We start from the raw sequence: 144,179 nt of genomic DNA on the forward strand, positions 1-144,179 counted from the left end.
TTTCATTCCTAATTCAATCAACACTAATAAATTGACTTTTGTTGACTTTTTAGAGTTTTAATTAAAATCAAAGAGCATTTTTGAGGAAAAATACGATTTTATCCTCCTGTACGACAACTTTTATCTGATTTTAAGAAAACGCGTAAATTTCGAGATCAGCGCCAAACGCCAACTGTAGCGCCTGGCGCTACGCTTGGCGCCTGGCGCCAATAGCCAGCGTTGGCAGCTGGTTCAATTTTTTGTGCGCCAGACTCTGTTTTGATATTTTATCTTTTTGGCTGATTTTCTTTATAAATAACGTATTAAAAACTCCGTTTTCGATAACCAGTTTTCATCAATTCTCATCAATTCTTATTCTTTCCAATTCTCACAAACTCTCATCAAGATTCTCTTGATTACTCTCTCTCTCTCTCTTTTCTAAACTAGCATTTTCTCAAATACAAAATTCCACATTCATTAGATCTAGATACACCTAGCCATATTCGAAGTTGCCTTCGCCCTAGGCGTGAAAGGTTTAATTTCTGAGGGTTTGGTCCCAAATCTGTCTTTCAATTATTTAATTTAATTGTTTTGATTTTATATTTTCCTTGAAGTTACTAATGTGTGTATTTTGTTATTAGAAAGAGATACGAGGCATCAAAGTAAGTATTTTAATGGTTTAATTGATATTATGATATAGAAATCATGCTTAGATTGTTATTTTGATTCCTAGTATCATGTTAGGATGTTTTCCTTAATTTGATGTTTAGGGTGACAACAATAAATTCCTAGTATCATGTCTAGGGTAACTTTAATACCAAGTATGATTAAAAGTATGATGCCTTTTATGTTCTTCCTAATATTTATGATTGTTAGTATCATGTTAGTTTTAAAGCTTTGATTTTTATTGTTTAGTGACATGCTAGGGTTTGTTATTAATCTTGTTAGTATCATGCCTAGGATCTTGCTATTATTATGATTTAATATTATTATAATTATTATTATGATTATTATTATGATCATGATTATTTTGATGATGATTATTATGTTGCTTGATATATATTGTTATTGCTTGATCACACCTTTTATGCATGTTTAAGGGAATTTGTACTTGTAATCACGCTTAATAAGATATTTTATAATCTTTTTTAGGGTTAATTTGATTATAATCCAAGTGATCGCCAATAATAGTTTTGTTTGTGCATTAAATTCAACCAACATAGATTAAACAGGTTTAGGATTAATCCTATTGATTGCATGTTAGTCAGAAAGCGCACATGAATACGATCAGAATAAAGTAGAGGCCTATTATTAGGGCATGTTCAATCTCTTTTAGGTTGGATTTGTACCTTCATCCCCGAACCCTTATTTGGTTCAAGAACTTATTGAGTTGACGATCTCTTGGATCGTTAAGGGGTGTAACCTTCACCCTGTGAACGGTTTACAAGTTCCTAAAACTTGTTGGCAACTCTTTTGTTCTATCTTCTTCCCTTTTGGACGCCACCGTACTTTAGTGTATGATCACAGTGGGGTTCAAGCTAGGGGGTTAACGCTTGAAATATTCCCTACAGTTTTTGGCGACTCCATTGGGGAGGATTTCTATTTTAATTCCTGAATTTGTTTCGGCAATGATTTAGAATGAGTGGATGAGACTCGAAACGTTCTAAGTATTTCATGTGCGTAATTTTGATTAACAATATTGTCATATGCGTAAAAAAGATCTCATTGGAAAGACCATCCGTAATGAGTTAAAACATAGGATTTTACACGTAGGAAATTTGAGAAATATCTTTCACAACTAAGACCGAAATAACATTATCGAGCACAGAAAGCTGTTGAGGCATGTAGGAATTAGCATCAGCAACCAGAGCATTAGCGCCGGAATTTTAACTGTACCGCCAGACGCCAGCTAAAACTTGGCGCCAAGCTCTATTTGCTGGCGCCAAATTCTTCCAATACCGAGCCAGAAATATGCGTTCTAATTTCGACCAGTTTTTCGTATTGTTTGCTGGATCCTACTTCCTAATTGAGTTTTTCTCACTTTTCTGAAACCCATATGTGTTCTACATATGGACATAACCCTCTGGGAATTCATGCTCCATCTACCTGATTGAACGCTCTAAGCAACAAAGGGTACATCCGAGAATGTTGAATTCACCAAACCATGGAAGCGAGTTTTTCTAAAACTCGCGGTGTCCCATCCACTCGAGCCAACCCTTCACGGTTAGGCTTCCGCGCGGTGCATCCGGGCAATTTACCATGGACCCTCTATTGACTAAACCATATCCCGAACTTTAGAGAACTAGAGCCATGGTTAGGTTGCAAACTCATTGCATCATATTGTGCCTACTTGACTAATTGTGCATTATTTGTTGTGCATATACTATGATTTCTTAATCGTTTGTTTAACTTGTGTTGAGATTTAATAAATTAATGACTTAAAGAACTTTGCCTAATTAATTGATTAATTAATTAATTTGAGTAAATAAAGTCTAATATTTTAATCAGAGTTGACCTAGTACGACTTTAGGCATACCCCCGTTGATTAATAACACCGAAAACAGTCTCAGATTGAAGCTCCAGCATTGGCGCCAAAATCTGAGCTGTAGCGCCACTCTGTGGAGTGTGGCGCCTGGCGAGAGCTCTGTCGTCTGGCGCTACACTACACAGTGCGGCGCCAGTCCTGTCGTTTTGGCGACAGTTTGATTTATTGATTGAGTCATCACCTAGTGTCTAATTAACCAGTTTGCTAATTAATTCGGGTAAATTTTGCTGTCAATAACACCTCGTCGAGTCATTTGTTGAGTATAGTCACATAGTCTAGCCACATGGTCATGACACGAGTCTTAACGTACCACCTACACTCACTAGTCTTAGCACACACTTCGAGTATGTATCACCATGACCATGTCTTAGGTTCATGCATGAGTCGATCTTTTCCGTCATTTGAGTTGGGGGTACATTCTATTCCTAATTCTTCATATCCCTCCATCTTAATCTTCTTTCACATTCTATTCTAATATTTCTTCACTTCCTCCATCCATTTCATGTTGAATAAAGTTTGAGTCAAATAATTAACAATAAATATCCCCAATTTCCTTTTCCACAGTACTTGGTCGAGGAGAGAAGGGCGATTAATCAAGGACAACCTCTTTATTCAGGTCTTGCTTTTTGATAAACCGATTCGTCAAAAGAGGAAGGCTAAAAAGATAATGGAAAGTCAAGAAGAGGTCAATGAACTTAAGAATCAATTGAATGACGTGACTGAGGTGTTAAAGGCTTTAATCCTCAAAATTAATGACCCTGTGAAGCAACAACAAATGACCCTCATGCAAGAAAGTTTGAGAAAGCTATCTAGTGACTATAAATTTCAGGGCATGAGTTCACAAGGGGTCTCGCTGGACAAGGAACTTCTTCCGCATAAGTTCAACGCCACTGACATCCCAAAATTCAAGGCAACAGATAACCCTTACTTTCATCTAAGAGCTTTCGAAACCATAATGAATATTAAGGGTATCGATAAGAAGGTTTTCCCCTCTCTGTTCTCTCTATCTCTTGAAACCGTTTGCCAACAATGGTTCTTCTCCCTTGACAAAGAGAAAACCTCTACCTGGGAATCGATAGTAAACTCTTTCATTGATAGATACAAGTGCAATATTCAAGTTGAAACCGACTATAGACAACTTGAGATGCTAAGACAACAAGAGAATGAAGGCTTTACTTCTTTCTTTAATAAATGGAGGGAAACTTCCGCTAAGATGATTGAGGCGCCTACTGAAAAAGAATCTGTGAGGATGTTTATCAAGAATCTCCAAGAGAAGTATTTGAAGCATTTAAAATATCAACATAATCTGAATACTTTCAAGGCCGTTTATTACATCGGAATTGAAATCGAAGATGACCTCGCAAAGCAAAAAGCTACTAACAATAGTAACCACGGTGGCTGGAAAGGAAAGAAGAACGACAATCCTTCTTCTTCCGAAAACGCCCACTCTAGTAACAATGTTAGTACCTTTGATCTCAGTGAAGTTTTAGCCATGGATAACCAAGGATCTAAGAAGCAACTAAGGAAAGACTTCACCCCCATTGGGATGAGCTACAATACTGCGTTCGATCGACTCCATGCCAAAGGACTCATTACTCCCATTGGACCTATTCAAGATCCCGCAACCGAAAAGAGATTGCCTAGTTGGAATACAGACGAACACTGCATGTACCATCAAGGTAGGGGTCATGCTACTGAGAGCTGTTGGAAGCTAAAGGAGGCTATCCAACATTTGATTGATAATAACAAGCTTCCCATGCCTCCAGTTAACAAGAAGAGCGAGTGATGATAAAGGAAACAACACAAGACAAGAGGCGAGCTTCAACGACAAGATTTCGTGACCTCTTTTTTCTATTTCTTTTTAATTTACCCTTTCCCCAATAATTCTAGCATAGGCACCTTTTTATTCTACTTAGATTTATTTTGTAGGATCATTATATATTTTCTTTTAATAAAATGAGCATTTATTTCCTTATATATGATCATTTCATTATATTGCATTAAAATAAAATAAAAAAATAAAAAAAATCATTGTCGAATTAAGCACAAGGTTACCAATTATTTGAGGCACCCCTTGTAGCCACATCATATTGCCTTTCACCTTTCAAATTTACAATCCTTTCTTCATAAACCACTTTGAGTCTCGTCTAACGATAGACCTTTCTTTTTTCAACCTACATCTACCTAACCTTGGGATGGGATGGTGTGTAACTTATGCAATTCTAAAAAAGCTTGAGTGATTTCAAAAGATCAAAATAAAAATAAAAGCAAAAAATAAATAAAAGTGTACAAAAGGGAAAGTGTTCCAATGTCTTTGATATGAAAATATCTTTGATAAGAACACGTCTCAGATTGCGTCTCTTATCGAGTACTCGGTACCGTGCCTGAGAAACATGAATGCCAAGTGAGTGATAGACCGCATGATCGGGATTGCCCACACTTATAAAAATAAAATAAATGCTAAAGCAAAAAAAAAAAGAGCTAAAAAAGAGAAGCAAGCCTCAAGCATAAAAATATAAAGACTCAAAAGCAAGGTTGCACACCTTGGGGGCTTATCTAGGGTTTTGAACCTTTTTTTTTATCCCCTTCTTCTTCAAACCTTTAGCCTAACCACGTTACAACCCTTAAAAAGACCTTTTTTGAGGTATACACATACTTGTGCGAGGTTCGGCTAGAGCTACGTTTGGCCTGATTTCTAACGGATACGTAGGCAACCTCACATCGAGGTGCGGCCGTAATAAAAATGCATTCATATTTACATTCATAATTGATCATATCAAGGGATCTCCTATGTTCATCCCTATTCACTTAGAGCTAGACTTGGGGGCTTGATCCCTATATCATTAGCTTACCTAGCCTAAGAGTCACCACCATTTGACTCTTTTAAAAACAATATTTTCCCACACACTTAGCTCTTGTAGCCTAGCTTTAGAATCACTATCACACACATCACACATACATGACCAAATATACTTCCCTTAGGAACCCTTTGTCATGGAATCTTAACACACCGTTGAAGCATGCCTTGTCATATCAACATCACTCATCAATCATAATTGTCATTGCGTCACGAAGTATGAAGTGCTTAGCCTCCGTGCCGAAGTTACCCAAATACTTTCATCATAGAGTCAACCATTGAGATAGCCTAGGATGGATTAATCCTTGCACCTTGAGAGATAGTATCAAACAACATTTGACTAAGCTCATTCAACATGCATTTGTAAACTTCGATTCTTTTTTTGCGTCTTTCTTTTTCGGGAGAAAGTCGGTACCCTCCACAAAAATGACGGAAAATTTTTTCATTTTTGCATTTTTTGAGTCACATCGAATCAATACAATGCACACACGGGTCATGAGTCACACGTGTCATTTCATTTCGAGTCGAGTCAACCTCGAGTCAGTCGATCACAGCGAGTCAAGTTTATGCCTTGAGTCGTGCCAAGTCAATGAGTCAAGCAACGTTAAACCTTAGGTCAACCCTAAGATAATTAAAGATATTAGCAAAGTTCTATAGTCAAAAATAAATACAGGTGCAGCAGAATAGGAAAGACCCTACCCCAGCGCCAGACGAAAACATCTAGCGTCTGGCAATAGCTTTTAGCGCCTGGCGCTAGATTCCAGTGTCTGGCGACAGAGTCAATTCTTGGCGCCAGAGATATTTCAGCAGCGACAGAGCTCGAAGCCTCTCAAAACAGCAATTTCGGGTTCCTTGGTACGCCAGTTTTCCCCTATAAGCAATTTGACATGATTAAGTAGTCGGTTTGATTACAATCAAAATAAGTGATTGACCTGGTAAAAGATCGTCTCACTTAGCTTAAAGCGCCTAAGAATTGGCTCATCACGGAGACACGGACATACTGGTTTTAGCGGAAGCAAAGTTCAAGCGAGCTTTAGAGATCGACAAGCGTTGGTCTTCAGAAATTTTTCTTCAGAATATTATCGCAACAACTGAGGATGACTTCAAGTAAAGTTATTTTCGACGATATTCACTAAGATTGTGGAAGTTGTCACCAAAGATTTGAGAAGATAGCACGAGATGGGCGGTCTTCGACGGCATTCGCTAAGATTGTGGGGGTTGTCACCCAAGATTTGAGAAGATAGCACGAGATGGGCGGTCTTCGACGGCGTTCGCTAGGATTGTGGAGGTTGTCACTAAGATTTGAGAAAAGATTTAAGAAGATAGCACGAGATGGGCGGTCTTCGACGGCATTCGCTAAGATTGTGGAGGTTGTCACCCAAGATTTCAGAAGATAGCACGAGATGGGCGGTATTCGACGGCGTTCGCTAGGATTGTGGAGGTTGTCACCAAGATATGAGAAGAGCGGTTCATGATGAGGCGGTCTTCGACGACTTTTTCTATGATTGGAAAGGTTGTCACTATGATTCAAGAAAAGGCTCGAGATGTAGAAACATTGATCGACGGCGTTCCCTGGATTGCGGAAGATCGTCGAAACAACCAGCAAGATGGTGTTCCATAGATTGTGGAAAGTTGTCAAAAAGCAACTGAAGGTGATTTCAAGCGAAGTTGTCTTCGATCGTGTTCCCTTAGACGTGGAAGATGGTCATAAAGCAGAAGGGGATGATTTGAAGTGAAGTTATCTTCGATAGTATTCCCTTGGACGTGGAATATTATCAAAGCGGAAGAGGATCATTTCAAGCGAAGCAATCTTCTATGTTGGAAGCAGTTACAAGCGTAGCGGTTTTCAAGCGGGATGGCATCCTCTTGGCAGGAGGTCTACAAAACAACAGTAAAACAGCAGCAATCGGTTACTTTTAGAGACGTGTGCTCGACGGTGCAAGATAAGCGTTTCTTAACTCTTTTATCTGTTTAACTAACGCTATTTTTGCAGGTATCGGCGTTACAAGAGTGATTTAGGATCGCAGAACGTTCGGAATCATTCTCCGTCCCTATCGATACTTTGACTTTTGTTTTCGAAACTTGCGTTTCTCCAAACTCAGTCAAAGTGGGGGCTTCTGTAGACACCCATTTGTGTCTCCCCAAAACCAAACCCAGTGATGAGTACCTTTTGCGTCGAATCATAATCGAATGAAGAGAAAGTGTGGAAAGTTTAGTGTTGCGGATAGTTTTAATTTCTTTTCTCTTCTCTCTGTTTTTGAAAACTTATTTTAAGAAAACAGCCAATCCAGTTTGGTTGGTCCATGATGTGGGTCCAGTAGTAGTGTAGTTGGATGGGGCTTGACAAGAGCTTTCCAACGATATATTATAAGCCCAATTCCGATGAATATTGAGGAAGTTATGGCCAAATTACTGAACTGGGCCCGGTTTGAGCCTCATATGCGGCCCAATGATCTAGTGGAGGGCCTAATATAGATTTATTATTCCTAATGCAATTAGGAATGGAATTAGTCTTCTATATTCTTCTAGAAGGTTCTTTTCATTCCTAATTCAATCAACATTAATAAATTGACTTTTGTTGACTTTTCAGAGTTTTAATTAAAATCAAAGAGCATTTTTGAGGAAAAATACGATTTTATCCTCCTGTACGGAAATTTTTTTTTATGTTAAGAAAACGCATAAATTTCGAGATCAGCGCCAAACGCCAGCTGTAGCGCCTGGCGCTAGCATTGGCGCCTGGCACTAATGTTGGCGCTGGTAGACTCTGTTTTGATATTTTATCTTTTTGGATGATTTTATCTATAAATAACGTATTAAAAACTCCGTATTCGATAACCAGTTTTCATCAATTCTCATCAATTCTTATTCTTTCCAATTCTCACCAACTCTCATCAAGATTCTCTTGATTACTCTCTCTCTCTCTCTCTTTTCTAAACTAGCCTTTTCTCAAATACAAAATTCCGCATTCATTATTAGATCTAGATACACCTAGCCATATTCGAAGTTGCCTTCGCCCTAGACGTGAAAGGTTTAATTTCTGAGGGTTTGGTCCCAAATCTATCTTTCAATTATTTAATTTAATTGTTTTGATTTTATATTTTCCTTGAAGTTACTAATGTGTGTATTTTGTTATTAGAAAGAGATACGAGGCATCAAAGTAAGTACTTTAATGGTTTAATTGATATTATGATATAGAAATCATGCTTGGATTGTTATTTTGATTCCTAGTATCATGTTAGGATGTTTTCCTTAATTTGATGCTTAGGGTGACAACAATAAATTCCTAGTATCATGTCTAGGGTTAAAGCTTTGATTTTTATTGTTTAGTGACATGCTAGGGTTTGTTATTAATCTTGTTAGTATCATGCCTAGGATCTTGCTATTATTATGCTTTAATATTATTATAATTATTATTATGATTATTATTATGATCATGATTATTTTGATGATGATTATTATGTTGCTTGATATACATTGTTATTGCTTGATCACGCCTTTTATGCATGTTTAAAGGGAATTTGTACTTGTAATCACGCTTAATAAGATATTTAATAATCTTGTTTAGGGTTAATTTGATTATAATCCAAGTGATCGCCAATAACAGTTTTGTTTGTGCATTAAATTCAACCAACATAGATTAAACAGGTTTAGGGTTAATCCTATTGATTGCATGTTAGTTAGAAAGCGCACACGAATACGATTAGAATAAAGTAGAGGCCTATTATTAGGGCAGGTTCAATCTCTTTTAGGTTGGATTTGTACCTTCATCCCCGAACCCTTATTTGGTTCAAGACCTTATGGAGTTGACGATCTCTTGGATCGTTAAAGGGTGTAACCTTCACCCTGTGAACGGTTTACAAGTTCCTAAAACTTTTTGTCGACTCTTTTGCTCTATCTTCTTCCCTTTTGGACGCCACCGTACTTTAGTGTATGATCACAGTGGGGTTCAAGGTAGGGGGTTAACGCTTGAAATATTCCCTACAGCGGGTAAAACGGACCATTGAAGAATACACACCAATAGGAATGACTTATAGTGAAGCCTTTGAATGTTTTCACGGTTGGGGTCTCATTCATCCCATTGGTCCAAGCCAACACCCACTGTAACACCCCCGATTTACTAATTAATAATAAACAAGAATTAAAGGAAAATAAACGACCTTTAAATAAAATTGCGGAAGCATACACCTAAATCGGAGGTATTACCGCCACACTCAACAACTTGTCAAGTGTTAAGGCTTACAAAAATCCCAATAATTTCAACCCAATAAATCTAAGTGAGCTATTTGTACAACTTTATAAATTAATTTAAACTTGTTATAACAAACTAATCGAAACACATGAGCTCCTTTAGCTACGATCATCACTGGATCAACCTGTTACAATCTTGAATGCTCACCATTAAGGACAAATTCCAAAATAGATCGTTGCAGGTCCACCATAGGAAAAGTCATGGCCGCAAGCACAAGTAGCACAACAAAATAATACACACACGTCAGCAAAAAGCTGAGTAATCGTCCCATACCAAAATACAGAATATAATATAATAATCAACATTACTAGCTCACTTAAACAATGTAGTTCAAAACTACATTACACATTATACTCTGGAAATAACCTTTGTCAACTCAACCTCAAATAATAATACAATCCTTCACTTAATTATCTCATAACCAATAAGTGTCTCATGCTCTTTGTTATATTACCTAGCCTAGGACATGAGTAATTCGAATAACAAACCAACGAGTATAAAAACTTTAATACTCTCAATAACTAGATTACACCTTGAACCAGACCACATACAGGCCAATTCCCACTATAGGGGACCATTGAAAAATAAATAATAAAGATTGCACCTCATTCTTAACTCATGATTATCATCTCCTTACCAACATGCCAAGGACTAAGGTCTATAACGCCGAGCCTCAAACCAAGAATAAAAATAATAATCCTCAACCTATTGATCTCATACATCGATCAAATAATTATTCATAAACAATCTCAACAATGGCACATGTTCCCAAATAACATGACAATTCAATTCAAAAAATCTCAACTCTTAAGGAAATAATACTAGCACCCAAAAATAGTTAACTCACAACCCAAAAATAATACTCTGCATTAACAACCCTAAAACCTCGATAAAACAATACTCCCTATAACAACGACATTAAAACCCTAGAAATAATTGTACAATCAATATATACAACAAAAATAATATGATATTCAAATCAAATCATACAATATTGGAGTAACAGTAATAAATCATATCACACATAATAATAATACGAAATATAATACAAACATCTCTAAAATTTAGTGTGATTACCGATCTAATAGTGGGGCGCAATACTGCAATTACACATGACATGATTACTCCCAAACCTTCTACTGCTCCATCACCAATTCACCAACGCGTGACTCAAAAATTTTGGAATAAAGGTAATTAGTTTGACCAATTGATGATCATGAATCTTAAGATTAATAGCACATATGGCTGCTACTATAAACCCCGCGAACAGAATGGAGTTAAGAGAAAGCTAGCAATGTTATATCAAAACGGTTGTACAAGTTTATTTATCAAAAACTTGGGCTAAAATAGTTTATATACCCTTAAGAATATAGAGTCCTATTAAAATATGGTTTTAAAACTTTCCGAACCCTAGAATAAAAATATGAGATTAGGAAAGTTATTTCATAAATAAAAATAAGCTATTTTTTTAATAGAATATATTATATAAAATAATAAAGTATTCGTGTATTACAATCTATCCTCCTAAAACAAGTTTCGTCCCCAAAACTTAAAATAGAAAAACTTAGGGTATTACAATCTACCCTCCTTAAAACAAGTTTCGTCCTCGAAACTTAAAGTAGAAAAATAATTTGTAAATTTGAAAGAGAGTAAAATCTAAACCAAACTTTTCTTTGTAAAATATATAGATAGAGTACTAAAATATTAGGGGTATTACACCCACCAATTGGGCCTGTGCAAGATCCTCCTCTTGAAAGCAGAAAACCTGAATGGAAACCAAACTCCTATTGCAAGTACCATTAAAGCAACGGTCATACTACAAATCAATGTTGCAAGTTTCAAAATCTCATTCAAGACCTCATCGATGCAAATAAGCTTCCGTTCCCTTTTGCTGGAAAGAAGACCGAGTGATGATAAGCACAAGACACAAGGTCGGCTTAAGCGATAAGATTTCATGACCTCTTCTTCTTTCTTTTATTCATCCTTTCCCAATAAGTCTAGCATATGCACCTCTTATTTTCCTTAGAATTATTTTGTAGGATTTTAACTTTTTTTTCTTTTAATAAAATGAGCATTTATTTCCTTGCATATGATCATTGCATTGCAAAAAAATAAAAATAAAAATAAAAATAAAAATAAAAAAAAAAACCACGCTAGATTAAGCACAAGATATACTTATGATTTGAGGCACCCCTTGTAGCCATATCATATCACCTTTACCCCTTTCGAATATACAATACTTTCTTGATAAAAATACTTTGAGCCTCGTCTAAAGATAGACCTTTATTTTTTTTTAACCCATATCTACTTTACCTTGGGATGGGATGGTGTGCAATTTATGCAATCTTCCAAATGCAAAAGCTTGAGTGATTTAACAAAAATTTCAAAAGATAAAAATAATCAAAAAATAATAAAATTGTACAAAAGGGCAAGTGTTCCAATGTCATTGATATGAACATGTCTTTGATAAGAACACGTCTCAGATTGCTTCTCTTATCGAGTGCTCGGTACCGTGCCTGAAAAACATGTATGCCAAGTGAGTGATAAATCGCATGATTGAGATTGCCCACGCTTATAAAAAAAGGATTTCAATTTGAAAAAATATGAAAGAAAAAGAAAAAAGAGAGCAAAAAAAATATATAAACAAAAGAGAGTTCAAAAGTGAGAAACCTCAAGCAAAGATTCAAAAGCAAGGTTGCACACCTTGGGGGCTTATCTAGGGTCTTGAGCCTTTATCCCCTTCTTTTTCAACCTTTAGCCTAACCACATGACAACCCTTAAATGACCTCTTTGAGGTATACACACACTTGTGCGAGGTTCGGCCAGAGCTACGTTCGGCTGATTCCTAACGGATACGTAGGCATCCTCACATTGGGGTGCGGCCGTAATATAAATGCATTCATATTCATACATGATCATATCAAGGGATCTTTAATGCTCATCCCTGTCCATTTAGATTTAGACTTGAGGTTTTGATCTCTACATCATTAGCCTACCCACCCTAAGATTCACCATCATTTAACTTTTTTAAAAATACTTTTCCACACACTTAGCCCTTGCATCCTAACTTTAGTGTCACTTTCACACAATGCACACATACATAGATGAATAAACCTTCCCTTAGGAACCCTTTGTCATGAATTCTTAATGCAACATTGAAGCATGCCTTGTTATATCAAATCACTCATTGTCACAATCATCATCGCATTGCAAAGTATGAAATACTTAGCCTCCACGCCTAAGTTACCTAAATACTTTCATCATCGATTCAACAATTGAGATAGCCTAGGATGAACTAATCCTTGCACTGTGAGATACAACGTCGATGCATACATTTGACTAAGCTCATTCAACATGCACCGCAAATTCTCAATCACTCACTCTGATTCTTTGTCGTGTCTTTCTTTTCCGGGAGAAAGTCGGTACCCTCCATAAAAATGACGGAAATTTTTTGCTTTTTTCATTTTTGAGTCGCACAATCACATTACAATGCACACACGAGTCATGTACGCTAAGTCATGTCATGTCACATCACATCAAGTTCAGTTTACACACACGTATCAAAACACATTGAGTCAAACTCAAGTCAGACAAAGCACCTTGAGTCAACCTCAAGTCAGAGCAATTATTTAAGCCTTAGGTCAATCCTAAGTAAAACACCAGCAAAGTCTTTTGGCAATCTTTTGATTTTACAGGATACAACCATTCACCAAAGCTCTTGTTTGCAGCCAACCGAACGATCTCAACAAACATTCAAGCATTCAAAGCTCTTTGTTCAGAGATGCGTGGACATTTCTTCAAAAGCTCTTTGTTCAGAGACGAGTGGACATTTATTTAAAGCTCTTTTGGTCAAAGATGTTTGGAAATTCCATTCAAGCTCCAATGTTCAGAGACGAGTGAACATTCTTCCAAAAAAGCTCCATTGTTTAAAGACGAGTGAACATTCTTCCAAAAAAGCTCTATTGTTCAGAGACAAGTGAGCATTCCTCAAAAAGAAGCTCTTTTGTTCAGAGACGAGTGAACATCAACAACAGCGAGATGGCGTTCCCTAGTTTGTGGAGGTCGTCACAACAAAAATGCAGCAATAAAATCGATTACCCTAGAGACGTGTTCTCGGCGGTGCAAGATACGCGTTTCTTAACTCTTTTATTTGTTTAACTAACGCTAGTTTGCAGGTATCGGCGTTACAAGAATGATTTAGGATCGCAAAACGTTCTTAATCATTCTCCGTCCCTATCGCTACTTTGACTGAGTTTGGAGAAACGTATCTGTAGACACCTAATTGTGTCTCCCCAAAAACCAAACCCAGTGATGAATACCTTTCACGTCATAGATTATCGAATGAAGTGAAAGTGTGAAAATTCTTGTGATGAGGTTGCTTTAATAAAAATAACTTTCTTTCTGTTTTCGAAAATGTACTCTATTTATGAAGATGTCCAATACAATTTTTTTTGGTCCATGATAAGGTTCCAATAATAGTGTAGTTAGATTGGGCTCGAAAAGAACTTTCCAACGATATATTATAAGCCCAATTCCGATGAATAATGAGTAAGTTATGGCCAAAATACTAAATTGGGTCCGAAATAAGTTTTATATACCGCCCAATGATCTAGTGGAGGGCCCATTAACTAATAAATCTAAAGTCATTAGGATTGACTTTAATATCCTAGAATAATCTAGAAGGCTACTTTGAGTTCTAGTGGAATTAGGATTTATAATTTTATCTTTTAGAATATAAAGAATTTTATTTGGATGAATATTAAAATTGATTTTAAAATATAAGTACGGACGTTATGTAATCGATTAGATTAAAATTTTGTACGGATTTTAGAAAACGTGTGAATCATCGCGAAACAACAAAACTAGCGGGCCACAACAAAGTTGTCGCATCGCGACAAGGCTGTCGCGCCGCGTTGGACTCTATCGCGCCGCCACAGAGGTAGTTTTATTCCGGATGGGATTCGGTCTTTTGCTGATCATTTCCGGACTATTTTTCTAGGGTCGTATTTCCCCGTTTTTAATCATCAACAATCATCTAACTCTATTCTCTTCTAACCTAGAAGCTTATTCTTTCTCTCTCTTTCTAAGCCTTCCTTTTTCAAATAAAAATACCACATTCACGAGTTCTAGACACACCTAGCCAAGCTCGAAGTTGCCTTCGCCCTAGATGTGAAAGGTTGATAATTTCTTAGAGTTTGGTCCCAAATCCCTATTTCAATTATTTAAATTAATTTTTTGATTTACTATTTTCCTTGAAGTTATTACTAGCGTGTGTATTTTGTTATTAGAAAGAGAAACGAGGCAACAAAGTAAGTTTTATTATTGCTATATATCTTTAGAAAGCATGTTTATATTATTTTAATTCCTATTATCATGTTAGGATGTTATTTATTGCTTTCTAGTATCATGTTTAGGTTACTTCCTATTTCTTCTATCATGTTAATATCTTGTTATGATTAAAGCTTTGATCTTTAATGTTTAGTGATATGCTATGATTTGCTATTATTCTCGTTAGTATCATGCCTAGGATCCTGCTAATAATATGATTACGCTTTGATGAAAATATTATTATTATCATGATGATGATTATTTTATCAATAATATTATGTTGCTTGATATATTTTGTTATTGCTTGATCACGTCCTCTCTTGCAGGATTAAAGGGAATTTGTACTTGTAATCACGCTTTCTAAAGATATATAAGTTGCATAATTAAACTCGCCCCCTTGAAAAATTAACATCCCTTAGAAAAATAAACACTTATCACTGAATTGACTTCTTAATTATGATCATTGTTCATCGCGTAGGACATTAGATGAGTTTATATAAGATTTAAAAAATACTGGATTTAAATTGGTGATAAAGTTTAATATTAGATATGATAAAATTTGTTAACGTAAAACTTAATATTTTAGACGAAAAAATGATGATTTTTATTTATTTTTTTATTTATTTTTTTTTTTTTTGATAGAGAAAAAGAAAGGATATATATTTTTATTTTCAATGATTTTTTCTTAATTTTGTATCTAATCTAAAACTAGTTTTTGTTTTTAAGAGAAAACTAACATTTTTACATAATATTATGTTTTTTTTAATCTTAGACAATTAAAGTTCACGCATATATAAACACAGTATATTTAGTAAATTGTTTGTTTAAACAACAATACAAACCAATTCTTGAAGAAAAATAAAAAGAAAATAAAATATGTGAAACTATATGTAATTAGTTAACCTTTTTTTTTCAAATTGTGAACGTGGTAAAAATATAATCTTTCAAGCTTCATCATGTTTTGTAATCAATTGTTGATTGTGCTAGTTAATAAGTTGCATAATTAAAATTGTCCCCTTGCAAAATTAACATCCCTTAGAAAAATAAACACTTATGGCTGAACTGACTTCTTAATTATGATCATCGTTCATCGCGTAAAACATTAGATGAGTTTATATAGGCTTTAAAAAATACTGGATTTAAATTGGTAATAAAGTTTAATATTAGATATGATAAAATTTATTAACGTAAAAATTAATATTTTGACGAATAAATGATGAATATTTTTTTTTTGGATAGAGAAAAAGAAAGGATATATTTTTACTTTCAATGATTTATTTCTTATTTTTTGTATCTAATCCAAAACTAGTTTTTTAAAGAGAAAACTAATATTTTTATAATTGATTATTAGTTCTTTTTATAAAATATCTTATCATAATCATATGTCATATTTTCATTATTTTTTTAATCTAATCTAATTTTTTTTTATAATATCAATTGAACGCGAATTTCATTTTTTAAGTTTAAAAGTATTTTTTTAAAGATAAACAAAATAAAATAATTTTTTTCTCTTAGATAAAATTTCCAATTTAAAAAGATAGTATTTTATTTCTATAATAAATTTAAAACTTTTATTTTAATCTTACGTGGCGCTATAAAATAATAATACTACGTAACATAATCCTACACGTAACGCTTTAAATCCCACATGGTGCTCTAATAATTTTTTAAAAATCAAAATCCTACGTGGCTCTTTATAAACTCGGAAAAAAAAACTATTAGTTTAAAAAAAAAATTATATATATATATATATATATATATATATATATATATATATATATATATATATATATATATATATATATATATATATATATATATATACTAATTTTGTGTCCGGGATTGAAGGTTATATACAGTCATATAATCCCTTTTGATAATGCAGGATATTTAAATATAATGAATTAAAATTATATTTTATCAAACTGAAATTATTTTTATTGAACTAAAAGTATTTTTACCAAAACCAAATTATTTTCCTAATTAAAACTTATTTTCAGTTATTCTCTATTATTTTTGTAAATAAATTAAATCTATTCTAATATCTATTAACTTTACTAAAACTGAATATGCTGATGTCATCATTGTCTATGTGTCACTCTCTTAATAAAAAAAATTCCCGCCTAAATGCAATGATGATGTCATTTTTTTTGTAGAGCTATCATATTTAACATTTTTAAAATTTAAATATTAAAAGCTTCTACATCTATTCTACTAACTATTACTAAATAAGAAAATGATGACACCATAACTACCCACGTGTCATTCTCTTAATAAAAATTTTGCCGCCTAAATGCAAAGATGATGTATTTTTTTTTTTTTTTTTTTTGTAGAGTTATCCTATTTAACATTTTTGAATTTTAAATATTAAAAGCTTATATCTTACAGCTAAAACCTATCAATTTATTGTAGGAAATTAAAACAATTTTTAATAACACACTAATAAACGATCTCCTATATTGAACTATGAATTAGACGACGTCGAACAGTATCTATATCATAGTTTTGATGAAAATAAAAGATTTTAAATTACAAAATGTACGTAATTCTTATTTATATTCATGTATAATAGCGATTTATTATTAAAATGTACTCCGTACAAATTAAAAATAGGTTCATATAAACCGTGCATCGCACAGGTTCTAACCTAGTAACTATTACTAAAACAAAACGTGCTGATGTCATCAATTCCTTAAAGTGTCATACGTGTCAAGCTCTCATTAAAAACTTTCCCTCCAAATTTACTTATGATATCATCAATTTATTTATATTTTTATTTTTTTGCCCTTTCCTTTTACTTGCTAGATTTTAGGATTAAGTAGGTTTAAAACTAAAAATACGAAAATTGACTTTGGCATCAATATTGTTGTACACTCATTACTACTTTTGAATCTTTTCAATATACAACAATATTAGATATTGATAGCTAGTACATAATTGAGTTTATGTAACACGTTTTGGTAACACTTTTTAAAATGCAAAATTACTAGATTTATAAGTAACACTTTGGTAACATTTTGTTAGAATGTAACACTTGATGTAACCCTTTTAACTTAAGTAACATTATAAACTTACGAGTAACTTCCTTCTCCCAAAATCAATTAATATACCCTCGTACTTTGAATTCTCCTCCATTGAAGCGACTATCTTATCTTTTTCCTCCATTGAAGCTACCTCCAAGCTTTCTTCTATCCTCCATTAAAGCAATTTCTGAGTTTTCCCCTTTATGAAATCAGAGGTAATGTATTTTATATCATCGAATTTTCATTTCGAAATCTAGGGTTTATTGTTGATTGAGTCTTTATATTCAACTTTATATCTCCTAAATTTGTAACATATAGTACATACTATCATATAAACCCTAAAGTACTCGAAAATTTGGTTGAATTTAATCGAATAGTTCATTGTTTCGTAAGCTTGAAGATTTGTTAGCAAATTGCTGGAGTTCTCGCTCGCTCGGCATTCTGATCTTTTTCCTCCACTGAAGCGACTTTGAGCTTTCTTAGTTTCGATCTCTAACCCCCCATTGAAGCAAATTCTAGGTTAATGTTTATAAATCATCGAATTCACATTTCAAAATATAGGGTTTATCGTTAATTGATTATGTATTTTCAATTTTCTATCTCCTAAATTCGTTATAGATAATCTAATAAACCTTAAATATTTATATAACTAATTAATTTTAGGATTTCAATGTATTCATTTTCTCTCTTTTTCTCCCCAACCTTGTTCAGATTAGTGGTGGGTGGCGGCAGAGGTGGTGGAGGTCTTCAATTGTTTGCTCATTAGGTAAGATCTTATTTTAAAAGTATGTTTTTTTCAATTTTCCCGCATTTTAATTTCTATTTTGTGCTACTCTCTAACACATCTTTCTTTTCATCATTCATCTAATAATTAAACTTTAGAGTTGGCTCACGTTTAATTTGCTTGTTCATTCATTCATCCAGTAATCCATTAATAAATATGCTGATGAATTTGACATTTGTAACTCATTATTTTTATGTATGTTGTATATAATTTTGAACTCTAATTTGGAAATCGTTTAGTTGTCTCCAACATGTTAGGGGAATAATTATATTATCTTGGGCTTTTAAATTACAATTCACTGGCGTCGCCGTAGAATCAAACAGTGATGATGGGTAAGAAGATATCTCACTTTCTATATTTAATATCAATCTAAAGCATCTACTTTCTACCAGAGCTTCTTCTAGTCAAACCGAATGGAGAGATATAGTGGAATCACCAAATCAAGAGAAATAGGACTACAAGATCAAGCATAATGAAATATGAACATTAATAAAATTATTAGAAGGTAATAAATACATGTAGTTGCTTCTTGTTCCTTTTATAAATCATTGGGTTTTGTGTATTTCTTTGGATCTATGTTGAAATTTGTTGAAATTATGACTGGTTTGTAGATGGTGGGCTTTATTGATGATTATGTGACTTGAGGATGTTGTTGTATCTTTTGATTTATTATTTGAAGAAGTAGGCAGTTGTTAGATTTGTTTTTGATGTTGTATAATGGTGGGTCAATCAGATTTTGGCCTGGTAATTGTTTTATGGGTTTTAGTTTAAATGTAAAAATTTTCTTGTTGTTCTTAGTGGATGTTTGAATTTCTAGTTGTTTCATGTTTTTTGATTGAATTTTGTGGAGATTTTGGGTTATATCTTGATGGATTTATGTTTATCATGGTGACTATATAAGTATATATGGTATTATTTGTTGACTGGTATTTGTATTGGTACATGATTTACCTTTACTTATTGATAATTGCTCATGAACCTTCTGATTTAACAACACTTATTTGCATGTACATGCACCTTTTGATTTACTAACACTTATTCGCAAAAGGTACATGCATGTACAAATACATGGAGGATTTACCAAAACTTATTTGCATATACATGTACCTTTAACCAATACTTATTCGCAAAAGGTACATGTACATGATTTACCTTTTAAGATAAGTTACCTAACTGATCATCGTGTACCTAACCAATACTTATTTGCAATATCCTAAAATAAGTCCCTGATGAACTACTATCATTGTAGAGGACTTTGTTGTCAAATATTTCTTTTGCATCCATCCTTAATCTTCTTTGTCGTGTGTTATTTTATTTTCTGAGGTCTGGATTGTAGATGTCCCCATTCATTCTTCTTCCTAGATTGTTTACAGGAAGTTTGCACATATCTATAAGTTTGTCTTTGGTTGTATCTTTCATTTCCCATCACTTCTTGCTGATAAGTTGATTAAATACTCTCTAGAAAGAGAATTATTTAGAAAAAGGTATGTTAAAATAACAAGATTTGTCTCTTATGTTATTTTTCAATATGACGAAGTATGTAAGGTTATATATTACTCTGTACTTTTGCTTATGGATGACATTTGAAACTTTAAGCTTGACAAAACAGTGTAGGATGTAAGGTGTGGATATATAATTCTTTTCTAGATACATAGGATTGCTACATTTCAACACCTTTTAATTACATAATTGAAGCTTTCCTATAATGATTAGTAGTACAAGTTCACAGCCTCGGGTTTACTTAGGATGTATGAAATCTGGTCTTGTAGTCCTTGCTCAAATGTACATTTCATTTACTCTTAGACTATCAGGTTATACTTTTTTTGGTTTCAAAAAAAGAAAAAAAAAAGGTTACACTTTTTTCAATTCTCATTATATTTACTTTTGCTATTCATTTATGAGTAGGGGAGTGATATACCATGAGTTGAGCATTGGAAGTTTGGAGACGATGGAAAGAAGTACTTCTGTCAAGGCCACAAGAAACATGCTTGCATCATGTAGCTGTAGATGTCACTGTTGTTGCTGCTGTTGTTACTGATGTTTGCTGATGCTACTAATGTTTGCTGCTGCTGCTATTTGCTGGCCTGGTAATACATAGTGCTGACTACTGTTACTCCAAGCTGCTGCTATCTGCTGTTACTTCTAGCTGCGTGTTGGCCTGCTGCTATCTGCTGTTACAATTAGGTGATGTCTGGGGCTGATGATTGTTGTTACTACTACCTACTAGCTGCTGCTATTGGCTTTGGACTTTGATGGTCTAATCTAGAGATCGAAGTTGACTTTCTATTTGTTTTGTTTATTAGATTATTTATCCAAGCAAAAAAAAATTAGTATTTATGGAATTTCTTTTTAAGAAACTATGAAATTATATCAACCCTAATTATTGTGTGTCTATGTTAATTTCAAATATATTACTATTATTTTTATATTAAATAAAATTAAAAATTTTGCATACTTTAACTAATAATGATAATCATAAATAATAAAGTGTTAAGTTAGTTTGCTAAATGTGATACCCTAATGTTGAATAAAGGGATACTATATGTCAACAACAGATGATTGAAAAATGTTACTTAAAATTCAACAGGGTGTTACGTTAGTTTTTAAAAGTGATACACTATATCAGATAAAGTGATACTATATAATTAAAAAATGTTACTAAAGATAAGTAAGTGTTACATTAGAAATAAAAGTAACACTTAAATAATGATACTAATACTATAAGATAAGTGTTACATAAGAGGGTTTAGAGTAACACTTTTAAAAGTGCTACTATATGTTACCCAAAGTGTTACATAAGGTCTAAGGTATCATGTGCGGATGTATCACCCACTAAAGTGTTACTGTTACCTATTGTCTATAATAACACTTTTAACACTTTATGTAACAATTTTTAGGTGTTACTTAAGGTTAGTTATGTACTAGTGTATAACAATATACATTTTTTTAAGCTTCCACTATAAACATACAAGCTCAATAGATGATGAAACATTAAATACATTTTGTATAACCATCATTTTAGAAAATTTTATATAATATTGTAGTAAATATTAGAATATAACAATAAATAATAAACATTTAAAAAAAAAAAAAAAAAGACTATGTACATGTTTTTTTAGGGTAATATTATATGTAGCCCTAAGGGTTATATATAAGCATTAAATATACTCTTGAAAATTATATAAAATTAGGAATTCATGACAAAAACACGCGTAAATCAGTGTTATTAGTGTTTATATTTTGATGATATCTTAACTTTTTACGATTTTCAAGTGTAAATTTAATGCTTATATGTAGCCCTAAGGGCTATGTATAACATTTTCCTTTTTTTTAATATTTATATACCAATTGTTTTTAATATTTTTTTAAAAGCAAGCCAAGTTATTTTAAAATGATATCAACAAAAAATATATAAAAGAAATATAGAAACATTACTTATCACCACATTGCAATGCACGGGTACTACACTAGTTATAACTAAAACCTATCAATTTATTGTAGGAAATTGAAACACTTTTAAATAGCACATTATAACTAAAACCTATTAATTTATCGTAGGAAATTGAAACAATTTTAAATAGCACACTAATAAATGACCTCGTATATTGAACTATGAATTAGACGACATTGAATGGATACTATATCATAATTTGATGAAAATAAAAAATTGAAAATTACATAATATACATAATTCTTATTTATATTCATATATAATTGCGATTTATTTTTAAAATGTACAAATTAAAAATGAATTTTATACAAACCGTGTATCGCACGAGTTCTAACCTATCATATAAATAAAGTAGACATTTTAGATTTAAGAATTTTTCCGCATAAATAAATAAAAAAAAAATACTTCGTAGTTAATAGACTTGTTGACTTGAGTCTCTATCATCATCAACCAATTCGAGAGCATCCATGACCAAATCTTGCCACTAAACTAACAATCAAACAAACCACCCCTAAAAATGGCTGCTCTTAATCTCCCTCCAATCACACCATCTGCCACCAAAATTGGCTGGATTGGTATTGGCATTATGGGTTCTGCAATGGCATCTCGCCTACTCTCAACCGGCTATTCTCTAACCATCTACGCTCGCACCCCATCAAAAGCCGACCCACTTCTCGCTCTTGGTGCGCACCTCGCCGCTTCTCCGGCTGACGTTGCCAAATCCTCAGACATCGTCTTTACGATGCTGTGACACCCGCAAGATGTTCGACAAATTGTCTTAACCAAAGAAACCGGGGTTTTATCAGATTTGAGCTCTAATGGTGTTGTGATTGATCATACTAGTAGTCATCCTGAGTTAGCTAAGGAGATAAATGATGCTGCTCGTGAGAAAGATTGTTGGGCAATTGATGCTCCTGTTTCAGGGGGTGATGCTGATCCGTGCCATTTATAGCACCTTTAGGCTATGTTTTCTTTATATTTCTATGCTCGTGTTTAGTCGTTTATGTCGTGTTTTTAGGGAATAATTCTTGATTTGCGTGTTTATGTGTTAGTTTAGAGAAATGCGTGCTTTTAATGGTTTTCTGATTATTTTATTCATTTCTCGGCTATTTCCCTCGCTTCTCCGTTTGTTTGACTTGTTTTGTAGGTGTGTCGAGCTTCTCGGGATTTAATCATCAAGGAGGGAGCTCAAGTGCATTATAGGAATTTAACAGAGCCAAGTTAGGGAAGCCAAGCACGCAAGTCAAGCCAATCCAAGAAACAAAGGAAAATGAAGGCTTACAAAGTATCAAAAAGGACCTTTGTGCATTAATTCGGCCATATCTCAAGTTCTACAGATCGAATTAAGGTGATTCAAGTTGGGTTAGAAACTAGACTTGAAGAGCTTTCCAATGATAGGTTGTGCGTCTTCATACAATTCCTATATCGTGAGTTACAGCCTTCCAAAGTTGGCCCTGCAAATCTGCCGCAACCTATTTCTGCCGATTTTGGGCAGTAACTCTCCGCGGGCGCGGCTTCCGGGGTGTCCGCGAGCGCAGCCGATTTCTCCGAGGGCGCGGGCTTCTGGGTCTTTTACGATTTTAAGCTTCTTTTCTCCTTTTGTTTATAGATTGTTTTTGGGGGTTTTCATTATCATTCATTCATGTAATTCTTAATTTTTAGAATAGTTTCTCTCTTTGGTTGAGAGCTTCTCTCTCTAGATTAGGCTAGATTAGGAGTAGTTTTAGAGAGAGAAAGTGAAGGATTTCAATGGTGATTGAGAGATTGAAGATACAAGGGTGACAGTTGTGTTCAAGATCTTCTCTATTATCAATGAGCATTCTTAACTCTATCTCACCTTATTGCTTTGTTTAATTTCATGTTGTTTTGGTTTAATTTTGATGTTTGATGCTTGATTAGTGTAATTGTTCTTGATATTTTGTTGATTCTTGATTTCCATAGTTGTTAGTTGATAGATGATGATTCTTGGATAGTTGTTTGGCTAGGAATTGGGTGAAACTTGTATGATTGATTAATTGTGATTAATTGTGATTAATGTTGATTGATTGTTGAGATTAAAGTGATTAGTGAAGGTTTGCATGTGTGTAATTCAATTAGGCCTTTAGAATTATGCTAGATTGCATTGTAATTGCTAATGACATGAACAATTGATTTAGGAATTGCAATTATCGATTGGTTTTGATTGTGATTCTCTTTATTTGTTATTCATAGTTAACCCTAGCTTAACAATTAGGAGATATCTATTTGATTCATATTGATTGCTCTTATCATTAGTCCTCACAACCTTTGATTGGCATGCTCTTCCCAAGTTGTTGCAATTGACATGATTACTTGTTGATCCCCGTTCCTAGTGTTTTATTTCCTTGGTTACTTGTTTTGTTAGTTGTTAGTATTCTCTCTTACCTTCGTATTCGACCTAGCTTAGGCGCATAATCTGAACATTACCGTTCCTTTGGGTTCGACCCTTGACTTGCCGAGTGTATTAGGCCTTGTTAAGTGTTTATAAACTTAGTTTGACCGAGGGATGATTAGATAACGACCTAGTTTTCCCCTCGTCAAAATGGCGCCGTTGCCGGGGAACAGTGTCTATGTTTGAGTGTTTTTAATTGCTTGAGTCTAGGTCTTTGTATATATTTTTCTTTTATTTGATTTTTGTTTGTTTTGTATAAAAATGGATATTTCTCATTTCCTCAATTTGACAATGAGCCTTTTTGTGAATATTTCAATAGACTTGAGGGATTTTTAGACTATAATTGTTGTAGTCTTTGGGAGGCTTGTGAGATTTGTTATTTTGGTTTGAATGAGCAAACTAGGGATGAAGTTGAATGCATGCATAATGGTGAATTTAGAGCATTGTCAATTGATGATGCTTGGGATTTTTATATTTGGTTTGCTAGGGATGTTTATAATAGGGGTATTCATGATTCTAATATTGATGTGCAATGTCTTGATTCTTCTAATATTAGCATGAATTCCCAAGATTTGTCACATGAGCCCTTAAGTAAACCTAGAACACGTGATTTCAACTTTATTTCTCCTCTTGTCCATGATGATGATGAAGTGCATGCTCAAGTGGATGCTAATGGCGTGTTTCAATTTTCTTCATTATTTGTCATGTCTTCTTGTGATGTAGTTCATTCCCTTAATAACGAATCTCATATGCTTAATTGTTCCCCCTCTCCCCTATTTAGCGAAAATGCTCATGATTTTAATGTGCATGGTCCTACCCTTGATTGTGACTCTTCTTATACTATTGATCAACCCTCTTTGTCTTTTCATTCTCCAAACTCTTGTGATGAGTCTCTAGTCCCCTATAGCCAAATTGATGAATCTTTGAGGGAGTTAGAGATGAATCCTAATCTTAGGCCTTTAAAGAGACAAATGATGGAAACTTTAAGGAGCCAATTGGAGATGATTAGAGAGGGTGAGGATCTTTTTAATAAAGAATTGAAAAGAAAAGAAGAGTTGGAAAATGAATTGTCATCCTTGATGCTTGTATGTGAAAAATCCCTATATAATGTGTGTGTTGAGGATGATGATGATGATTTTGAAAAACCAAGAGAGGGTGAGGACCCTTTTGGTGAGCATTTTAGTGATGGCGAAGGAGTTGAAAACCAAGAGAGTGTTGAATTTGATTATCCTAACCTTCCTTCCCATCTTGATGAGTCTCTTGTGCATGATTGTGATTCTTCTATCCATGAGTATCTAGACTCGTTTGAGGTTATGTCCAATGCATTCTTTGAGAGGCAAAAGAAAACCCATAGCCTTTTAAATGAGTTCATTGAGGATGCTTCATGGGAGAGAGATGAGTTTGAAATGAATTTGCATCCATTCATGCATGGTTTTGAGACCTTGGGCTTTAAAGTTGTTGAGGGAGTTGTTGTTCATAGTTGTGATGGAGGGGATTATGTTGTTCCTCTTAGAGGTTGCATGTTTGAGGGAGATGGATATCATGAGTGTTCTTCTTTTGAGAACTCTATGATTGATTTCCATGCTCTTATTGGTGATTTGAGGCATGGTGGTGAGAAAAAGTTCATTTGTGAGACCATAACCCCTTTTCTCTTTTCTCATACCCCTTTTTCAAGAAGATTCAACCATATCCCTTACACTCCTATTTCCCTCCCTTATTTTGTCAATGAGCCTATTGGGGACCCTTTTGTCTATGATGATTTGTATGAAGCTCATTTGTCCCCAATTGAGGAAAAGGGTGATGTTGCCACCCAAAAATATTTTGAGGAGAGTTTGCCTTATTTTTCTTCTTGTTCTTCTTTTTCTTTTTCTTCATATTTTGTTGAATTTTCTTTTGATTCTTCCTCTTCCTTTTCTTGGCATCTCTCTCCTCATTTGCGTGCACTATCCTTGTTGCACGTACTTTTCGCGTCATTTTCCTACCTTCTCTCCTATGAAATGTGTAGTAGTGCATTTGACAAGCTCTTGCGTGCGTTGAATTATTATTTTCTAGAGCGGTCAAGCTTGGACCTTAAGCAAGCCTTTCTCGGGAAGTAACCCATGCTTTAGATTAGATTTTCATTTGCTTTTTAGAATAGATTTTCTCTCATGGAAATGTTTGTGTGCCTTTTGCTAGGTACATGACTCAATATACTTTGGTGCTTCGATTTGGATCAAGAATTAAGGAAGTTTGACTCCTATTTTTGCTAGCATATGGAAGGCAAGGTTCAATTCTTGAGGAAATTAGTTTTGAAAGGTTAATTTGGGTCATTTGCGGGTATTTACACCCACCTCAATTCTCCTTGTTTTCCCCTCCCATGGATTATTTGATTTATGTTTGAGTGTAATGTCTCATTCAAGCTTGGGGGAGGGTATTCTATCATGTTTGTTGGGATGTTGATTCAAATATGTTATGCACCTTTGTATATGCTTTTCCATGTTCTTTTATTTTGAAAAACTCCAAAAAGATTTTTGTTTTTATCAAGGCAAATTTTCAATGTGTTTTGTTTTGCTCTTGCTTTGGACATAATAACAATTGGACTTGTATACTTGAATGTTTTTCTTCCTAAATGGTAGTGGTGTGCACGGTTTGAGATTACGTTTGGTTGATTCTAGGATAAAGCATGCTAAGGTAGTTGTCTAGAACTAGGGGGATCATGAAGCCGGATTCTACTTGTTTGTGGCATGATTGGTAGTTGCTCCCTATAGTCGATTTGACACCCATAGTGAGTTTTTGGATACATCCGTGTGAGGTTCATTATTTTTCAAGCCTTCAACATTTACTTGCATGAGCGGCATGGATCCTTGACTATTGCGGACCTAATCTAGAATATTGACTTATGGTTCCCAAGACCGAGACCGAACCACCTAGGGAGGACAAAGGCTTCTTTTCGGGGTGGTAATTTTTCTTTTCTAGGATAGTTTTCATTTTCTTCGGTTTTTGGGTTTACATTTGCCTACTTGCTAACCCTTTAAGCCTTTTTCCCTTCTTTTCAAGCCACATCTCTAGATCTTGAGCCTTTTGTTTCATTTTCGTTTCCATTCTTGGTTTTTGTGAAGCAATTGTTCATTATTGTTGGAGTTTGTGGTGGAGGAGTTTGGATATTTGGTTCTCTTGAAAGCAAGTTTGTGTTGTGTATATTTTGTGAATAATGGCAAGTGAATAAATGAAAAAGCCGTCCAAAGTAAAAAAAAAGGCAAGGACAAAGCAAGTGCAAATTTGAAAAAGCCGTCCAAAGTTAAAAGAGGCGAGGACAAAGCACTAATAAAGAAATATGAAAAAAAAAGTGAAAAATGAAAAAATATTTTTATGTGAGTATTCTTCCTTTTTGAGCATTGAGGACAAAGCTCCATTTAAGCTTGGGGGGAAGCGTTCTCACGCTTTTTGTGTATATGTTTGTGATCTTAGCTTTGAATAAGCTTGGGGGTGTTGGTATTTTTGTTTGGTGATTACTTAGTTATGGTGTAAAGAAATGCGCAATCTTTGCTTCACAATTTAGGTTAACCACCAAATTTTAAATTTAGCCTACCTTAACCCTTTTTGCCTTACGTTACAACCTTTGGGAAGACCTTTTGACCTAGGGGTTGAGTCATTCATCGGTGGAGGGAATCATGGGTTATAGCCTAAGGAAAGGGGATGCGAAGTCAAGATGTCGAGTAAGCAAAAAATTTGATCTTTTTCCGGTTCCTTCGTGGAATCTATGAGACGCTCACTAAGGGAAGATATGAGATTAGTAGGGGGAACGCGGTAAGACCGTTTGGGATGGAAGTGGAGTGTGATAACTAGTTCCTATGCTTAGCATATTTATGTTTCAATCAACCTTAGGTATCTTGGAGCGTGCACTCCCTTACTTATTTAGAAAGATTTGCATTCATTTATGCTTGTACATTTTAAAAAGTCCTTTCATGAACATGTGTTTGCTCTTCTTTTCTTTTGATTTCCTTCTTTATGCTTTGCCTTGTTTGTATTATTATGAGAGTTATGGGTTAATCTCTTAGGAAACCTTTACGAGAGCATCACTCGTCCTCTAGGGTGATCTAGGGGTTTAAATGGCTTGTCTTTAGTTGCTAAAATTGATCGTGATTCCTACGAAAGTGAGTTAGTGTATATTCTCATCCTCTATCTTTCTTGTTTCTTTATTTGCTTGAATAAATTCATCATTTTTCCCTTGGGTTGGATTTTATTTGCTCGTTTTTAGTCGTTTATGTCGTGTTTTTAGGGAATAATGCTTGATTTGCGTGTTTGTGTGTTAGTTTAGAGAAATGCGTGCTTTTAATGGTTTTCTTATTATTTTATTCATTTCTCGACTATTTCCCTCGCTTCTCCGTTTGTTTGACTTGTTTTGTAGGTGTGTCGAGCTTCTCGGGATTTAATCATCGAGGGAGCTCAAGTGCATTAAAGGAATTTAACGGAGCCAAGTTAGGGAAGCCAAGCACGCAAGTCAAGCCAATCCAAGAAATAAAGGAAAATGAAGGCTTACAAAGTATCAAAAAGGACCTTTGTGCATTGTTTCGGCCATATCTCAAGTTCTACAGATTGGATTGAGGTGATTCAAGTTGGGTTGGAAACTAGACTTGAAAAGCTTTCCAATGATAGGTTGCACGTCTTTATAAAATTCCTAGATCGTGAGTTACAGCCTTCCAAAGTTGGCCCTGCAAATCTGCCGCAACCTATTTCTATCGATTTTGGGCAGTAACTCTCCGCGGGCTGGCCGCGGGCTCCTCGCGGACGCGGGCCTTGGCCCCGCGGGCGCGGGCTTTGGCCGCGGGCGCGGCTTCTGGGGTGTCCGCGGGCGCAGCCGATTTCTCCGAGGGCGCGGGCTTCTAGGTCTTTTACAATTTTAAGCTTCTTTTCTCCTTTTGTTTATAGATTGTTTTGGGGGGTTTTCATTATCATTCATTAATGTAATTCTTAGTTTTTAGAATAGTTTCTCTCTTAGTTTGAGAGCTTCTCTCTCTATATTAGGCTAAATTAGGAGTAGTTTTAGAGAGAGAAAGTGAAGGATTTCAATGGTGATTGAGAGATTGAAGATACAAGGGTGACAATTGTGTTCAAGATCTTCTCTATTATCAATGAGCATTCTTAACTCTATCTCACCTTATTGCTTTGTTTAATTTCATGTTTGTTTGGTTTAATTTTGATGTTTGATGCTTGATTAGTGTAATTGTTCTTGATATTTTGTTGATTCTTGATTTCCATAGTTGTTAGTTGATAGATGATGATTCTTGAATAGTTGGTTGGCTAGGAATTGGGTGAAACTTGTATGATTGATTAATTGTGATTAATTTGAGAATTATTTTGATTGATTGTTGAGATTAAAGTGATTAGTGAAGGTTTGCATCTGTGTAATTCAATTAGGCCTTGAGAATTATGCTAGATTGCATTGTAATTGCTAATGACATGAACAATTGATTTAGGAATTGCAATTATCGATTGGTTTTGATTGTGATTCTCTTTATTTGATATTCATAGTGAACCCTAGCTTAATTATTAGGAGATATCTCTTTGATTCCTATTGATTTCTCTTATCATTAGTCCTCACAACCTTTGATTGGCATGCTCTTCCCAAGTTGTTGCAATTGACATGATTACTTGTTGATCCCCGTTCCTAGTGTTTTATTTCCTTGGTTACTTGTTTTGTTAGTTGTTAGTATTCTCTCTTACCTTTGTCTTCGACCTAGCTTAGGCGCATAATCTGAACATTACCATTCCTTTGGGTTCGACCCTTGACTTGCCTCTATACTCGTATTAGGCCTTGTTAAGTGTTTATAAATTTAGTTTGACCGAGGGAAGATTAGATAACGACCTAGTTTTCCCCTCATCAGATGCAGGTGCTAGGAATGGTAATTTGGCTATTTTTGCTTGAGGAGAGAGAAATGTTGTTAGTTGGTTGTCTACATTGTTGGAGATTATGGGTAGTAAAGTGAGTTTTATGGGTGGTCCTGGAAGTGGGCAGAGTTGTAAGATAGCTAATCAGATTATGGTTAGTGCAAATTTGGTGGGGTTGAGTGAAGGGTTAGTTTTTGCAGGGAAAGTAGGGTTGGATAGGAGGGATTGGATGGAAGCGGTACGAGGCGGGGCTGCTGGTTCTATGGTGATGGAGTTATTTGGACAAAGGATGATTGATAGGGATTTTGAGCCTGGTGGGATTACTGAATACATTGTGAAGGATATTGGTAGGGGACTTGATTTCGCCGAGGGGCTGAAGGGGAAGGGTGGTAATAAGGATGAGGTGGTTGTTATACCAGGTGCATCATTGAGTAAGCAACTCTTTGTTGGGATGGTTGCTAATGGTGATGGAAAGGTTGGCATTCAAGGTCTTATTAGTGTTATAGAGAGGATCAATGGCATTTGAGGTAATGCTTTATTCTCTATTTTAGCTTCCTTTTGGGAACTTTCTCTTAAGCTTATAATTTTGGTTTATATTGTAAATGCTATCTTGTGGTTTTGCAAATTGGACATTGTGTACGTTATCTTTTGTATGCTAATTTTTAGTGTTCATTAGAAAAGTGTATTTTGCAAACTCATTACCTACACTTATAATGGTTTGATTTTGTTTGTTAAGGAACCTTTAGATAGTTTGATTTTCCGTCTTTATATGAAATTTGTGTTATATATAGCTCATAATTATCTAGTCCCCCTCTTTTTTCTTGAAACTTTAATTGCTAGCTTGTCAGTTTAGAGTTAACCTTCATTCACTTGGATGACCATCTAATCACACATTAGGCTATAAGTGTAAGTCTGCAAGTGTTTGGGAGATTGATGCATGTTTGTTTTAGTATTTTCTGATCCTTTCTCCGGCTAGTAATTCTTGTCTTGCCAATGGAATCTAACTTTCAAAAGCTATGATAAACATGTACAACTACAATATAGTTAACCATATAACTCTATGGGAGACCTATTATCCCCCAACATTCTCATAAGAGTAGAAGGGGTTTCACACGGACTGCCCAAAGACCCATACAGAAGGATGTCTGCATTAAATTGGATAAAGAAACTGTATAGAATCAAACTTTGATGATGTGTGAAATTTGGACTAGCAAATGATTATAATGATGGTGGAGAACATATGATGATTAAATGAACGATAGTGTGGGTATCATGGAATCACGAGTACAGAGGTGTAAGGATCACATTTAATGATTGATGATCAAGGGACTAATGACAAAAAGAACTCTTATGCTTTTTGACGATTAGTAAACATCTTTAGATTGTCACAGATGATATTGGAGTTTAAAGTATATGTACAAGTTATCATAATGTAGGATAATGAAGTATAATATTGATAAAATGGTTTTGGGAATTGGCTCATTTGCATAATGTGGGGATGCATGGTTTAGGGTGATCATCAACTACTTTAAGGGAACCAATCACAAGTGACAACATTAAAATTAAGGCTGAAGTTTTAATGAATAATTAGCTTCAAACAAAATCTTATAAAATGTACATAAATTTTTAATACTAGACTCTTATTGGTATAAACTATGATTAGACAATTCTATATAGGATCTCATAATAAGAAAGAGAGTTTTTGTTACTTTTCGTACTTTACACATACATTAAAAATCAAGGGTAGCTTAAAATAGCAACTATGAGACTATATAAATTAGGAAACTCACTTTGTTATTCTCTCTTCGATCCTTTAAATTCTTCACATTTCCCTTATATATGATTGCCAATGCATATTTTTAAATTGTTAATATCCCTAGTTTTATGTTAGTAAAAATTATACAAGTTTTGTATTTTATAAGTACTCTATACTCATCATGGCAAATCAAATAAGACCCCAATTAACCATGATTTTTTCCTATATATTTAGAAGAATTTAGGAGATTCTCTTAAATTGTGAATAGTGTCTAGATTCCAAATAAGAAGAACATTTAGGATTGGAGAGAGTAGAAAAACTATTATGAAATAGTAATATATATATATATATATATATATATATATATATATATATATATATATATATATATATATATATATATATATATATATATATATATATATATATATATATATATATATATATATATAGAAGTATTATACTCTAGGGTCTTGATATTGCCATGGCAAAAAAGCCACGTCTAAGGCTAAATTATCTACCCGCTACCCAGGGCGAAGGGAAGGGAGGCTGGTGGAGGCCCGGCCTCCCCGACCCAAATTTGCAGCCCATAGTGATATCTAGGCCCCCCTAAAATTGCTATACATATTATTAAATACATCTATATTGTATTAAGTATAGCTTGTTTTGTTGGTTGGGTAATGATACAATTTCACAAGAGATATAGGTTCAATTCCAACCCCATACATATTTTTGTAACAATCATGTATTTTTTTTCTTTTGTAACAATAAAATATTACGCCGTAGTACATTTTTTTTCCCATCAATATGTTGTCTAACAAGTCCGGCCCCCTAGGCTTGAAAATCTTGGCTTCGCCCTTGCCCGCTATCCATTATCTATGAGAATTTATATATGTCAAACTTATTTATTCAACGAAAATATTTTCCAATTTTTTGATAATCTTTATAGCCAATAATCTTTTGTAATATTTTATTACCTATAATTATATTAGCTAAATCAATCAATCAAAACCTTAATCCCATAAGTGGGGTCAGCTACATTATGAACCAAAGGTGATTATTCAGTGTAGTCATCAACAAATATTTTCCTCCTCATCCCTTTACGATCCAATGCCTCATCCTCATGCAAATCCATATACTTTATATTCTTCCTAACTACTTCCAACCAAGTCATTAAGTAGCTAAATATTTTAATTAAAATCATTCCAACTCCACTAATTGATTACTCTCATTAAAATCTACCTTTAATTATTCACCAAGAGTTATCAATGAAATCCTCTTAAAATCACTAGTACTTTTTTTAGGGAAAGGACACCATTAAAAGAGCTTTACTTTTAAATTTGAAGCGAAATTTTTTTGCTTTGGCAATATCAGCACCCTATATTATATGATTCTATCTTCCTTAAAATACGTTTTTAAAAATTAGATTTGGATAATTTAGGTTTTTTTATGATACCTAATGAGGGTGATTGTTTTGTGCTCCTGAGGAGGAAGAATCAAGGATAAGGGTTAAGTGAAAGAATAAGTCTAACTTTTGTTCAAGGGGTTGATACTAAAAGAGGGGTTGGGATAGGGATAAAATATTCCCACCAATTCTATACCTAGGAAGGTGGTAGTATGAGGAGATGGAGAAGAATTATTTAAGAAAAGACAATATACCCTGCATGAAAAGAATGGAAATAGAACAAAACGAGAGAGTTAGTTAAACTATAATGGGAACTTTGCTACTTATTCCTTACTTATATCAAATATTGGAACGTTTGATTTGAGGTGTTACACTTAGTAAGAGAATGAAATATTTTTAAACTATGATGCAAATGTGTAGTATTCAAGTATCAATTTCTTTTTATAATTTAACTTAGTAAATAATCAAATATATAGTTGGTCAAACATTTGCGTTGGAGACCCCACAAAATGCAAGTGAAAAAAACGAAAAAAAACGGGGGGGATTATTTGCTCTTACCTACCCAAAACACGCACTTCATTTAAAAAATTTCTAATCAAACTTTTGGCTAGTTGTACTCCCCCTGGTTTGAATTGATAAAAAATAGGTTCCTTTGAGTCAATTTGCAAAAATGATGATCTGAAAAACTATGTGTTTGTTATTCATGCCTCTAAAACCAGGTCTTTAATGCTTGTAACAGCTTTCTTATTTTGATGTTTTGAGTTTTCTTAAGGGACACATTCTCCTAAAATATAGGAAACTTTGAGATTAAAGAAAATTGCATGATTCTTCATAGTTGAATATTAAGTAATGTGTGAACAGTTAAAAACTAAGTAATTGAATCTAATATTCTACTGATAGTTGCTGCTACTTAAGATTATTGCCAGTTGCTGTTTAAAGTTTCTCGGTGGAAGCTGGATATCGATTTCGTCTTAAGATGGTGTTAATATACAAAATATTAGAAATTCTTATAGCAGCCATATCTTTAGTAAATAAAAACTTACTACTTGATTAGCAATATAATTCTAATCTGTTTCTCTAAACGGGGAAAGGGTGGTATATTATGTAAAGGCATGCTTGTGGTTCATGAAATGCATTTTGGAATCGCATCCATGTTGAGTATGGGTTACTTAGCTGTTTGAGCCACATGGTCTAAAATCGAGATATCTTTTTTCACACATGATAAACTGCGTAATGCGCTGCCTATAATAGTATGTTCTGAACATGCTATGAAATGATCTAATGGCCTTTCAGTCTGATCTCCGGTATCAGGTAATACTTCAATGACGAACTTACAAATATTTATGTCCTTTGATGCATATATTAAATGGGTGCTAACTTATATAATTTATAAGGTATAACAAGCAATTCAAAGGCTGCCAATTTTAAAGAAACTAAATTTTATAACTTCTTTCCAGCTAATGCTTGGAAATTCCTTGTGTTTACATATATTAGCAGTTTCCATATCTTCATACTCGTATATTCTTTGGAGAACATGTTACTACTTGCTAATAAGCTGCCCAAACTCAAAAATTCATAACCACTTTTGGGAAACAAGCTTTTACTTACCAATAAGTTGCCTAGTGAACCTATCATAGTTGTCAACTACAAAAAAACATTAGCCCTATATTAACAATAAATTCTCAGTTCTTTGGGTAAATGCACAGGTGACATTTCGTGTAAGAGAGGTTTGATTGCTCGGGAAAATTGTGTATACCAAGAGCGTTGGGTCTGGAATACCAAGGATCTGGTGCTTTGAAATAAGGTAGCTATTACTAAGCTCCTTTGGGCATTAGGAGATAACTTACAATGTCCCATTACTTTACAAGTACTATTCCTTGGAAGGTGAGGAAGCTAATTGGAATGCAGTGATTAGTAATTCAACCTAGTGGGTGGGGTTCTGTTGAAAATCAATGTTATTTCTCAAATAAGGAGTACCTATTTGTGGTGTGTATATATATATATATATATATATATATATATATATATATATATATATATATAGTTTTTTCTAGCAAACTTCCATATATTGATAGACGTTTATATGGAGTATAACCTGTTATATATTGTTTTTCAGTGTGTTTCTAGCAGGGTGCCAAATCAGCAAATGACAAAGTAACCCCACCAACCTAGTAACCCCTCCAACCAAGTAACCCCTCCAATTAAGTAACTCCGGACCGGACCAAGTAACCCCTAACCGAACCAAGTAACCCATCTAGTAACCCCTCTAGTAACCCCTGACCGGACCAAGTAACCCCTCCGACTTAGTAACCCCTCTAGTAACCCCTTCGACTTAGTAACCCCTTAAGTAACCCCTCCACTAACCCTTAAGTAACCTCCCAAGTAACCCTACTTAAGTAACCTATCTAATAACTCCTTACGTAACCCCTGACCTACCCCTTAAGTAACCCCCGACCTAGTAACCCTTGATCCACCACCCCCAAAACGCCACTAGCCCCACCCCCAATACGCCATGCCACCACCACCGCCATACACCAAACCCACAAACAAACATAGATCTAATAGAACCCACAACCAAATCGTTAAAAAAAATTAAATCGAAAAAATATCTTTAAAATTAACAATGACTTCAAACTTCACTTCAAATATGGCTATAAAGACAAAATTTGACCATGAAAACTCTAGATCTAGAGTTTTTATGGCCGAATTTGGCCTTAAAAACCTATAAGTTGTTTTCCGACGACTGAGAACGAGGAGCTCACGAAGTACGACGAAGAGTTGGTGGAGGACATGCGTTCTTCCTTTTTAATTGCAGGTGGTTTGTTTTGCAAGTATGCCGCCCTTTCTTGGAGAAAGGAGGATAGAGAAAGAGGAGATAGCTTGGTGAAGGGGGTGATATAGGTGACTAACTGGAGAAGAAGAAATTAAAAGAGGAGAGAGAAAGAGGAGAGAGAGAAGAGAGAGAACAAGAATTAAAAAATAATAAATAAATAAAAATTATATTGTGGCTGGTCGTATGGTGCGGCCAGCCACATATGAAACTTTGTGATTGTTTTTTTTAGCAAACTTCCATATATTGATAGACGTTTATATGGAGTATAACCTGTTATTCTATGTATTGCTTTTGTAAGGAAGAATAAGATATTTGGCACCTATATTACCTTGTGAAGGAATACGTTTTTTTTTATCTGATGGGTTATTCTAGACTTGCAGCAGAATTAGTTGCTGAAGTTGGTTGCGCTGTGTAAACGGAGAAAAAGACGGCTAATTGTAACCTCTATAACATGCTCTTTGCAAAAAGTATATTACCCTGTGAAGGAATACGTATTTTTTTTTTAAAGAACTAATGTAAAGATCCTATTTTGCTAAGGAAAGAGATCACCTAAGTTGCATGTGGTAGTAGTGATCAAATGTGATGCTTATTGGTTGTATTTGATTTATTCTACCCCTACATTGTACATGGCAATTTTTCACATTTAAACTTTAAAAATGGAGAGTAGTAACTTGTATACTTCTTATCAAGTAACTCTTGTTAAAATTAGTAAAAAAAAATTTAGGGAAATTCTCAATGGTGACCCCGAACTTCTGCTATGTACCAATTAGGGGTGAGCATGGGACGGGTACCCATACCGTTAATACTAACGGTTCGGGTACCCGATAACCAATATCACTAAAAGTGATATCCATAACCCGAACCGATAAGTTCGGGTACCCGGACTTCGGGTACCCGAATTTTCGGAACGGTTATCGGGTACCCTATAAAGTATCCAATAGTGATAATTAAACTTAAAAAATTAGTTATTATGATATTTTTTTAACAGTAATTAACAACAATACCACATGATTTTGACCAAATTATTAATAACATTACTAATTATTGATATTTATAGTGATTATGAAGTAATGTAAGAGTTTAAATATTGAAAAGATAGATTTAAGTAGAAAAAAAACAAAATAATTGCTTATCGGAACGGAACGGGTACCCGTTAATTTTAAAATGATACCCAAAAACCATACCCGATAACAAATTATCGGAACGGGTACCCGAACCGTTATGGTTATCGGATTGGGTACCCTAATTTTCGAAACGGTAACGGAACGGGTTTTCGGGTTTTTGGTTTTTCGGGTAGTTTTGCTCAGCCCTAGCACCAATGGTGACCTCCTTTTTGTTTTATTATATAAAATGACCCTAAATAAAAAATTTATCTCACTTATGAGTTATGACATTAGTTAGTGTTATTTAGTTGAAAAAAAACTATGGTTAGCCTTGAAAAAAAAAAACAAACTAAAATGAAAAACCACTAACCCAGCCACCATCTCCACCCTTATCACCAGAAGTTGTAGCCAGCATCGTCTCCACCCTAACTAGAGCCATCGAACCCCCTCATCTGAAACATTGACCTCCCACCCAAACCGCTGAACCACTGTCTCCACCCTTTCCTCCTCCTAGACCTTCGACAATGACCTTCGATTCTCACCTGAAACGACACTAACCTCACAACTCTCTCTCCTATGAACTATGATTCTCGCCACTTTGTCATGAGGTTTCTATTTTGGGCAGGGATCGGAGAAGGCGGAAGATAAAGAAAGATAGGGTGGAGGAGAGGGCGAAATCGAAAGAGAGATTAGGAGGATTGGTGGTTGTAGGTAATTTGGTGGTCAGTTCTAGGTAATTTGGTGGTCTAGGGTGGTCGATTTTTGGCTTCAACGGTCTTGGGGTGGTCGGAGTTCTAAGTTCGGCGATCTGGGAGTGGTCGGGGTTCTAAGTTCAGTGATCAATTCAGCTTTCATTAATTTCTTATCAAGCAAGAGTTGGTTGATAACATCTCTCTGCCATTTAGTTCCATCTTCAGTGTCCACCCATTCAAAACACTTGCACCCCCTAGTTTCAGTGTTAGGGTCATAGAATTTGCAAGCCTTAAATTTCCTCCCTGGGTTCTCTCTGGTCCAAGATGTCAGTTTAGCAAAAGGCAATCCACAATTGCATTTATTCCGATTTGTGGGAGATGTGTTATTCCAAGACATAATCCAACCTGCAATTACAAAGCAACAAGTCAGTCTAAGCAACACTTCCATCACCGTAGCAATTATACACATCTTAATCTAGCACACCTAGTCACTGTGGTGGTTGGCCACCAAAATCAGGATAACTAGGGGGTGGCCAAGTACCATTTTGTTTCATCATGGACTCAATGATATAGTCAGCCAAGAAACTTGGGTCATCTGTGCTCCCAACATGTATGATGTACATGTCCTTACTTCCCAACCTCCTAATCATCTTGAACACATCACCATTGTTTAGGGGTAAAAATACCCCTATATATGGACCAATGCCACCTCGACACGTGTCCGCAAGCTCATTGCTCAATGAGCCAATTAGAGCATGACACGTGTCACTCAATGATAGAAGGGTGAAAATGGGCTTTAAGCCCACAACCCTTGAAACCGTACAACGGTGGGAAGCCAATCTATTTAGGTTAAATAACCTAAGAGGCACATATCCCAATGCTCTATAAATACTGATCATTACATCAGTTTCAAGGGATCGAATTCTCTCTCCAAGGGCAATCCCCCCACAATTACTCTCCCTTCTCTCTACTTTCTCTCTCTAAAATACATTATTTCGATCACTGACTTGATCGTCGGAGGCGGACCTCCGGCCCCCCCGGGGTCCGTTGTTTTGCAGGTGACCGGGCCGTTCGAGTGTTGCATTGCGGATCTTTCTCCCGCGGGACGTACACGCCCTCCACTCGGATACGTACAAAAAACCCCAAAACATTTGGCGCCGTCTGTGGGGAGACACGTCTGTAATGGCACAACGGTATTGGATCAACGGCTCAAGAGGGGAGCCTCCTTTGGGAGGCAGTAGGCGTCATGAGGCTGGATGTCAAGTACAACAGGCGTGGGAGGCTGAGTGTCGAGAGTCAGGCGACCAAAAAGGCCTGTCAGACTCAGTCATGCACTTTTGAAAGTTAATAGGCAAAGCCGTTTAATCTAAGTTTTATTAGGGGAGAGACGGCTAAATTGGTCAACTCCGCTATTTTAAACCGACTCATTTAATGAGTCGGCCGCGTGCTATTCATGATTAATAGTTTGATACTATCAACATCAAATATATTAACATATATATATATATATATATATATATATATATATATATATATATATATATATATATATATATATATATGTACACGAATATTACCAATTGTATTATTATATACATAATATTATACAATTGATTTTCAAGAGTAAGCTTACTCTTGTAATTAGTGGGTTACATGCGGCATTTACATGCGGCAAGTGAAATTCATTTCCACACTCCAAAGCTTTTGACAGCTAGCAAGTTTAATTTATTAAACTCCATATTCTACTCTTGAGTTATTACTCATGAGAATAATATAGGCAGCAAGCGGTTTATTAAAGTTATTTAATAATTTAACTGCTTGTTGCTAATGAAATGACGTGAGCCAACAATTATATTGAGATGTCATCTAAATTATTAATTAAATGCTTTGCATAATTGATAGTATCAAGCGGCATCATCTTGATGTCAGATCATCATCATCACAAAATCATTCATATATATATTGTTATATGAAAAGCCGCATGCATGTAGAATTTGTTGGTGTGGTCGAGAGCCCCTCATTCATGAAAAGTGGAGCTTCATCTCTATAGCTAGGATATATTGTCAAGATGCTAACGATAAAGCAAGCGACATGGAAAAATTTTTGGCAAACAAGTCAGCCGGATACCATAATCAATGGTGGCAGCCGGTCACCATCATCAATGATGTCAGCCGGCAACGATTCCCAGATGACCATGTATTTAGCAATCTGGCTCACCTTGGGAGAGCAGCCGCACCTGCCAGTCGTAGGGGTTGTTGTCTGCCTCTATTAAGCCCGGTTGTGGGGCTGCTTTGTGCTTCAACTAACTCCGGCTGAAGAGGCTGCTATATTCATCAATTAAGCCGGCTGTAGGGGCTGTTTCCATCCTCAATTGACCCCGGCTGTAGGAGTTGTTTTCTGCCTTAACAAAGCCGGTTGTCATGGTTGTGTTGTTCCACCTCAACACCGGCTGTAATAGTTGCTGTATTCATCATTTTTATGATTGTATACGCTCTTGATATTGCCGACTTGGTTAGTTGGAAAGAAGTTATTAGTGAACTTGAGTTCTTGGCCTCAAGCTGCTATAACACCAGCCAGGCGGCATCAAAGCCCATGCTATCTTATGATGGTTTTGAAAGCAACAATGGAGACGGATCTTGTGCCGGCTGCCATAATCTTTTACATAAGTGCACTCAAGCGGCACACATCCATGGTCAGCATCATCAAACATATCAGCCAGTCAGCATTATCAATGGTGTCAGCCCGCCTGCGTTCGATTGTAATCTTGAACAAGCGGCAAGAAGTGTTTGGTATATGCTTGGCCTAATATCAAGGAAAACGGCTGTGAGTATCAATAGGGTAAGCCGGTTACAATAATCAATGTTATTAACCCGGTTGTAGCATTGGCTCATTGAGCTCGAACTGACTCCAAACCGGTTGGGTCGTAACCAATCAATTTATAAGTTTTGCACTCCAAAACGCCTGGGTTGTAGACAACTAAATCCGACTGTAGGAGGTTCTTTGTTCAAATTCAAAAACGGTTATGATGTGAGCTAGCAAGAGAGCTCGATTGTCAAGGGTTGCTAATCACCCATAACCGTATGTAGGGGTTGTTTGTGGTCGCATTTTCATTCAAAATCGGTCTTCTTTATCGGTTGTACCACTCATGAAGCAACTTTATTGCGTGAAGTTAGTTGGGTTTCATGCAAAATTGCAATCATTATTATGATTACAAAAAAAAAAAAAAAAAAAAAAAAAAAAAAAAAAAAAAAAAAAAAGAAAAGAGAATGGCACTCATTGCCGTCAGCAGGGGCTTTCTTGATTGATGCTATCAAGTTTGGCACGCATATATGATTAATTTCAAAGAAGTAATGCATCCGTCCACTACCGCCTTGCATCAACTCAAGCCTGTTTTTAACACTGAAACATGAAGCGGTTGTGGTAGTTGGTTACACTCAGCACTTCAAGGTCGACCAAGTAACCGATCTGGTTGGCATTCAAGTTAAACGAGGGTCAGACGGCATTAACGCCGGGTGTGCTCAAACGACTTTAATGTCCGGATGCTAAGCACCCATAGCTCAGCCGTCTGGGCTGCGTTGCTCTTCAATCAAGCCCGACTCTAGGGGTTGCTTTGTTCTTCATTAAAGTCGGTTGTGTGGCTGCCTTGTTCACCAATTAAATCCGACTGCTTTGTTCATCATTATTATGCAAAACAACTGCCTGTGTAATCAGTGATCAAAATCATTCTTCAAGCTTAGTTGCTTGACATCCCAAAGCCGACCAACCTTCCAGAGCTTGTGTTCAAGCGTGTTTAAGCTAGCACAGGCGGCAAATTAAGTTCAAGGCAAGCGGAATGAAATGACAAATGCCGCATGGCACTACAATAAGGAGCTTGCGATCTCTCCGGCTCCAATTCTTAAGCTTTCAAAGCAATTCAAAGCCGCACCAAGCATTTGAATATTGGAGGTAACCATATAATATGATTTTATTCCCTCCAATAATATTAATGCATTAAGATAGTAATGATAGTCTTCATTATTATTGTTATAATTATTATTAATGATTCATTGATTGAATTCCAATATAATCTGACAGACCGTCCAAACTCCAAAAATAAACTAAGTTGAAAACTTAGTAGCTAAACTAACGTCCAAGTGACGTGAGGCCAATGGCCGGATAATAAACTAAGTTTGAAACTTAGTAGCTAAACTAACGTCCAAGTGACGTGAGGCCAATGGTCGGATAATAAACTAATTTTGAAACTTAGTAGCAAATTGAACGTCTGAGTGACATACGGCCAATGGCCAGATAACTAAACTAGGCACAAAACCGCTTAGTGGCTATACAGCCGGTCTCAACCTAGACCAGAGGCCAATGGCCGGATGGTTGCTTTTTTCATAAAATCGCATGTCCCAACATGGACAATGGCGTCCGGCGACACCCCTCCGGGTGCGATCGTCGCAGAGAGAAGCCTACCTGCTTGCTCTACGTACCTATGCAGACGGCAAAGATTGAACGACCAAATTGGTCAACTCATAGCCGTCTGACCAGAACAGTCTAAAGAACGACTAAGTTTTCGGAACACCGGATGTCCTAAGACATCAGTCGGTGACCGACCAAAGTTCTTACTTAGGCTTTTCATTCAAAAATTGCACAGACTCTCCCATTGGGGAAAAAAGAGTTGTGCAACGGCTATACAACCGTCTTGAAAAAGACATGAGGCCAATGGCCGGATGGTTATACATTTTTGTAAATTCGTCTGCTCCAATGTGAAATATGGCGTTCGGCGACACCCCTCCGGGTGCAATCGTCGCAAAAAGCACTCTATCGTTTGCTTTACGTACGCATGCAGGCGGCAAAAATTGAACGACCTCATTGGTCAACTCATAGCCGCCTGACCTGGGTAATCTAAAGAACGACCAAGTCTTCGAGAACCGGATGTCCAAAAGACATCAGCCGGTGACCGACCAAAGTTCTAACCTAGATTATCTTCCGAAATTATTCAAGTCCTCCCAATGGGGTAGAAGGACATTGAAAGCATAATTGGATTACAAACACCCCAGGCGGCCATTTGCCTCATACCCTATGAAGAGTCAGGCGACCATTTGCCTCCTGCACTATGAAAAGTCAGGCGGCAATTTGCCTCCTGCCCCAAGGCGGCCATTTTCCTTCTGCACTATGAAGAGTCAGGTGGCTATTTGCCTCTTGTCCTATGAAGAGTCAAGCGGCCATTTGCCTCCTGCACTATGAAGAGTCAGGCGGCCATTTGCCTCCTGTCCTATGAAGAGTCAGGCGGTCATTTGCCTCCTGCCCCTGGCGACCATTTACCTCCTGTCCTGAAGAGTCAGGCGGCCATTTTCCTTCTTCCCCTAGGCGGCCATTTGCCTCCTGTCCTATGAAGAGTCAGGCAGCCATTTGCCTCCTGCTCCCAGGCGGCAATTTGCCTCCTGTCCTATGAAGAGTCAGGCGGCCATTTGCCACCTTCCCCTAGGCGGCCATTCGCCACCTGCCTTATGGGATGTCAAACGTCTCAAAAATGTTCTAAGTCACCCAAAGGTCATATGACCACCATAGTGGGGCTAAAAGAAATAAAAGTCGTCATTTGTCTAGTTCAGGCGGCAATCATTATTATAATTGATTAACTTAGAAAATATCATACCATTTAAGGTATCAAATTTTTCAAGTTAATCAAATCTCTCTTTTATTGAACTAGACATATGCCGTCCATAGAGATTTTGAACAAGCGGAAAATAAAGCCTTGATTTCGATAGGAGTAATTCCTCTAGAAAAAGAAATAACCCCTTCCGAGGGGCTAATGTTTGGGGGTAAAAATACCCCCTATATATGGACCAATGCCACCTCGACACTTGTCCGCAAGCTCAGTGCTCAATGAGCCAATTAGAGAATGACACGTGTCACTCAATGATAGAAGGGTGAAAATGGGCTTTAAGCCCACAACCCTTGAAACCGTACAACGGTGGGAAGCCAATCTACTTAGGTTAAATAACCTAAGACACACATATCCCAATGCTCTATAAATAATGATCATTACATCAGTTTCAAGGGATCGAATTCTCTCTCCAAGGGCAATGTCCCCCCACAATTACTCTCCCTTCTCTCTACTTTCTCTCTCTAAAATACATTATTTCGATCACTGACTTGATCGTCGGAGGCGAACCTCCGGCCCCCCCCCGGGGTCCGTTGTTTTGCAGGTGACCGGGCCGTTCGAGTGTTGCATTGCGGATCTGTCTCCCGCGGGACGTACACGCCCTCCACTCAGGTACATACAAAAAACCCCAAAACAACCATCATCTTCTAATGTCCTATACTTTCCTTTATAAATATACTGGAATATGGGGTACAAAAGGTCAATTGATCCTTCTGTTGGATCTTCCATGTCACAAAGTTGATCTTCAAAAGCTATGGTTGTATCTTGTAAGTTACTTTTGCCTACTTCATATTCAAGGTCAACAACAAAACTCAAATATTTAAATCTGAAAATGTACTTATTCTCCTCCATTTCTGCAAGACACAATCCAAAAACAAAAAAGGAACTAGCTTACAACTGTATTCAACAATAAATCATTCACATCTTTCATTGACAAAACACGGCACATAACATACAATTAATCAATAAAATAAACATTCAACCAAATTGGACAACATCAAGTCAAATTAGTATAAATATAACTGAATCGCCTAATCAATTTCAGACATGTAGCCTAATTGCAAAAAACCACCAATTTTATTTCCCCAGGAACCCTAATTCCAAATTGCACAAAACCCCTAAATTATGATGTATTGGATTCATACCTTTGATGCGAATCGAGAGTCTGAACTTCAATTGATAAATTCATCACAGAGTACCAGCTGCAATTTGAAGAAATTTGGATGAAATTTGGGGGAAAAGTTGTGAATTGATGTTAGATCACTACCACAAAATAAGGAATAGATAGCGCCTAAAACAACCAATATAGATCGCCTGTAGGGCGCTCCTCTGAGGGGGTGCCCTATAAAGTCTATAGAACGCCTCTTTGAGGCGATCTATATCTAACACAATACATAGCGCCTATCTAAGATAGGCGCTTCATATTTTATATAAAAAGTAAATAAAAAACCAGGAAAATAGAGCGCTCATCTTCGCATAGGCGCTCTCTATTCCTTACTTTTTTAATAAAAAAATCATTATTATTATTATTATTATTATTAATTAATAATAATAATAATAATAATAATAATAATAATAATTCATACAAAGTAGCTAATAACTAAAACACCCTAACAACAAAATTCCTTAAAAAATAAATTTACATTAAGATTTCTCTATAATTAATTACGGAATAATTATCAATGTGCTAACATGTATAGCAGTGCACAAACTTAAAATGCTGTCGAAAGTCGAAACCACCTCAACGACGGAACCACCGCAGCACCTCCACCAACCTCAACCACGGAACCACCAGAGCGCCTCAACCAACCTTAACCACCTTCCAGGCTTCCACTAACAGCGCACAAAAATAGAGATTTTGCACCAATAACCCACAGATCATTAACATGAAAAATCAGAAATTAATCTAATTATAACACCGAAATCAATTGATAAAAGATGAAAATCAGAATTTAAAAAAATGAAAACCAAATACCCACAGATCTAAAATAAATGAGAAGTAAAACGAATATTTAAAATGAAAATCAAAAGTTTGAATTAGAATTAAATCATGACCTACATAGATCGACAAAAAAGGGGCAAAAAATATCATATCAATCACTCTAAAAACCCAAAAAACAGATTTGAACATTAAAATTCGGACACAAACGAGATTAATCTTCATAAACCTTTACAGCAGCAACACTTCAATTCAATGCATCGAGACAAACGACGGCGACTTCTCCAACTCGATCTATGGCGCCCTTGTCATTACCAGTTCATGGGGTTTGAGAGGAGAGGAGAGAAGAGGAGAAAGAAAGAGGAATGGAGTTTTTTTTTTAGAACAAAGTGGAATGGAGTTGAGAAGACAGAAAGAGGAGAAAGAAAGAGGAATGGAGTTGAGAGGACAGAAAGAGGAGAGAGAAAGGAGAGGAGGGGACGGCGTGCGAGCATTTTATTTTAGGGTAAAATTTCTATTTTTTTACATTTTTTTTAATTATCCTAAAATCATATAGATCGCCTAACTTAGAAAGGCGATCTATATCTATAATCATATTTTTTTATACAAAACATATGGAACGCTCGATTAGGAGAGGCGTTATATAGGTTCAATATACAAAGCGCTTATCTTACATATGCATTCTATAGAATGCTAGAGATCGCCTGTCTAACTTGACAGCTCTCTATTATGCGTTACTTATTCCCTATTTTGTGGTAGTGGATAATTTATAAGAAAAAAAATCGAAGAGGGAAACATTCAAAAGAGTCAAAATAGCCGTTTTTAGCCGTTATGTGGGGCCCTCAAACGGATTTATCACCGGAATTACAAAAAGGTGGTAATCTGAAAACTTTTTTAATTTAATGGGTGGTTATTTAAAATAAATTTTTTATTGGGTGGTAATTTCAAAACAGGACCACTTTTTGGGTGGTAATTTGCAAATTTTCCAAAAAATTATGCATGTTCATAATTCACTTTCCTTTTTTCATTGTTTTTCCTCTTTGTTGTGTTGAATACTCCCACTCTAGTAACAAAGCTTAATAATCATAGTTGTAATTGTACTTATAATTTTAGAGACAAGAAAGTAATAGTGGTCATGAACAATAATAATAAAAATTAATCAACCGAAGACGCCAAATGGAGAATTTTGCAGGTGGCAATATGCACACATAATTGGAAAAAATTTCACCTTTAGTACAAAAAATATGCACATTTAACTCGACAAATATGCATAATCAGTTTAAAAACGTACACAAATTTTACAAGAATAATGCAGATTTAGTTTAAAATTAAGCATATACAATGTTCACTTTCACTTGATTCCTCTTAATAATCATTTTAGAACATCTTCTAAATTTGAAAAGAAAAAAAAAAGGGGGAACAGATATGAACAGGGAAGAGGGAGAAGGAGAGGAATGGGGAAAATAGAAAGGGAAATCTATAACCCTTAAAAGTGAAATTGGGTATGAAAATTTCTACTTTTTGCTATTTCCTTATGAATAGTGCACCCGATTTTGCCCCTAAGTTTTGCTCATACTTTGCCCTTTTATGTCTTTTTGCTTTTCATTTTTTTTAATTTTCACAATTTGCCCCCTTCATTATCCTCTTTTCCTCTCATCCATACATTTCCTGACCTCCATTATTCTTTACTTTTATTCGGGTTTCCTCTCCTCTCCTCTCTTTTCATGATCTTTTTCTTATTTGCTCAGCTATGGTGACCCAACCCAGAAAAGAAGGTTGCGGTGGCAGCCACAATAATGGAAGAGTCCCATCCTCCAGCCAATCGTTTCTCTCTTTCAGATATTATAGTTAGGGTTTTGATTTGGTATGTAATTTCTTTCCCTTCTAAAATCCGCCAAATTACTCCTACCAAAGTGCAGGTAAAGATGCCCCTTTTGTCTTTTAGTCTTTGAATTAAGTGTTACTAATACACAATGTTGATCTGGGTTTTATTGGATGATATTAATTTATTAGGGAATTGAAATGTGTAAGAAACAATTTGCTTGCTTGCATTTTGGTATGTCAAATTCTGATTTTATATACTCCTTAAAGAGGGTTCAACGATTATAATTTGAGTGTTCCATTGTTTCTAGGTTTGTGTAGAGCTTCAAGCTCAGATCTTTAGGGTTCTTCTAAGCTTGATTATTTCTGATTTTATTATTTGGGGGATTTTGTAGGAAACCCAGATGTTCAAGATTGAATTAAAGAAGATATTCTTGATTGAGTTGTCAATGTTTGTGCCAAGGTGAGTTCATTGGAATCTAATTTAACGTTATATTATTTGCTTTTGTCTTGTAAATATTTGATCTTAAAGTGTTTGATGAATTGCTTGAATGAAATAGATTGTGGGTATTTTCTACTTTAATCTAGGGGTTTGTGTTTTCATATGACTCTTAATTATGAATCGCATTTGATTGATGATCAAAATCTAGGGTTCATCGCCAATTTACTTGGTGTTTGATCTCTCCATTAACTTCTGCTTTGACTTGGGGTTTGATTTTTCCATCATGAATCTCATCTGGGTATGTCAAATTCTGATTTTATATACTCCTTAAAGCGGGTTCAAGGATTATAATTTGAGTGTTCCATTGTTTCTGGGTTTGTGTTGAGCTTCAAGCTCAGATCTTTAATTAGGTAGTGTCAGTTTCATGATTTTGTTTGGGTATTTCATCTTTTCTTGATTAATTGATCTGATGTTCCAAATAGTTTATCTGTTATTTTTTGGTAAAAGACTTTTTAATGATTTGTGGTTGCAGATCAGAAGAAAATATAAGGGACCATGCCTCACTAATCACTATCGACCTCACCCAAATCGACTATGACTCTGTAAGATTTTAATTTTAGTTTTTATTTTTATTTGTTAAGTTTGTGTAAAAGTTTTACCTTCAATTTCATTAATTGTAATTGATAATTGAATTGAAGTAGTGATGATGAAGTACTAGATTTTGAATGGATTTTGATCTGGCGTTAACTATGAAAGATTTATTGTGTTTTGGATACAATTATTCTAAGGTTGTGACTCTCTTACTATAATTCCCTTTACATTTCAGGTCACTTATATTCCTTCTTATGGGTTATACTTTAGATTTTTTTTCAAACAATTTGGATAAATTTAGAGTCTTGTTTGCTAATGAGCATAGTTGGATTCATGATGAATGTAGCTAGCTAGGGTCGAAACATTTAGGAGATCAAGAAAATTGTTTTCCATTGTTTTATGTGTAGGAAAGCATCTTAATGATCTTGTTTAGCCTTTTGTAAGAGGTTAAGTTGGGTGATAGTATGAAATTAAAATAGAGATCTATTGTGTCCTATGATCGTAAATTCTTAATGTCATACGATGGGATGTATGAGCACAATATCGTGTTGGAAACTTGATTTAAGATAAATGTATCCAACTAGGAATAAATATTTTTAGGAGATCAAGATGAATGATCTTGAGTATTGACTGATGTGTATAATGATAAGGGAGGGATATTGTATTTCTATTACTTGTACCTGTAGCAAAATGTTAACAGACTCATTTATTTAGTGCTGAATTCCTGATCCAATGGCGTCTTATTCTTGCCCCTTAAGGTTTTTTTTCTTCCATGAATGCATAATGCTAGACCTTTTATGATGATTATCTTCAAATGCCAAAAAACATTTCTTTGCTCAAATATCATTTATCTTGACTGCAAACATGCTTAAAGATCTGGTACTGACCATCTTTCAATTTCCAGGTTAAGGTTCTCTGGAGCAAAGGCCACAAACCACTACCTCCACTTCATCCCCTCTTAATTAAGGGCAGAAACCTCTACAGATTGAACACATTGAGGCGGGTAAGCAATAGATTTTTTTTTTTTTGCTCTTTCCATGCTGAAATTTATGATTAGATTGCTATTACTTAGAAGTGGTTGCAATTGTCCGCCTATATTAGATATGGGAGTCATTGCACCACGAAATAGTCATCTATAAACCTCTGGTCCTGAAAATGAGTTTGTGGTTGTTCATAATGGGGTTTTTACTAATTATGAGGTTTGTTTGAATTTTTCTCAAGGGTCCTCTTTGTACTTAACCATTGATTTTAAAACTGCAATTCTTGTATGCTTTGTTTTACATATGCTTCATGCTTTATATAAGTTGTCACCTCATGTTCATAAAGTTTTGCCAATCTGAACTTTTAGCTTATTAAAGTTTCTTTACCACCTTTAAATGTCTGAAAATGGATCAGCAATGCCAATAGCTTAATTTTTTTTTGCGGGGAAATTCCATACAACGGACAATAATTACTACAGAGGCTTTTTTTTGTGAAATTGTTAGGGATTGATATAAGCTAATTTTATGTTTTAAGAAACGTGTAAGAGTAACTATCTGTTTGGTAGGTTTAGTTGTTTCTTCTTGTTACCAATGCTTATTGACTGCTTTCCTTTGCATGTTTAGGTATTGAAAGAAACTCCTATAACCTATATTTGAACTAAAACTTCCAAAAGTATCTTACATACCGAGCTTAACAAATTTTCTCCTCCTTTCTTTTGAGTTATCATTGCATTTAATCCAAGCCGTTAACTGTTTAGTAGATAGTTCCAATTTCAAAAGCATAGCTATTAAAAAGTCCTTTTCTCCATCTTGTCCATTTTCTCATATTTAGAAGTCGGAGGCCTAGCTCAAACAAGCTCATAGTAAATTCTTTTTCAATTATAGTCCTATTATCAATTGCTATTCTTTTTCCTCCAGCATATGCTGATAGTTCATAGTAAATTTTCCTTTATTAGAATGGATGGGATAATTGGGATGTCACTATATGTAATGGTCTTAGTTCTGCACAATACAAGCTCTTATTGTTTCTCTCATATGTGATATATGAAGTTTTAAAGATAATATGGCTTATCTTATTCATATTTGTGACTTCCTGTTTCTATTCTGTATACATTTCATGATAGTTAAGTCCAACCTTGCAGCATTGATTTGTGTTTTTTTCTTGAAGTTTTGTTATCTTTTTTTTTATCCCACCTTTGACCAAGGTTCACTGCTACAGATTTATTTGGTTTTATGAAGAAATGCAGATTTTCTGGTTTTGAATTTGATTTTATGTGGAAGATCTGGGTTTAGATATTAGCATTTAACACTTTGAGTTATTTTCTTTGGTGTCATTGATTTCAGGTTATAGGCGGGTGAGCAATAGACTTTTTTTTTTTGCTCTTTCCATGCTCTATATTCAGAATATATGATACTTTGTATCATCATGAAGGTTTTTGTTAATTGGGCACTGCATGTGCTCTTGTAGAAATAGCATGGTTGGCTTGTTAGAGCTAGAAGAAAGTCCGAAAAATGGCTTTTGTCTTATATTATACTCTGTATTAAGAATATATGATACTTTGTATCATCATGAAGGTTTTTGTTAATTGGGCACTGTGCTCTTGTAGAAATAGCATGATTGGCTTGTTAGAGCTAGAAGAAAGTCCGAAAAATGGTTTTTAGGTAGTTAGAAGGCCTTCTTACTACCTAAAAACGGGGTTAATTTCATAATTAAACTCATGAAAATAGAACGAAAATAACAAAATTGTTCTTATATTAGCTCTTTGTATCCTTGTGAAAGAATGATATTGTGTGAGATTAATGTTAGTTTTTAAATTTTGAAGATTTTGTTGTTTTGCATTGTAATGAGAATTTGATTGTTACAATAGTGATTGTATTGTAGGCCCGCTCTTGTTACATTTGTCATGTTAAAGATGAAAGAAATAGCTAAGAGGGACGACACTCCTTTGATGGCTAATGGTAAACCTGTAGTTGTGAATGAGCAACAGGTGGAGAAGTTTCTTTACACTGCCTTGAAGTTGCTAAGATACTCAAGAATGACAGTTGTGGTACTTGTTAGCTTACCGCCACCACCTCCATCACCCATCTATATTTTATATGGAATACTTGGATCTTTTGGTGGAAAACATTCTAAGGCTTTTAACTGTAAGAGGATACAAGAAAGATGTGGTCACGTTGTATACATAACTTCTTAGAACCCCAATTTTTGCTACGGGGATAAACATGGTGTACTTAAGGATCAGAAAATTTGAAACTACGTATTTGTTCATATCTTCTGTTTTGACAATTCATTGTATCTTTACAATTTTGTCAATCATTCTTTTTGTAAGTGTAAGTTTAGGCAGCCTGTTTATTTATTTTTTATCAAGAATATGTAGATAAATTTCTAAATATACAAGGATAATGTTTATGTGTTTAAAATAAGGAATTTTTTCAAAGAAAAAAAAATTACATGTATAGCTAATCTACCAATTTAAGTTTCAACTAACAACTCATGGTATGATTAATGAAGGGCCTTAAAGATTTTAATTTACTTTGGATTATCAACTTATTGATTAACTCTCAATAAGTATCAAAGTGTTTTCCTTAAAGGTATAATGACATCTGACAATATAAAATAGTACGTTGTATAGAATATGAAATAATTCGTACAATATCAAAATCATGTCAATCTAAGACAGGATTTAAGACAATATGGAAGTAATAAAAGGAGAGATTAAGAGGTGAGATAGTGAGAATAAACTTTATAATATTACCAAAATTAAAAACTATGAGAAAGAGTAGTAAAAAGAAAAATGTTTATGACCACTTTTAAATTAAATTTGAAGACAAGATATTGGTCATTTTAAAAAAATAAATAAATAAAATATCATTAGTGTATGGTTTATTTGTATTATATATTTTGAAGAAAAGGTAAGCAATTTATTTAAGGGTGAGACACATAATTGCATGTGATTTTTAGGAGTGAGCGAACTATTTATGCAAGAGCAATTTATTTAGGGGAAAGTACATTATTTATCTAGGAGTGAGGTAAATTGTATATAATTTTTTGGGGTGAAGAAATTATTTAGGGCCTGTTCATATTTACTGAACTAAGCTGAACTGAATTAAACTGAACTGATTGAAGCTGAACTGAAATGAACTGATTGGAACTGAACTGAATTGAATAGGGGTTCACTCGGTAAAAGATTACTTAAGGGGTTACTCAATCAATGGTTACTTGAGGGGTCCAAACAGGGGTTACTTAAGGGGTTCACTTAGTCAAGGGTTACTTGAGAGGTTACTTGGTCAGGGGTTACTCGAATTACTCAGTCAAGGCTTACTCGATTATGAGTTACTCAAGCAACTCAGACAGTGGTTACTAGGTCATGGGTTATTTCAGGAGTTCGGTCAGGGGTTACTTAAGGGTTTATCAAGGGTTACTCAATCAGGGGTTACTTGAGGGGGAGGCGTTACTCAGTTAAGGGTTACTCGAGGGGTTCACTCATGGACTACTCGAGGGGTTACCGGGTTAGGGGTTACTTAAGGGGTTACTCGATAAAGAGTAACTCAAGTAACCCCTAACCAAGTAACGTGAGTAAACTCAGCAACTCGAGTAACCCCTGAACGAGAAAGTCGAAAAACCCCGACAACTCGAGTAATCTCATACCGAGAAACTGAAGTAACACTTTTCGCACAGTACAACAAGCTACATACAAAAATTTGTGATTATATAATATAAAGTATGATTAATAAGATATATTTATTTGTTCGTAGGTAAGAGAAATAAAAAAAAAAGTATAAATGGGGTTGGTAAAAGAGAAATAATAAAATAGTTATGGACTCTTACCAAAGCAAGTAGTGTGGCAATTATTATGAAACGGACTATGGAAGGGGTTACCTGAGTTAATTTGTTACAGGTTACCCGAGTTATTCAGTCAGGGACTACTTTAGTTCCTCAGTCAGGGTTACTTGAGGGTTTGGGACAAGGGTTACTCAAGGGGTTCGCTCGATCAAGGGTTACTTGAGGGGTTACTCGATCAAGGGTTACTTGAGGGGTTCGGATAGGGGTTACTCAAGGGGTTCACTTGGTCAAGGGTTACTTGAGAGGTTACTCGGTCAAAGGTTACTCGAGTTACTCAGTCAAGGGTTACTCGATCATGAGTTACTCGAGCAACTCGGTCAATGGTTACTCAGTCATGGGTTATTTTTGGAGTTTGGTCAGGGGTTGCTTAAGGGTTTAATCAAGGGTTACTCAATCAAGGATTACTTGAGGGGTAAGGGTTACTCGAGGGGTTCAGTCATGGATTACTCAAGGGGTTATTGGGTCAGGGGTTACTTAAGGGGTTACTCGATAAGGACTAACTCAAGTAACCTCTAGCCAAATAACTTGAGCAACCACATCAACTCGAGTAACTCCTAACCGAGAAACTCGAGTAACCCCAACAACTTGGACTAATCCCATACCGAGAAACTCGTGTAACCCTTGTTACACGGTACAACAGGCTTCATACAAAATTTGTGATTTTATAATATAAAGTATAGTTATTGGGATATAATTATTTGTTCATAGGAATATAAAATAATAAAAAAAAAAGTGTAAATGGGGTTGGTCAGATAGAGATAACAAATATTTGTGGACTCTTACCAAATAAAGTAGTGTTGCAATTATTATGAAACAGACTGTAGCAGGAGTTATCTGAGTTATTTTGTTAGGGGTTACCCGAGTTATTCAGTCAGGGGTTACCCGAGTTACTCGGTCAGGGGTTACTTGATCGAGGGTTAGGGACAAGGATTTTTCAAGGGTTCAGTCGGTTAAGGGTTACTCTAGGGGTTACTCGATCAAGTGTTACTTGAGGGGTTCAGACATGGGTTAATCAAGGGGTTCACTTGGTCAAGGGTTACTTGAGAGGTTACTCGGTCAGGGGTTACTCGAGTTACTCAGTCAAGGGTTACTATGTCAAGTAACCCCTGGCCAAGTAACTTGAGTAACCCCAACAACTCGAGTAATCCCTGATTGAAAAATATTTAACACAAAGCAAGAAAAAGCTCAAACATGTGATCCAATCCAAGCAATGATATTAACTTTTCTAATTTTTTGTACTCCATATCAACATAAGTGTCAATGCTTTTGTGATATAAATAATTTCTAACATTAATATATTTCGATATGAAATAATTATATCCTTGTAGGCGTCGCTCGAAGTGCGCCTATGTAAAAGCATGTTGTGAATATGCTTGACACTCATAGGAAGTGGGAATTGACATAATACGATTAGGGACAAGGAAAGTAGGGAGCCGCCAACAAGTTTTTAAGGAACTTGTAAACCGTTCACGGATCATAAAGGGCAACCACAATAAAGGGACAACGATAGGCAACAACGATTGACCCATGAAGGTTACACCCTATTCATAATCCATGAGATTACTAACTCCATATGGTTCGAAACTACGAAAGGAGGATCGGGGATGATGGTACGAAGTGAGTCATGGAGTCACATTCGCCCGTATTGGCCTCTACTCGATTCTTATAGTGAAAAGTGATTCCTGCGATCTCAAAGGCATACAAACAAAGATTCAATTTGCTCCAAACTATTATTAAGCTAAATTGGTTGAATATTAATGCAACATATAATTCTAAAATATTTGTGATCACTTGATTAAACAATAAGATTAAAAAGGAACCTAAACCGGTTGTCCAAATTATCTTATTAGTCGTGATTTTAAATTACATATTCCCTTTAACATGCAATATGGTGATCATAAATATAATAAAATAAACATTAATATTGGAAGCAATTTAACAATAATTCTAACAATACAAAATCGTTAGAAAAATAATAGAAATAAAAGGAACATAATTCTTACTTTGATTCTGTTTGTTTGCAACTACAAAATAATAAACGAGTTAGTAACTTCAAGGAAATAATAATAAAACAATAATTAAATTAAATTAAATAGAACTGATTTGGGGCCAAACCCTCAAACAGTTCTACCTTTCACGCCTTGGCTTAAGGACAGAACCACGAGTAAAGTATGGACTCCTGGGAGTGCTTGAAGAAGGAATTTTGAAAGAATAAGGGTAGGCTAGTGTTTAGGCTAGAGCATAGAAGAGAGAAAAAAACTAGAGAATTAATTCCTGCCCCGTACATTAGAAATGAGGGGGTATTTATAGAAAAAATGTGTTGAGGTAACACACGGAACCCTAAAATGATAAAAACCCTAAAAAAGTAAACCGCGACACGACACTGTGTTCCATGACACGGGAATTCTCACCGTCAGACGGGAAAAATTCCCGTGACGCGGTGAACAGTTGCGTGACGCGGGAAATATTTTAGGGTACGGGGAATAAAACGTGTGAAGGGTTTACGCGGAAAGGACACGAAAACTCCCGTGTCACAGCAGGTGTCCCGTGTCACGGCGATTCCCACCGTTGGTGGACAGCTCCCGTGACGCGGGAGTCTGTGATCCGTTTTTCCGTCTAAATTCATTTTTAACCCTAATTTCGTTCAGCATTTTAAGTGCCGATTGATAATTTCGGGCCATTTCTGATTTATTATTATTATTTGGGCTAAAAAAAGAAAATAAGTAAAATAAATAAAAGGTTTGGGCCAAAATAAATAATAATACAATAAAATAAAAAGGGTTTGGGCTGAAATTAAAAACTATGCTTTGACTAAACATCAAGACTGATCCATGGACTATTGAATTTAATTAAATACGATTTTTTAAGCACTCTCGGGATTAAATACTGAACCCGACCAATAGTGACAGTGAAAGGTTGTTCATCATCGGATTTGGTTTTGGGGAGACATTTTTAGGTGTCTACAATCCTACACACTCATTCCAATAATTTATATTCCATCCAACTATGAATTCATGAACAAAATAATAAAACTTTACCAAATAGATTTATTTTATTTATTCACTAATGGCTTCCTAATTACTTATTAATCTCAAGTATGCCATGCTAACCAAATAAATAATATTCACTAGCAATTGCTGACTAAATCAAATTATTTTAGCCAAAAACTGAATTCATTTTTTTTTTTTTTTGAAGAAAGCCAAAAACTGAATTCTTAATAATATCGTTCCACACATATTTACTTTTGACTTAATTAATTCCTAAAATTTAAAGTTACTTAAACTATATATTAGTCAACATTCTACATGCTTTTTAACAAGTATCACTATTCAAGTTTCTTTATCAACAATGTAAAAAAAAAAAAAAAATTACTTACATATTCCTTCTTTATATTCAATGACACTAATTATGATAAGTAAATCAAGTCAAAACATATACTCCCTCCGTTTCTTATTTCTTGCAACAAAGGGGGTAGCGCGGTTCCCAAGTCAAAACTTTTTAAGCATACTTAATAAAAAATAAGGGCATGTAAATGATGTAATTAAGGAGGAGAGAGGGTGAATAATTTATCCAACTAAAAAAGCAATTAAGCAACCGATGTCAAGCACCACCACTGATGAACGCACGCCACCCACAACCATCACCCAAACCACCAGTCTACCACCCAGACCCGTGCCACCAAACCCACAAAACCATCAAAACCACCCCTCCACCCCTGAGAAACCAACGACCACCAGATCTAGACCCACCGACACCACCAACACCAACTAAACCACAAGATCTAGTACCACCAAAACCACCCAGATGCACGCCCCCAAACCTACAAAACCACCAAAACCCCTCATCTAACCCTGCGAAACCATCGAAACCACCAATACCACCACAACCACGACCAACAAACCCACCCAACAAAACCACCGACACCACCGAACCCACTCAGCACAAACCACCGTCGACCCACCAAAAAGCAAAAAACCACCAATCCCGACAACCACCAATTTCACTAAGAACGGTGAACCACCAAACCCGATGAACCAAAACCTGACACCACTGATGACTCACCAAAGCCACTAACCATCAGAGTTGAAGAAAATCCACCAAACTAGTGATTTGATTATGAGAGATGCATGAAGAAGATGAAATGAGAGATGGAGGAGGAGAGAGAAGATAATGGGTCTGATTTTTGGGTGTGATTTCATAGATAAGTAATTTAGATTAGGATTATAATGGGTTGCAATTATGTGTAGCATTATGTGTTAATAATTTTTTAGTAAGGGTAAATTGGTCATTTTGACAGTAAAAAGTTTCCAAATAAGGAAAAATATGAGTTTGTTGCAAGAAATGTGAACCACCCCAAAATGGCAAATGTTGCAAGAAATAAAAAACGGAGGGAGTATAATGACTTTCATGCAACACATAATATTTGTAACAATATTCTTCTTATAAGAGACTAAATCATACAATTAAGTCAATAATGATTAATCAAAACTATACATTCAAAATAATAAATATCATGAAAGCCTACATACCCACAAGAAATTATTCAACAAAATATAAACCACAAATCAACATCTATTCCAATCCAAGCAATGCTATTAACTTTACTACTTTTCTATACTTCATTCATAGCAACATAAGTGTCAATACATATTAATTATGTGTGACATAAATAATTAATAATGTCAGCATATTTCAATATGAAATAATTATTGTTACACATTCATTTCAATAATTTATATTTCATACAAGAATAAATTCATGCACAAACTTACAAAAACTAAACCAAGTAAATTATTTTTACAACTCACTAATAGTTTACTAAATTGTATTAATAAAACGATGCGCATAGTAATACTTAATAAATACTATACATACAACAGAAAGTCGTTTGAAATATATTTCGATAAAAAATGACTATATCTTACACATTCATTGCAATAATTTATATTTCATAATACTATGAATTCAAACACAAAATAACAATGACTAATTCAAATATATTTACATAGCTCTTTACAAATAGAATCCTAATTTGGATTAACAAAACGATGCGCACATCCAAACAATGCGCACGCAACGCGCGCGTAGAGAAAATTAGTAGGAAAAAAAAAAGGATATTTACATTTTTGCTATTAGCCCAATAATAAAGGATGTAATAAGAGTCATTAAAACTTTTTATTTGAACGTATGAGATTCTTACTCATTCTTCTCATAAGGTCCTTCTCATTATTTCGGGACATTTCGGATATCAGGTCTGTTCGAGTCAATTTCAGGTGTCAGATTTGTTCGGGTCAAATACTTCGAGTCAATTTCAAATCGGGTCAAGATTGGGTCAATTCCATTTTAGGGTCGAGTATGGGTTGGATCGGGTCAATATTTTTGGGTCATAAGTTGGGTCATTCGGGTTGGATGATAAGACCTGGGTCAGGATTGCCCGGTCTAATTCTAGCTACTAAATTGTAGAAGACAAATAAGGAGTATGTACTTAATTCGGCTAAAATACCTTTTTTGAAACAAATAAAAAAACAAAAAAACAAAAACAAAAATAGCTTTCTCTCCTCCTGTGTGAGTGTGACAACAGCTGTTGAACCTTTTTTAGTTTTTACTGCCAACACCATTACGCATTTACGCACTTACACCAACGTCATCATCGCCGGTCTTTAACACCAAATTCCGCCGGTGAAGATGGTGAGGAAGAATCGCAGGAGAAAAAAAGAAGAAGTATCTGAGGATTGGTGTTTTTTTTGCAAAGAAGGTGGAAATCTCATTCTTTGTGAACACAAGTAAGTTTCTTTAACACAATTATGTAATTACCCAGTATATTTCCATTGATTTTTGTAAACCCAAATTTTAAATTGTTTCTTTTGTTGATTTAATTAATGTTTTTCAATAATATAATAATGGGTATGTTTAGAACGAGCTCTATTTTAATGTTGTTTAAGAATGGAGGAACTCCATATCATCCTAGGTTGGCGTGAGATATGGTGTGTAGAATTAGTGCTTCATTTATGGCGGTTTATTATGTTTTTATTTATTTATTTTTAATTATTTTTGCTAGTTTTAAACGGTTAAGTCAGCTGGTATAGCCGTATAGGCTAGGTATTACCCGAGTTGTGTGGGTTTCAAAGCTTGTTGACTACTCGTATAATATTTACTCCGTATTACAGTATTACTCACTCTGTCTCATAATATAATTTCTCATAATATAATGCCGAGTTTTTGCACAGCAATTAACGGTAGAGGAGGGAGTGTGTAATCGCTACCTTTCAAAAAATTTGAAATAAATTCTAAAAGTATTTGGACAATTATACCCTTTAAAATGTTTATTTACTTACTTGCCCTCATTATTGTTAATTTTTTTTTATTTGTTATGAATATCGTGCGGACATTTATACCTCTGAAAATATTTGTTTACATATTTTCGTTCATTAATGCCAATTGCAAGGGTTCCTGGACATGATTAGGTATGGCGCACATTAGGCACCCTAATATTTTTAAAAGTAGGTTACTCCGTATTTTTTACCCCGCTAGCTTTTTGCCTAAGTGAGCTTTGACCATTAATATATTTTATAAAAAAATAAACGTATAATTTATTAAAACTAATTCTTGAGCACCTATATCAGCTATATGACTATGTTTGATCTTATATACTCCGTATTAAGCACAATTGCACAAACATTGATCAGATTAGTGTATGTAAATACTCTTTCCATTCTCATGTAATATAATTGACACATTGATATTGACACAAAGTTTAAGAAAAGTTTGAGTGGGGTAGGTTTATTGAATTGTTGTTTATTGTACTTCCTTAGTGTTTTTTTTTAAGTGTTACACTTCTCATTTCCGGCCGTGTTTTTTTTAAGTGTTACACTTTTTTTTTTTTTTTTTTTTTGGGCAAAAAGCTATATTAAAATATTATATCTCTCTCCTCTCATGGTCCCCATCCAAACCCACTACTACTTTTTTATTATTTCTTTTTTCTCATATTCATTACTTTTCAATAAACTATTATCCTCACTATCTTTGTTTTACAATTTTTGAATACTCCAATTACCCCACTTAACTCTTATTTTATTTAAATCAATTAAATTGCCTAAAACTATATGCCGGTCAAGCTGTAACAATTAAAAAAACACGGAGGGAGTAAAGTGAAGTTAGTGAAACACAGCAAGTGGTGGGTCATTGTGCAGCTGGAAGAGGGTGGGGGGATTTTTTTAATATTAACCCTTAAAGTGGTGAGTGAGCCATTGTACTAGATAGAAAAACAATTAAATATTAGTGGGTCCTTGCCACTTTTAGTAATGTGTTAATTATCAAGGAACGGAATGGAAAGTGCAGCTATCATTACGGATTACCATGCATTTTTATTTTCCATGCCTTTCTGATTATTTTGTCTTGATTGTAATTTCTCAAGTTAATAACTCTTGAATATTTTCCTTCTAGGGATTGCTTAAAATCATATCACCCTCAGTGTGTTGGAAAGGATGATTCAATTCTGGATTGTGATGAGAGTTTCAGATGTGGTAAAGAACTTTCTCTTTATGAAAAGAAGTAACTTTTCTTTCTTTCCATGTGTTATGTCACAGGACAATTCACACATTTTCAGCTACTGAGTAAAATTTGTATGAACAATGTTGTTGACATAAAAAACAAATAAGTTTGATTTTTATTTACTTGGGATTTTACATCTGCTACAACATTGGTATATTTTCAAGAAATACAGTCAATTGTGAATCAGTACTCTTTTCATTTCATATATGTAGGTTACGTTTGTAACATGAATCCATCATATCAAAGCTTTGGGTTCATAATTCATAGTATAAATAATTTCATTATGTGTTTGTGTGTTTATATTACTTTATTTTAATTTTAAAATATCATCGATATATATTTTGACCAACCTTAAAATGGTGTTAGTGTGTGTAGGCACAAAAAATTTATATAAGTGCCACATTGGATAATATATGGGTCAAAAGTCAATTTATTGACTTGATGCTAATTTGACTATTAATTAAAATTAATTAAATTGGGTGAATAAATTTAATTGGCCCATTATAGTTATTTTAATTAAATTGTTTATATTTAAAACCCACTAAAAATGGGTTATGATTGTCAAGTAGGCCCACCTCCATGCACATTAAACCCTAACCGACCCTAAGAGTTACTCACTCTATAAATAGAGCACTCTTCGCATCATTTGAGGAGAAAAAATGGAGAGGAAAACCTAGAAAGAGAAAAAACCTAGAGAGAAAACAGAGAGAATCAAAATACAGAGAAAACCTCTCATAAAATACTCTAAACCTCTCCAGAGAAAACCTCTCAAAACCTAGAAGAAGAACAACAAGCATTCGACGTGCCGTTCTACTCTAGAAGATAACTCGTGGAAGAGATCAAGCCTCGACGGCCCTCAACACGAAGGAAAGAAGAACATCAAATCATCAAGAACTCCGGTTCAACCTCTACATCAAATCTTCATTGATCGAGATCAAGCCTCGTCGGCCCTCAATCAACAACCCAAGTCAAAGGTCTACATCAGATATCTTCGATAGAGATCAAGCCTCGTCGGCCCTCAATCAAGAGTCAACTCAGCCCGTGAAACAAGTCAAAGACAAAGTGGAGATCGAATCAGAGGATCAAATTAGAGATTGTACCCATAAATTATCAAATTAATAAAATTAACACTTTGTTTCATTTATTTTGAATCTATATTATATAGATTTAAAATTTGTGTTTACAGTGTGTTCAAAGGGTTTGAAAGAAAATCAGAGGGGAAATGCTTAGACATCTGGGAATTTATTTTAATTTGACTAACTTTCTTCACTAGTTTTTTATATAGCCACCTGCAAAAATTTCCTGTCATAGTTTTTCCATACTTACCACCTTTACTTGGAAAGCTAAGTGTTGAATGTTTTGACACTGAATTGAGCGGCACAGAAGCACATTGTTCCAAGTCTGTGCACAAGTAGGCGCAAAGCAAAACTTTTGATAAAAAGAGGCCCTGTTGGTTACAAGAGCTAGGCATTGGGACTTGGTTGTGTTAAGCAAGACAAGTGGGACCAATGACGAGAATTAATAATTTAAAGAGAGACAAATGCAAGGGGGGATCAACATTGAGGAAATATCAACAACATTTTTCTTTTTGCTATGGTAGAAGGCTTTGATTTTCATTCATTACATTGGCTCTTAAAGAGTTCCATTTTGGAAACATAAATTATTCTTTTTGAACACTAAAACAGTAGTAACGTAATGCATCTAAGCTAGAACTAGGCCACATTTAAGGGACGACACGGAGGAGGTACATAACAAGTATGCCTATAAGGCCTAAAAAGCATAAAAAAACATTGAAAGAGGACGGATTCTAAAACTAAGGTTCAGAAAGTGGTTAAGCTTTTGTGTGTAGGTTTCTAGTTTGGAGAAAGTCATTACTGTTGTGACTTTATAGGGTTTAGGGGCCAAAAAGGCGTTACATCCTACTTTAGGCTTATCATATTTGCTTGTGGGGGGAGGCAAGAAGTCATTTGTCCTTGCATTTTTTAGGCATTACTAATAGGCGAAGGGAGTATTTAATACTAGTATATGAGATTGAGGAGGCGAAATGGGTTGAAAAAAATATAAATTTATATATGCATGCCCTTGGCGAATAGGAAAATTATTCCTTATCTCCAAGCCAACTCTCTATTTAAGTGATGGTTGTTCAGAGCACGCTTTGATTTTCATTAGCTTCATTCTAAGGGCTCATGGTTTTCTTTCTGATGTATTTATGTTTAGTAATAGATGTTAATGAAACTTCTCCAGTAAAATGGTAGAAACCCTTTCTTTAAACTTCACAAAACCTTCATTTTATAACTTTTAACTGACTCAAAGAAGGTCTTCTGCTGCAAAAACAGCAGCCAAGTTCCATTAATGGCAGGAGCAGACAAAGACAAAGTATGAGGGGAGAGGGAGGAGCGAGTGACATTTAAACTTAACATGTGGCCATCCTTTTTGGTAGATTGGTAGAGAATTGTGGGTTATCATGGTGCTTTTGTGTTGATCTTTTGGTACAAAAAATGTAGCTCTTCACATAATAAAGGATAGGTTAAGGAAGCTTAGTAAAAGTTGTGTTTCTGAAAAGGCTAGACAGAGTATTACTAATCTTACTATTTTCGTGTTGGTCTGCATAATTTCAATGGAAGCATTCCAAACTATTATCTTGCTCAAGTCTTTCTTCTTTCTTGATTGTTTTTGTCAATAGAATGCACAATTTTCTTAAACATAATTAGAAATACATCAGGAGTAAAAAAGGTTATCACCAGAATAAAGATTGGAAGATTAAAGTTGAAAACTCTATTTATAGTGCTTGTTTAAAAGGCACAATAAAACAAACCCATTTAAGATGATGAGTTTCACACTTAAATCTATAATAGATAAATTCAAGTGTTATTTATCTGCCTTTTTTTTGGGGCCACTCATTTTACTAACATTGAGGGTTTGCAGAGTTTTAGTTATGCGTCTGCGTTTTTCCATGATTGGATATAATTTATCTATTGATGATATCCTGCTTTATAGATTGGCATTTCTGCTTCAATTGTAAGAAAGCTGCAAAATTCCACTGCTTTTGCTGTCCACATGCTGTTTGTGGACAGTGTATGGGTGAAGCAGAATTCGTTTTGGTCCGAGGCATCAAAGGATTCTGCTGCAATTGTCTAAAGTTTTCCTTGCTATGGGAGGAAAAAAAGGATGTCGACTCAGATGGGGTATGTTTGCTTTTTGTAGATACATATAAATTTTGTTTCTGAATCATTTTCATTTGAGCTTCTCTTTTCTCTGATTATCTTAATAGAATAGTTAACTGTGGTCTGGTTTTCGATTCTCATCTAGCTACATAATCAAATCTGCTGTATTCTGAAATCCGGGATAGTAAAAAGGATCATAGACAACTGTTTTATCAAGGTGTCTATGAGGGTATGCTGATGACATTATTTTACCATTCTATGTGTTATTTTGTTGTGAGTAGCAACTAGGAAAAATGATACTATCTCTGTTTTTATTTAGTTGCAACACTTTGACTTCTTTTTTTCTACATAACTAACTTTGATCATAATTGTGTACTAATATATAGGATATAAATGTTGTGTAAAATGTTGTTTGATTGTTCTCATTGTATTAATTATCAGAGTATCAATACATATTTTGTTTTACTAATAGGCAATTAAAGGTTTTAATGGTCAAAGTTGTGAGATGGCAAGCTTGGAAGTCAAAGTATTGTTACTGAATATTAAGGAAGTGAATATCAATGACCATGATATTAAGTTGCCTTTTAATTTCATCCTCTGTTGCCATTCTGTTTTAATAATCAGTCATGAGGTTTCGTTTTGCTATGTAAAGTGATAGGTTAAATTTGTTGCAAAAAGTCTTATCGTTCCGCATATCCTCTTTGCCACATAGAGTTTGCAATATGGTTTTGATCTTTAGTATTATGGTACTTCCTATACTAACACAAATTTTTTTTTTTCCCGATAAAGCTATATGCTAAGATTCTAGTCACAAGGTTTGTATGACTGAGGATAAAGTGTGAAGGAAGTACACTTGCTGTTTTGGAGATAGCTCTCAGTCTTATAAGAATTATCTAGTAAATACTGGCTTAGGCAGTGTCTGGGGTATACAGGAAGGGAGGGTAGGCAGATCTGTTAATTTCTTTGATGAGGGATTTAATTTTGCAACATGACATTCTTGCTTCTTTCTGTCATAAGTTTTTGGTCTTGCTACTGTTTTACTAGAGGTGTTTCTTTTGCTTATTTTCCAGGAGAAGGTAGATTTTACAGAGAGAGGGACTTGTGAATTTCTCTTTATGGATTATTGGGAAATCATCAAGAAAAGTGAGGGTTTGAGATTGGAAGATCTCCAAAAGGCACGGTCATTGTTGAAAAAAGGCAGAAACTACAGATACTTGGATGATAGAGACGAGTTTGCAAATAGTGATCAAGATCTGAAATTGAATAGTTTCGAGGACTGGGAATGGGAGACTATAGAGAATTATAGTCCTTCAAAGAAAGCTAAAAATAAAAAAAGAAAGCCTTTCGTGAGAAGCAAAGTCTCTGTGCAGTCAAGGGAGAAGGCAAAGTCCAAAAAAAAGGAGTTTATAGGCTGGGCTTCTAAACCACTTGTACATTTTCTTGCAAACTTAGGTGTTGATGCAAGCACTGAATTGTCACATTACGATGTAGTCGACATTGTTACCAAGTATGCCAATGAAAAAAGGCTCTTTGATCCAAAGAAAAAGAAAACAATTGTTTGTGACCCAAACCTGGTATCACTGCTGGGGCAAAAAAGGGTGAATAAACATAGAATATATGACCTTTTAGACGCCCATCTAGCTGCTAATCAAGAAGAATCATCGGATGATTTTTCATGCAGCTCAAAAGAAGATGAGAAATCCTTAAGGTTGTGTAAAAAAAAGAATGAAAGAAATATCGGTGGACCTCAGTATAGGGAGAAAGTGATTTCAAGGGGTGGCATGGCATCGGTTGTTCCAGAAAATATCAAACTTGTGTACTTGAAGCGGAGCCTGGTGGAAGAGCTAGTGAAGAAATCTGATACTTTTTACACCAAAATATCTGGTAGCTTTGTACGGGTCGAGTCAGATCCAGATGACTATATGCAAAAGTATCGTCATCAGCTTGTGCAAGTCACTGGTAAGCTTATCTTTAGTTTCTAAGTTATAGGTTCATGTACTTTTTCTGGGTTGATTGGCACTTTGCTTGTCAGAATTTATTGCAATGTGACTATGATATAGATTGTGCAAAACCCTTCACTGATGTGAAAGGAAATCCTCTAAAGTGCTAGAAGTTTATAGTGAGCTTTAATGTGATAGTTTTTTGGTAAGTCTCATAAATTTTTTGATGAATGGGCAAGGGTCATGCTCTTTATATCATCATTGTCCACTTACTTCTCAATGCTGTCGTTCCCTACTGAGATGTTACTGTACAAAATACATATCATGATCCATTTCCTTCATCTTGGGCCCTAGACTTTAATTTTCTGTTAAATGAAGGGTCCTAATTTCTCTCGAACTCTGTATAAGCCCTTTTCTTGTTAAAATGATCAACATTCAGTGTTGCTACATGATTGGTAAATAAAAAAGACCCGCGACAATTTGGTAAAAAAAATAATTCCGACGACAATTTGGTAAAACAATTAACCCTAAGCGACAATTTGGTAAATAAAATAATCTCAGGCGACAATTAACCCAAAAAATAAAAAAATTTCCGACAAAGTACTCCCGAATGCTTAATTTAGTTCGTTTTTCGTGTTTTTTTTTATCAACCCTTTTAATGGAAATAACAATTTCAAGAAAAAAAATGTTGAAGTATCAATTTCACTTAAGTTTCATACCCCCTCATTAACAAAATTCTTTTAAAAGGGGGTTGAAAATAAATTTGGTATTGGGATTTAGCAAAATAAAAAGGAGATGGCATAGTAATTCAAAATCTTAAACGGGAAAATAAATTTAAAACACAAAAAACAAATTAAATTATGATTTTTAAAGAGTTTGTCGACAAAAATAAGATTTTTGGGGCTAAATGTCACCGGAGTTTATTGTTTTTACCAAATTGTCGCATATAGTTAGCTTTTTTTACCAAATTGTCGCCGAAATAAGTTTTTTTACCAATTTGTCACTAAGGGTCTTTTTTATTTACCAATCTGGTCAATTGGATTAACGGTTTTTTTTTACTTGTGGGGTAGGGGTTGGGGAGACCTTAAGCACTTGCTTGTTGTCAATTTTGGTATATTTCTACTAATTTATTGTACTTAGTTTTCTTAAATCATTGACAGTTTCATTATTATTGTGGTGTATTTCACCTAAAAATCTCAAATAGACTATATTTCTTGATTGTATTGAGTTGCTGTAAGATTAAATTACAAGCCACCTAAACTTATTTTTAATCATATAATGAAGTGACCTCTTGGCAGGTTATGCCCAAAAATGACCTTGTATGACCAACTTACTTTCATGGTAATTTTTACAATTTGCTGGGAGCAAGAACCTTCTCTTCGTTCTGCCTTTTGCATCATCATGGGAAAAAGCTGTATGAGACTGGATATTGTTCGGTGTTGATATTTCTGATTATATCTTTGTATTCCTAGTTGTTATTTTATCATCCAAAACGTATTTAGGTATGCATAATTTCATTTGGTATATTTTTGGTTTCCTAATAGTTATTTCATTACATGGAAACACTTATAGTTTTTATCAATAATTAGATGTTCAATTGCCAAAAAAAAAAAAAAGAGTTCACAGTAGAAAAAGTGTAACTGATGTGAAGGAAAGAATTTCCGAATATGTGTTTTTGGCATGAGCTCGCCATGTGCTGGGCCTGCTGGCTTTAGAATTTGAATTTTGCTAAGCCGGGTAGTTTTTTGTAAAAATAGATTCAGATGGTTGTATCAAAAGCACCATATTTGAAAACATTGCTCCTGATGAACAACTCTCATCAAAAAGCAAAAATCATGTTATGGAAGGTGTATATTACTAGCTCATCCTAGTTGTATTATCTTATATTAAGTCCAATGAAAGAATGTATATAGAGTTCAAAGAGCATATTGTGATTAATTAAACTGATTCTATTAGAGTTTGCCACTCATCTTCTAGTACAGTTATTACATGCTTTGATTCTTTTGTGAGTCTTTTGAACTCTGAAAAATGTTTCTGTACCCTTGCAACTGTTCAAGGGTAAGGCGGGTAAGGCTGTGTAGTATAACATTGCACATATAATATTCGTTTGTATCCATATTGTGTGGTTGTTTTTGTATACTCAAAATTTTTTCGCAATGCTCTGCAACCTTAAACAGTATTGACATTTTGGAACTCTCTATGATGATTTTTGTGTGGTTGAGTATCATGTATATAATCATCTTACATTTATCCTCGCCTTAAAGAGGAAGAGAGAAGGGGGGGGGGGGGGGGGCTTAAGCAGTATTGACAGTTTGGAACTGTGTATGATGATTTTTTGTTTGGTTGAGTATTATTATGTATATGATCATCTTACATCTATGGTCGCCTTAAAGGGGAGGGAGGGGGGGGGGGGGTTCTATCAAGTATCAAATGCAGATTACATGCCTTTACATCTCAACCAGCTAGTCATTGACTTCTAAGATCTCTTATGACTAACTCATTTGTATTTATTGTCAACTTTCAGACATCAAAGAGCGAGGACGAGAAGAGAATATGGAAATTATCTTGCATGTTTCAAATGTGCCATTAGATATTAGCATCCATATGTTGTCTGAAAGTGACTTCACCCAGGTATTCAATATGGCTATAGATTCTCTTCTACAGTAACTGTTATGAACTTGTGATGCACATGTTGTTCCAAGACATTGATTTTCCAAGCTGTTTTTTTTTTTTTTTTTTATTATTATTATTTTTTTTGTGTGTGTGTGTGTGTGTGTGTGTGTGTGTGAGTGATATACTCCCTATAGCAGTCCATTACACACAAATTGCCCCAATGTCCCATTGATTTTGCTCCATACCACACATGACATAAAGAACCATTATCTTACTCACATACATTACTTTTGCCCCACCCCAATTTTCTTACGCATCAACTATCTAATGAGGGCAATTCTAGTAAGATGGAGAAAAAATATCCATAAAGATAAAATGTTAAGATTGAGACTTTTTATTTATTTATTTATTTTTTACTTTTTGTGTGTGTGTGTGTGTGTGTGTGAGGGGGGGGGGTGTTGGTGGTGGTGGTTTTGTATGTTTCTCACTCTATCAACCCAAAAACCTATTTTAATAGTGGGCTTTTTGAATCATGAGTTTGCAAATTAAGTCCCTTATGATGGTGCGACTTTTCATGATTTCACCAATCACATTTTCATGTAGATTAAACTATCATTCTAATAATCTAGTTATGCCACACATGATCCTGTTGGGAAAGATCACAAATGATCTTCCAACGGAAATAATATTCACTTTCCCATTGTGTATAAACAAAATAGGTAGCAATTATATCTCTAATATAATAGATTAACTCACAAAGTGGTTATAAACTATAAACTAATATTCGATGGTATACTCTCAAATTTAAATTGTGTTTCTATTTATAAAAAATAATGTATAAAATTCTATTAGAAAATTATGATTCTTATCACAAATGACTACATCATTACATAAGATATATAAATTCCTGCTATTACTAAATAATGAGATACTTAAATGAGATAACTATACCTTAAGTTGCATGAAAACGGATACGGGGACAAAAACGGGTACGAGTACGGGGACGGGATACGGCAAAATCAAAATTTTAAAAAACGGGTACGGCTTGGTTACGTAAAAAAAAATCAGCAAAATATAATCCATGAAATGTAAAAAAAAATAAAATTAAAAATAATCCATACAACACATTATAGTACGGAGAACCATATAAACAGGAAAAAGGTAAAAGAAAAAAAAAAAAAGAACCACATGCTACTGTTTGTAACATACTCCGTACTAACCAACAATTAATCACATTATTCACATAAATAACCAACAAAATAAAAAGAAAAAGAAAAAAGAAGATGCAAAGAAAGAGAAAAAAGAGAGCTACAAGCAAAGACAAGAAAGAGGAACAGTAAGAAGTCGAAGCCTCGTTGGTCGCCGTTGTCGGAGTGCTCGCCAGTGGTCTCCGGTCCCCGCTGATGATTGAATTAAGTCGCACCTCTAAGGGAATTGCTGTTCGCAATTGTTAGAGTTTTTTAGAATTGGGGGAAATTGAAAATTAATGCACTAATTTGGGGTTTTTTTTCTAAAAATATGGGCGGAAAATCTAAGGAAACGTCAGTAAATGAGCCAAGCCGTCCCCGATACGTATCTGAGCAAGAGGCTAGCCGTCTCCAAATTGGCTTGCCATACCACTTTTGAGGGGACGCCTTGGGGACGTTTCCAAGCCTACCCGTCCCTGAAATGTTTCCGGTACGGGAGACGGCTACCATCACGAATCCGTGCATCCTTGACTATACCCCATTATTTCTAGTTTTGACATCTAGTTGTTTAATTTCTAAATCCATGCATGCTACCATTATGTGGTGAGTATATTTCTTCAAAGTCAATACCTTTATTCTACAAGCCTTGTTTGTATCTTGGTTGCGTATTATTTTCTCCGGTCTTCACTCTTCACCCACTTATTCTTGAGTGGTCGTCAACCTTTTGGTAGCTGTACCAAATCAAATGTACAATTCTCACGCAAGGATTTTATCTCGTTTTGCATGGCTTCAATCCACTCTTTTTGGTGAATATCTCCACCTAGCAACAACCGATAGTCACCACTAGCAAATTTTGCTAGAAGTCGTCTATCTCTATTAGACCTTCTTAACTCTAATGGTGATAGCGGTTGACTTTCTTTTTGTTTCATTTGTTCCACATTCTCATTATTATTATCCTCGTCATCATTTATATTGTGAGGTTGATCTTCTCGGTCTACTTCCTCCGTGTGAATCAAAAGCACCCGCGGTAAGAACTGGATTCATTATTATAGGCAATTCTTCATTGGATGTTGTAGACTTTCCCAATTTTTGTATGTCTTCAATTGTTTGATCTTCCAAACAACAACCTTTCTTTCAGCAGGTTTCCATAACCTATAACCAAACTCATCTTCAGGATAGCAATGAAAAATACATTATTTTGTCTTGCTATCAAGTTTTGATCTCTCATTTCTCGTGATGTGAACAAATGTTCAACATCCAAATACTTTCAAAATTTCATAATTTACTTCTTCCATGACCATATCATTCTGCAAATTCACAGCGTACCCGTGCATCCTTGTTACAACCTACCAAACAAGTCACTTTTTTCCTAATTTTAATTAAAATTTTTCTTATTATAATTAATAATAAATTATACAGTATTAATTGAAAAAAAAAACCCACCCCCACCAAATACCAGCGTTCCACCGTACCCCCATCCCCCAACCCCCAACCCCCGCCAGCCACCACACAAACCTCCCGCTTCAGTGGGCCCAGACCTCTTTCTTCCCCTCCCTGATCGCCGGGGAACCGACCTCTCTTCCATCCCCTCCCTAAACACCGGTCTCGACCAACACTACCTCGCGAGAAGTGCCGAAACCCACCTGAAAATCCATTCTACAGAAACCCTCCCCAAAACCACCACACACCTCAAATCCCCACCCAGTCACCCTAACCACCAAAATATTACCATATCCAACCTCAAAACCCAACCATACCCACCTCATTGTTATTGTTATGCGGTTTGCGACCTTAATTGTGTAGGGCATTTAAATTGGTCGCATTTTGGAAGGGGGAAATAGAGGGTTGGGATGGGGGGAAGGGTGGTAGAGGATTCGGTTTTGGGGATGTGATGGAGTGGTGGTTTTGGTGGTTGGAATGTGATTTAATGGTGGTTTTGGTGGTGGGGAAGGCAAGGGGTGGTGGTCGACGGGTAAGGGGAGAGGCGCTACTAGGGGGTTTCTAAAATATTAAGAGATTTTTTTTTTTTTTTTTTAAATCTTTAAAAAGTGTTATTTTTAATAATAATTAATAATTAAAACAGTAAATTTTTATTAAAATTTAAAAATAGGACCAACCACATTATGACATGTGGCATAAGTAACCCAAACAACCAGTTACCCTTAAAACTAACAGGTAATAACTTATTTTGAGAAAATACCCCATAAAGGTCGACTTATTTTGAATTAATCAAAAGGTTTGCTTATTTTGGGAAGACTGGACAAAGGCTTGCTTATTCTTGGCAAATTTTCCAAAATAATAAATAAAGATTGTATCTCATTCTTAAGTGATGATTATCATCTCCTTACCAATATGCCTAGGACTAAGGTAATAAACGCCGAGCCTCAAACCAAGAACAAAATATAATTCTCAACCTTTTTATCTCATACTTTGATGAAATAATAATTCACAAACTAATAATAATAACTCAACAATGGCACATGTTTCCAAATAATATAACATGATCAACTTAATTCATAAAATTAATATCTGAACTCCTACAAGGTAATAAAACTAATACCCAAATATAATTATCTTAAAACCGAAAAAACAACACTCTGCATTAATAACCCTAAAACCTCAATAAAACAATACTCTTTTTAGCAGCAACATGAAAAACCATAGAAATAATAATGCAATAAATCAATACGACAATTAAATCATACTCCCCATGTTTTTAAATACTTGCTCCACTTTCCTTTTCCGGCCGTTTTTAAATACTTGTTCCATTTCATTATTTGGAAATCTTTTACAATATTAAATTAATTTCTTTCACCTAATGGACCCATCATGAATCATATTTTATTAATTTCATAATCTCTCTCCTTCAATTCTCTCCACTACTTTTGCTTTTTACAATTTTTTATTCTTCCATCTACCCCACTACCTCCATATTTTATTACTTTCTCCAATTTCTCCTAAAACACCGCGCATGGAAAAATGGAAAAAGTATTTAAAATTAGAGGGAGTATAATATCACACACTAATCACACATATAAATCGATCCTACAAATAACAAATCATAAAATTTAGATACAATAATATGAGATACAATCAATACTAACAATCTATAATCAAGCAACTCCTAGAATTAAAATCGTGTGATTTCACATAATAATAAGAGTAATAAGCAAACATCTCCAACAAAAGACATGTGATTACCTTCACAATACCAAATTACGAGTAAAGCTCTTCACTGGAGTTATGAAGTAAAAGAAACAAAATTAATCATCATAAGCAATGATCTTCTCACGAAACTCGCACATGTGCGGCGAACTTAGAAAACAAGAACAAGAGCATAAAAATATCACATTGCCTTTTTTTTTTTTTTTTTTTTTTAAATAATAAAATAAGTATCTTTTAAGGGTTAAAAATATTTATAGAGTTTAAAATAGTTTATGTACTCTTTAAATTGTAAAGTGCTATTGAAACAAAATATGGTTTTAAATCTTTTCAAATTCTAAAATAAAAATATGAGATTTAAAAAGTTATTTAATAAATAAAAATAATCTATTTTCTTTATATAAAATATAATATATAAAATCATAAAATATTCAGATACTACAATCTACCCTCCTTAAAACAAGTTTCATCCCCGAAGCTTAAAATAGAATAATCCCAAAACTTAAAATAGAATAATTTAGGGTATTACATCATAAGACACATGCGTTTTGGTTCGCACCTCACCTTACGCCTAGGCGCTCTTGAGGCGCGTTTTTTAAAACTAAGGCATTGGTATCATTGGCAACATGTTGAAAAATGCTTTGATCAATAAGTAATCGTATCAACCCGACTGCCTTTCAATTCTTTAATTATTATACATCTTCGGTTTTACTTTCCGGTTTATTTTCTTCCTCAGATGGGTTTATACAAATACTTACAATAAAGGATATCCTCCATTCAAGACTTCCACATGGAATAATTGGACGACGTCAATTTAACTATTCCCAATAAGCTTACCATCGAATCTCCCATTCTGTTTTATACAACGTCTATTTATGTAACCGGCCAGACTATTGGGAAAGATCACAAATAATCTTGCATTGGAAAAAATATTCACTTTCCCATTGTGTATAAAAAAAATAGGTAAGAATTATATCTCTAATATAATAGATTAACCCACAAAGTGTTTATAAACTATAAACTAATATTCGATGGTATACTCTCAAATTTAAATCTCAAATTTAAATTATGTTTCTATTTATGAAAAATAATGTGATATACAATTCTATTAGAAAATAAAAAGTCTTATCACAAAAGACTACATGATTACATAAGATATATATATTCCTGCTATTACTAAATAATGAAAGACTTAAATGAGATAACTATACCCCATTATAATTCTTCTCCTTATTTTTCCTGTACATCATTTTTTCACTTCTTTTCTTCTAAACTCTCCTTTATTTGTTATTAGCAAACTCTAAAAATAAGGAGGAATATTAACCAACGGATCCTTTATAGTTAGATTGTAATGTTGGCATGTTGCGTTTAAGGTGTGGTTATAAATAGAATTTTCAGTTGAGTAGCCAAGATAGGAATGGCAACGGGTCGGACTCGTGTCAGACCCTACTATGTCCGAATCCGATCCGATTAACAAACGGATCCTATATTCACCTTCGAGTTCGCCTCCGAATCCGAACCAACCACATCCGAATCCGCAAAGCCACAAACAAATCCTATATTTATTGTTTAAAAAAAAAATCTACAAATAAAATTTAAATTAACATATACATAAAATTGAATCAAACGAAGGTTTCTTTCATCAAAGCCATAATCGTTGAATAAATTTTTCACTGTGATACATCTCTCAGACACATCACTAAAACATGTAGCACAATTAAAATACCTTAATAAAAATAAACAATAAAACCAACAAAAACCAACGACTCCTTGATAGGGTGAAATTAGACTAATTTTTACCTAAATGGTCAAAAATTTATAAAACCCTAAAAGAGAAGAGAGGAGAAGAGAGGAGAGAAGAGGGGACAACAACGAAGGTCATATGTACATTATTATATTTAAATGTGTACGAACTTTAAGATATGAGTAATGTGAATGAATTCTGTTCCAAGTATTCTGTTTCTCATTCACTAGACAACAACCATCTAGGAATAATGGACAACCATAAAGGATTATGAAAAATGAAAAGACTCATTTAAAAATATTATTCTAACACTTTATTAGTTATTTTATTTGTATATTTTCAAATTTCAATAAACATATTGTTTTATCACAAACTTGTTTGAGAATTAAAGTGCCTTAGTTAGACCGGCGGAACTTTAACCAATGATATTTTAAATTTTCAATAAGTATAAATTATAAAATATTGAAATTAGGAAACTATACATTTAGATGATTCCAAAATGTACTCATATGACTATTTAATGTTATGTATAAAATACAAATATTGGTCAAAGTGGTGTATGTAAATTGTGCAAAAGTCAAACTACGACACTTAAAATAAAGGAAGGGGTAGATTTATTTTTTCCAAGATTATGTTTATTAAAGTTATGGTAAATTTGACGAATATGTTTGACCACTATTTACTTGATTGTGTACTAATATATACGTCTGTTACTCTACTTTCATGTAGCATAGATCTACTATCTACTCCATCTTTGTTTTTGAAAGATTAAATATTACAAGTTTTTTTTATTTTTATTTTTTTATTCCAAGCCTCTTTGAAACTCTTTCTATACATGTGGACGATATTATGAATAAAGTGAAGAAGTGGAACAAACGAATTATAGTAGTGCACAGTGTAGAGGAAGAAAGTTGCATTCAGTATGCATTGAATTGATTGGATGAAAGTTACATTATGTAATTGGATCTTTACAAAATGATTGTTGTCAAAAAACATCTTTTGCACTCCTTGTACTATTATTTGTTTTTCCTTTCTCAAGTAAAATGATATCATTCTAACCATTTCCCTTGAGAGCTACTTTCCATTTTTCTTGTGTGCAATATTATTTAACTAAACAATTGATAAGATCTATTAGCATTACAAATTATATCCGATGTTAAAAAAATTAATATTAGGGGGTTGCTAAATGGCTATCTTTGACAGTTTTGATTTGTCTTGTATGTAGGAAGAGTGTGATCAACTACGCCAACAAATGAATGATGGACTACATAAAAAGCTTACTGTGGTAAGTTCTCGGTATTAGAATATCTCCTTGAACATTTCTCATTGATGTACAACAATATATACAAGATACATAGCATAATCTTAGGTGTAAATTAAGGAGCTAAATATATCTACTATACTAAAAGTAATAACATAATATATATATATATAAACACCCTTGCAGTCAAAACGGGAGGTTGACAAACACTAGGATTAGGGGTGAAAGTTTGGATTATGGTTTGGAATATGGCCCAAACCTAATCCAAACCGAAATATTTCGGTTTTAGATTTTTCAATCCAAATCCTAACCGAATAAGAATTCGTTCCAATCCAAATCGAACCAAATTTTAAACCTCGAAACCGAATCCAATCCATAAAACGAATTCTAAACTTGTATCATTTTAATTACAAATTATAAACTAACAAATTCCTTGACGATACCTTTATATAAATCATCAAGAGGCTTAAATTTTCTAACCAATATCCACAAAATTTAGTCTTTGACATACAAATTATATACTCCCTCCGTCCCATAGTTCCTGTTTGTGTTTTTTCACGGTATTTAAAGTGGATGAACTACATTAATAAAAGTGAAAAGTACAATCATTGACAAAAGTTTGAGAGAAAGTGGAAAAAAGTGCAAGGCATGTGCAAAATTCAAGGGTAAATTAGGAACTACAATGAATAAAGTTAAAAAAGTGAAGGTATAATGGTCTTTACATACTATCTAAAAATAGAAACAGGAACAAATAATTTTTATCTTTAAAATAGAAAAACAGAAACTATATATATATATATGGATTCGGTGAGAAGCCCTACTTATATAAGAACCCTTTTTTATGTAAGAACACCTTATGTTAAACTTTTACCTATGTTCACTTTTTTTTTTTCCTCCTGTTTATGTTCTAAAGTTTTTCCCATATTCTTAATTTTTCTACTTATTTTCCAAATTATTTCCTATGTTCTTTTTTTTTTAGCTTATTTCTAAATATGCTTCTATGTTCTAAATTATTTTTTCCGCTTATGTTCTAAAGTTTTTCATATATTCTAATTTATTTTCTACCTATAATTCAAATTATTTTCTGTATTCTAAATTATTTTTTCAGCTTATGTTCTAAATTTTTTCCTATGTTTTAAATTAATTTTCAGCTTATGTTATAAATTTATTTCCTATGCTATAAATTATTTTTTCAACTTATATTCTAAATTATTTTTCTTATGTTCTATATTTTTGTTTGCTTATGTTATGAAGTTTTACTATCTTCTAATTTTTTTTTTTCTTATGTTCTAACTCTCTCTCTCTCTCTCTCTCTCTCTCTCTCTCTCTCTCTCTCTCTCTCTCTATGTGTCAATGTGTGAGCAGTTTGATATTTTATATCGAATGTTTATAAGTTTGTTAAAATCAAATGTTGTCATTGCATTTATGGAGTAGAATTTTTTTATTTGCATGAATAATTAAGACTTTCATGGACTGACATGATTTGGGAAGAATTTTGAATACCTATAAATTTTGCAAACTTTCTACTTAATTCTTGTAATGTGATTACAAAGTTCTAACTTCTTCTTTTCTCGGCTCCCTTGTTTAGTCTTTATTTGATAGTTTTGCATTGGACATTTTTTCATTCTACAAGTACAAATTTAGGATGATCTACAACTAATAACAGGTATAAAGGCTCATTTTTAATACAAGAGAAAGAATGTTGATACTTGTAAAAATAAGTCCACAAAAGGAGTCCTAAAAAAGTTTTGAAATTTTTGATAAAAAAAAAAAAAAAAATGTCCTTTCATTGATCTTTATATTGAAACCTATTCCTATAAAGGTGGATGCAAATATTTCTTGTCCAAAATGTTGGAATTCATGGTTGACTTCATCTCAAAGTAGACTTTACAGAACCATGTTACTTTCTTTTTATGTTTTCAAAATGGTTTGTTAATACTCTGTATCCCACATTTAATTTTTAAATTTGTCTTATACATGTACTTCGATTTTCCTTGAGTATACTAAAGAGATTTGAAATATTGTATGAAGTGACACCTATTTTTTCCTATAAAGGTGGAGCTTGAGCACAAGGCGAGGGAATTGCGCGAAGACATCATCAAGCATGTATGGTTTCTACCTTTTCCATTTGTAACTTATTTAATCTCTTTTCATGCATCCACTTATGATTAGATTAATCACAAACTAATAAAACTAAATCTGAAGATATTTTAACAATATGTTTAATTTTCTACTTCAAATTTCCATATATGATTTGTGGAGAGCTAGCTGCAAATCTGACGTGGCAGTGCTGATTTTTACTTTAAAATCATTTAATGACAAATAATTTATGTTTTTTCTTAAGTACACTGCAAGGAATCAATATTTAGGGGAAGGGCACATTAGTCATAGTCTATTAGTAGTAACTTGGGGAATAAGCTAGAGGTTTGTTAGGGGTATTTTCTATAAATAGACCTCATTAGGAGGAATAATCATCATGTTGAATATTGTTGAGGTTATGTCATTGGGAGAGAGTGAGCCTCTCGAAAGCTCATATTAGGAGAGAATCCACCTCTCAAAAGTGGAATTATCCTTCTATCAGTGTAATTCGCCTATTATCAATATAGTCATCATTGTTCTTCCCTAATTTCTGCCATATTTAGAGCTGTAATCTGGTTAGAAACCATGCTAATTCCTAGCATACACTTGTTAAATCCTTGTTGACTGTTCAATAATCCAAACAGATGGAATTTTTTCTTAAAAGAGCTGAGTTTATGTCATGGATTTTTTTTGTTATTTTTTATTTTTCCCTTCCAAAAATCAAATCACTTGGATTTTTGGTCAATACTTGTATTCAACATGGACATTCCGAGTAGCATAGCTGATAATACAAAGCTATATAAGAAAGGGAGTGTCATTCAGTCACCTATTTACAAAAGGGGAGCTAAGAACTAGAAATCCTTGTACCCTTGAGCTATCATTAAGTATTTTATCTACAATACCAATACATTTCAATTATTCCCTTTTGTCCCATAGTATAGTTCCTATTTCTACCTTTATGGTCAAACTTTTTAAACCCTAACCAAATTTTCTCATTAATATAAACAAAAAATATAGTTATGTCAGATACCGTTAGATTCATCTCATTGTGTAGTTTAATAATATCAGTTTTTATATTTTTTGTTAATATGTAATTAAAGATACTCAAGGTCAAAAGTATGTCTTGAAGATCTTGCAAATTGAAATAGACACTATATTATACAATTATCTCGAAAAGAACCTGAAACCTTGACGATGGAAAACTCCTCCATAAATCCTTTGTTTTCTTTCTTTCTTTCTTTCAGAGTGCACTACTAAATTGTCAACAGAATCATTCAGTTTACCTTTAGAAAACTACTCCAACTATAGTGAGTTTTTTCTTTCACTTTATTATCTGAACTACAAGCTCATGAGCTTAACGTAGACAAGGCTAATGATAAGTTTAAAGGGAAAGAACCCAAGGGCAAAAAGTAAATAATTCGAAGTAGTTATTAACGACTTGCTATGAAAGAGTTTTTTTTTTTTTTTGTTAGTGTGTATGCCTTTATCGGATTATCTTTTAATATACACGCCATGACAAGAAGTACAAATTTGAGCAATATTTTCATCTATACTAAATATCATCCTTCTTTTAATTGTCTTTTTTTCACAACCCCTATTAAACAAACCTCTTGCTTTGTCCAGTGGATTGTGAAGGAACGTGCATTATTGAAGAATTTAATTGACAAGGCAAATGAGAAAGGATGGAGAAAAGAGTATCCTTTGTGGCTTTGATCCATTGTATTGTGTAATGAGCTTATCATCTGTTTTAACTATTGGATAATTGAACTCTGGTGCTTGCAAAAGTTAATACTTCCTCTTGACATGTTTTGACTTTTGACACTATTTACAAATTTTACTTCAACTAGCTTTTGTGATTTAAAAATAAGAAAAAACAATCATGTGGGACCTTTTAAGTTTCATCTCAATGTGTAATTCAAAATAACAATTTTTTTTATAGTTTTTAATTTGTGATAATTAGAGATATTTACAATTAAAGAATGTGTACTGGAAAATGTGATAAAAGTACGTGTCACCTTATTTGGAATGGAGGAGATAGTTTGGGAAGACTGTTCTTTGATTTAAACTTTATATCCTTGATTTATTCAGTAAGTGGTCAACTTTGCAAAATGAATTAACTATAGTTTTGCTTTGTCAGATGAAAAACATGTTTGTATTTCAAAAATTTTTTTTATTGCCATCTGAACCCTTTTGTATATCTTTTTTATCTTATTCGGGTTGGATTGGAATTTGGTGAAAATGATCTTGATTGAGCACTTGAGATGATCAGTGATTGACACCTATTTCTTATGTTGGGTGTCATGTTCTCCTGTTGTTGTTCTGAAGTTTTTTCTACAACTGTTTTTATTAGGGGGTTTATAGTGGCAGTGCAGTTAACTGAACTAAGCAGGTGCACAGTCACATAGATATTAAATGTTACCTCCAAAAGGGGGTGTCTAAGGTGGCTGATTAGCTAGTTATAAAAGCATAGGAAATTGAATTTAGCTGACATGATGATACAAAACCTGGTGTTGGCTCTGTCTGTATCCTAAACCTTAGGTAAAACTGATTAATTCTCGTTTTTCTTCTGTCATTGCAACCTTAACAGCTGATTAGTCTTGCAGAATATACTGAAAGAAGAAGGCGGCTTGAATGTCCATCAGAGCAATTACAACTAATACAGAATATTCCAGAAGTAATAGCTGATGATGTAGACCTTGAAACATGTTCCGTGAGTGCAATTGAAAGCAAGAAAAGAACTTTTTCATCCAACATAAATCTAAATGGAGTAGATGCTGCAGGTTAGCACTCATCTCTGCCTTTGTTTTTCTCTCTTGCCCACTAGAAAGATCTTTTGCAGACACCTGAGTACTCATCTGTTCAGTCTGTAAATATTGGGTTAAAATATTATGTGACATAAAAATCTTTTACAATTTTCATCTGTTATGTCTTTTCTAGGTACATATAAGTGAACTGTGTAGATCAATGAAAAACTACCAGTATAATCAATTTTAATCCAGCTGTTTTACACTTAGCTTTAACATTTTAATCTATTGTTGAGACTTGAGAGCTACCAATTGTTTCTCAAAATGCATATGCTTTGAGATTGAAGCTGATATGTCTTTCAGGTGGTACCAACAATCAATATTGTGGTTTCTGTTTGCCCATAAATATTAGTTTCTTATCATGTATATAATTGGTTTAATTACACAAATATCATTAATAAACCTGTCTTTTATTAATTTGGTGCTAGATTGATAGATAAACTACTTCCGAGCCTGTTGTGTGTGGGGAAATATATAAGGTTCATTCAGTTGTCCTGTTTTCATGAAAACTACCGTCTACTAGATTTCTTTTTGGAATCCAGTTGCCTAGCACAATGTCGGGTAATAGATTGATTTTTGTTTTTGTTTTTTCTTAGCATGTAAAAATGAAAATCCTGTTGTGTCACCTTACAAAGGAGAAGAGCTCTGCTCTGCAGCAGCTCAAAGTGAACATGATCCTAATACAGAGATAGAAAGTGAAGGATCAGATCATTTTGAATATCAAACAGATGAAGAACAAAATTTTGGAGTGGTGCAAGCATCAAATGACATTAAATATCAAACGGATGCAAAACAAAATTCTGGGGTGGTGCAAGGATCAAATCACTTTCAATTTCAGACAGATGTGGAACAAAAAATGGATGTGCAAGAATCAGACCACTTGGTTTTTCAAACAGATGTGGAACAAAACACTGGAGAAGTGCAAGGATTAGATCACTTTGAATTTCAGACAAATGTGGAGCAAAAAACTGGGGTGGTACAAGGATCGGATCACTTAAATTTTAAGAAAGAAGTAGAACTAAAGACTGGGGTGGTGCAGATCATTGATTTAAGCGATGATGATGATGAGCGAGTAAAGAAGAAAATCAGAAGGCATGCACCTACAGAAAAAGACCCTGATGAATGGTACTGCATAGGTCCATGTGGAGACGTTAGGGGACCCTATAAAATGTCCATTCTCAAGCAATGGAATGAACTATCTGCTAGCTATGCATCAAGGTTTAAAGTTTGGAAGATAGGCCAGAGTGAAAAAGATAGAGTGCCTTTGCCAGATGCCTGTCGCTTAGTCTCTACAACGAAATAATACAGTATTTTGTGGATGGGCTGCACATAGATTGGGAAACTTTTCTTGTTGCTTAACCATGCTCCAGAATCATGTGATTTTCTACACATCTTTTGGTGCAAGTTTTTGCTCTAGCTTTAATATGGTGATAACTAAAAACATTAGTATATAGATCATTAGGTTAACAAAAGTAAATAACTAATGTAGCTTCTGCTAGAAAACTCAGATTAATTTATCTAAGGGGCTTACTCAAGGATTATTTTGGATTCTGTTAGGCCTTTTTTTTTTTTCCTCTAATTGTGATTTTTGTCTATTTTATGCACTACGATCAAGTTATGTACGGAGTAAGCCGCCTCCCCTCCTTTTTTCTCTCTTCCTCGTCAAAAATTCTTACAAGATTTTGTTGTTCTAGGGGCTGCCACCAACCTTTTGGTTGATGGTAAGTCTTGTTTTCATCTTAGTTTTATTTTATACTCAGAATAAATCTCACTTCGCTCTCTATTAGAAAGTTTCTATACACAATTTTTTGTGATATACTCCGTATCTACTAGTATATCGGGTTTAATTTCTCTCATTGTGAGAGTTTGGGGCCATATTTTTTAATGACCCAACTTTTTTAAAAAAACCAAATGTACAATATTGTACATCCGTTGTAAAGTTATCTTAAAATGAGCAAAGGTTACCTTTGAAATGAATAAAAGTTATCCCAATATGTACAAAAGTAATTCTATATAAATAAAAATTATCTATGCTGTTATGAAATATATATTTGTGGATGCCCATTATACCATGGTATTATTCCAGATTTTCTAGATTTTAGGGTTTATTATTCTCCAAGCAAACCCTATTAGCTGTATTGTATCTATATATATCTATATCTCCATTTTATGAAATACAAGTGGAACATACAGATTGATTTTCTCTCGATCTTTCATGTTTTCTACATATTTTATAACACGTTATCAACACCATTCTCTAACCAGTCTTTGGAGACGTGATTAATTGCTACTGCTTGATAAAGTGAAGAAATAAGATAATCGATTGTCATTGGGGTTAAATATCAATCCTAACTAAGGTCAGTACTTAATAAAATCCAGTTAATTAGTATAAAATTCATTGCAAAACATCACAATAGTCTTTGTAGAATGTTGTGGTTATTGGTATCATGTGACTAAACTATATTTTACTTATGAGTATGTTTTTATTAATGCAGAATAAATATAGGGGTATAACCATGTAAGTCTTTAATTTTGTTGATAACTTGATATGCCAATTTGCTGCCGACAAACCATAACCGATGCATAATCTATTGTTTTATTGAATTGATTAAATAGTTTGTTGTACATATAAATAATTTCATGATTATTATGCTTGAATATTTCTACTGTATTAATTGATCCTTATTCTCAACATATTAAGATTAATTAATTATATGTGACTAGAGTAATTATTTCTCATATATTTTGATTTAACCTCTATTAATTGAGGAAATTAGTATACTATTGTTAATGATTCATGGTTATCATTGATACTCTTTTATAATAAATCATTATATAATAAAGTTAGCCTCTTGTTTATTAGAGATAAGAATTGATAAAGTCAACTATATATTTAATTTCTTATGCAACAATATTATAAAATTATATTGTTAAGATTAAGTAAAAGGCTTCTTTTTATGTGAGGCAATCAGGCAATACTCCTAAACATTAGTTCAACCCAAAGCCCAAAAATAATGACTAGGAAATCAATTCTAAATTTTTTTTTTTTTAGGGAAACCGAGCGGTCTAAATTATATTAAATCAAGCTCCGCCAAAGTACGGAGAGTTTGAGGGAATGAGTTCATACATATTCGTTCTTCATATCGATTAGTATCCCACCTAGCCACCGTATGAGCAACGGTATTACCCGCTCGCTTAATGTGATTACATGAAAAATAAGAAAAACTACCACTTAATCTAGCAATATCCTCATAGAATAGGAAAATAGGAGCTGCGTCCGTAGTTTGCTGTTGAATTGCTCGAACAGTAGAGCTTGCATCACATTCCAGAATGACCTTATCGAACCCCAGCCTCAGTGCCAATTCGACCCCATACTTAGCTGCACCCGCTTCTGTCATTTCAGGGGTCCAACTGGCATTAATTCTCTTCACCGCCACTGCCAACAAACCACCTTGGTCACTCCGAAATACCACCCCCAACTGCACGAATCCCTGACCAGAAATATGGGCATTGACATTAAGCTTAACCACCCCGATTGGAGGACACAACCACCGAGCTGCAGATAGTACCTGCTCTCCCCTCACAATACCCCCAACTCGTGCTTTGTAGAGGCAATAATCAGCACATAATCTGGAAAAACCAGTAGCCACCATGACAGGATTGAAGCTATCATCCTTCTCCATCACATGCAAGTTCCTACAATACCAAGACGCCCAAGCAAGAGTTGCAAAGACCCTTAAGTTGTCTTTATTAATTTTCTTCGCACACCACACTAGACAATCAGCAAAGGAAGAAGCAGGGGCTTCATTTAAAAGCTCAAAAAAATAACTAGTTGCCCAAATTTCCTTTGCATACTTACAGTGAAAGATAAAGTGCATAATTGTCTCTTCATTTGCACCACAAATTGTACAAGCCATGGAGTCTTGCATATGACGTTTGTGTAGCACCCCCATGACTGCCATCTGCCCTTTGCACGCTCTCCAGAGGAAGTGACTTAGCTTTGGCGGAACGTCAATATTCCATATCAACCTCCAGCAATCTGTCTCACCAGATCCATGAAACAACTCCCAAGTTCTCAAATTCCCAAGACGCCCAAGCCAATACCCACTCTTAACAGTATAAATACCGTTTGAAGTAGGCCACCAATACCGTCTATCACACGGCCAAGAATTAGAGAGAGTCAAGTCGAGGATTGCCCTCCTATCATTCACTGCAAATGTAGCGTCAATCACCTCCTTATCCCAGCAACCCCTTTCAACATCTATGAGATCACATACCCTCAGATTCATATCGCTATTTAGTGAAGGAGTTGGCACAATGTAAGATCCTTCTCCCATCAACCATGCATCATCCCAAACCCGAATTGAAGAACCGTTTCCAACTCTCCATTTCATCCCATCAAGCAACAAAGCCTTCGAACCCCATATGCTTCTCCAACTATAACTCGGATCATACCCCAAAGAGGCATCAATAAAATCGGAGTTCTTGTAGTACCTAGCCTTCAACACTTTATGTAGCAGCGAAGAATTGTTATTGCTAAGCCTCCACCCTTGTTTAGCTAGCATTGCTTGATTAAACACCCGAAGGTCTCTAAAGCCCATACCACCCATAGATTTCGGGAGACACAGAGCATCCCACTTTTGCCAATGCATTTTACGCGTCGTGTCAGTTGAACCCCACCAAAAGCGAGCCAAAATAGCATGGATCTCATCAATTAAGCCATCGGGAATACGAAAAATACTCATCATGTAAGTAGGAATTTCTTGAGCAACCGCTTTGATGAGAACCTCTTTTCCCGGCCGAGACAACAACTTTTCCTTCCAACCCTGAAGCTTTTTCCATATCCTAGCCTTCAAACCTGCAAAGATTGCCTTCTTCGATCTCCCAATAATAGTAGGTAGTCCCAAATACTTCTCATGTCTATCGACCACTCGAACTCCAAGGGTTTCCACAATAGCATTCCTTCTTTCCGGATTCACACATTTGCTAAAGGCTACTTTTGTCTTGCTTAGATTAACATTTTGACCGGAAGCCCTTTCATACGTACTGATAATTTCAGCAATTTTAGAGCATTCTTGCAATGTAGCTTTTGCAAACAATATACTATCGTCTGAAAAAAACAAATGTGAAATCCTAGGAGCTCCTCTGCAAACACGAGCCCCATGGATGGCATTATCCCTAGCAGCTTTCGAAATAAGAGAAGAGAAAGCATCCGCACATATCAGGAATAAATATGGGGATATAGGATCACCTTGCCGCAGACCCCGAGACGGAATCAACGACCCAGAACTGCCACCATTGTATTTGAAAGAAAAAGAAACACTAGACAAACATTGCATAATTCGATTAATCCAACTCTGCGGAAACTCCACTCCACCCTGTCATACGCTTTGCTCATATCAAGTTTAAGCGCAAACGTACCATCTTTCCCTTCCCCTTTCCTCTTCATATTATGAAAAATCTCGAAAGCAATAAGAGCGTTGTCCGTGATAAGTCTATTAGGAACAAAAGCACTCTGATTTTCCGAAATAATCGAGCCAAGCATTGTCTTCATCTTATTTGCAAGAGTTTTAGAAATAATTTTGTACAACACATTGCACAAACTAATGGGTCTAAACTCCATCATCGTCTTAGGCTCTTCGCATTTCGGTATCAAGACTATACATGTACGATTCACCTCCCCCAAATCCACCCTCCCATGCCACCAAGATTTTACAAACCTGATAACATCCCCTCCAATAGTATCCCAAAATTTCTGGAAAAATAATGCATGCATCCCGTCAGGTCCCGGTGCCTTGGTTGGATGCATTTGAAATAAAGCTTCCCGAATCTCCATACTAGTAGGCTCCTTCTCCAATACTCTCCGCATTTCTGAAGTAACAAGTGGATCAATCCCACTTACAGCCTCCTCAAAGTTACTTGGATGGTCAGAAGCAAAAAGACCACCAAATATGAAGATATAATAGTATCCAGCTCTTTCTGTGATGTTCTCCACTCACCATGCTCGTCAAATAAGCCCATAATAGCATTGCGTTTCTTCTGTTGACTCGCCTTATGATGAAAGTAGGTGGTATTTTTGTCACCATCCCGGAGTTCATTAGATCTTGCCCTTGCATACCAATAAGACTCTTCAAGTCTTCGCAGCTCATCAATCTCCTTTCTAATTGCATTACACTGTTCAAGCAGAGCCGCATCTAGCCTACTTCCCTGTATTTCTCTGAGACGACTTTCGGCATTTTTAATTTTCTTTTTAAGGACTCCGAAAGTCTTGGCTGCCCAAGTAGAAAGACCCCCAGCAACATTTGCAATCCTAGCATGCATAGGCTCCCCTACCCCCGCACTCCAACAATCCGACACTACCTTAGCACATTCCTCATTCGACAACCATAATGATTCGAACCTGAAAATTTTCTTTTTCTTTTTTTCTCTAGCATCCTCCTTCCCACATTTTAATAGTATAGCTGCGTGATCCGAGTGACAAATGGGGAAATTTATTACCTCATGATACGGGAACAACGAGCACCATCCCTCCGTAGCAATGAACCTGTCAAGCCGTTCTTGGACTAAAGTTTTCATACAATTCCCTCGCTGCCACATGAAAGTATTACCTTTGAACCCAAGATCACGAAAGCCACAGTCATCCATAACCTCTCTAAAAGCATCCATTTCCCTTTCACCTCTCACCGCCCCACCACATTTTTCGTTCATGCTAAGGATCTCATTGTAATCACCGAAACTCAATATAGGAATGTTGCTGCCATTTTTTATCTCCTTCAAGAGTTCCCACGTCTGGTACTTATTATTTGCCTCGGGCCAACCGTACACTCCTAGAGCTTTCCAAATTGGAACTCCATTATTATCACACACATTTGCTTCGAAATGATGATTTGAGTATGAACACATACTCACCTCGATATCTCTCCACCAAAAACACATCCCACCTGACCTTCCATTACTACTCAAACATATGCCATTTGTGAAACCACATCTATTTCTGATTACTTCTAGTCTTTGTGCCTCAATTTTCGACTCCATTAAAAAGACGATATTCGGCATGTCCCTCCAACACCAATCTTGGAGGGCTTTTACTGTTGACGGGTTGCCAAGCCCGTAACAGTTCCAGCTTAATATTTTCATTGTTCTTCGCGGTGTTGGTCATCACCAACCACCGCTACTTGGATAGATTGCACACCATCCGAACCATCAACACACATCTTCACTTTCTTTGCCTCTCCTTCAATTCATCCGAAAAATCCACCATCCCACTCACATTACACACACTCTTTCGCTTACCCATGCTAGTCTCATCAGCAGCCTCATCTGTTACCATAGCAGATTGTCCATTCCCCTGCTTACGAACAAATTTTTTAATCCTCCTAGTATTAGCATTTGTAGGCAGAGTACCACTTGAAAACACAAGAGAAGGAGTAGCTGGTATCTTCGTAGCACTATGTTCCAAAGTCAACAATTTATCACCAACCCCATCACAATTATTATTCTGACTCTCCCTCACCACAGTATTAATGTCATGAGAAATTCCACCCATAGGTCCCACCTTCTTATTCAATGATTCCTGCTCATGGAAATCAAGGATAAACTTTTCCCCACTAGCAGAGGAATTTGTTTGAGCCAAAGTAGTATCATTGTCTCTAGTAACAAACAATTGCTTCCTACTACATTTAATCTGAGCCATCTCATCAGCATTTTTAACAACTCCTTTTTGAGGGGAGGCCCTTAGGAAGATCCCCCACCCAAGCCTTTTCTCCTTTTCCTCATCAGATAGAGCCACACAGTCTTTTTCGGAATGTCCAATTCTACCACAAGCGAAGCAAAAATACGACAATCGTTCATATTTAAATTCAATTTTCACTTGCTCCCCCCTCTTGTCTTTCATCCATTGATATCGACGCAAAGGATTTCTTATATCTACCATCACCCTGACCCTCCTATATCTATCCAGACCAAATTCAACATCCTCCATATCAATGAATTCCCCTAAATTAGCAGAGATTGCTTTTACAAAAGAATTCGAACGACAATTAAAAGGTAGGTTCATAACCCTTACCCAAAATGGAGAGAAATTGAACTGGATTTGATCCGGTTGTTCATTGCCTTCGACCTCCTTTAGCACAAGCAGGTGATTTTCCCAACACCACGGTCGTCCTTGTAATACTTTCTCCTTGTCCCTCCAATGAAGAAACTGAAAAGCATACAGATTAGGGCTAAGGATTCTAATTATCAATTTATCTTGAAGTGCCCAGACCTTCAACATTGTTCTTTTGAACGCTTCAAAATTATACGGCCGTTCAGTGCATAGTCTACCCACCAATAATAGTTCAATATTATCGGCAGCCTCCTCACAGTCAATGTTACCAACATCAATAAGATCCCCATCCTCCTCTTCAATTCTAAGAGAAGAACACTTCAGAGCCAATTCGTCGGCCATAGTGCCGAAGCTTTTCGTTCAGGACGGAGACGCAGCGTTCGAAACGGAGGAACTTCTGTCTTTCGAGAGAGCAAACCCTATCTTTCGAGGGAGGTTTTTTTTTTTGAAGTATTAATTAGAAATCAATTCTAATTTTTCACGAGATTTCATCATCTAAATCACCATGGCTAGGTTTGAGTTTTGAAATATGTAACTTTCATATTCTTTTGATTTTTTTTAGTGATAATTGTGCATTTTGTTATTAACAGTTCTGCATTTGATTATATTTTAGTATTTTGAACATTTTACGTTAAAAATTTGAACGTATGATACGTTTTCTGTAAATACATAACATGTATTTTTGGAATTTCGAACATCTTTATTATAATTATGAACATGCAATACATTACTTATGAACTTATTTTTGTTTCAGATCTATGTATTTTTAATTTTATTAAAAAAATTGGCATTCTCTACTTTATAATTTATAAATCTAAACATTTGGCATTCTGAGCAGTGTCTTCAAGTGTAGAAGTTTTTGAAGGGTGTTCAGATGTATGTGCTTGGGGTTCATAAGTTTAGGTTTTTGTAGGGTGTTCAGTGGTTTATGATTGGGGTTCAAAGGTTTTTGTAAGGGTTCATAAGTTTTTGAAGGTTGTTCAGTGGTTTGTAGGGGTTCAGAAGTTTTGGGGGTTCAGAAGTTTTGGGGGTTCAGAGATTTTTAAAGGGTGTTCAGTGGTTTGTGATTGGGGTTCAGAAGTTTTTGTAGGGGGTTCAGAAGTTTTTGAAAGGTGTTAAGTGGTTTATGATTGGAGTTCAAAGGTTTTGTAAGGGTTCAGAAGTTTTTGAAGGGTGTTCAGGGGTTTGTGGTTGGTGTTCAGAGATTTTTGTAGGGTGTTCAGTGGTTTGTGGTTGGGGTTCAGAAGTTTTTGGGGGTTCAGAGGTTTTTGAAGGGTGTTCAGTGGTTTGTGATTGGGGTTCAGAAGTTTTTGTAAGGGGTTCAGAGGTTTTTGAAGGGTGTTCAGTGGTTTATGGTTGAGGTTCAAAAGATTTTGTAGGGGGTTCAGAGGTTTTTGTAGGGTGTTCAGTGGTTTGTGGTTGTGGTTCAGAAGTTTTTGAGGGGCTTGAGAGGCTTTTGTAGGGTGTTCAGTAGTTTATGGTTTGGGTTCAGAGGTTTTTGTAGGGGTTCAAAAGTTTTTAAAGGGTGTTCAGTGGTTTGTAGTTGGGGTTTAGAAGTTTTGTATGGGGTTTAGAGGTTTTTGTAGGGTGTTCGATCAGTGGTTTGTAATTGGGGTTCAGAAGTTTTTAACAATTGGTTTTTTCTTAGATACATCATCAAATTTCTTCTTTTTTTGGTGTTCTGATGTTGAACATTTGACTAATTGTACAATTTAAAAACAAATTGTGAATTTAAACAATAAATTACTAACACATCTTTATCCTCTTCAGTATGAGCAGATAATTTTGATTTTCAACCAAAAAAAAATTTAAAAATTAATTTAAAAAAGTCAAAAAGACAATTATATAGTAGAATATAGTTTCAACTTTACAATTTGTTGAATTATATTAGCAAATTTATTTAACATAAATGTAGGAAAATAAAAAAAGTTAAGTATTGTTTATCTTTTTGAAGGTATTTTCGTGTGTTTTTTGTCTTTTGTCATGGTAGCTTTCAGTTTTTAGAGAGACAAAAATGGTGAGAGGAGAGAGAAAATACAAAGGAATTCATTGAGAAAGATTTTCAATTTATGAGAGGAGAGAGAAATTTTTTAAAATGAAATAAAAATAGATATGACATTTTAAAAAAAAAAAACTTAAATAGATTTGACAGTTGGAGAGAGGAGGAACTATTATAAAAATATATAAAAAAAACTTTGTGGGCTTCTTTCAATTGGGCTTCTTGTGTGTTGGGTGTGGATTGGGTCAGGTGCACCTATTTCTAGGTGCACCATGGTGCACATAATACTAATTGCAAGTTTGTTGTATATATTCTGGATTGACTCACCCATTTAGGTCTTAGGATCAACCCATATTTTAAGTTACTCCCACATTATTCTCAATTATTTAGGATCAATGTTGAGATGTTGATTAATGTGCGATAGAATTCGATTATATATATGATACTCTATGCCTACATTAAGTTGAATTATATGAATGATGATGAGTAGATTGAACATGAAATACTCATATATATATATGGACTTGAAATTCCTTAAATTTATGAAGGGTCATAATGATAATAATTGAAGAAAAATGAAGGTACGTATTTGAATTAGAAATTTGTAATAGTTTCTAAAGTATAAGAACAAATTTATGTACAAAAGATTTTGAATAGTAATCTAGATACCAAACTTTGGTTGAGAATAAGTGATACTAGATTAACTCACTCTTAGAAGTGAAAAAGAATTTGCATGATGTTTTATTGATCATATATAATGAAAAAGTTCATAAGAAATGTAAACATGCATGAGTACATAATATTCAGTTGAGTAAGAAATAATTTTATGAATTTTAAGAAAATGAGCATGACACACTTTTGAGAATTTTCAATATAACGACTCTTATAATTAGGCAAGTGGAAAATAATAACTTTGCTTTGTTTGATACATGCATTGCTAAAAGAATTTATGGCTTAAAAAGAGAATGGATTTAAAGATTGTTGGACTATTTTTATACCCCCATATGCAAGGATTAGGGGGAGATAGTGTTTATTTCATTTTTTTATGTAATCCATGCACATGAATAATAAAATATGTTGATGGTCAGTTTGGTACATACACTAGTCTATATCAATGATTTATTTAATAGAGATGGCCACATGATAATCAAATATTTAGAATGATACCATCTTGAAGATGGATATGAATAAATGGCATTACCTATATACTAGCTATAAATGTACATATTAAGTTGATGTCCTAGAAGGACAAGATCAGTTGCTATTGAACCTAGCACACCTGAAGTATGAAAATCCAAAGGGTTACAACAACAAGAATCCTTGGAAGAGCAAAAGAGCAATAATTGACAATGAAAAATTTGAGAAAGTGACACATTTCCAGTATATTAAAATGTGTTATGGCTATATAAAGTACTCTAGAAGAATATAAAATGTTGTCCAACAAGATTAGCTTGTATCAAGATTACAATCAATTCCATAGTGGAGTATGAGTATTAGTTAATTGGCTTGCCAATTGTAGAAAGAAATACATTGGTGTACTTATGTAGACACCCATTTGTGTCTCCCCAAAACCAAACCCGGTGATGAATACATTTCACGTCGAATCATAATCTAGTGTGGAAAGTCTAGTGTTGCGGTTGTGATAAGTCCTTTTTATATAGTGTTTTACCCCCGTCCCTTGGTCATAATTAGTAGTGTTTTTGGCTCTTTATGAGCCACTTTTATTACTAATTGGTGTTTTCGTAGATTTGGTTGACTTTTGTAGGGATTTGCACTTTTGGAGCATTTTCCCGAGATATTATGGAGTATCTACGAGCATTGGAGGAGCACGACCAGTTTTTATAGCCCAGGTCCGGTTAGAGTTATCGAACCGGTGATTAAGGGTTTAGCATTTGAGATTCCGAGGCATTTGGACAGAGTATTCAAGACCCGAAGAGGAAATCCGGATTGGGCCGAAAGATCGGAGCCCAATCAAAGTCCAAAACGTGCCCAAGTGCCCGGGCCCGGCCAAGTATGCTCTCGCTCGAAGGCTCGCCTGGCCGGGCGGGGAAAAGAAGTTTGCGCCCGAGTTCGCGCCTAGCCGGGCGCGAGAGAAGCTATTATTGAAGAAAAGGCGGGCCCGATCAGGCGGCCCTTCGCCCGATTGGGCGTGAGATTTTTAGTTATAATTCCGGCGTTTTATTTTAGTTTAATTAGGAGTAATTGTTTGGAGATATAAATACGTTTTTAATGCTTTTGCTTAGTACTTCTTCTTTTAGACTTTCTCTCTCTACTTAGCTTTAGATTAGTTTCTCTCTTTACAACCTTGTTCTTAATTCAACTCCTTAATTCTAATTATTTTGGTAACGATTTCTTCTACTTTAATCTCAATTATTTACCTTATTTCTTTGATCATGTCTCCTTTAATTTCTTTGTTTAGTTTATGTTCAATTATGTGTGAGTAGTTTTCTTTCTAGGGTTTGTGGGGATCCATAAATAATATGAAGGGGTAATTTATTGTTGTTGATTTTCAATGCTAGATTAATTTCCTATTGATATAATACTCTGTGACTAGATTAGGCCTGATCTTTTATGCATGCGTTTGACAATATTGATTCGAGATTCGAGAGATGAGAATTGATGTTTAGGTATAGTTTCAATAGGCCGGCTAAATTTATAAATGGTTAAGTTGAGATTCGAGATCTGAGATTTAATACCGGTAGATTAATTCTGTGATTGTAATACGTAGCGAAAACCCATTATGATCTGATTAATTGATGCATTGATGATTGATTATTATGTTTTACCCTGTAATGTTATTTATTGGTGAACCTATGCCCTAGGTCTTTTATTCATTGATTTTCTCTATTCTTATTCTTCTCTACTTTTACTCTCTGTAGTTTAGTTTCCTTTCACCATAATATTATTTTGTTACTTAATAATTTAGATTGCTTTAATTAATTAGGAATAGGAAGACCAGTTTCCCTGTGGATTCGACCCTTCTTCCCTATCTACATAGTTAGGAAAAGGTGCATGAACCTAATATACGATCATAAACAACCTGGTGCACGACTCGAGTCGAAACATAAAGAAAGTGTGTGGACTATACTTGACTCGTGAGTGACTAAGTGATATTATAAGACTCGTGGTATGATCGTATGGCTAGACATGTGAACAATAACCAAAATGACTGACGCGAGGACCAAATTAACACGGAAGACTTGACTGACGCGTTTTTTTTTTTTTTTTTTTTTTTTTTTTTTTTTTTTTTTTGGAAAATCCACCGTGTCACGGTTGACATTCCCGTGCCACGGTACGGTACCCTGTCAGACGGTGCACTGTACCGTGACACGACAAATTATTATTTATTTATTTATTTTTGGCTAATTACTAAGTGAGTACGGTCCATTGGCAATCGTTAGTCACCATAGACAAAGAAAGATCGTTAAGGTTAGGATCAAAACGACCAAACATAAAACATGTAGGCACAATGATGCAAAGAATAGTTCGCAACCTATGGTCAAGTTCTATGTTCGACTATGGTCAAGTTTATTTGGTGTCAATAGGGTACCATGGTTAAGAGTTTGGACGCGTTAGCAAGGCAGCCTCCTTTGAGGGTGTATACCAACGGGCGGCTCCGCAAGTTCGTGATGAAATCGAACTCGACTCCATGGTTTGGGTGAATTTAATAACTCGGATGAACCCTTATTGCCATGAGCGTTTTTGGGTTGATAGAGCTTAAATCCCCCGGGGCTAAGACGTATGTAGAACACATACGTTTTTTCAGAAAAATCGAAGGAAGTTGACTGTGAGAAGAGAAAATAAGCCACCGGACTGATTTTAGGACTGCCGTGACACGGCAGAAATTCCCGTGTACTGTGCCGTGACACAGCAGTCAGAAAATCTGACTGGTGCCCTGTTTGCTTTTGCGCGCAACCAAGTTATCCAATTTTTCCTACGGGACAGACCTGAATGCGACGTTAAAACCTCTATGCAGATGCAAAAATGCCAAATTAATCACAGGAATATTTTTTCAAGAATCTTTCAAGTCTCATCAACTCATCTTAATTAAATACCGATCACTCAAATCGATAAATAATTAAGAATCCTCCCCAGCGGAGTCGCCAAATTGTAGGCGTCGCTCGAAGTGCGCCTACGTTAAAAGCATGTGTGAATATGCTTGGCACTCATAGGAAGTAGGAATTGACATATACGATTAGGGACAAGGAAAGTAGGGAGCCGCCAACAAGTTTTTAAGGAACTTGTAAACCGTTCACGGATCATAAAAAGGCAACTAAGAAAAGGGACAATGATAGGCAACAACGATTGACCCGTGAAGGTTACACCCCATTCATAATCCATGAGATTACTAACTCCATATGGTTCGGAACCACGAAAGGAGGATCGGGGATGATGGTACGAAGTGAGTCATGGAGTCACATTCGCCCGTATTGGCCTCTACTCGATTCTTATATTGAAAAGCATTCCTGTGATCTCAAAGGCTTACAAACAATAATTCAATTCGCTCCAAACTATTATTAGGCTAAATTGGTTGAATATTAATGCAACATATAATTCTAAAATATTTGTGATCACTTGATTAAATAACAAGATTAAAAAGGAACCTAAACCGGTTGTCCAAATTATCTTATTAGGCGTGATTTTCAATTACATATTCCCTTTAAACATGCAATATAGTGATCATAAATATAATAAAATAAACATTAATATTGGAAGCAATTCAACAATAATAGAGTTAGTCAAATCAAATATAAAATAACCTAATCATGATACTAGCAATAAGAAAATAAAATAAGAGTAATTAAATTAATTAATTACTCACATTTCGCACGTTCCTTTAAATTGCTACATCATGAATAAACTGTTAGTAACTTCAATAAAAATAATAAAGAAAATGAAAATTAAATTAAATAAAAAGTAGAATTGATTTGGTCCAAACCCTCAGTTATTTGTACCTTTCACGCCTTGGTTTAAGGACGGAACCTCGGGTTAAGTATAGACTCCTTGGAGTGCTTAGGGGAATTATTATGGAAGAATAAGGAGGCTAGAAATTAGGTTAAAGAGGGAGAAGAGTATGATTTTTGGTGCAAGGTGAGAGAGAATGATTATTGCTGCCCCGAACTGCAGAAAGGAGGGGGGTATTTATAGGGAAAATGAGCAGAGGGAACACACGGAACCCTAAAAAGATAAAAACCCTAAAAAAGGCTACCGCGACACGGTCAGACTGTACCGTGACACGGTCAGACTCTACCGTGTCACGGGGGAAATTAGCGTGACGCGGGGAAAAATAGAGTGACGCGGGAAATATTTGACCTACGGGAGTAAAAACGCGTGAAGGGATTACGCGGAATAGACACGGATTTGTCCCGTGTCACAGCACTGGCACCGTGACACGGGAATTCCTACCGTGACACGAAAGTAATTCCCGTGTCGCGACACAGTTCCCCGTGACGCGATAAAGTTTTAAGCACCGTGACACGTCAGCAACCCACCGTGACACGGCAGAAAACGCCGTGACGCGGCAAAGTCCACCGTGTCACGGCATATGGCGTCGGGTCACGGTACTTATGCCAAGTCACGGGGCACTAAAAAATATGAAAATCCCCTCCAAATTACCGTGTCACGGGAATTTCTCCCGTGCCACGTCAGATCTTGCCGCGTCGCGGCATTTTAGCTGCTGCGTGGTAATTTCAGTTTTTTACCCGTTTTTAAAATCATCATAACTTTTGATCCGTAACTTGGAATAAAGCATATAATATATCATTGGAAATCTTATCAAGTCTACTTTTCAACCCAATTAGAATCAGGTCAAAATAATTTTTATATTTTAAGATATGGCTGTTTTAGTAGAAGGGTATCGGTTTTGGGCCGAGTTTAATGTTTTGCTCATATCTTTTTCGTTATAGCTCGGAATTGGGCTTATGATATATGGTTGGAAAGCTTATTTAAATTCCTATCCAAAAAAATAATAATTGGATCAAAATTTTATATCCATAAAATCAGTTTCTCTCAGTTTTGCGATGTGGACACGAAAAGTGGAAAATAGGTTATTGTTTAGGGAAATGAGCTAGAAATTGGATTGGTTCATGAAATATATTGGATAGAACATGGATTTAAGCACTACAAAGATTAAATACTCAACTCGACCAATAATGGCGGTGAAAGGTGTTCATCAACGGGTTTGGTTTTGGGGAGACATTTTTAGGTGTCTACAGAAGCCCCCACTTTGACTGAGTTTGTAGAAACGTCAGTTTCGAAAACGATAGTCAAAGTAGCCGATAGGGATGGAGAATGATTTAAGACGTTCTGCGATTCTAAATCACTCTGTATACGCCGATACCTGCAAAAAATGTTAATTCCACAGATAAAAGAGTATAGGGATAGAACGCTTATTTGACACCAGTGTATCGGTGACAAATGAGTTTGGTATTTTCCTATGCTTGAAGGAATCCACCGGATGACGTTTGTTGAAATGCTTTCCATGCTTGAGGAAAGCCGACAGATGAGTTTGGTAGCTTTCTAAGCCTGAAGAAACCTACCGGATGACACTTTCCATGCTTGAGGAAAGTCGACGTATGAATTTGGTGTCATTCTATGCTTGAAGAATTCCACCGATAATGCTTTCCATGCTTGAGGAAAGCCGACAAAGGAATTTAGTGGTTTTCTATACTTGAAGAAAAATCCACCGATAATGCTTTCCATGCTTGAGGAAAGCCGACTTGGCGGTTTTCTATACTTGAAGAAAAATCCACCGATAACGCTTTCCATGCTTGAGGAAAGCCGACTTGGCGGTTTTCTATACTTGAAGAAAAATCCACCGATAACGCTTTCCAAGCTTGAGGAAAGCCGACTTGGCGGTTTTCTATACTTGAAGAAAAATCCACCGATAACGCTTTCCAAGCTTGAGGAAAGTCGACAAATGATGAGATTGCAAGTTTCTATGTATCGAGAACCTTGCGTCATGAAATGATGGTGGTCCGCTTGTCCCCGGACGTGGGCTGTAGATGGTCCGCTTGTCCCCGGACGTGGGTTAAAGATGGTCCGCTTGTCCCCGGACGTGGGCTGTAAATGGTCCGTTTGTCCCCGGACGTGGGCTGTAGATAAGACCTGCAAAAATAAATTTGCCAATGGACTCGTATATACTGTGATTGACTTGACCACTAACTTGACCAAGTTTGACTTGATGTGACATGACATGTGTATGACTTGTGAGTGTGTGTGTGTGTGTGTATATGTGTGTGTGCAGACACAAGCAAACGAAGATGCAAAAGCAAAAATTTTCCGTCAATTTTTGTCATGAGTGGAGGGTACCGACTTTCTCCCGAAAAAGAAAGATGTGAAAACTGAACTTTTATTTTCGAACTTCCTTCGATGAAAACTTGGAAAAAGTTTTTGAACTTCCCCAAAATAAAATAATGAAAAAGGAAAGAAGTTTTGAACTTCCTCCTTGAGCAAGACGAAATGAATCGTATGGATTGAATTGCTTGTCCTGAAAATAATGTATGCATGATGCATGTTCTTAGGCCAGGAGGCTAAGGACAATTACATCATGTGACACGATAGATGAATGAACTTAAGTTATGGAGCTAAGCATCATATATGGTGTAAAGAAGCGATTTTGAACGTCACTTAGGTCTGGAAGCTAAGCACGTATAGTGATTATTGCATAATGAACGTTACTTAGGTCAAGGAGCTAAGCACGATATGCTTTGTATGATTAAACATCAGTGATATATAAATGTTTCTCAGCACATTATGCGATGCATGAAACAATGAATATTGCTCAGGTCAGGAAGCTAAGCAAGTATACAATGTTTCTTCTACTGAATGTTGTCTTTAAATATGATGAAACATGCACAGTGTTGAAACAAGATTTCATGATAAAGGGCTCTTAAAGGGAAGGATGATTGATATGGATATGGATGTGTGAGTGAAGTGTGTGAATGTGATACTAAGGCTGGCTGCAAGGGTTATAGCGATGGAAAGAGATGTGAGAAGGGTTAAAGATGATGACTCTTCAGGCTGGGTAAGCTAATGTGATTTGGGTTCAAGCCCCCAAGTCTAGCTCTAAATGGGTAGGGATAAGCATTGGATATTCTTTGACTCGATCATGCATGGATATGAATATGAATGTGGCCGCACCTCGATGTGAGGTTGCCTACGTATCCGTTAGGAATCAGGCCGAACGTAGCTCTAACCGAACTTTGCACAAGTGTATGTACACCTCAAAGAGGTCTTTAAAGGGTTGTAATGTGGTTAAGTTGATGGTTTAAGGGAAAAAGGGGTAAAAGGCTCAAGACCCGAGAGAATCCCCAAGATGTGTAATTTTGAATTTGAAAATTTTGAATTTTGCAAGTTTATTTTCAACATTTTTTTCTTTTTTTTTGTTTTGAATTTCTTTTTTCTTTCTTTTTTTTTTCTAATATTTTGAATCAATGTAGACAATCTCAGATCATGCGGTCCATCACTCACTTAGCATTCATGTTTCTCAGGCACGGTACCAAGCACTCGATGAGAGACGCAATTTGAGACGTGTTCATATCAAAGACATTGGAACACTTGCCTTTAGACATTGTTTTATTGTTGCTTTGCTGCTTTTTTTTTTACTTGCTTTTTGAATGTTATACAATTACACATCTTCCAATCACAGGGTTAAATGAATGTGGGTTGAAGAAATGAAGGACAAACATTAGACGAGGCTCAAAATGGTTGATGAAGAAATGGAATGTGATTGAACGGTTAACAGGGAATGACATGGTTGCAAAGGTGCCTCAAGTCATTGGTGTACCTTGGGTTTAGTTCGATAATTGATTTTTTTTTATTGAGAATGAATGAATGAACGAAAAATTCTATGATCGAGATGTAAAGGAAAATTGCTCATTTTATTAATGGAAAAGGTTAACGAAACACATGAAACATATAAAAAAATTCAAAGTGGAAAACCTATGCTAGACATGAATGGGGGAATGGAGAAGAATGATAAAGAAAGAAATCATGAAATCTTGCACAAAGGATCTGCGTGCCTTGTATTTATTACTTCTTGTCGCCTGGAGGGACAGGAAGTTTGTTTGCATCCATCAAGTCTTGAATGACGTCCTTCAAATTCCAACATTGCTCTGTAGTGTGGCCCCTTCCTTGATGGTACTTGCAATAGGCATTGGGATTCCATTTGGCGCTCCTTTCTTCAGGTTTTGGCTCTGGAAATGGTCCAATAGGCGTGATCAAGCCTTGACCGTAAAGGCGATCAAAGGCCGCATCATAAGTCATTCCTAAATGAGTGTAAGTTCTTTTCTTCTTGGGCAATGGAGTATCAAGGGCTAACACTTCATTGAGATCAACTTGGCTTATATTGTTGGTAGTATTTTCGTGCTTAGAAGACGAAGAAGAAGGATGGTCGTTCTTCTTGTTTTTCCAAGTGTTATTATTGTTACTACTAGCAGTCTTTATTAGCTCATCCTCGATATTGATGCCGATGTCGTATATAGCTTCGAAAGTGTTCAGTTGAAGAAATTTGAGATGTTCCCTATATTTATGAGTCAGATTTTGAATAAAGAGGCGAATCATCTCTCTTTCTTTGGGGGGATCTACCAAGAGTGAAGCTGTTTCCCTCCACCTATTCAGGTACGCGCTGAAGCCTTCATTCTCTTTCTGTTTGAGAATGGAGAGTTCACGTTCAGAAGTTTTAGTTTGAATGTTACACTTGTAACGATTCATGAAACTTTCGGTGACATCTTGCCAAGTCGCAGTACGCTTGGCATCTAGGGAATAGAACCATTGTTGGCAAGCATGTTCTAAGGAGAGAGGGAACACCGTAGGGAAGAGTGTTACGTCCAATCCCTTAAGAGCCATGGTTGCAGAGAACGCCTTCAAATGGAATATTGGATTGTCAGTAGGCTTGAACTTTGGAATATCAGCAGTGGAGAACTTTTCAGGGAGTCTATCCTTCACATTCAAAGGAGTGGGAGGCCGTTCCACATAAGTGAAATCCTCAGAAATCTTACTCATTTGTTCCTTCAATTTGTCAAGGGTGGAAACAGTGGCCTTGTTTTGTTCCATGGTAGTGACCCTAGTGGTAAGGGTTTGCATCATGGAAGACAGTGCCTCAATGGATTTGTTGATGTTCTCAATGTCTTCTTTAGTGGCCATTTAAAGGTGATGAGTAACGGCGATGACAAAGTTCTCTTTGAACGCCTATTACATCTGAAAGATTGTTGCGGTAATGGCTCGAACCGTATTGATCTATCTCTGTTCCTTGACCAAGTACTGTGAAATAAAATAATTCACTTAATTGTTTGACTCATTGCTCAAGATAGGAAAGGGAGGAAAAAATAGACCTTTGAAAATAGGGGAGAAAACTCCACTCATTTTTTTATTATGACGAAAAAAAGGTGCATGAACCTAATATACGATCATAAACAACCTGGTGCACTACTCGAGTCGAAACATAAAGAAAGTGTGTGGACTATGCTTGACTCGTGAGTGACTAAGTGATATTATAAGACTCGTGGTATGATCGTATGGCTAGACATGTGAACAATAACCAAAATGACTGACGCGAGGACCAAATTAACACGGAAGACTTGACTGACGCGTTTTTTTTTTTTTTTTTTTTTTTTTTTTTTTTTTGGAAAATCCACCGTGTCACGGTTGACATTCCCGTGCCACGGTACGGTACCCTGTCAGACGGTGCACTGTACCGTGACACGACAAATTATTATTTATTTATTTATTTTTGGCTAATTACTAAGTGAGTACGGTCCATTGGCAATCGTTAGTCACCATAGACAAAGAAAGATCGTTAAGGTTAGGATCAAAACGACCAAACATAAAACATGTAGGCACAATGATGCAAAGAATAGTTCGCAACCTATGGTCAAGTTCTATGTTCGACTATGGTCAAGTTTATTTGGTGTCAATAGGGTACCATGGTTAAGAGTTTGGACGCGTTAGCAAGGCAGCCTCCTTTGAGGGTGTATACCAACGGGCGGCTCCGCAAGTTCGTGATGAAATCGAACTCGACTCCATGGTTTGGGTGAATTTAATAACTCGGATGAACCCTTATTGCCATGAGCGTTTTTGGGTTGATAGAGCTTAAATCCCCCGGGGCTAAGACGTATGTAGAACACATACGTTTTTTCAGAAAAATCGAAGGAAGTTGACTGTGAGAAGAGAAAATAAGCCACCGGACTGATTTTAGGACTGCCGTGACACGGCAGAAATTCCCGTGTACTGTGCCGTGACACAGCAGTCAGAAAATCTGACTGGTGCCCTGTTTGCTTTTGCGCGCAACCAAGTTATCCAATTTTTCCTACGGGACAGACCTGAATGCGACGTTAAAACCTCTATGCAGATGCAAAAATGCCAAATTAATCACAGGAATATTTTTTCAAGAATCTTTCAAGTCTCATCAACTCATCTTAATTAAATACCGATCACTCAAATCGATAAATAATTAAGAATCCTCCCCAGCGGAGTCGCCAAATTGTAGGCGTCGCTCGAAGTGCGCCTACGTTAAAAGCATGTGTGAATATGCTTGGCACTCATAGGAAGTAGGAATTGACATATACGATTAGGGACAAGGAAAGTAGGGAGCCGCCAACAAGTTTTTAAGGAACTTGTAAACCGTTCACGGATCATAAAAAGGCAACTAAGAAAAGGGACAATGATAGGCAACAACGATTGACCCGTGAAGGTTACACCCCATTCATAATCCATGAGATTACTAACTCCATATGGTTCGGAACCACGAAAGGAGGATCGGGGATGATGGTACGAAGTGAGTCATGGAGTCACATTCGCCCGTATTGGCCTCTACTCGATTCTTATATTGAAAAGCATTCCTGTGATCTCAAAGGCTTACAAACAATAATTCAATTCGCTCGAAACTATTATTAGGCTAAATTGGTTGAATATTAATGCAACATATAATTCTAAAATATTTGTGATCACTTGATTAAATAACAAGATTAAAAAGGAACCTAAACCGGTTGTCCAAATTATCTTATTAGGCGTGATTTTCAATTACATATTCCCTTTAAACATGCAATATAGTGATCATAAATATAATAAAATAAACATTAATATTGGAAGCAATTCAACAATAATAGAGTTAGTCAAATCAAATATAAAATAACCTAATCATGATACTAGCAATAAGAAAATAAAATAAGAGTAATTAAATTAATTAATTACTCACATTTCGCACGTTCCTTTAAATTGCTACATCATGAATAAACTGTTAGTAACTTCAATAAAAATAATAAAGCAAATGAAAATTAAATTAAATAAAAAGTAGAATTGATTTGGTCCAAACCCTCAGTTATTTGTACCTTTCACGCCTTGGTTTAAGGACGGAACCTCGGGTTAAGTATAGACTCCTTGGAGTGCTTAGGGGAATTATTATGGAAGAATAAGGAGGCTAGAAATTAGGTTAAAGAGGGAGAAGAGTATGATTTTTGGTGCAAGGTGAGAGAGAATGATTATTGCTGCCCCGAACTGCAGAAAGGAGGGGGGTATTTATAGGGAAAATGAGCAGAGGGAACACACGGAACCCTAAAAAGATAAAAACCCTAAAAAAGGCTACCGCGACACGGTCAGACTGTACCGTGACACGGTCAGACTCTACCGTGTCACGGGGGAAATTAGCATGACGCGGGGAAAAATAGAGTGACGCGGGAAATATTTGACCTACGGGAGTAAAAACGCGTGAAGGGATTACGCGGAATAGACACGGATTTGTCCCGTGTCACAGCACTGGCACCGTGACACGGGAATTCCTACCGTGACACGAAAGTAATTCCCGTGTCGCGACACAGTTCCCCGTGACGCGATAAAGTTTTAAGCACCGTGACACGTCAGCAACCCACCGTGACACGGCAGAAAACGCCGTGACGCGGCAAAGTCCACCGTGTCACGGCATATGGCGTCGGGTCACGGTACTTATGCCAAGTCACGGGGCACTAAAAAATATGAAAATCCCCTCCAAATTACCGTGTCACGGGAATTTCTCCCGTGCCACGTCAGATCTTGCCGCGTCGCGGCATTTTAGCTGCTGCGTGGTAATTTCAGTTTTTTACCCGTTTTTAAAATCATCATAACTTTTGATCCGTAACTTGGAATAAAGCATATAATATATCATTGGAAATCTTATCAAGTCTACTTTTCAACCCAATTAGAATCAGGTCAAAATAATTTTTATATTTTAAGATATGTCTGTTTTAGTAGAAGGGTATCGGTTTTGGGCCGAGTTTAATGTTTTGCTCATATCTTTTTCGTTATAGCTCGGAATTGGGCTTATGATATATGGTTGGAAAGCTTATTTAAATTCCTATCCAAAAAAATAATAATTGGATCAAAATTTTATATCCATAAAATCAGTTTCTCTCAGTTTTGCGATGTGGACACGAAAAGTGGAAAATAGGTTATTGTTTAGGGAAATGAGCTAGAAATTGGATTGGTTCATGAAATATATTGGATAGAACATGGATTTAAGCACTCCAAAGATTAAATACTCAACTCGACCAATAATGGCGGTGAAAGGTGTTCATCAACGGGTTTGGTTTTGGGGAGACATTTTTAGGTGTCAAAGATTTTTCACCAGATCGGGCGCGAGAATTGACAAAATACGGAGATTTTGATCGCCCGATCGGGCGCGAGAGTCGAAGAAAAATTGAGTGAAATTTCGCCCGACCGGGCAAAAGACGCCCGACCGAGCGCGAGAGTACCGCAAATTTGAGAATCAAATCGCCCGACCGGGCGAGAGATCGCCCGACCGGGCGCGACACCACCTTCGCTCATGTTTTTCTTCTTCTTCCTTCTTCCTTTCTTCATTTCTCTTTTCCTCCATAACTTTCTTTCTCTAAAACCTTAAAACCTCTACCTTTTCTCTAAGATCTTCTCTTCATTACTCACCCAAATTCAAATATTTTTACATATTCCTTCTCCTCTCTTCATCCTCTACAATCCTACATAAAAATTTTCAAGTTCCACTCAAATAATTTTTATACCCATTCTTTAAAATAACGACAAAGAGGGCAAGAACAATTCTAGGGGGTAGCTCAAGCTCAAGCCAACAATACGACCCGACATTGCAACTAGTACAGTGGCCGACGATCAAGATAGCAACCCCGGAACAAAAGGAAAATCTTGAGCAGCTCTACGGGCGAGAGGTAATTCCTTCACGGTGGTTACACTGCCCTACTCTAGAAGCATTGGGATTATATGACTATATTAGGAGATTTTTGAACGATATTGGTATGAGGAAATTCATTGATATGCATTATGCCACTTATCGTGAATTAACCTATGAATTTCTTTCTTCTTTGCATGTTCATAACCATAAAACTGGGCCAAAATTGATATTTAGGTTAAATAATAGAAATATTACTTTAACTTTTGTTGATTTTTTGTAAATTATTTTATTTGGAACCTGATTTGCCTCACCAATGGCATGCTGAATATAAAATGGATAATATTTATAATGCTTTGACTGGTTTTCCGGCGCCTAACGCCCAACATGCTAGTGCTAAACCAATCCATCACCCCGTCCCCAAGATATGGCAAAGATTTGCGGGTGTTAGCTTTTTAGGTAGGAACGAGCCCCATATCTGTCTGACCAATGAACTTGCTGTTATTGTCCATTATGTGTACGGATTCGAGAAGCTTAACATAGCTAGGTATATCATCCATCACTTAGCTAGGCATGCCACAGCTAGTAACACCGCCAGTACCCCCATCCGTCTAGGTGGCTTTATCACTAGGATAGCTATTAAGAAGGCCAGTTTTGTAGAGACTAGACCCCACCGTATGACTAACTGTGGAGCGGAGATCTACATGACCGCTAGGTACCTAGAGGAGTTGGGGTAGGTTAGGGTAGACGGCCATCAGGTCAGCCATTGGTGTGTTAGGACAGGTATTGAGCAGTCATTGCCCATCTTTCCCCTGCCTAACCCTGACTTGACTGCTTTTACTCCCGGGAAGGATTCTTATACCTATGCGCTTTTAGTCGCCCATGCCCGAGGGCAAGCACCTCTTGTTCCACCACCACAGCCACCACCCGAGCCTGAGCCCATACTGATTCCATCACCACCTCGCATGTCTCACTTGGTCCCCCATGGTGACTTCGACCCAATTTGGGACCATAAGAGTAAAGGTAAGGCCCTAGGCCGTATTAAGAATTCCCACACTGACCTTAGGAGGATGGTAGGCTCCATAGACCATAAGTTAGGGTATCTTGAGAGGAACCAGGGTAGAGCCCTCTACCCTATGTATGATGATTATGCTCGTCAGGTTAACATTCCCGATGATGCTATCTACCCTGACTGGTTCCAGCCTCCATCCCAAGGATACAATAGGGATCCCACTGCCCATGGTATTTATACTGACTATTCTACCTTCCATGCGTACGACCTGGACATTCCTTTTGGGGGACCGCCGGGGGAGAGTTTTCACGCTAATTATTTTGGTGGTAGCTCTTCTAGTGCAGGTGAAAGCGGAGGAGGAGGATTTTCCTTGATGGATGAGGATGATGAGGATTAGCCATGCTGGGCTAATTCCCGAGCCAATGAGGACATTGTCTGATTCTGGCTTGGGGGAGATTTTGGATTTGGTATCTTTTTCTTTTTCCCTTTTCTTTTATTTTTGGTGTGTTCTCTTAGGTTAGATTTATTGCTTTCTAATATAGTTTTATTGCTTTCTTATATGAAAAATACAAAAAAAAAAAAATTGAAAAAAAAAAAAATCCAAAAATACGTTCCAATGAATTGTAAATCATGCTTTCCTGTGTCCCATACTTGGAAAATATTGTTTTGATTCTTGGTATATGATAATGAGCATTGTGGATTTGTTGATCCTGATTTGAAGTTTGATTGCTTAGATGCCCTAGCTTGCGTCAATTTTGCCCAACTGCTTGTGAATATAGTGCTTGACTAGTTTATTTGGTTAGGAATTGTGTGATAGTTCCTGGTATGTCAATGAATTTGAGTATTGGTTTGCAACTATGAGTAATGTTTGTATGACTCACTATTATGCACATTGAGGAGGACGAAGACATTTGTTCTTTTAGGTAGCCTTCAGATGATTTAGATACATTTGTTCCCTTCTTTCTACCCATGTTGTTGCCTTGACTTTTTGTTGTTTATTAGCCATATTACAAGCCTATTTTGCCCCATTGGTTACTAGTCCCAAGCTTGGCTTGGGGGAGCTATTAGTGAGTGAGGTGAGGGAGTTTGTAGTGTGCTTATTATTTGCACAATTTGGGTGGATTTTGAGAAGTTATTATGTTCTTGATTATAGTTTATTTTGATGAGTTTGAAAGTTGTATTTCTTGAAAAAAATAAAGTATGATGATATGAAAAAAAAGTGAATTCAAAAAAAAAATAAAAGTTTAATGTTCAAGTGTTTTAAGTGAAGGTTGATCAAAAGAAAGAAAGAAAAAAATTAAGTTTCAATGAAGAAAAATCAAGTTTAAAGAGTTAAAGTTTGTTATTCGCTCAAGTGTTGCATTATTATATCTTTATGAGTGAAATTTGTAAGTGTTGGGATTGTTGTTTATGTTGGAGTTGTATTTGGTGAACTTTTGTTGGAGTTGAGTATGTTGGAGATGATTGGTCATCATTTATTTTTGACCTTGGTTTTATTAGGATTTTCTCCCTTAAGCATGGCTTTGCTCACACATTTTCCCAAATATTTCCTACCCTTTACCCTAGCCTTACATTACAAGCTTTAAAGACCTTCCGACCTTTGTGCATAGAGTTGTATGGATGTGAAAGTGTTGTTTATCAATGCAAGTTATGATTTGACATATTTCGAGTCGACTAGTAGGTTAAGTGCTTGTCTTTTTAAACACACGAGAGTGTGAGTTGAGAGGGCATTGTTCACATAAAGGGGTTGGGATGGAGAGCGACCGAGAACATCTTTTACTCGCCACATAAATGAGAGTTGAGTGTGTGAGCACTAGTCTTGAATTCTATATGCTCTTGTGGTTTGCTCTATTTGACAATTGTTAGGGAGGAAGCGTTATTGGATGGATGAGATTGGTTGACATTGAAGCATGTTTATTAGATCTGCCTTGAATGGTTGGTTCTCAATTTTTACTTTTTGGGGTGAGGCATGTATTTATTTATTCATTGATGAGATCTTTGCTTAGGGACAAGCAAAGGTTTGTCTTGGGGGAGTTTTATATGTCCATTTTATATAGTGTTTTACCCCCGTTCCTTGGTCATAATTAGTAGTGTTTTTGGCTCTTTATGAGCCTCTTTTATTACTAATTGGTGTTTTCTAGTGTTTTCGTAGATTTGGTTGACTTTTGGAGCATTTTCCCGAGATATTAAGGAGTATCTACGAGCATTGGAGGAACACGACCAGTTTTTATAGCCCAGGGCTGGTTAGAGTCATCGAACCGGTGATCAAGGGCTTAGCATTTGAGATTCCGAGGCATTTGGACCGAGTATTCAAGACCCGAAGAGGAAATCCGGATTGGGCCGAAAGATCGGAGCTCAATCGAAGTCCAAAACGTGCCCAAGTGCTCGGGCCCGGCCAAGTATGCTCCCGCCCTAAGGCGCGCCCGGCCGGGCGGGGAAGAGAAGTTCACGGCCGAGTTCGCGCCCGGCCGGGCGCGAGAGAAGCTATTACTGAAGAAAAGGCGGGCCCAATCGGGCGGCCCTTCGTCTGATTGGGCGCGAGATTTTTAGTGCTAATTCCGGCGTTTTATTTTAGTTTAATTAGGAGTAATTTTTTGGAGATATAAATACGATTTTAGTGCTTTTGCTTAGTACGTCTTGTTTTAGATTTTCTCTCTCTACTTAGCTTTAGATTAGTTTCTCTCTTTACAACCTTGTTCTTACTTCAACTCCTTAATTCTGATTATTTTGGTAACGATTTCTTCTACTTTAATCTTAGTTATTTACCTTATTTCTTTGATCATGTCTCCTTTAATTGCTTTGTTTAGTTTATGTTCAATTATGCGTGAGTAGTTTTCTTTCTAGGGTTTGTGGGGATCCATAAATAATATGAAAGGGTAATTTATTGTTGTTGATTTTTAATGCTAGATTAATTTCCTATTGATTGATTTAATGGTATGTGACTAGATTAGGCATGATATTTTATGCATGAGTTTGACAATATTGATTTGAGATTCGAGAGATAAGAATTGATGTTTAGGTCTAGTTTCAATAGGCAAGCTAAATTTATAAATGGTTAAGTCGAGATTCGAGAGATGAGATTTAATATCGGTAGATTAATTCTGTGATTGTAATACGTAGCGAAAGCCCATTATGATCTGATTAATTGATGCATTGATGATTAATTATTATGTTTTAACCTGGAATGTTATTTATTGGTGAACCTATGCCCTAGGTCTTTTATTCATTGATTTTCTCTATTCTTATTCTTCTCTACTTTTACTCTCCGTAGTTTAGTTTCCTTTCACCATAATATTATTTTGTTACTTAATAATTTAGATTGCTTTAATTAATTAGGAATAGGAAGACCAGTTTCCCTGTGGATTCGACCCTTTTTCCCTATCTACATAGTAAGTGGATTTAGGTATTATTTTTGATTGGGTGATTACGACTTTAGCCTGTCAGGTTGGTTTTTAATTCTTTTCTTTCTCTCTGTTTTTGAAAACCTATTTTATGAACATAGCCAATCCATTTTAGTTTGGTCCATAGCAAGGGTCCAATAATAGTGTAGTTGGATTGGGCTTGAGAAGAGCTTTCCAACGATATATTATAAGCCCAATTCCGATGAATAATGAGGAAGTTATAGCCAAATTACTAAACTGGGCTCGGTTTGATTTTTATATACAACCTAATTATCTAGGGGAGAGCCTATTATGATTTATCATATTTATCATTCCTAATACAATTAGGATTGATCATAGTCTTCTAGAATCTTCTGGTAGCTTTTTTTGAATCCTAATGTGATTAGCATTGATAAATGAGTTTTAAGTGTTTTTATTTAGAATAAAAGAAGTGTTTTAAAGGAAATTACAGTTTTACCCTTCGTACGCCTAAATTTTATCAAAATATGAAAAACGCGTGGAAAAAACTGTCTGCAGTGCCGCACTACAGGCTGTTGCTGCGACGACACGTCTGTCGCTTGGCGACAGAGGCGTGTGTGACGTTGCAGTCGTGTTTTATTCTTTTCGAAACTATGATTCTTTTTTATCATATTCCTGCTGAATTTTGTTATAAATAGCCTCTTAAAACCTCCGTTTTTTATCATCAACCCTCATCAAGAAATTCTTGATACTCTCTCTCTCTCTTTTCTAAACTAGCCTTTTCTCAAACACAAAATTCCGCATTCACAAGATCTAGACACACATAGAATAATTCGAAGTTGCCTTCTCCCTAGACGTGAAAGGTTTTAATTTCAGAGGGTTTGGTCCCAAATCTCTCTTTCAATTATTTAATTTAATTTTTTGTTTATTATTTCCTTGAAGTTACTAACGTGTGTATTTTGTTATTAGAAAGAGGTACGAGACATCCAAGTAAGTGCTTTAATTGTTTTCATTGATATTTTGATATAGAAATCATGTTTAGGTTGTTTTATTGATTCCTAGTAGCATGTTAGGATGCTTTTCTTAGTATGATATTTAGGGTGGTTTGCTTATATCAATTATGATTTCTATGATGCCTTCTATTTTCTTTCTTAATATCATGTTAGTATCATGTTAGGGCTAAAGCTTTGATTTTTAATGTTTAGTGACATGCTAGGGTTTGTTATTAATCTTTTATCATGCCTAGGATCTTGCTATTATTATGCTTTAACATGATTATTTTAATTATTATTGTTATAATTTATGATTACTGTTATTATTATCATGTTGCTTGATATTATTTATTGTTATTGCTTGATCACGCCTTTTATGCATGTTTGAAGGGAATTTGTACTTGTAATCACGCTTAATAAGATAATTAATAATCTTGTTTAGAATTAATATGATTATAATTCAAGTGATCACCAATAATAGTTTTATTTGTGCATTAATATTCAACCAACATAGATTAAACAGGTTTAGGGTAAATATATTGATTGCATGTTAGTCCGAAAGCGCACATGAATACGAGAAGAATGAAGTAGAGGCTTATTATTAGGGCAGGTTCAATCTTTTTTAGATTGGATTTGTACCTACATTCCCGAACTTCCAGTCTTGGTCCCAGACCTATTGGAGTTAACGATCTCCTGGATCGTTAAGGAGTGTAACCTGCACCCTGTGAACGGTTTACAAGTTCCTTAAACCTGTTGGCGACTTTTTTTCTCTAGCTTCCTTCCCTTTGGACGCCACCATGCTTAAGTGTATGATCATAGTGGGGTTCAAGTTTGGGGTAATGATTGAAATATTCCCTATAGTTTTTTGGCGACTCCACTAGGGAGGATTTCTATTTTAATTCCTAAAATTTATTTCAGCAATGATTTAGAATGAGTGGATGAGACTCGAAAAGTTCTAAGTATTTCATGTGCGTAATTTAGATTAACATTATTGTCATATGCATAAAAAAGATCTCATTGGAAAGACCATCTGTAATGAGTTAAAACATAGTATTTTTTACACGTAGGAAATTTGAGGAATATCTTTCACAACTAGAACCGAAATAATGCTTCGAAAAACTAGAAAATTTTATTGAAAATAGAAAGCTGCTGAGGCATGTAGGAACAGACGTCTAACAAACAGAGCCTGTCGCCGATGGTATGGCTCTATCGCCGAGCGAAAATTCTGTCGCCAGGCGATAAGGCTATATTGCGGCGACGGTGTCTGTTGGCTGGCGCTGCGTTCTTCCAATACCGAGCCAGATATATGAATTCTAATTTTGACCAGTTCTAGCACTGTTGGCTCGATTCTACTTCCTAATTGAGTTTTTCTCACTTTTCTGAAACCCAGATGTGTTCTACATATGGACATAACCCTCTGGGAATTTATGCTCTATCTACCTAATTGAACGCTCTGTGCAACAAAGGGTACATCCGAGAATGTTGAATTCACCAAAGCATGGAAGCGAGTTTTAATTTGCGGGATCTCATCCACTCGCGCCAACCCTTCCAAAGGTAAGGCTTCTGCGCGGTGCATCCGGACTCATAACCATGGACCCTATTTGACTAACCCATATGCCGAACTTTAGAGAACTAGAGCCATGGTTAGGTAGTAAACTCATTGCATCATATTGTGCCTACTTGACTAATTGTGCATTATTTGTTGTGCATACTCTATGTGTTTTTCCTAACCGTTTGTTTGACTTGTGTTTAAGCCATAAATAAACTGATTAATGGCTAAAAGGACTTTGCCTAGTTAATTAATTAATTAATTTGAGTAATTAAAGTCTAATAATTTAATCAGAATTAACTTAGTACGACTTTAGGCATGTCCTGTAGAGTAAAAATACTAAAAGAAGTCCCATATTAATGCTCTAGAAATGGCGCAAAAATTTGGACAGCAGTGCCACACGCTGTTGTGCAACGCCGAGCGACAACGCTATCGTCTGGCGCTGCACTCCAGTGTGCGGCGACAGTTCAACATTTTTCTCGAGTCATCACGACGAGTCTAACTAAGCAGTTTGCTAGTCAGTTCGATTATTTTGTTAATAACAGTACCTTTTTTTAGTCCTTAATTGAGTCTAGGCACTAAGTCCCATGGTCTTACACAAGAGTCAAAGCATGTCACTTGCACTCACGAATAAAGCACACACTAATACGTATATACACTTTGACCATGTCTAGAGAGTCTTGTATGCGCGTGTTTTCCGTTATTTTTTTAGGGGGGTAAGTCGGATATTAATCCTCCAATTAAACCACTTGTTTGAACCCATACTTGATTCCAAAAAATATACACCCTATTTTTGCTTTTTTTTTCTTTTTCTTTATAAACCCGTAAAGTCAAAGTCAATTTGAGTCAAGTCATTAAAATAAAAAAAGGGTTTAATTTACAGCGCGTGGTCAAGAAAGGAAGGGCGTTTGATCAGAGACAACCTTTTTTTCAAGTACAGCTTTTTAACAAACCAATCGGTCAAAAAAGGAAAGCCAAGAAAATAATGGCGAGTCAAGAAGAAGTTAATGAGCTCAAGAAGCAAATGGCTGATGTTACTGAACTGCTAAAGAATTTAACCCTCCAAATTAATGACCCTGTGAAGCAACAACAAATGGATCTCATGCAAGATAGCTTGGGAAAGATATCTAATGATTACAGGTTCCAGGGCATTAGTTCACAAGGGATCTCGGTGGACAAGGAGCTTCTTCCGCAGAAGTTCAATGCCAACGACATCCTAAAATTCAAAGTAACTGATAACCCTTACTTTCATTTAAGAGCTTTTGAAACAATAATGAATATTAAGGGTATTGACAGAAAAGTATTTCATTCTTTATTTTCCTTATCTCTTGAAACCGTTTTCCAACAATGGTTCTATTCCCTTGACAAAGAGAAAACCTCTACTTGGGAATCAATTGTAAACGCTTTCATTGATAGATATAAATGCAATATTCAAGTTGAAACTGATCATAAAGAACTTAAAATATTAAACATAGAGATAATGAAGGTTTCACTTCTTTCTTCAATAAATGGAGAGAAACCTCTTCTAGGATGATTGAAGTACCGAGTGAAAAAGAATCCGTGAGGTTATTTATCAAGAACCTCCCAGAAAAGTACTCCAAGCATCTTAAATATCAAAACAACCTTCATACCTTTAAGGCCGTCTATGATATTGAAATTAATATTGAAGACGACCTAGCTAAACAAAAAGCTGCTAACAATAACTCCAACAGTGGCAGGAAAGGCAAGAAGAACGACAATCCTTCTTCTTCCAAAACCACCTACTCAGATAATGTTAGTACTTTTAATTTGAGTGTAGTCCTTACTATGAACAACCAAGGGCAAAAGAAACCATTTAGGAAGAATTTTACTCCTATTGGTATGAGTTATGACACTGCATTCGATCAACTGAATGTAAAAGGTCTTATAACTCCTATTGGACCATTTGGGGACCCACCAGTCGAAAAACAAACAGCTAACTGGAACCCCAATGCACAATGCAAATATCACCAAGGTAGGGGACATCTCACTAAGAATTGTTGGAAGCTTAAGGAAGCTATCCAAGATTTGATTGATAATAATAAGCTATCATTGTCCTCTGCAAGTAAGAAGCCAAGCATCAACAATGCACCTCTCTCCAATTCCTTGGCCGCCATCTCTGATGAGGAAAACCAGGTTGATCCCTCATCTCTCATCAAACCTGTCGAAGAAATTCATTCTATCGAAGAAGAGGAGGAAACCTTTTTCGATGCCATGGATGATTTTCCTTCACAACAAAAACTTGCAACTAAGGAAGAAGTGCGAGTTCTTATATGATCAATGTGGGAGGGAATAGACTTACTACGTGAAGCTATTGAATTAGAAAAGAAACAAGGAGAGGAACTTCAAAACAAGTATGCTAAAGCTCCACCCATGAAGAAGAAAGCATTCGCTCTCCAAGTAATTGACACACCCAAGAAGAGTAATAAACTCTATACTCCAATGGGGACTTCCTATGCTAAAAAAATGCTCTCCGAGAATGGTAAGGTCAAACCTCTCGAATGGAGTCCATTTGAATCTCTAAAGAGGACAGACATGTTTTACTGTCCATACCATCAATCAGGGGGGCATACCATTGAAAACTGTTTTAAATTCAAAGATTTAATTTAGAAGATGATTGATGACAAGAAGCTAGTTTAAATCCCACAAGAACAAGATATAAGCATTAAGGGGGTTTGGGATAGTGATGATGAAGATGTCTACCTTAAGGACATGGAAGAACCTCCACTTTCAATGTCATATTCAATAGGTGATTTTTGGGATGAAGAAGATTCACCCATAGACGTCCTCACAAGATCCGGGAGAATGCAACCTCCCATCTCTACACAACCTATTCCTACCGTGCAACAAGTTCCCACACCTATCATAGAAGACAATGATATTGTCAAACAATTCAAGAAGACCAAGGTCAAAATGAACGTATGGAAACTCCTAGCTACATCCCGGGAACATAGGTTGGCAGTAATGGATGCCTTGGATGAGATAGGGATAGATTCCGACACCACTCCTGAGGGATTGGCTAACTTCCTTACGAGTGATATCCCTAGTCCTATCAACTTAATCACCTTTTCTGACAAAGACTTACCTCTAGAAGGTGACAAGAATTACAAGGCCCTAAACCTCACAGTAGTCTACAAGAGAATGAACGTCCCAATGACTCTTGTAGACAACGGATCGACAATTAATGTCTTTCCACTCAGAACTGCGATGATGTTAGGCATAAGGGATGAAGAGTTAACCCCGTCAACACAAGGAATAAGAGCCTATGACAATACTCATCGCCAAGCTCTTGGAAAAATCACTATGAATGTAACGGCGGGAGCAATAGAACATGCCACTACCTTCCAAGTGGTAGATATTAAGCTTCCTTCAACTTATTGTTGGGATGCCCTTGACTTCATGACTTCAAGGTCGTCCCTTCATCTCTTCACCAACAGGTAAAAGCCATAGTTGGAAGAATCCCTATTACAATCGATGCTTCACCTATGAGGATTAAAGCTGTTGAAAATCCGATCATTAACGTGGAGCACGATGAGGATGATGAAGACTTATGGGGCTTTAATGAAGAGGTATCCTTAATCGAGGAGGATGAAAGGACCCCTCTTTTTCACGACCCCTACTCTAATATGACAGTAAATGTTGTTCTCAAGAGACAGGGGCACTTTCCTGGAATGACTCTAGGAAAGAAAAAGGAGATAGCAAAACAAATAGAATTACCTGGCCTCCCTAAATTAGATACTTTCGAACTTGGTTTCGAACCGACTCGGGAAGATCTTAAGTGAGCCCAGGAAAGGTATAAGGCACGTAAGAGCGCTCGCACCCAAAAGAAAGCAATCCCAATGGATCAGTATCCTCTTACTCTCAATGGACATTTCATAAGAGAAGGAGAGGACTATCCATGCTATGAATTTCCCGAACCTTTTGTTGTAAATGGCATAAGACAACCTGGGTTCGAAATCTTTCTAGATTGCTACTTTCTAGATGAGATCCCAACTCCTATTCACAAGGAGAAAGCACCCCCATGCTTTGACTTTAATGTCATGGGACTACTCTTTGGGCGAGAAAAGGATGAGCCGAGATATGTAGAGGACAATTCCTCGCTCATCCAAATGGTCCTACAAATAGGGCTGGCAAAAACTGACCCGACCTGATAACCCGACCCGAATCCGACCTGAAAATAGCGGGTTAGGGTTGAGTTTTTCAACCCGATTAATTAAATGGGTTGACACGAACCCGACCTGAAATTAAATGGGTTAGGTTCAAGTTGAGAATTTCAACCCGAAAACGACATGCGTAACCCGAAAAAAAAATTATTGGATCAAAATACATGGTAACAGTAACATTTTTGCGTGAAACTAGTTTATAAGCTACAAGCCCAACTAAGTGAGCCCAATATTAACCCTAACTATATATAACATTTTCAATCTCATTTCCTCACATTCTCAATGATAGTCGCTTCACTCTCACTCTAAGTTTCTCACACTCTCTCTCCCCTTCATAAATCTCTTTGTTGCGTACTCCTCTAGAGGTAAGAGTCAAGAGTCAATAGCAGATCTCCTTAAATACTCAAATGGATTAGCTCCATAGCTTTGAGTTTGACAATCCCAAATAAATAGCTCGAACTAAAGTGACTACTTATAATCTATTCTTTCTCCCCGTCTTCTTCTAAGTTTTGTTAAGCTATTGATTTTGTAAATTTACTTGCTTGTAATTTCAACTTAGTTATAATTATTGTTGGTTTTTAATTCGATTGTTGTTATTTTCATGCAAATAAATTGTTCAAACTAGTATACAAGTATAAATTATTGTTCTAATTAATTTTTTTTCTATTTTTCGTTTGTTTAACTCATATTTTCTGGGCTTATGAGCAATTTCACGCATATGCCAATATGCCATATTAAATTGGTACTTAGATTGTGGATTATAGCTTTGAAATTTGGAAAAAAGTAGGTTGTTCAAGTTGTATTTAGGTAAAGAAAACAGATTTAGACCAAAAAAAAAAAAAATCAGGTCATAATGTTATTTTCGGGTTGACCCGAACCCGAAAATATCAGGTTTAGGTTGGGATTTTCAACCCGAAAAGTTAAATGGATCAGGTTCGGGTTGGGAGGTTTCTGACCCAAAAATAGGTGACCTGAACACGAACCCGACCTGTAGGGAATAATTTCAAGCCTTAAAATCCCACTAGCTTGAACCCCACTGTGATCATACACTAAAGTACGGTGGCGTCCAAAAGGGAAGAAGATAGAGCAAAAGAGTCGCCAACAAGTTTTTTAGGAACTTGTAAACCATTCACGAGGTGAAGGTTACACCCCTTAACGATCCAAGAGATCGTCAACTCCATAAGGTCATGAACCAAATAAGGGTTCGGGGATGATGGTACAAATCCAACCTAAAAGAGATTGAACCTGCCCTAATAATAGGCCTCTACTTTATTCTGATCGTATTCATGTGCGCTTTCTGATTAACATACAATCAATAGGATTAACCCTAAACCTGTTTAATCTATGTTGGTTGAGTATAATGCACAAATAAACTATTATTGGCGATCACTTGAATTTATAATCACAATTAACCCTAACAAGATTATTAATTATCTTATTAAGCGTGATTGCAAATACAAATTCCCTTTAAACATGCAATAAAAGGTGATCAAGCAATAACAAATAAAATAATGTATCAAGCAACATAATAAATAATAATCATGAATAATAATTATAATCATGTTAAAGCATAAAAAACATAGCGAGATCCTATGCATGATACTAACAAGATTAATAACAAGCCCTAGCATGTCACTAAGCAATAAAAATCAAATCTTTAGCCCTAACATGATACTAACATGAATTAATATTAGGAAGAATATAGGAAGCATCGTACTTTTAATCATACTTGATATTAAAGTTACCCTAGACATGATACTAGGAATCAAAATAACAATCTAAGCATGATTTCTACATCATAGAATCAATTTAAACCATTAAAGTACTTACTTGGATGTCTCGTACCTCTTTCTAATTACAAAATACACACGTTAGTAACTTCAAGGAAAATAATAATCAAAACAATTAAATTAAATAATTGAAAGAGAGATTTGGGACCAAACCCTCAGAAATTAAAACCTTTCACATCTAGGGCGAAGGCAACTTCGAATATGTCTAGGTGTATTAAGATCTTGCGAATACGGAATTTTGTATGAAAAAGCCAAAGTTTAGAAAAGAAAAGAATGCTAAAGAATGAATGAAAGCTTGATGAATGAAGAGAATTGGTGAATGCTAATTAAAACTAATTGTTGATGAGAGTTCGTGAATGAAGAGATTTGATTCTTGAAAACGGAGTTTTTGATACGGTATTTATAGAGAAAATCATCCAAAAAAGATAATTTAACAAAACAGAGTCTGAAGATCGAAAAACAACCTTGGCGCCAACCCTGGCTAGCTGGCGCCAGGCACCAGTGGCTAGCGCCAGGCGCCAAGGCTAGTGCCTGGCGCCAATCCTGGTTCCAGGCGCCAAGGCCTGGGGTTGGACGCCAAACTGATTTTTAACGCGTTTTCGAGAATCTGATAAATTTCCCGTACTGGAAGATAAAATAATATAATTTCAGTCAAAAATGCTATTTGATCTTGATTAAAACTCTGAAGAGTCCTAATTGAATTAGGAATGAAAAGAACCTTCTAGAATGTTCTAGAAGACTAAAACCATTCCTAATTGCATTAGGAATGATAAATTACATTAGACCCTCCCCTAGATCATTAGGCCGTACTTAAAACTCAAACCGGGCCCAGTTTAGTAAATTGGCCATAACTTCCTCAATATTCATCGGAATTGGGCTTATAATATATCGTTGGAAAGGTCTTTGCAAGCCCCATCCAACTACATCACTATTGACCCATATCATGGACCAACCAAACTGGATTGGCTGTTTTCTTAAAATAAAGTTTTCAAAAACAGGGAGAAGAGAAAAGAAATAAAACTTTCCGCAACGCTAGACCTTTCCACACTTTCGTTTCATTCGATTATGATTCGACGTGAAAGGCACTCATCACCGGGTTTGGTTTTGGGGAGACACAAATGGGTGTTGTAGACACCTAAAAATGTCTCCCCAAAACCAAGCCCGATGATAAATAACCTTTCACCGCCGCCATTGGTCGGGTTTAGTATTTAATCCCGAGAGTGCTTAAAATATCGTATTAAATTCATATTTTCGAAAGGTCTATGTCTTGGTGTTTGGTAAAAGCATAGTTTTAATTTGTTAATTAATTTTAAGCCCAAACCTTTTTTATTTTATTATTTTTGGCCCAAATATTTTAGTTATTTTTATTTATTATTTTCTTATTTTAGCCCGAATAATAAAAGTCAGGAAAAAGCCCGAAATTATCAATCGGCACTTAAAAAGCCGAAAGAAATTAGGGTTAAAAAATGAATTTAGACGGAAAAATGGACTGGAACTGACCGTGTCACGGGAACTCTTCCCGTCTGACGGTGGGACTTCCCGTGACACGGGAGGTCTGCCGTGACACGGGAAGTTCCGTGTCCTTTCCGCGTAAACCCTTGACGCGTTTTCCGTTCCGTTTTCTGAAAATTTCCCGCGTCACTCCAAAAACTGACCGTGTCACGGGAACTTGTACCGTCTGACGGTACAGTCTAACCGTGTCACGGTACAGTCTGACCGTGTCACGGGATACTTTTTTAGGGTTTTTATCATTTTAGGGTTCCGTGTGCTCCCTCAGCACATTTCCCTATAAATACCCCCTCATTTCTGATGGACGGGGACCAGAATTCGATTATTCTTATTTTCTCTCTTCTATGCTCTTAACCTAAACACTAGCCTACCCTTTTCACTTCAAAATTCCTTCTTCAAGCACTCAAAGGAGTCCATATTTTACTCGAGGTTCTATCCTTAAACCAAGGCGTGAAAGGTAGAATCGTTTGAGGGTTTGGCCCCAAATTAACCTTGTTTTTGTTTAATTTAGTTATTGTTTTTATTATTTCCTTGAAGTTACTAACTCGTTTATTATTTTGTAGTTGCAAACAAACAGATTCAAAGTAAGAGTTATGCTCTTTTTATTATTATTTTTCTAACGATTTTTCTGTTGTTAGAATTATGATTAAATTGGTTCTTTTTATGTTCATATTGATTTTATTTTTTTTTATGATCACAATATTGCATGTTAATGGGAATATGTAATTGAAGATCACGACTAATAAGATAATTTGGACAACCGGTTTAGGTTCCCTTTTAATCTTGTTATTTAATCAAGTGATCACCAAATATTTAGAATTATGTGTGCATTAATATTAAACCAATTTAGCTTAATAATAGATTGGAGCAAATTGAATATTTTGTTTGTATGCCTTTGAGATCGCAGGAATCACTTTTCACTATAAGAATCGAGTAGAGGCCAATACGGGCGAATGTGACTCCATGACTCACTTCGTACCATCATCCCCGATCCTCCTTTCGTGGTTCCGAACCATATGGAGTTAGTAATCTCATGGATTATGAATGGGGTGTAACCTTCACGGGTCAATCGTTGTCCCTTATTCGTGGTTGCCTTTTATGATCCGTGAACGGTTTACAAGTTCCTTAAAAACTTGTTGGCGGCTCCCTACTTTGCTTTGTCCCTAATCGTATTATGTCAATTCCTACTTCCTAAGAGTGCCAAGCATATTCACACATGCTTTTAACGTAGGCGCACTTCGAACGACGCCTACAATTTGGCGACTCCACTGGGGAGGATTCTTAATTATTTATCGATTTGAGTGATCGGTATTTAATTAAGATGAGTGGATGAGACTTGAAAGATTCTTGAAAAAAAATATTCCTGTGATTAATTTGGCATTTTTGCATCTGCATAGACGTTTTAACGTCACATTCAGGTCTGTCCCGTAGGAAAAATTGGATAACTCGGTTGCGCGCAAAAGCAAACAGGGCACCAGTCAGATTTTCTGACTGCCGTGTCACGGCAGAGTCTGCCGTGTCACGGTACAGTGTACCGTCTGACGGTAGACTGTACCGTGACACGGGAATTTTTGCCGTGTCACGGCAGTCCTAAAATCTGTCCGGTGACCTATTTTCTTTTCCCACAGTCGACTTCCTTCGACTTTTCTGAAAAAACGTATGTGTTCTACATGCGTCTTAGCCCCGGGGGATTTAAGCTCTATCAACCCAAAAACGCTCATGGCAATAAGGGTTCATCCGAGTCATTAAATCTACCCAAACCATGGAGTCGAGTTCGATTTCATCACGAACTCGCGGAGCCGCCCGTTGGCATACACCCTCAAGGGAGGCTGCCTTGGTAACGCGTCCAAACTCTTAACCATGGTACCCTTTTGACACCCAAATCTTGACCAATAGTTGAACATAGACCTTGACTTTAGGTTGCGAACTTTTTTACATCATCGTGCCTAAATGCTATGTGTTTGTTCGGTGCTAACCCTAATGTGTTTCCTTTTTTGTTTAACCCATGACCGAGGGTTTTTATTTTCACATAATAATTAGTACGGACTTAAAATCGATTAAAATCTAAAAAAAATCACAAAATTGACCTGGAACTGCGCACCGTGTCACGGCATTTTCTGCCGTGTCACGGTGAACAGTGCCGTGACACGGTAAAGGCTACCGTCTGACGGTAAGTCTTAACCGTGTCACGCCAGTCTGCACCGTGACACGGTGCCCAGGAAAGTGTCCCGTCAGTCTTTTTTCTCGATTTTGTGTCCAGTATTGAGTCGTGTCTAGTTATATGGTCAAAACACGCGTCTATAACCTCACCTAATCACTTACATGTTATGTCCACACACGTTTCTTTTTTTTAGTCGTACACCACTTTTGACCGTATTTTAGGGAAGTCTCGTTTCTGTGTCGTTTTTTTTTTCGGAGTAAGTCGGATGGTATCCTCCCATGTTTTTCTTAAAAAAAAAAAAAAAAAATAAGTAGAACTTCAATTTTTTCTTTTTCTTGTTTTAATCCGGATGGGTTAAGGTTAAGTGTGGTCATTAAAAAGTGTATTTGTTTCGGTGTCACAGCGCTTGGGCAAGAAGCAAGGGTAGATTGTTACGGTTCGAGTCCATACCTCAACAACCTCTCGTACCAAAGAGGCGTACAAGGAAACCACCTCACTCATCTCCACAAGATCCGTCTCCAGTCTACTTTCAACCAATGGCCACTAAGGAAGACATCGAGAACCTCAACAGGACAATCGAAAGGTTGTCTGACATGATGCAGACACTCACTACTAGAGTCAGCACTGTAGAGCAAGATAAGCAAAACAGTGTTACTGCTGCTGCGATGGACAAGATCAAGGAACAGATGAGTAAGATTTCAGAAGAGTTCACTTATGTGGAACAGCCTGTCACTTCCTCGTCCATAAGAGAGAAACTCCCTGAAAAATTTTCCACTGCTGATATTCCCAAGTTCAAGCCTACCGATAACCCGTTGTTCCATTTGAAGGCTTTTTCTGCAACTATGGCTCTTAAGGGAGTAGATGTGACACTCTTCCCTACAGTGTTTCCTCTTTCCTTAGAGCATGCCTGTCAACAGTGGTTCTACTCCCTAGAATCCAAGCATGTCGCGACCTGGGAAGATGTTGCTGAAAGCTTTATGAACCGATACAAGTGCAACATTCAGGCCAAGACTTCTGAACGTGAACTCTCCATTCTCAAACAGAAAGAGAATGAAGGCTTCACTACTTACCTAAGCAGGTGGAGAGAAACAGTTGCACTCCTGGTAGACCCTCCCAAGGAGAAGGAAATGGTTCGCTTATTCATTGCCAATCTGACGCATAAATACAAGCAACACTTGAAGTTTCTGCCTTTAAGTACCTTTGAAGCTGTATACGATATTGGAATCAATATCGAAGATGAACTGATGAAGTCTGTTGGTAACAACAATAACAGCAGCACTTGGAAAAACAAGAAGAACGACACTCCTTCTTCTTCGTCTTCTAAGCCCAATAATGCTACCAACAATATCAACATTAATGATGTGCTGGCCCTTAATGCTCCTCCTCAAAGATTCCAAAGGCAGAGGAGGGTTTATACGCCTTTGGGAATGACTTATGATGCTGCTTATGACCGTCTTCATGGTCAGGGACTAATTATGCCAATCGGACCATTTCCAGAACCTGGACCTGAGAATAGGACCGCTAGCTATGACCCCAATGCTTATTGCAAGTATCATCAAGGCAAGGGTCATAACACTGAGAAGTGTTGGAGGCTGAAAGACGCAATCCAAGACCTGATAGATGCTAACCAACTTCCTGTCCCTCCAGGGGGCAAGAAGCCTAACATTCAAACAGGTCCTCTTTCTGATGCTTTGGCTATCATGGGAGATGAAGTCTCCTTTGATCCGTCAATACTCATTCAACCTGTGAATGAACCTCTGCCAGAAGTTATATTTATCTCAAGCACTGAAGAAGTGAATGGGATTTGGGATAGTGATGATGAAGATATCTATCTCAAAGATATAGCCTGTTCGTCTCTCGGCACCAGTGAAGATGTTTGGGGGGACCTTGAGGTCAAGGTTCTCACTAGAAGTGGACGGTTGCAACAACCTAACCCACCTCCACCTCCACCACAATCAAATCCGATAGTTGATCCCATCGACCCTGTGAATAGCGATGTGGTCAAACAGCTACAAAAGACCAAGGTGGAGATGAATGTATGGAAGCTTTTGGCCACTTCCCACGAGCATCGAAAGGCTGTAATGAATGCTCTGGTGAAGATAGGAGTCGATGACAACATGACTCCCCAAGGACTAGTCAACTTCCTCACTACTAAGCTGCCGAGTACCAGCAATCTGATTTCCTTTTCTGATAAGGATCTACCCCCGGAAGGGGACCAACATAATAAGGCCTTACACCTCACTGTGGTGTGTAGGCAGATGAATGTTCCTATGAGCCTGGTTGATAATGGCTCTGCAATCAATGTGTGCCCACTCCGTACTGCAAAGAAGTTGGGTATAAAGAATGAAGAGTTGACTCCCTCCACTCAGGGGATTCGAGCTTACGATAATACTCGCCGTCAAGCCGTGGGTACTATCATACTGAATATAACCACTGGGGCCGTTGAGCGTCGCACCAAGTTTCAGGTGGTGGACATTAAGGCCTCTTTCAATCTGTTATTAGGACGCCCTTGGCTTCATGAGCTAAAGGCGATTCCGTCGTCGCTTCACCAGAAAGTGAAAGCCATAGTGGGAGGGATTCCGATTACTATCGATGCTTCTCCTATGCGCATTCAAGTTATTGATACTCCTATCGTCCATGTTGAACACGATGAGGAAGATGAAGATCTGTGGGGATTTTATTTAGATGATGTTCTTGCGATCGAAGAAGAGGAAAAGTGTCATCTCGACTTCGATCCTTATTCAAACACTAATATCAACGCCATTATGAAGAAGCAAGGTCACTTCCCTGGAATGACCCTTGGGCTCAAGAAGAAAATGGCTAAATCTTGGGGCCATCCTGGTGCAGTCAAGAAGGACACTTTCGGCTTAGGATTCGAGCCGACAAAGGAAGACCTGAAACGGGCTGCGTTGAAATTGAAGGCTCGCAACAATGCTCGAATCACGAAGACAGAAATGGCCATGGATCCATATCCGTTCACTCTCAACGGCCAGTACATCAAAGAAGGGGAAGACTTCCCATGCTATGAATTCCCCGAACCATTTGTCCATGATGGGATCCGTGAACCAGGATTTGAGGTATTCCTCGATTGTGACTTCATCGATGAAGAACTCTCCACAGTCGAGAAGTCAGCCAGCCTGAACTCTGATGATCTGGGAATTAACCTTCTTTTTGGAATGGAGAAAAATGAATCCAAGCCGGTCTGCAATGATAACTCTGAGCTCGTTCAAGCGGTCATAGCAAACAAGGAGTTTGATCCCTCCGAGTTAATCGTCCAAGCTGACAACATTTCAAGGGGATGGCGCAAGACATTGAGGATCACTACGCTAAGTGGAGAGAAGTTGGAAATAACCGCTGGCGAGGGTCCTATGTTTGATAAGTCTGGGTCCGAGTCCGTGTCCGAGTCTAAGTCTGTGGATGAGTCCTTAGAGTTTGAGGCCGACCCTCTTTCTGCTATAGAGTTCAGCCCTTAATCTTTTGTTGAGCCTTATCCTTCTAGTCCTAATAATTCTGGTGAGGTCGCAGCTGACCTTGCCTCTCTTGATGTATTAGCCAGTGAATTAAATGAAATGAATACCTTTGCTTACGATGTGTGCCATTCCCCTAGCCCTGATCAATATTGCTTTGCTAATGATAAAAATGACAAAGAAATAATAAAAGCAATAGAAGAACACGAAAATAAAACAGCAGTTATTGAAGATACAGAAACAGTTAATATTTCCAATGATACGACTGTTAAAGAAGTAAAAATTGGATTAACGCTAAGTCAAGATGAACGCAAAGAGCTAATTAACTTGCTTAGTGAATTTGTTGATGTATTTGCTTGGTCATACCAAGATATGCCAGGAATTGACAGGGATATAGCTCAGCATACGATACCACTCATTTCAGGTATGAAGCCTGTCAAACAAAAGCTGTGCCGAATGAAACCAGATGTGGCTCTCAAAATCAAAGAAGAAATCAGGAAACAATTGGCCGCAGGTTTCATCAGAGTATCCAAGTATCCGGAATGGATAGCAAATGTGGTCCCAGTTCCGAAGAAGGATGGAAGGGTAAGAATGTGTGTTGATTACAGGGATCTCAATAAAGCAAGCCCAAAATATGGGTTCCCTCTACCTCACATTGACATTCTGGTCGATAATACAGCAAACCATGCACTCCTGTCATTCATGGATGGTTACGCCGGATATAATCAAGTATTGATGGCCGAAGAAGACATGGAGAAAACCACATTCATCACACAGTGGGGTACATATTGCTATACGGTAATGCCATTCGGGTTGAAAAACGCGGGTGCCACCTACCAAAGAGCAGCTACAGCACTTTTACATGACATGATGCACAAAGAGGTGGAGGTCTATGTTGATGACATGATTGTCAAGTCTAAAGATCGCCCAGGCCATATTGTCGTACTTCGCAAATTTTTTGCAAGACTCCGTAAGTATAACATGAGATTAAATCCAGCAAAATGTGCATTCGGAGTCACGTCAGGCAAATTACTTGGATATGTGATCAGTTCTCGAGGGATTGAAATAGATCCTTCAAAAGTAAAAGCGATCATGGCCATGCCACCACCCAAAAATGAGAAGGAGATTCGAGGCTTCATTGGAAGGTTGCAGTACATAAGTAGGTTCATATCAAAGCTGACAGCAATATGCGAACCTATATTCAAGAAGCTTAAGAAGAATGTCCCAATCACATGGGATGATGACTGCCAAAAGGCTTTCGACAAAATCAAAGAGTATTTGGCAAACCCACCCGTGCTAGCGCCAGCAATACTTGACTTTCCTCTTCGACTCTACCTTACAGTCACAAGAGAAACGATGGGGGCAATGCTAGCACAAGAGATCGAAAGCAAGGAGAATGCAATCTATTACTTGAGCAAGAAACTCTAAGGATATGAGACGCGATACACGCCACTCGAGAAGTTGTGTCTCGCACTTGTATGGGCCGCACAAAAACTGAGACATTACATGCTCACTCATACAGTGCATGTCGTGTCTAAGATGGATCCTCTCAAATATCTGTTCGAGAAAGCAACACTCAACGGCAGATTATCAAGATGGATAGTCAATCTAGCTCAATTTGATTTGAGATTTGTGCCACAAAAGGCCATCAAAGGTTCTACAGTTTCTGACTTCTTAGCAGACTTTCCGCTAGAAGAAGCTGAGAAAGAAGAAGATGAGTATGATTTCCCTGACGAAGATTTACTCATGACCGAAGACGATAGTTGGACGCTCTATTTCGATGGAGCTTCAAACCAAAAGGGATGTGGTGTGGGAGTCTTGCTCGTATCACCCAATGAAGAACACATCCCAATTTCCATAAAGCTCGACTTTGATGTCACCAACAATGCCGCAGAATATGAAGCATGCATTTTGGGATTAGAAACAGCTGTCGCCTTGGGAATCAAGAAACTCAGAATCTACGGTGACTCTTCACTAATCATTAACCAAATCTCTAAGAGATGGAAAGTGAGGAGTGAAAGTCTCGCTACATATCAAGCTCATCTGGAAACTCTCACGGAGCAACTAGATGAAGTGGAATATACATATCTGCCAAGAGAAGAAAACCAGTTCGCTGACGCACTAGCTAAGTTAGCATCAATGGTGCGAATTCCAGCTGACACGATTAGAATGCCATTGACCATAGAGAGAAGGTATGAACCAGCTTATGTTCATGCACTTGATGATGAACAAGAATCACAGGAGGAAGACGAAGAACCATGGTATACAGACATCCTTAATTATGTGACAAGAGCAGAGTATCCTCCTAATACTGATAAAAGGGCCTGCCGTGCTTTGAGGCTCCTGGCCTCACAGTATGTGCTCATCAGGGGAGAACTCCACAAGAGAACCGCAACAGGAAGGAATCTCTTATGTATAACCAAGAAAGAGGCACATAAAACCATGGAACACCTTCATGCTGGTATATGTGGAACTCACATGAATGCAAAGATGTTAGTCCAAAAAATTCAACGACAAGGTTACTATTGGACTACTATGGAGCGAGATTGTCACGAGTACGTCAAAATATGTATGAAGTGTCAAATCTATGCAAAATTACAGCATGTTCCACCTTCACTTCTCTACACATATACTTCTCCATGGCCTTTCTCCACTTGGGGCATTGACATCATTGGCAAAATCTCACCACCAGGACAAGGAGGGCATGAATTCATTCTCGTAGCAATCGACTACTTCACCAAATGGGTCGAGGCAGCCTCATATGCCAAGCTGACGGCAAAACACGTAGCTCAATTCATTGAGAAAAATATTATATGCCGCTATGGGGTACCACATGAGATGATCAGTGACAATGGAACACATTTCCAAGCCGAATGCGAGGAATTGTTGCAGAAATATCACATCAAACATCATCGATCATCACCTTACAGACCACAAACGAACGGAGCAGTCGAATCGGCCAACAAAAACGTGAAGACCATCATCGAAAAGATGACGGAAAATTATAAAGATTGGCCAAGTAAGCTACATTTCGCCCTTTGGGGTTATCGAACCTCTGTCCGTACATCGACAGGGGCTACCCCCTTCTCCTTGGTCTATGGCGTCGAAGCTGTACAACCAATCGAGCTCGAGATACCTTCTCTCCGAATCGCATTGGAAAGCCAACTAGATGAAGTCGACTGGATTAGAGCAAGATACGACGAACTGGTCTTGCTTGATGAAAAACGCTTGGCAGCTTTGCATCATGTCCAAACCTACCAACAGCGTATGGCACAACATTTTAATAAAAAAGTCAAGACCAGGAACATCAAAGAGGGTGACCTAGTGCTTAAGGCCCTCCGCAAAAATGTGTTAGATCCAAGAGGAAAATTCAAACCGAACTGGTCAGGCCCGTACATTGTTAAAGCCATCCTGTCCGGCGGAGCGGCACAATTGGTAGACATGGACGGTAACTGCTTCCATAATTTAACCAACTTGGATCAACTCAAAAAGTTCTACGCCTAGTCGCATGGGTTCATGACCCAATAGAGCTACGTCTGGCCTGATTCCTTTTTAGGATACGTAGGCAACCCCTCAAGGGGGCCCGACCACTTTAAAATATAAAAAATGCTCCCTCTATTGATTTAATATGTGCCCGGTTCAACATTGCGTCACGACAAAAAAAAAAAAAAAAAAAAAAAAAAAAAAAAAAGGTACATATGCCGCGACACGGGAAGCATTCCCGTCTGACGGGAGAAAATTCCGTGTCACGGCAAATTCTGAACAGCAAAAAGAACAGAAGGCCTCCCGTGACACGGGATTTGTTCCCGTCTGACGAAGAACTATTCCGTACGTCACGACAAAAAAAAAAAAAAAAAAAAAAAAGTTTTGCCGTGACGCGGGAACTTTAACCGTGTCACGGGACCTTTTGACCGTGACACGGCTGATTTTCAGTTTCCCGTTTTATTTATTGGCGCATTCGTTGCGAATTTCCTGTTCGAGCTTTGTTCTTCCATTGCGTCCGACTCCTAGACTCGGATAATATATAAAAGTCATTGTAATTTTTATTTAAGAAATAAATGCGCTATTATTATTAAAATAAATGCGACTACAATATTGGCATCATACGCCTTATTTTAAATAAAAATTAAATAATAAAATGCAAAGCACTATTGATCTAATCTCTCTTCTCTTTAGGAACATCCTTCTCTTGCTCAATTAGGTCGGCCTTCACCATTAGTGTGTCTTTTGTAGCCCGAACCGTCACACCCCTAGTCGAACTTTCGCCCCTTTCACCTTTCTTGAACTTTTTTGGTTGTTTCTCCCTATACACCATCTTTTCTTTACCCTTTCCTTTCACATAGGTCTTCTTTCTTGGCATCTTAGGAGTCTTAAACTCAATTCCTTGTGTTCTCGGACCTAGGCGATCTTTAAGAGTAGCCTTCTTATCTCCAAGACGACTCTTTACATCAGACTTGCGTGACCCAAATCGTTCCCTCTTGCTTCTAGGGTTCAACCATGCCTTGTATGCACTAGATAAGGGAGGAGGAGCTTGGTCACTTGCAGAAACGGTCCACAAAGGTCTTCCAATCCAATAAGCCTCGTACTTGTGAACGTTACTTTCATGCAACGATACTTCACGAGGACTATCGTTATAGCGTGGAATTACTTGTTCAAGTCCATACTGCCGCATCAGTCGAGAGGGACAGTAAAAGGTCAATTTGGAGATACTAGGAACACGGCAATAGGGTGTTTCATTCGTGCCAACCATCCTAGTAAGCCTCCACCAAGGCACCACCCAACGAATGGAAAATTCTCTCTTTGCAAAGAAATTTTTCCAATCTTCATACGACATGTTCGCAGAATAATTCTTCTTCCTACGGACTAAGTCGTTAGGGCCATATTTTTCAATGTCATCGGGGGCTTCAAATAATTCCAAACGCTCCAGCAACCAAATCTGCAAAACAAGAAAATAAAAAGAATATTAATCGTCAAAAAAAAAAAAAAAAAAAAACTGCAGATTCCCGTGACACGGCAGTTTTGACCGTGTCGCGGCAGAACCTAACCGTGACACGGTGACTGTTTTGTGTCACGGGGGCTATTCAGAGCGTATTTTTACCTGTAATAGTACCAGAGAGCCCTTCCTGATGGCTTTCCGGTCAGATTTTGCCTCGTCTAGGCCACGAAATGTTTCTCCAAGGCACGTCGGCATAGGAGATCTCCTCGGTCACGCCAGCTGGCTCCGACGGGGAAGTCATGGACCACTCCCCGACGCCGGCGAGGAGCCAAGCCTGGGAAGTACTCGTAGAACCATAACTGCAACAAAAATAACATTCAGCATACGAATTGAACAAGCCGAAATGGAACAAGAATGGAAAAGATCATCACCTCTACGACCCTCCACAGGCCGTAAACGGTAATAGGGGACTCGTCATTCAGCTGACGGCAGCCATGACGTAGAGATAGAAGAAGATCCGCGTATCCAAGACTGGCCCAGCTGTAGGATCCTATCTCGGAAATCCTGGCCAAAGAAGGGAGGTAGCAGAGGAGCACGCGTGAACTCCTGTCAGGAGAGAGGGTCATAGAGATCAGGATCAAGATGAAGATCCGCACCCGCTGCTCGGCCGTCGTATCCTCCATATCGAAGCCGCGAGCAAGAACTGAAGCCGACTCCGATCGTCCACTTCTAGGACCACCTCGTGACACCGGACGAGTCCTGATGTGCTGAACGATCGGACCTAACAAATCAGCTACCTCAGCCGATGTCCAGGATAGATCGGACATCTGGCCTACTGCCCGGTCGATAAAGCGCAGCCCGCTGATCATGCTGAAGTCTAAGGGGGTCACCGTCATCTCCCCCCAAGCAAAGTGAAACGTGTTGGTAGTATCCCAAAAATACTCCAACAACGCACGAACAACCGTCGCGCCGCAACCCCGGGGGCTGCGAAACCCTACAACCGCTGCGTAGAAATCGACCAAGCCAGACGACTCCCATAGGGCGCTCGTAGCAGGATCCTCCGTAATGACCTGGTGAAGTCGAGGGATCAAATCACCGGCCCCGGAACCATGATGGCGAAGTGTGCCATCGACTATGCCGGAGAGTGCACGATGAGAAACGTGGTTTTCACGGCAGAAAACCAACTGGTCTGGAGACCACGGAGGTGGAACCCACCTACCCCTACTCGTAGAAGTCCGAGGCTCGGACTCCAAGACGTCGTCGTCCACGCCCTCAGGGACAGTGGGAGTGTCCTCCCGAAAAGCCCGACGCCGGCCGCGGGTAGAAAGGTCGCAATCTCGTCGTCTAGGCATGCTATTGTCAAAATCTAAATGTTTAGAATCATTTCCTAAACATTTAATTCAAGTTGCATATTTATAATAAAATCTAAATACTCAGCATCATTTCCTAAGCTATTTAGTTGTTTATTGAATTATATGCTAAATTTTATCAAAATCTAAATGCTTAGCATCATTTCCTAAACATTTTAAATTGCAAAATAATAATCTAAATACTTGGCATCATTTCCTGAGTTATTTAGTTGTTTATTGAATTTTACGCTAAATTTTTACCTCAAGGCTAAAAATTGGCAAAAATTATAGTATTTAGTTTCTCCATGACAAACTAATACTATAGTGCTCCTAACCGCATGATACTATGTTCTCCATGACAATATAGTACATATGCAAAATATGAATCAACACATCTTTTCACAAGATTCACCACTATTTTTTCACCATTTCAAAGCATGAACATTATTTCACAAAGTAGCACCCAAAATGGTGAATTGCTCAATTCTCCATCAAGTCATGCAATTTTTATCTCAAATTTCTCACAATCACACATGTACACATATACAAATAAAATCATGGCAAGAATTTCAACATAAAGCTTCAAAATCAAAAACCCCAAATTGATTTTTTAGGGTTTGTCATGAAATTGTTAATGTGAAGCAAATTCAAAGCAAAAATCAAAGGGAGCTTACATGGATGTGTGTAAAAAGTCGAAAATGAGGAGAAGATCGAGGAATTACAATAAAATTGGTGAAATTCGAACTCCAAAACTCGAAAATATGTTCCGGTCACCAGCGCAACTGCCGTGTCACGGTCAAGAGCAACCGTGTCACGGTCAAGAGCAACCGTGTCACGGCAAACCTTCAAGGCTGACGGGACTCCGGTGAACTGGACGGCAGCACAGGAACAGAAACAGAAGTAGCAACGAAACAGCAGTAGCGCAGTAGCCAAACAGCCACAGCAAAGCAAAAAAGGTGAAGAAAAAAGGACAAAAAAAAAAAAAAAAAAAAAGAGAGGCTAACCGTGTCACGGCGAGCTTTGAACGGCCGGCGGTTAACGCCAGGCGTGGCGCGACAGCTTTTGGAAAGAGAGAAGCTAAATTGGTGAATGGTGAAAGCAAATGTGAAAGCAAGAAGAAATGTGAAATGAAAAAATGGTGCACGCGGATTTAAAGGCAGAAAAGGACAAAAAAGAGCCGTTGTTGACTGATTCAAACAGCGAAAATAAAAAAGAAAAAGAAAAAAGGAAAATATGTGTCCCGTGACACGGGATACTAGTCCCGTCAGACGGGAATCCCTGACCGTGTCACGGGAACCTTCTGACGTGGCGCGGCAAATCCGAGCCTGGTCAGGGAATATTCTTAGCTTTTTGACCAGTTTGGCTGACTTTCCGAGTTTATTGGGTGATTATTTTTTTGCGGCATTTTAAACATTTAATATGGTCGGATAATCGGCTTAAAATTGTGAATCATTTACAGCCCATGTTCGGGGATAATCAAACCACCATACACTTATCAATTTTCAGCAACCGTCGGCTTTCCTCAGGCTGGGAAAGCGTTATCGGTGGATTTTTTCTTCAAGTATAGAAAACCGCCAAGTCGGCTTTCCTCAGGCCTGGAAAGCGTTATCGGTGGATTTTTCTTCAAGTATAGAAAACCGCCAAGTCGGCTTTCCTCAGGCATGGAAAGCATCATCCGTGGATTTTTCTTCAAGTATAGAAAACCACGAAATTCCTTTGTCGGCTTTCCTCATGTATGGAAGGCATTATCGGTGGAATTCTTCAAGCATAGAATGACACCAAATTCGTCTGTCGACTTTCCTCAGGCATGGAAAGTATTATCCGGTAGCTTTCTTCAGGCTTAGAAAGGTACCAAACTCTTCAGTCGGCTTTCCTCAAGCATGGAAAGCGTTTCAACCAATGTCACTCGGTAGATTCCTTCAAGCATAGGAAAATACCAAACTCGTTTGTCACCGACACACTGGTGCCAGATATGTATTCTATCCCTTTACCCTTTTATCTGTGGAATTAACATTTTTCTGCAGGTATCGGCGTATACAGAGTGATTTAGGATCGCAGAACGTCTTAAATTATTCTCCGTCCCTATCGACTACTTTGACTATCGTTTTTGAAACTGACGTTTCTACAAACTCAGTCAAAGTGGGGGCTTCTGTAGACACCTAAAAATGTCTCCCCAAAACCAAGCCCGATGATAAATAACCTTTCACCGCCGCCATTGGTCGGGTTTAGTATTTAATCCCGAGAGTGGTTAAAATATCATATTAAATTCATATTTTCGAAAGGTCTATGTCTTGGTGTTTGGTAAAAGCATAGTTTTAATTTGTTAATTAATTTTAAGCCCAAACCTTTTTTATTTTATTATTTTTGGCCCAAATATTTTAGTTATTTTTATTTATTATTTTCTTATTTTAGCCCGAATAATAAAAGTCAGGAAAAAGCCCGAAATTATCAATCGGCACTTAAAAAGCTGAAAGAAATTAGGGTTAAAAAATGAATTTAGACGGAAAAATGGACTGGAACTGACCGTGTCACGGTCAAGCTTGACCGTGTCATGGGAACTCTTCCCGTCTGACGGTGGGACTTCCCGTGACACGGGAGGTCTGCCGTGACACGGGAAGTTCCGTGTCCTTTCCGCGTAAACCCTTGACGCGTTTTCCGTTCCGTTTTCTGAAAATTTCCCGCGTCACTCCAAAAACTGACCGTGTCACGGGAACTTGTACCGTCTGACGGTACAGTCTAACCGTGTCACGGTACAGTCTGACCGTGTCACGGGATACTTTTTTAGGGTTTTTATCATTTTAGGGTTCCGTGTGCTCCCTCAGCACATTTCCCTATAAATACCCCCTCATTTCTGATGGACGGGGACCAGAATTCGATTATTCTTATTTTCTCTCTTCTATGCTCTTAACCTAAACACTAGCCTACCCTTTTCACTTCAAAATTCCTTCTTCAAGCACTCAAAGGAGTCCATATTTTACTCGAGGTTCTATCCTTAAACCAAGGCGTGAAAGGTAGAATCGTTTGAGGGTTTGGCCCCAAATTAACCTTGTTTTTGTTTAATTTAGTTATTGTTTTTATTATTTCCTTGAAGTTACTAACTCGTTTATTATTTTGTAGTTGCAAACAAACAGATTCAAAGTAAGAGTTATGCTCTTTTTATTATTATTTTTCTAACGATTTTTCTGTTGTTAGAATTATGATTAAATTGGTTCTTTTTATGTTCATATTGATTTTATTTTTTTTTATGATCACAATATTGCATGTTAATGGGAATATGTAATTGAAGATCACGACTAATAAGATAATTTGGACAACCGGTTTAGGTTCCCTTTTAATCTTGTTATTTAATCAAGTGATCACCAAATATTTAGAATTATGTGTGCATTAATATTAAACCAATTTAGCTTAATAATAGATTGGAGCAAATTGAATATTTTGTTTGTATGCCTTTGAGATCGCAGGAATCACTTTTCACTATAAGAATCGAGTAGAGGCCAATACGGGCGAATGTGACTCCATGACTCACTTCGTACCATCATCCCCGATCCTCCTTTCGTGGTTCCGAACCATATGGAGTTAGTAATCTCATGGATTATGAATGGGGTGTAACCTTCACGGGTCAATCGTTGTCCCTTATTCGTGGTTGCCTTTTATGATCCGTGAACGGTTTACAAGTTCCTTAAAAACTTGTTGGCGGCTCCCTACTTTGCTTTGTCCCTAATCGTATTATGTCAATTCCTACTTCCTAAGAGTGCCAAGCATATTCACACATGCTTTTAACGTAGGCGCACTTCGAACGACGCCTACAGGTGTCTACAGAAGCCCCCACTTTGACTGAGTTTGGAGAAACGTGAGTTTCGAAAACGAAAGCCAAAGTAACGATAGGGACGGAGAATGACTCATAACGTTCTGCGATCCTAAATCACTCTTATAACGCCGATACCTGAAAAACTAGTGTTAAACAGATATAAGAGTTAAGAAACGCGTATCTTGCACCGTCGAGCACACGTCTCTAAAGGTAACCGATTGTTTTTATGACCTCTTGCAAGCCAGAGAATGCCACCCCGCTTGAAAACCGCTACGCCTTGTAACTGCTTCCAAATTAGAAGATTGCTTCGCCCGAAACTATCCTCCCCGCAATGATAATATTCCACGTCCAAGGGAACATCATCGAAAATTATTTCTCTTGAAATAATTCTCATCCGCATTATGATCATCTTCCATGCCTCAGGAACTATGATCGAAGACAACTTCGCTCGAAATTACCTTCAGTTGTTTGTGACAACTTTCCGCAAGCTAGGGAATGATGCCGAAGACACCTTCTCTTGAAGTCATCCTCATTTGATGCGATAATTTCCTAAAGGAAATCACCGAAGATCCACGCCTATTGATCCTTAAAAGTTCGCCTGAACTTGCCTTTGCTATGCCTGTACGTCGGCGCTCTTTTTCTTTGAACCTGTATGTCGGTGCCTTTTGCTAATGAGCCAATTCTTAGGCGCTTTAAGCTAAGTGAGACGATCTTTTCATCAGGTCGATCACTTTACGTAATCAAGCCGATTACCTAATCATGTCAAATTGCTTAGGGGGGCTAACTGGCGTACCAGGGAACCCAAAATATATTGCAGAAAGCTAGCACAACCCAACAGGTGGCTGGCTGCTTTGGCGTTGCTGAAAATCCATCAGCGCCAGCCATATGGCATTAGCGCTAGGCGCTGACGTTGGGGTCAGGCGCCAAGCACAAAAAGTGACGCCAATGCCTAGGGACTGGCGCCAGCACGGGAATCTCTTTAAATTCCCGTTTTCGTTCATTTTTTGCTTTGTTCGTCGCGAAACTGCCCAAGAGAAGTCCGAAAACTTCAATTGATCGTTGCTCACTCGTTTCTCAACCGAATTCGCTCAAATTTATTGCAAATTAAAGCTCTTTTCATCTATATTCCCGATCTATGTAAGTTTTCCTCAAACTCACACCGATTTTTATGAATTCTTGGCATGTATATTCACGAATTTCATGAAAATTCGAAATTTACAATGCTCAATTTGCTTTGTTTATCAAGTTTTACGCCATGAAATTGCCTGTTTATGTTTGTATATTGCCTTGGGAGTAATTTGAGACTTGTTTGACTCAATTTGGCGAAGAAATGAGCAATCCGCCATTGCTGGACCTCTTAAGGTCGTGAAGAACAATGTGGCTTGTTCTTGATGTTTTTGCTAGAAATTCTTGTTCAATTTGTCACAATAATCACTATAGGGTTGCAAGAAATTGTTTGATTGCTTGAAAAATGTTGTCATGCTCAATTTAAATTCGTGCTCTGTTTTAGTACTACGTACTCTGTATTTTGCGAACATAGTATCATGCGGCTAGGCAGACCTTAGATACTATAGAACCTTAATTTATGATGATTCTGCACAATGTAGCATGGCTAGACAACGAGGCTCAGGTTCACGGTCCCGAAACACTAGACGGGAGCATGAGCCCGTAGAGGACGACACTACACCGTCCACTTCGCTTGGTCGGCTCCCAGAGTGGGACGAGCAGACCTTGTTCTTTGCCCCTGTCCACCACATTTCCGATAGGGTGAGACGGGGAACCGAGCCTGGGAGGACACGGCATCACGGCTCTGGCTGTGATGGTCTAGGCGATTTGTATAGGATGCATATTGCCAGAGACCGAGAGACGAGACTCCTACGGGAGTCTTGCGGACTAGCTGCCTTGTTTGAGAACTCTGAGGCTATGGTCGCCTCCAGCGGGGGTCACCATGTAGTACGCACTTTGGTGGAGTTCTTCTGGGATACCACCAACACCTTTCATTTTCCATGGGGTGAGATGATGGTCACTCCTACAGACTTCAGTCTTATCACAGGACTAGAGTTTACTTCTGTGCCGCTGCCGTTCGACGGCGGGATCGACGTCTTTTCTCCAGAGGTCGAGGAGCTGTTGGGGCCGATTGTTGTTCGGGCCCGAGCTGAGGTTGAGACGACTCAGTTCAGTGCTAGGGGAATTCGCCACTCGACGCTGGCAGCGGCCCTTGATGACGATGCGACCACCCGAGAGCAGCGGGTGCGCATCTTTGTGCTGATGTTGTTGTCAGGGACATTTTCCCCTGACAGGGGTAGTAGGGCGTTGCTTTACTACCTCCCTGCTGTTCGCGATCTCCGGCGGATCGGGACTTATGATTGGGCTAGCTTGGCCTATACTGACTTCATTCGCGCGCTGAGGGACTCATGTCGCCACCGGTCCTTTAGGACGAATGTCGCTTTGTCTGCTTTTTGGAAGGTCGTAGAGGTAAATATTATTCCCTATAAAGATTAGCCTTACATGTTAGTTAGCATTTACTCACGCTTTTAACTTCTTGTAGATCTGGTTCTACGAGTACTTTCCTTCCATTGCGCCGGCGAGACCATCGCCGAGGGGATATCCGGTGAGCGCCTCTTGGGGCGGCCACCATGTGGACATGTCTACTGCACGTGTCCGGAGTCGGATCATCTCGGTACGACTTTTAGTGTTTATCTTGCTCTTCTGTGATGTTTTGGACATGTTCTTACCCGATTTGTGCTTTTTATAGGGACCTGAGGTAGTATACCGACCGTGGGGCGGTTGGACAGTCCCTGGATTAGCCGCACAGTACTCTGCTGAGCGCCGCTACTTTCTGGGGACCTATGGAGCGGTTGTATACTTAGGGGAGAGAGTTGCTAGACAGCATTCTTCCGATGTTTTTGTCGTTCCTGCTCCTCCACCATGTCACATGTTCGACGAGGGAGAGTTGTCGAGCATGACTGAGGAGTCTGGTTCCCTCTGGCGGTCCCATGTGATCCTTGGGCGGAGTTATGGTGAGGAGCTACTTCTTTTGTTGGCTCCAGCCCCTGTACCGGCCGAGGATGTGAGGGTAAGATCCTTAGCTTTTTATCTTTCGCTGAGTAGCCCCCAAGTAATACCTTGCTGATTTCTTTCCGTCTTATCAGGATGGTCTCACTGAGTTCGTGCCACCCCGTATGTCCATCCACTACTAGGGGACGTACAGGCCGATCGAGGAGATGATTTCTCCGGCTCCTGAGGGCGAGCGCTTCGTGGAGCGGTCGATTCCTCGTCACCAGACTAGGGTAAGTCTAGTTTTAATTCAGAATCTTGTATTCAGTTATCATGTATTTTCACTGACTTACTTTCTTGACAGTTCCCACGCGAGGTGGTTTCGGCCATGACACGATGTATAGATGCCTTCCGGAGCCAGCTCGTCCGGATGAGGAACACGGCTACCTGTCGTCGGGACGACGTTGTCCGAGAGGTAACTTTTCTTCACTTATTATTTCTGCATTATGGCTTCAGTTTTTCTTGTTTCTGATTTAATTCTTTTTGCAGGGTCAGCCGATCGCTTCTCACACCCGTACGAGGCCTGAGGGGCGGAGAGATCCGGCGAGGTCTAGCTCGAGACGTCGTCGTACTTCGTCAGGAGGTAGAGGTGGTCGTTCCGAGGCTGCTCGAGCCGACGTTGCTGAGGGTTCAGGATGTTCTTTTGAGGGTGCTCCTGCTGCACCGGTAGGAGAGGCTACCTCGGCTTTCAGAGGTGGTGGGATGTACGAGGTTGGCTCGTCATCGCAGCAGCCTCCGCGATCTCAGCCTCAGGTTGACCTTAGCTGGAGCGGTCCTGTCTTGAGTTTTCCTCCTCCTACGAAGACTGGAGCTGGTGCTGAGGCGGGAGCTGGTGGAGAGGTGACTCCTCGGAAGGCGCATTTTTATGGCATGATGGACCTACGTCCTCCGGCGCCGTAGTTTGTTTCTGTATATGTATTTTATTTTGACTTTTTATAGAACTTTGCCTTTGACTTATTATTTAGACACTTTGTACTTTATGTTATTGTAAATTCATTATTATCTATTATTATGCTAGTGTATGTTAGTGTGTGCAAGTGTGATAACAATTTTGCGCAAAAATTCCGTCATTTTTATTATTGATGGAGGGTATAATCCGACTCTCTCCCCCAAAAGAAAAAATAAAAAGGGAAAAAATGCTGGTTTTTTGAAAATTAATATAAAATCCAAAAACGAAATTAATTAACTAAAAATAATTGCTATATTTAATTAATTAATTAAGAAAAGGATAGAAAAAATATATTTAGAAAAAATTAAAACGGGGCCATAAAGTCATTAACCGACTCAAGTTTAATATCAAAACGCAACTGAGCACGAGCGGTTTCTCTGCTGACTTGGCGCCAGCTGGCGCCAGCCTGTGGCGCGTGGCGCTAGGCGCTACACTTAGCGTGTGGCGCCAAGCATTTACGGGTGGCGCCAATGTCGAGGCTGCGACGCCAATTGACGCTGACTCCATATTTCAGTCGGATTGAAATTCCTCGCAATTTGTACATAAATAGCCCCCTGCTCAGCCGATTCTTCACATAATTCCAACGAAAAAATTATTCTTCTCTTTAGAAAAAATAATAATCATGTCTTTAGCCACTAAAACCTTCACCCAATACTCTCATGAATGGGGTCGATCTCTTAATGCTAGAGAAAAAAAGAATTGGATTTATTTCACTTGGGGGGAATTTATGGCATCAAAGGGGTAGATTTAGACATAAACTTCATACATACCGCTTTAGAATTTTGGAACACCGATACGCATTGTTTCAGAATAGGGTATGATGAAATTAGCCCTTTGCCAGAGGAATTTGGTGCTATCTTAGGCTTCCCTGCAATAGACCTGGTAGTAATCGCTAGAGTAGATGCATATTACTATAAGGATTTTGAGCGCTTCTTTAATCTGAAGGAAAGGGATTTATCAAAAATAGAAGATGGCAATGTAGTGAACTTGAAAGAATTTGCACGCTACTATTTTGATAAAACTCTTTCTGAATCATTTCACATATGTAGAAGAAGGGCGTTCTTATTCTGCATGCTTAATCAATATTGTCTTAGTAGTGGTAAAATTAACGAGGGTCAATCAATTATAACCACTGTGCTAGAACAAATTGAATCAGGGAGAAATCCAATGCCATTGATAGTTGGAGAGACTATGATTAGTCTAGATGAATTGAAAAGGGACCCAAAAGCACCTCTTCGCGGCTCTCCAATTTTATTACAGGTAGAAAAATAATATTTTTAATTACAGAAATCAAAAAATATATTTTTGTATTGTAATATTAATTTATTTGCATTGCAATTTTTTTTTACAGATGTAGCTAATGGAGAGGCTAGGATTTATTAGCCCTCCGGACGACATTGAAAATTATACTCCCACTTGCTTTGTAAGAAGGAAGAAGCGCATCCCTAAAATTGGGCGCCATGGGTGGAGAAAAGTCTTTGAATCACGTGATTTTGCTATCAAGTGGGTCATCCCATGGTGGAAAATAAAAAGGATGGTTGGTGTTAATAAGCAACCTTTCTGCCGTCTCCCAAGCGTGTCTCGTGTAACATATTATTATCCCTGCAGAGTAAAGAGACAATATGGCTTGCTTCAAAATATTCCTTCCGGGGATCTGCGTCCTCCCTATGAGTATCCCGTGTCTCAAGAAGTGGATAAATTTGACACTTACTGGAGCGCTAGACCTTTATGGGAAGTGCTTACCCAAAAGGTTCCCCCTTCTTTACCTAATGATGTAAATAAGTGGTTGTTGAAGAAGTCTTCAATTGATCAGGGTAGAATCGATGTGAAGAATCGTCTAGGTGACAGGGTGACACCGGCCAAAGAACGTTTAGGTGCAAGAATTGAATTCAAAATACCTACAATGTCTAAGAAGAAGAATTCTACTAAAGACAAGGGGAAAAGGAAAGCTACCACCACAGACAAAAAGGTTTGGGTGGAAAAGAAGCATGGGGTGCTAGCTGAAGGGGAAACAATCTATTCCAAAATTGAATGTAGGTCCTCTAAAGGATGCCTACTAGCTAAAGTAATGGATGAAGAGGAGGAAACAGAAAAGAATTGGAAAAGAGCAAAGAAGGAGAAGAAAGATTAAAACATTGCTTAGCTTTAGATTTATTAGATTGTTAATTTTTATTTAAAGTTAATTTATTTCAGCCTTGTTTAAATTCCATTAACAATGTAATTTTATTTTATTAATGAAATTTAAGCTTTCAATTAAATTGCTACTTTAAATTTATTTTATTAAAGCAATGAAAATCGAGAAAAATTAATTTTCCAGAAATTTTCCGAGTACGGAAGTCGAAAATTTTCCGAAAAAACACCGAAATTCGCCCAGATTGTATTACTGAATTGGCGCCAGTGACTGCAGTTTGGCGCCAGATATTGAGGTCTGGCGCCAATACCATCGTCTGGCGCTAATGGCTTGTGGCTGGCGCCAGACTCTGTTCTGCGACGCCAGTAGTTTTCCGACTTTTTGTTGACTTTTTGTTGATTCTGGAACGCGGGGATATCGAAAAATAAAGTGGCCGCACCCGTAATGGGTTGCCTACGTATCCTTTCCTAAGGAATTAGGCCGAACGTAGCTCTCTTGAGTGTCCTACTCAAGTAATTATGGGTAGTATTTTTTAAGTTGGTCAAGATTGGTCATGTTTGAGAATTCATTGCCATCCATGTCAGTTAATTTTGCTGCACCACCTGACAGGATTGTTTTGACAATGTAGGGGCCAGACCAATTGGGTCTAAACTTTCCCCTTGGATCTAAAACATTTTTCCTTAGTGCTTTTAATACCAAATCTCCTACTTTGATATTTCTTGTCTTGACCTTCTTATTAAAATGTCTAGCCATACGAGTTTGATAGCATTGAGTGTCATGTAGAGCTTCTAGTCGTTTTTCGTCGAGTAAGATCAATTCTTCATATCGTGCCCTAGTCCATTCGACTTCATCAAGTTTACTTTCTAGCGCAATGCGTAGAGATGGTATTTCTAGTTCGACAGGTTGTACGACATCCATTCCATATACCAAAGAAAATGGTGTATTTCCTGTTGACGTACGGATTGACGTGCGATAACCCCACAGTGCAAAGTGGAGCTTGTCAGGCCAATCCTTATAATTTTCTGTCATTTTCTCGATGATAGTCTTTAAATTCTTATTAGCTGCCTCGACTGCTCCGTTTGCTTGAGGTCTATAAGGGGACGAATGATGATGTTGGATACCATATTTATGTAGCAATTCTTCACATTCAGCTTGAAAGTGAGTTCCATTGTCACTTATCATTTCATGTGGGACCTCATATCGACAAATGATATTTCTCTCGATAAAGAGTGCTACATGTTTTGCAGTGAGTTTAGCATATGATTGCGCTTCAACCCACTTCGTAAAGTAATCAATTGCTACTAGAATAAATTCGTGGCCTCCTGTTCCTGGGGGGGGTGATCTTGCCGATTATGTCAATTCCCCATGTAGAGAATGGCCATGGTGATGTGTAGGTGTAGAGCAAAGATGGAGGAACGTGTTGTAAATTGGCATAAATTTGACACTTAGGGCATCTTTTCACATATTGATGGCAGTCCATATTCATGGTAGTCCAATAATACCCTTCTCGCATTATTTTCTGGGCTAACATTTTGCCATTTATATGAGTTCCACAGATTCCTTCGTGAACCATTCTCATTATTCTTTGTGCATTCACCTTTCCTACGCATAGGAGAGCTCGACCTTTAGGTACCCTTTTATGTAGCTCGCTGTCTATGAGTACATATTGAGAAGCCAAAAGTCTCAAGGCTCGTTTTGCTCTTTTGTCAGCATGAGGAGGGTATTCTCCATTGGTGACATAGTTGAGAATGTCTGTGTACCATGGTTCTTCTTCTTGTTCTTCTTCTTCGTCTTGGACTGGGTCGTCGTCTTCTATAGCCTGTATATATGCTGGTTTGTGCCTTTTTTCGATAGTTAGAGGCATTTGCTCGATATCCGTGGGAATCCTAACCATTGAGGCTAATCTTGCCAAGGCATCAGCAAATTGGTTTTCTTCTCTAGGTAGATATGTGTATTCTACCTTCTCTAACTGGTCGGTAAGAGTTTCCAGATAAGTTTGGTAAGGGGCTAGGCTTTCGCTCCTTACTTTCCACCTTTTAGATATTTGATTGATAATCAAAGAGGAATCTCCGAATATCCTTAACTTTTTTACTCCCAATGCTAGGGCTGTTTCAAGGCCTACCACACATGCTTCATATTCAGCAGCGTTGTTGGTAACGTCGAAATCAAGCTTTATTGAGATTGGGACGTGTTCTTCTTTAGGTGATACTAGTAGCACTCCGACACCACATCCCTTTTGGTTTGAGGCTCCGTCGAAATGCAAGGTCCAAGTATCATCTTCGGTGACCATCAAATCTTCATCTGGAAATTCATTGTCCTGTATCGGTGTCGAGTCTTCTATTGGAAAGTCTACCAGAAAGTCTGACACCACAGATCCTTTAATAGCTTTTTGTGGCATAAACCGCACATCAAACTGGGCTAAGTTGACTATCCATCTTGAAATACGTCCATTGAGTGTTGATTTCTCGAACAAGTATTTGAGTGGATCTAATCAGGATACTACGAAAACGGTATGGACCAACATGTAATGTCTCAACTTAGTTGTGGCCCACACCAAAGCGAGGCACAATTTCTCGAGTGGTGTATAGCGTGTTTCGTATTCGAGCATCTTCTTACTTAGGTAATAGATTTCATTCTCTTTGTTTT

At 36.8% G+C, this 144,179-nt stretch overlaps 3 protein-coding genes, 1 long non-coding RNA gene and 1 pseudogene across 6 annotated transcripts; 4 read left to right on the plus strand and 1 right to left on the minus strand.

Moving 5' to 3' along the window:
• The first annotated feature begins 18,065 nt into the window (after nt 1-18,065).
• LOC145595265 (uncharacterized) lies at nt 18,066-21,197 on the plus strand. The gene is made up of 3 exons (XR_014102930.1): nt 18,066-18,196; nt 18,693-18,747; nt 20,671-21,197. It is a non-coding gene; the product is annotated as an uncharacterized LOC145595265 (long non-coding RNA).
• A 1,536-nt stretch (nt 21,198-22,733) lies between these two features.
• Nucleotides 22,734-31,050, plus strand: LOC145634170 (putative 3-hydroxyisobutyrate dehydrogenase-like 2, mitochondrial pseudogene; annotated as a pseudogene).
• Nucleotides 31,051-47,532: 16,482 nt separating this feature from the next.
• Nucleotides 47,533-52,101, plus strand: LOC145557066 (uncharacterized). Of its 3 annotated transcripts, none has more exons than XM_081618495.1 (5): nt 47,533-47,788; nt 48,086-48,153; nt 48,665-48,734; nt 49,628-49,726; nt 51,572-52,101. In XM_081618495.1, exons 1-5 carry the CDS (start codon nt 47,666-47,668, stop codon nt 51,572-51,574), a joined length of 363 nt encoding a protein of 120 aa, XP_081474621.1. In that variant the 5' UTR covers nt 47,533-47,665; the 3' UTR covers nt 51,575-52,101. The 3 variants fall into 3 exon arrangements, with proteins under 3 accessions (XP_081474621.1, XP_081474619.1, XP_081474620.1); XM_081618493.1 differs by having other exon boundaries at nt 51,586-52,101; XM_081618494.1 differs by lacking the exon at nt 51,572-52,101 and adding an exon at nt 51,048-51,527.
• Nucleotides 52,102-58,979: 6,878 nt separating this feature from the next.
• Nucleotides 58,980-82,872, plus strand: LOC145557102 (uncharacterized protein At5g08430-like). Its single transcript, XM_081618496.1, has 10 exons — nt 58,980-59,330; nt 60,991-61,070; nt 64,096-64,283; nt 65,333-66,221; nt 68,727-68,833; nt 76,134-76,193; nt 78,225-78,275; nt 79,872-79,942; nt 80,844-81,028; nt 81,649-82,872. The coding sequence occupies exons 1-10, from the start codon at nt 59,233-59,235 to the stop codon at nt 82,353-82,355; spliced, it is 2,436 nt and encodes an 811-aa protein (XP_081474622.1). The 5' UTR covers nt 58,980-59,232; the 3' UTR covers nt 82,356-82,872.
• A 4,078-nt stretch (nt 82,873-86,950) lies between these two features.
• On the minus strand, nt 86,951-88,189 carry LOC145634187 (uncharacterized). Its single transcript, XM_081685606.1, has one exon. It carries the CDS (start codon nt 88,187-88,189, stop codon nt 86,951-86,953), a length of 1,239 nt encoding a protein of 412 aa, XP_081541732.1.
• Nucleotides 88,190-144,179: the final 55,990 nt, after the last annotated feature.

The sequence above is a fragment of the Chenopodium album genome, chromosome 1 (genome assembly GCF_948465745.1).
Source record: "Chenopodium album chromosome 1, dcCheAlbu1.1, whole genome shotgun sequence".
NCBI lineage: Eukaryota > Viridiplantae > Streptophyta > Magnoliopsida > Caryophyllales > Amaranthaceae > Chenopodium > Chenopodium album.

Bases quoted from the DNA above. Each gene is read 5' to 3' on its own strand.
- LOC145557066 (XM_081618493.1), top strand. From the start codon at position 47,666: ATGGAAGAGTCCCATCCTCCAGCCAATCGTTTCTCTCTTTCAGATATT. The intron at 47,789-48,085 runs GTAAAGATGCCC...GGGATTTTGTAG, and splicing joins TTACTCCTACCAAAGTGCAG to GAAACCCAGATGTTCAAGAT. The intron at 49,727-51,585 runs GTAAGCAATAGA...ATTGTATTGTAG, and splicing joins GATTGAACACATTGAGGCGG to GCCCGCTCTTGTTACATTTG.
- LOC145634187 (XM_081685606.1), bottom strand. From the start codon at position 88,189: ATGAAAATATTAAGCTGGAACTGTTACGGGCTTGGCAACCCGTCAACA.
- LOC145557102 (XM_081618496.1), top strand. From the start codon at position 59,233: ATGGTGAGGAAGAATCGCAGGAGAAAAAAAGAAGAAGTATCTGAGGAT. The intron at 64,284-65,332 runs GTATGTTTGCTT...CTTATTTTCCAG, and splicing joins AGGATGTCGACTCAGATGGG to GAGAAGGTAGATTTTACAGA. The intron at 79,943-80,843 runs GTATCCTTTGTG...ACAGCTGATTAG, and splicing joins GAGAAAGGATGGAGAAAAGA to TCTTGCAGAATATACTGAAA.